Source organism: Anabrus simplex, chromosome 13 (genome assembly GCF_040414725.1).
Source record: "Anabrus simplex isolate iqAnaSimp1 chromosome 13, ASM4041472v1, whole genome shotgun sequence".
NCBI classification, from domain to species: Eukaryota; Metazoa; Arthropoda; class Insecta; order Orthoptera; family Tettigoniidae; genus Anabrus; species Anabrus simplex.
The window spans coordinates 96,401,253-96,545,431 of record NC_090277.1 but is presented as its reverse complement, the minus strand read 5'-3'; the positions used below and the strand labels follow the sequence as shown (position 1 = coordinate 96,545,431).

Genomic DNA, 144,179 nt, shown 5'->3' with positions numbered 1-144,179 from the left:
TTCCATTCAACACCAGGCAAATGCTGGACTTGTACCTTAATTAAGGCTACGGCCGCCTCCATCCCATTCGTAGCCTTTTCATTTCCCATCGTCACCATAAGACCTATCTGTGTCGATATGTAATGTGGCATTTTATATTAATCTTAGTGTATTTTCATTATTTTCATGTCATATTTTCATAACATAATTAAGTTAACGGATAAACTGTGAATTTGTAGGAGATTGCTTAGTAATCATTCCACTATACTACTCGTAATGGAATAGTTAAGTTGTTCACAGTAAGGGTCGTAGTAATAGCTATGACCGGGCGAGTTGGCTGTGCGGTTAGAGGCGCGCGTCTGTGAGCAAGCATCCGGGAGAGAGTGGGTTCGAATCCCACTGTCGGCATCCCTGATGATGCTTTCCCATGATTTCCCATTTTCACACCAGGCAAATGCTGGGGTTCTACCTTAATGAAGGCCACGGTCGCTTCCTTCCAACTCTTAGGCCTTTCCTATCCCATCGTCGCCATAAGACCTATCTGTGTCGGTGGGACATAAAGCCACTAGCAGAAAATAGTAATATCTATGAAAGCTTATTTTTCCTCCTTGATTTCCGCCATCTATGGACTCCATTTGACAATATTTGTGTTATTTTTAGCCTTCTCTGCGTTCACTCTCTGCTAGTACTGTACCTTTTCATCCTTTCTCCTACTTCTTCCTTCTGTTCTTCTGTATAGGGGTTCCCTTTTCTCACAAGCGTTACCCCAGTCTCCTTGAAACCACGAAACGTTTTGACACGTTGTCTAAATCGATTTCTGTCCACAATATATTCACCCAGAATACCCATCTTGGTCAAGTAAAACTTCACTTCTCGAAACCATTTTCTAAAGAATTCAAAAACTGATGATAATGATGATGATGTTTAAATTGGCCTAACAGCTAGGTCATCGGCCCCTAACGGTACTAAGTAAAACGAAACGCGAACTAAACTTCAAAATGTATCCACTGAGTGGAACCTAAATCGAATCGTGATGACAAAACGATCGTGAAACAAAAACAATAAGTGGTTCCAATTCACAATGCCAATTACAGGGACGATACGTGTTATCTTAATCCACGTCACCGACCCCCAATAATAGCATATCACTGGTACGGCAGACCCATGGTGCTCCTGACATAGCGGGGCTGATCACGGGCCACGTACACTCATGGTGTCGTTCGCATAGTGGTTCTAACCATAGCCAATGTAGACCCACGGTGTATCACACATTATGGTGAACCCCGTGGTATTCCTAACATAATGGTACTACTCTCAGGCCACCCAGACCAATGGTTTTATTCACATTGTGGTAGTAATCACGGGCCTACAGGGAAATCCGTGGTGTTTCTCACGTACATTTGTGTTTCAATAATAACATTTACTGGTTTTCTGCTAGCGTTTCAACGTCACATTAACACATCGAAGGATTTCGGCGATACAAGGGAGGAAAAGGGATAGGATTGGGAAGCTAGTAGCCTCGGCCTTAAGGTGCAACCTCAACATCTGCCTGGTGTGAAAATGCGGAAATCATGCACCAAGCGAGCATCTCATTTTATTACTTTGATCGATGAAACAACATCTAACAGTTCTCCGTCAACTAGTGGTTATTTACAGCGGTGTCCAATGACTTGCATATGGCTAACACCACTAAAATAGATTTGGTAATGAACTACAGGATCAACATTCACCAGTTCGCGTTTAAAATTGAGGTAGTAATGAGTAGCAGTATTAGAACTAACAGTTCTGTGTATATTAACACATGAAAGAGTCTCGATGATGAGCATACTCATGATGTTAGAACCTAATTATTTTCAAATTTACTCATAATTTCATCCCAGTTTTTAATGTCAATTTGTATATGTTTGTTTCATTTGTTTTATGTCAATTGTGTGAATGTACATTTGTTTAGTTATTAGATGTTTTACATTAAGTCTGAGGATGGCCAGCCCCGGCCGAAACTAGTCCCAAATTAATGTAACTTAGAATATTGCATATTATAGTATTGAAAGGTGGACCAATACTATATTAATTAAATAATTATATTGGAACACCGGAAAACCACTTCCATACCTGCTGACGGTGAGATTCGAACCCAACATCTCCGAATGCAAGATCGCGGCTAAGCGGTACTAAACGCACGGGAATCTCACTCGCTATAATACCTAATCATTAGGAAATGTTTCTCTCGATTCAACCCGAACCCATGACTAGAGCCCGCTTTTTTAGACAGTAAATTGTTAAAATGCAAACTTCTGAGGCGAGTAACAAGTGTAGTCTAACTGCACGACCGTAATCCTATCAGGTTTGCATAAACATTAGGGGTAAAGCCCATCAGAATCCCTAGAATTTATGTTACTCACGCTACATAAAGGAAGAACAGGCAGGGCGATACTTCCTACCCTACTTACTAAATTAGTTTTCATCCTAACCTATTACTATTTAAAAATCCAGAGTCTACACGTGGACATAAAAAAGCATACATTACTATTCTCCTTTCAGAAAAAAAACAGCAATCGAATTCACGGGCTTCAAGATCTAATTGTTGGGCTACAATGGCATTGTTGTTAGGTTTCTAAGTAATCGAAACCATACATCATTGAGAGGCAGAAGGCAAACGTTTACTAGACCGTTCCTTTAGTGCCAATAAGAAACACCTTACGTTTCTCTGTAACACAGTTCGTGCGGGAGATACAGATGTTAACATTGTAGTGTGGTTTTATCGCCTGTGTTGTCAAAATTTCTACATGTTAGGCCTTTTCCAGAATCAAGATGATGATGATGATGATGATAATGATGATGTTTGTTGCTCAAGGGGGCCTAACATCTAGCACTTCAGTCCCTGATGTCCGGAATCAAGTCCAGAACAAGAAGAAGCAGGAGAACCTGATGTGTCAAATAACATGAGCTGGTAACGTTGTTGTCTTCGCAATAATTCTTAAACAAAGTCGCTCTCCACTTGTCCTTGTGAGTACTAGTAATGTATTTTAGAACGATAGGATTTGGTGACTTGGGACATTGCTCGGCGACGACAGATCCTCAGCTGAGTCTTACATTGCTTCCACTTACACTTTAGAGCCTCCTCCCGCCAGTCCCCTCTTTCCTATCCGACACACTCTTGATCAGCAACGGCAGCACTCTGACGAGACATAGGATATCGTTTATATCACACACATAATGGCATTTTCCTTCGTTGTACAGATAACTTCATCAATGATTCGGACTTATCGGATTTTTCCTCAAATTAGTGTTAAGAAAGATGCACTTCCTCTTAAACCAACATTCCCACCACTACACAGTCAAGCCCCATCGATGATATCAAAGCCTCCACGGAGACAAAAAACACCTAGTTTTCTACTTCATAGTAATGCAAACACTCCATGTATCGCCGTACCGAACGATGAACTTATTACGGGGTCCCGAAGGTTGCTACGACCACATAGCACCTATGTTGGCTTGGGACGCCGCTATTTCTCCCTCCACTTCCTCCGCCCAATGGTGAAGAGAGATTCAAGAATCTCCAACTAGAGGTACGTACCAAAAGCTCAATTCATACACATTACAAAGTGTATGTCGCCAGAGGTGGCTACGCTCCTATAGCCCCTAAGGTTGGGTAACACATGAGCTAAGCTACGGTATTCTCCTCCCGTTCCTCCACCGAACGGTGAAGACAAGAATACCCGACCCTCCGCTTTTTCCCTTATCCCGCTCCTGCCTCGCTGGGCATTTAAGGCACTTCTTCGCCTCCCTCCCTTCTTCCATCATTCCTCTCCCATATTTATCCCCAGTCCAGGTTGTTTATTCTTCTTGCACTCTTTCTTATTGAATCTATCCGTCTTGTTCTAAGTCTTAACTTCATCTCCGTAATATGTTTTGGTCTTCTCTATTCTTCCATCACCGTTACATCTCCAAACCATCTTAGTTTTTTCATCTATTCTCCAAGTTAGGTTTTTTATTCCGACTCCCTTGTACACCCACTTTTGTCCAACAGGTCCAGCAGCATTTGTTATTTGGACACTAATATATCACCCATCACTGGTACCTTCCCAATAATAATTTTTCGGACTCGTATCTCCATCTTTAATATTGCTATATCATCTTCTACTTTTGAGTCATCCCACTGTATTACCACCGTCACCTCTGCAAAAAAATTCTGATGTTTAGCAGCTTATCATACTTCCATCTTCTCCTTACTCTTCCTGGATGTTTTGTCGACACTCCACATTCCTCTAAAAAAAAAGCTTGCTATAAATACTTTCTTTCCCAGTACTTCGTACAATTGTCTGCAACATTATTGCAATCTCCATCCGCTTCCATTCTCTGCGTAAATCTTTCCCAACTTTCTTTCTCTTACTAATTTCTTACATTTCCTTTTATTATCAAGAAATGAAGATGCTGCGGTGGTCAAATGGCTTGATGCGACTAGACCACATCAGGAAAGATGATGTGCGGAAGAAATACAATATTGCCCCAATTATAGAGAAAATGTGTGGATCACGCCTGCGATGTTATGGGCATGTACTCTGCAGCAGTGAACCTGACTTGCAAAGACTGCCCTTCAACTGAACGTGAAGGGTCACTGACCTGAAACACGGTTACAGAAACGGCTCAAGAAACTCAGCTCCCGGGAAGCTACGGATCGACTGAAGAAGAAAGCAGACCACAGCTGTGGGAAAATAGAAAAGATGATGACTATCAAGATACTTCCTTTCGTTTCCTTTGTTTTAATCTATATTTCATTCTTGCCGTGTTTTCTTCATTCCATTCACTGATTCCCCCGCTTTCTCATTCAACCACGCTGTCTCCTTTTGTTTTCAATCTCATCGATGTTTCCCCAATAGCATCCTCTGCCCCGCTTACAAATTCGTTTTCAATTTGGAAAATTCACCTTCCACAGTCGTACTTCGGTAACTGGAATTTCACGTTTGTCCCTCTGGATTTCTGCTTTACATTGTTATTTTTCATTTCCATATTTTTATTATCCCTTTTTTCTATAATTTTCCCATTACCTCTTTAGAGGTATGTTCAAGAAATAGCTCGCTCTCATTGTACACACTGTAGCAGTTATTTTTTATTTCAATAAGCAATATTATTAAATATAATTTTAATTTGAATATTACTTTTTTTCTACGTTGATGTGGAGGCGAGCTATTTCATTCCCCTTTTCCTCCGCCCAACGGTGAAGAGAGTATCAAGAACTCGACTAAAACAGGTACAGTACTTAAGAAATAGCTTGGTCTCACTGCACTTTCGGAAAGGATTTTACGGCAAAGTTTGTGTGTACTGGAGATTCCGTCGGGGAGAGAATAACATTGAACAAGGTAAGAGTTAATGTCGGTCACTTAGAGTATTACGTCTTAATTCGTATCCCGGTACAACGACTTTACAGTTTTCCTTTTCCGAAAGATGTCAAAGTACCAACAGTATGTCTGCCAGAGGTGGCTACGCTCCCATAGCCCCCTTGGTTGGATGACATACGCGCTATTTCATCCTCCCCTTCCTCGGCCCAATGGTGAAGAAAGAAGAGAGAAGACGAAGAGGGTTAATATAGGTAAGTAAGAAATAGCACAGTCTGACCTGACAGCCGATAGTGCTTGTTCATTCTAGGTTATGGGCAAATGGAACACTGTGTTTGCATTAATTATTATCCACTCTTCCTGAAATCTCATGTTTAATATTTCCAAGTCTTCAGTTCTAAGTGTCCTCTGCGAGTTCACATCACCGTCGAAATTCTTCTCTTTCTATTTGTTATCTTCGATATTAATCAATCATTCAATAAACGAAAGTGTTCATTAAGATTCGATTCCATCAATACATTGATTCCCAGCATCTGTTTCGAACTTCCTATCATATCTCAATGAATTACTCTTATTTGTGTCATACTCTGCCAGTTCCCAAGCATGAATGTTACTTCCATTTTGTGGATATAGTTCTATAGCAGTTGAGCCCTAGATAGTTTTTGGTCTTTTTTTTTTTTTCTGCGAATAATATGTTATTAATGTCTTCCGTTTAAGTGTATACTACAGGACGTGAAATGGAACACGTACCTTATTCTCTTCTCAAGATACTAAGTTTGCGTCAACCCATGAAACGGAAGCTCCAATTGCATCAAGTGTTCGGATTCATATTGAATCAAATTAACATTGCAGTCATTTAACACCCACGAATTTGGTTTACATTAACCAGCTACAGACCTGTTCAGCCTCGTTGAAAATTTCAGTTGTGTGCCTGCAGAAATGTGTACAGTAACGTGTTTATACCTGGCAGGGTGACAAAATTCTTTTCACTTCTCCTTCTGCCTCAACACCAAGCATATAATAAGTTTTATATAAAAACAGCTTTTGGTCATTACTTGAATAACGTAACTTAAATTTCAGCTGCACTTCAAGTGATCAGAAAATACCAAGTCCTTTGGCTCATTTTATTAGCATTGCGACTTAATATTTGTGTTAAGTGCGGGGGCGATGTAGATCTGGTTGATCGCCACGCTTTCGGTTTGGGGCGGGGTGGAGCCCCCCGACATTTTTAAATAACAATATTTGTCTGTGACTGATCTTCTGGTCTTGTGATCCAGTTCTGTATAGAACAAGAATCGCAAAGCCCAGACACTCGTTGTGCAGCCTCGGAGGTGTAATACGCTGTTGATCTAGTTTGTGCAAGCGCAGAAGGAACGGTGAATGAATTTAAACATCTTACGCCCCACATAGGCGCACATTTATCAGTTTCCACTCACACTCATGCGTGCGGATTGTTTTGCCTCTATTGTGTCAACTGTGTCAACATGCAAGTACCAAGAAGACGTAGAACAGCTAATTTTATGGACTTCGAGTGACTGTACGATGTTCATTCGGAAATAAAGCATTTTAACAAAATATTTCCTCGTGTACTGATTCATTTTGAACTGTCAAACAAGTACTGAGAAACAAGCTCGCCATGATTGGGTGCGATGTTATAATCTTCATTTATCTCCGGCAGATACGAAAAAATACAGCCATCACGTTGGGGTGGAAAAGAAGAATGAAAAATCTCAAACGTACATTTTCAATTAAATTCCATGGCCCTTCGTCACAGGAGTCCCGGGTTCCATTCCCAGCAGAAAACTGGTTAATTCCTCTGGCACGGGGGCTAGGTGTATGTGCCATCCTCTCCATCATTCCATCCTCATCACGACGCGCAGGTCACCTACGGACAAATCAAGAGACCTGCACCTGGCGAGGCCAAGTCCTCGGACACATCCCGGCATTAAAATCCATTCGCCATTTCATTTCATTCCATTTCAATTAAATCAGCTGCGTACTTTACAATAACACTCCTAAAAGAATCAGGTTAATTAAGATTAAAAGCTATTTTAATGATGGTCAACCAGAATTCCGAAACTTGGAGTTCTGTCGTTACGAGGTTCATATTCCACTTACCGAGTGAATCAACTAACAGTCGTCAGGTGCCTTCCTTTTTTGGTGTTTCGTATTATATTAACCATTACGTTTTCGAATGTGTAGGTATAGTCAGCACAAACAAGAACTGCTCATCAGGTACAGCACGACATACGACAGCCAGTGTCAAAAGAAAACGTCGTTTAGTTTTTCATTGTAAACAAAATGTTTAAAGACTCAATTTTATCTGCGCAATCGGCAGGGCAGCCCGGTTTAGATCCACACCCGTTTCATTTAAATTAATTCACTCCGAGAGGTGAAAATTCACTCTTTGTCTGCTTTCCTCCCGTGCCTCTGCCTTTCAGAAGTGTTTTTATTGGCGCCCCGCAAAGCTATGGAAGTCGCTCTCAGGGGATGTCAAGAAATTGCCTCTTCAAAAATTTCAAATGTATAAAATGCAGTTCGTAACTGCTACGTGACTCTATGCGTGTGTGGATCATTCAGTAAAAGATAGAATGGTAGAGTGAAAGGAAATGAGCGGAATTATTATAAATTTAGTTAAATTGCATATAAGCTCACTGGACAAAAAAAATGTCAGCCCTGGAGAAATCATTACAAGCATTATTTAATACCGTGTAGCTCCACATCTGGACCCTACAACCGCCTGGATTCGATTAGGAAATGAGTCTTAAAGCTTGTACAGGTACGAAACATCTAGGTTAAGCCAGTCGCTGAGGATTTCATCGTGCAGTTCGACCAAATTGTGATGATGGTGATGTGTCAGCGTTTTACCCATTGCTCAATGTCCCACAGATTTTCAGTGGGGTTAAAGTCAGGTGATTTTTTAGACCAGTCAATATGTAGTGGGATAGAGGTGTGTTCATAAAACCAGCCACACATGCGTCCAACCCGATGAACACATCTGTATTCATCTTGGAAAAATCGGGGTGTCAATAGCATACTCATGCAGAAATGTCATCCAGAATGTTTAAACAAACATGCTGGTTCATGTTAGTGGTCACCTCAGTGAGCGAGCCGAATCAATGAAACGAGAAACTCCCCCAAAACCTCACATACCTACTTACGGCTTGAACCTGGCCTTGCAATCATCCAGGATGAAATTCTACATTTGGGCTTCGGTGCACTCGATGACATGCGTCATTGGAACACAATTTCCCGAATACAAGCTGGCGGCTCAGCAGTCCTAACCGCACGAATAACTCACTCGGTATAATACCTAACGATTAGGAAATGTTTCTCTCGATTGAACCCGAACCTATGACTAGAGCCCGATTTTTTAGACAGTAAAATGTTAGAAAGCAAACTTCAAGGCGAGTAACAAGTGTAGTCTAGAATGGAAGATAGGAAACTTAAAAGGGTCCACCTTTTCAATACAATAAATGTTATAGTTTATTTACAACGTATATTTACACTTGGAACTAGTTTCGACGCTGTTTGGCGTCATCTTCAGCCAAAATGTGGGAAATAGGCTGCCTGCTGGCTCTTCAGAAGTGTGTGCGCGTGCGTTTTGTATTCAGGAATCATTCAAGGCAAATATTTTCGCATTGCAAGATGTGTGGTTAAGGTTATTTTTAATATGTACAACTTTTGCTTTCTCAACGATTCATTTGTTTCTATATTCGTCCCTGTTTTTATCTCCTCGTAAGATGTGTATTGTTTAATGTAACACCTTGTGTAAAAGAATGGGTTAAATGAAGAAGTTATATCATGTTCAAGATCATGCTTTCACGTCTCTGCAGAATATTTAAAATGCAATTTACCGTTGGTCTTTATAGCTATTTGAGAGTGAAGGAGAATTTCCTGTTGTGTATGTTTATCAGGAACTCAAGAGAGACTTCATTAGTTAGTCGGAACATAGAAAATTGATGAACTCTTCTCAGAAGAACTCTTAAGGTTTCACCTTACTTTTTCCTGCCTGCTGGCTCTTCAGAAGTGTGTGCGCGTGCGTTTGTATTCAGGAATCATTCAAGGCAAATATTTTCGCACTGCAAGATGTGTGGTTAAGGTTATTTTTAATATGTATAACTTTAGCTTTCTCAACGATTCATTTGTTTCTATATTCGTCCCTGTTTTTATTTCCTCATAAGATGTGTATTGTTTAAAGAAACGCCTTGTGTAATATAAATGTCTACATGCTAGCCTATTTCCCACATTTTGGCTGAAGATGACGCCAAACAGCGTCGAAACTAGTTCCAAGTGTAAATATATGTTGTAAATAAACTATAACATTTATTGTATTGAAAAGGTGGATCCTTTTAAGTTTCCTATCTTCCATTCTCAGTTCAATACGGACAAAAATGAAATTCTTAGATTTAAATGAAGTGTAGTCTACCTGCACAGCCGCAATGCTATCAGGATTGCATAACCATTAGGGGTAGAGCCCATCAGAATCCCTAGAATCTATGTTACTCTAGCTACATAACGGAAGAACAGGCAGGGTGATACTTCCTACCGTACGTACTAAATTAGTTTTCATCCTAACCTATTACTGTCTAAAAATCCAGAGTCTGTACGTGATGATTTATTCAGGAATGAAATAAGCTCTTTTACTATTCTCATTTCGGGTAACAAAAACCAGCAATCGAATTCACGGCGATTCAATATATAATTGTTGGGCTACAATGGTATTGTTGTTAGGTTTCTAAGCAATCGAAAGCATACATCGTTGAGAGGCAGAAGGCAAACGCTTACTAGACCGTTCCTTTAGGGCCAAGAAACAACTTACAGCTCTCTGTAACACAGTTCATGCAGGAGATACAGATGTTAACATTGTCGTGTGGTTGTATCGCCTGTGTTGTCAAAAATTTCTACATGTTAGACCTTGTCCAAAATCAAGATGATGATGATGATGATGATGATGATGATGATGATGATGATGATGATTGTTGTGTAAGGGGGCCTAACATCTAGCTCTTCAGCCCCTGATGTCCAGAATCAAGTCCCGAAACACGAAGAAGTGGGAGAACCTGATGTGTCAAATAACGTGAGTTGGTAACGTTGTTGACTTCGCAGTAATTCTTTAAAAAAGTCGCTCTCCACTTGTCCTTGTGTGTACTAGTAACGTAGTTTAGAACGACACTGTTTTCTGACTTGGGACATTGCTCGGCGACCACAGATCCTCAACTGAGTCTTACATTGCTTCCACTTACACGTTAGAGCCTCCTCCCGCCAGTCCCCTCTTTCCTATCATACACACTCATGATCAGAACTGGCAGTACTCTGACGAGGCATAGGGAATCCTTTATATCCACACACATCATGGCATTTTCCTTCGTTTCACAGATAATTTAATTCATCAAAGGCTCGGACTTCATCGGATTTTGAGTATGATGCGCATAGGTATCACCCAAATATCACTATAAAATTTGTCACAAATGGAACATAACAATTGCTTTTACACATATCAAGTGAAAAATCTCTGGCAAATTAAGAAATACCGTCGTTATTTGAGAAATATGAAAACATACTTAAGGCTTGTAGACAGAACTGGTTTATGTCGTATTCCGCTGCTGATGCCGTCTTTTGTTACTTTCTTGAGGTCCAGGGCTAGCACCGAGGAATGCGAGTGCTATGTCTGTGAATTAATGGGAGTGCTATGTCTGTAGATTCTCATTATCTTTGTCCATATGACTAGAGTGGCCAGTTCAAACAGCAAAATGGAGGTCAACAGAAAAATAACATGATCCCTGGACCAATAAATATTTTTATTTCTGTTCAAACGAAAGTAGCTCGATCCCTGGACCAATAAATCACCAGTCCACTGAATTTTTCTTATGTACATTGGCCATACCATTTTGTCGCCTATTAAATACTGTATATCGCGATACAATTCATGAAATGATGTCATTGACAAGTGAAGTAATGAAACGAAAGCAAAGAACTTCAGTGAACACAGATATCACACACGAAATTGTTGAAAGTGTAAGACAAAAGACATACATGTGTCACTGTGAACGCAACACCAAATGTACTTGTAAAGTGGTAAAGTACGTATACATAATATTCTCCAAAAATCAAATATTTCTTAATTTGCCAAAGTTTTTACACTTGATATGTGTAAAAGCAATTATTATGTTCCATTTGTGACAAATTTTATAGTGATATTTGGGTGATACCAATGCGCACTATACCCCGGATTTTTCCTCTAATTAGTGTTAAGAAAGATGCACTTCCTCTTAAACCAACATTCCCACCACTACACAGTCAAGCCCCATCGATGATATCAAAGCCTCCATGGAGACAAAAAACACCTAGTTTTCTACTTCATAGTAATGCAAACACTCCATGTATCGCCGTACCGAACGATGAACTTATTACGGGGTCCCGAAGGTTGCTACGACCACATAGCACCTATGTTGGCTTGAGACGCCGCTATTTCTCCCTCCACTTCCTCCGCCCAATGGTGAAGAGAGATTCAAGAATCTACAAGTAGAGGTACGTATTAAATAGCTCAATTCATACACATTTCAAAGTGTATGTCGCCAGAGGTGGCTACGATACTATAGCCCCTAGGGTTGGCTAACACATGATCTAAGCTACGGTATTCTCCTCCCGTTCCTCCACCGAACGGTGAAGATCGCAAGAATACCCGACCCTCCGCTTTTTCCCTTATCCCGCTCCTGCCTGGCTGGGCATTTAAGGCACTTCTTCGCCTCCCTCCCTTCTTCCATCATTCCTCTCCCATATTTTATCCCCAGTCCAGGTTGTTTATTCTTCTTGCACTCTTTCTCATTGAATCTATCCGTCTTGTTCTAAGTCTTAACTTTATTTCCATAATATGTTTTGGTCTTCTCTATTCTTCCATCAATTTTACATCCCCAAACCATCTTAGTTTCTTCCTATCTAGTCTCCAAATTAGGTTTTATATTCCGACTCCCTTGTACACCCACATTGTCCAACGGGTCCAGCAGCATTTATTATTCCGACACTAATATCACCCATCACTGGTACCTTCCCAATAATAATTTTTCGGACTCGTATCTCCATCTTTAATATTGCTATATCATCTTCTATTTTCGAGTCATCCCACTGTATTACCACCGTCGCCTCTGCAAAAAATTCTGATGTTTAGCAGCTTATCATACTTCCATCTTCTCCTTACTCCTCCTGAATGTTTTGTCGACACTCCACTTTCTTTCCTAGTACTTCGTACAATTGTCTGTAACATTATTGTCATCTCCATCCGCATCCATTCTCTTCGTAAATTTTTACCAACTTTCTTTCTCTTACTAATTTCTTACATTATCGTTTATTATCAAGAAATGAAGATGTGCGGTGGTCAAATGGCTTGATACGACTAGACCACATCAGGAACGATGATGTACGGAAGAAATTCAAGATTACCCCAATCATAGAGGAAATGGGCGGATCATGCCTGCGATGTTATGGGCACGTATTCCGCAACAGTGAACCTGACTTGCAAAGACTGCCCTTCATATGAACGTGAAAGGTCGCCGACCTCAAGCACGGTTACTGAACCAGCTCAAGAAACTCAGCCCCCGGGGAAGCTAGGGATAGACTGAAGAAGAAAGCAGACCACGGGTGTGGGTAAACAGAAAAGATGATGACCAACAAGATACTCCCTTCCGCTTTCTTTGTTTTTCATCTATATTTCATTTTTGCCATGTTTTCTTCATTCCATTCACTGATTCTCTCGCTTTCTCATTCCACCACGCTGTCTCCTTTTGTTTTCAATCTCACCGATGTTTCCCCACTGGTATCCTGTGCCCCACTTACAAATTCGTTTACAATTTGGAAAATTCATCTTCCACAGTCCTGATTCGGTAACTGGAATTTGGCGTTTGTCTCTCTGGATTTCTGCTCTACATTGTTATTTTTCATTTCCATATTTTTATTTTACTATCCCTTATTTTCTTTAATTTTTCCACTATCTCTTTAGAGGTATGTTCAAGAAATAGCTCGCTCTCATTGTACACACTGTAGCAGTTTTTTATTTCAATATACAATATTATTAAATATAATTTTAATTTGTATATTACTTTTTTACTACGTTGATGTGGAGGGGAGCTAGTTCATCCCCCTCTTCCTCCGCCCAACGGCGAAGGGAGTATCAAGAACTCGACTGAAACAGGTACAGTACTTAAGAAATAGCTTGGTCTCACTGCACTTTCGGAAAGGAAATTACGGCAAAGTTTGTGTGTACTGGAGATTCCGTCGGGGAGAGAATAACATTGAACAAGGTAAGAGTTAATGTCGGTCACTTAGAGTATTACGTCTTAATTCTTATCTCGGTACAACGACTTTACAGTTTTCCTTTTCCGAAAGATGTCAAAGTACCAAAAGTATGTCTGCCAGAGGTGGCTACGCTCCCATAGCCCCCTTGGTTGGACGACATACGTGCTATTTCATCCTCCCCTTCCTCGGCCCAATGGTGAAGAAAGAAGAGAGAAGACGAAGAGGGTTAATATAGGTAAGTAAGAAATAGCACAGTCCGACCTCACAGCCGATAGTGCTTGTTCATTCTAGGTTATGTGCAAATGGAACACTGTGTTTGCATTAATTATTATCCACTCTTCCTGAAATCTCATGTTTAATATTTCCAAGTCTTAAATTCTAAGCGTTCTCTGCGAGTTCACATCACCGTCGAAATGCTTCCCTTTCTATTTGTTATCTTCGATATTATTCAATCATTCAATAAACGAAAGTGTTCCTTAAGGTTCTATTCCATCAATATTTTAATTCCCAGCATATGTTTCGAACTTCCTACCATGTATCAGTGAATTACTCTTATTTGTGTCATACTCTTGTCAATTCCCAGGCATGAATGTTACTTCCATTTTGTGGATATAGGTCTATAGCAGTTGAGCCCTAGATCGTTTTTGGTCTGGTTTTTTTGCTGCGAATAATATGTTATTAATGTCTTCTGTTTAAGTGAATACTACAGGACGTGAAATGGAACACGTACCTTATTCTCTTCTCAAGATACTAAGTTTGCGTCAACCCAGGAAACGGAAGCTCCAATTGCATCAAGTGTTCGGATTCATATTGAATCAAATTAACATTGCAGTCATTTAACACCCACAAATTTGGTTTACACCACCAGCTACAGTGAAAATTTCAGTTGTGTGCCTGCAGAAATGTGTACAGTAACGTGTTTATACCTGGCAGGGTGACAAAATTCTTTTCACTTTTCCTTCTGCCTCAACACCAAGCATATATGATTTATATAAAAACAGCTTTTGGTCATTACTTGAATAACGTAACTTAAATTTCAGCTGCACTTCAAGTGATCAGAAAATACCAAGTCCTTTGGCTCATTTTATTAGCACTGCGACTTAATATTTGTGTTGAGTGCGGGGGCGATGTAGATCTGGTTGATCGCCACGCTTTCGGATTGGGTCGGGGTGGAGCCCCCCGACATTTTTTTAAACAACAATATTTGTCTGTGACTGATCTTCTGGTCTTGTGATCTAGTTCTGTATAGAACAAGAATCGCAAAGTCCAGACACTCGTTGTGCAGCCTCGGAGGTGTAATACGCTGTTGATCTAGTTTGTGCAAGCGCAGAAGGAACGGTGAATGAATGTGAACTTCTTACGCCCCACATAGGCGCACACTTGACAGTTTGTCCTCACATTCATGCGTGCGGATTGTTTTGTCTCTATTGTGTCAACTCTGTCAACAGACAAGTACCAAGAAGATGCAGAGCAGCTAATTTTATGCATTTTGAGTGACTGTACGATGTTCATTCGGAAATAAAGCATTTTAACAAATATTTCCTCATGTACTGATTCATCTTGAACTGTCAAACAGGTACTGTGAAACAAACTCGCCATGATTGGGTGCGATGTTATAATCTTCATTTATCTCCGGCAGATACGGAAAAATACAGCCACCACGTTGGGATGAAAAACGAAAATGAAAAATCACAAACGTGCATTTATTATAAATTTTCAATGAAATTCCATGGCTTTTGGTCACAGGCATCCCGGGTTCGATTCCCAGCAGGGTCGGAAAATTTAAGCGTAATTGGTTGATTCCCCTGGCACGGGGGCTGGGTGTATGTGCCGTCTTCATCATCATTTCATCCTTATCACGACGCTCAGGTCGCCTACGGGCGTCAAATCAGAAGACCTGCACCTGGCGAGGCGAAGTCCTCAGACCCATCCCGGCACTAAAAGGCACACGCCATTTCATTTCATTTCAATTAAATCAACAGCATATTTTATAATAACACTACTAAACGAAGCAGGTTAATTAGGATTAGAGCAATGCTTACTGAAGGTGAACTTGAAATTCCAAAAGTTGGAATATACGAGGTTCAGCATCGACTTACCGGGTGTTTCATCTAAGAGTCGACAGGTGCCTTCCTCTTTGGTGTTTCGTATTATATTTACAATTTATGTGTAGGTATAGTCAGTACAAACAAAAACATGCTCATCATGTAGGACATACTGCAGCCAGTGTCAAAGGAAAACGTCGTTCAGTTTCTCACTGTAAACAAAATGTTGTTTAAAGACTAATTTTATGTTTAGATCCATGCCCGTTTCCTTTAGATTAATTCACTCCGGGAGGTGAAAAGTTACTCTTTATCTGCACTTCTCCCGTGACTCTGCCTTTCACAAGTGTTTTTAATGGCGCTCCGCAAAGCTATGGATCCCGCTCTTAGGGGATGTCAAGAAATTGCCTCTTCCAAAATTTCTAATGTATAAAATATAATTTAATGTAACTGCTCCATGAGTCTATGCATGTGTGGATCAGAGAGTGGCTGAATGGTAGACTGAAAGGAAATGAGCGCAATTAGTACAAATTAAGTAAAATTGTATATTAGCTCACCGAACAAAAAAAACTGTCATCCCTGGGGAAATCATTACAAGCATCGTTTAATACCATGTAGCTCCGCCTCTGGTTTTGTTAACTGCGTGGATTCGGTTAGGAAATCAGTCTACAAGCTTGTACAGGTACGTCGCATCTAAGTTAAGCCACTCACTGAGGATTTGATCGTGCAGTACCAAGAAATTTTGGCGATGGTGATGTCAGCGTTTTATCCGTTGTTCCATGTCCCACAGATTTTCAGTTGGGTTCAAGTCAGGTGATTTTTTAGACATGCGTCCAGCCCGAAGAACCTTTCTGTAGTCGCCTTGGAAAAATTGGGGTATCAATAGCATACTCATCATGCAGATGTTGACAGAAAGGCAACACTTGATAATCCAGAATGTTTAAATAAACATGCTGCTTCGTCAGAGTGGTCACCTCAGTGAGCAGGCCGAATCCATGATACGAAAAACACCCTCAAAACTCCACGTATCTACCACCAGCTTTAACATGGCCTTGTACACATCCAGGATGAAATTCTACATTTGGTCTCCGGTGCACTCGACGACGTGCGTCATTGGAATACAGGTACATTACGTTCCACTGTCCACGTTCGGTGATCTCTGTCCCATTGAAGACCCGCAGCATTGTGTGCCTGTTTGAGAAATACCTTCTTGCGAGATCTGACTCCGAATGTTCATTGCATGCAGTTCCCGTCGCAATGTTCTCTCGCTGACAGGTTAGGATGGACCTTCATTCACTGACTGCAGCAATTCCTGTCGGGTTTGGAAGCGATTTTGATTCACAAGCCGTGAAACGCTTCTCCGGTCCCTCTTCTTCAGGATCTTCTTCCGTCGGGTTCTTATTCGGAAATAAAGCATTTTATCAACTATTTCCTCATGTACTAATTCACTTTGAACTGTTCAAACAGAAACAAATTCGCCAGCTTTTGATAAGATGCTATATTTCTCTTTATCTTCACCAGGTACTGAAACACACTGCCATCATGTTCGGATGAAAGAGGGAAATGAAAAATCTGACAAGTACCTTCGATCAATTGCGTTTATTAATCATTTTTATTTAAAGTAAGTTCGTACTTTACAATAACATTACAAAACGGAGCCATTAATATCTATATAAGTAGGTTTAATGAGAGCAAAGGCAAGATAACCAATGGTGAACTTAAAATGTCGAGTTAATTCCAAACCTTGGAGTTTCTGTCGGTTACGAGGTCCAGCATCGACTTACCGGATGTTTCAACCATGATTCTTCAGGTGTGGGTTCTTTGTGTGTTTCGTAAGATATTTGCAATTTTGTTTTTGTAATGTGTAGGTAGTTAGCTCAAACAAAGTTTGGTCATCAGACTCGTCATGCAACAATTATCAGTGTCAACGAAAATCTGGTTCTTACTGCAAACAAAATGCTTTTAAAGAGTAATTTTATGTGCCCAGTCGATAGAGCTGCCTCGTTTAGATCTAAACCACTTTTCTTTAAATTAATTAAAACTTTCTCTCATTTCTGTCGCTTAGGTCTCCCTATACTTCCTGCCAACATTTCAGCAGTTAGATCGGCATCAGGAAGTACTCAGAACGACTCCCTCTGTAGGCGCTGTCTCAAGGAGATTGAAACTCTTGCTCCCATTCTGGGATCTTGTCCTCATGGTGAACTTTTAAGGAATACGAGCCATTATAACATCCGCTCGTTAAATGCAACAACGCTGAAAGACCATGGTGTCGAGGTATTTGAAGAGGTTCGTGGCACAACGGAAGCCAAATAATTGCCTTCAAAAATAAGAAGAAAGGTTACATCATCGATCCCACTGTCACTGTATCGATTCAGTAACGTGAACGGAATCAAATGAATCGATTCAGTAAAATGAATCGAATGTCCCATCACTACTTGGAAAGCCATTAGTCGCAGCCCTCTGATGTCAACCTCGAGGAATGGAATATTTACTTACCAACAACTCCTTACTACAGAGATAAATACCAGCTAGAGGAAATCGACATAGGCCCTCGTAGGTCTGATAATTGGAGCGAGGGGATCAACTCCCGTTTTCGCCGCCAATGTTTGGGAACAGGTGTCTCTGCCAGTTACAACGTCATAGCCCTGAGGAGTTCATTAATAATTCTAAGAAATTATTGTTACAATTAGGTCAGCGTCTAAATTTCTCAAGTGTATCTATTTCTCTTCTAAAAATGAATGTAAGAAAACAATTTGTCGCAAAGCTGCCTCTGCACGAAAGGAAGTGTTTCATAAAGTAAAATGATTGTTAAGAGTGAATGAGAGGTGGTGGTGGTTGTTATTGTTTTAAGAGGAAATTATGCTTGTTGTTTAAAGGTCATCGGCCCTTTTAAGAGGAAATACAACTAGGCAACACTAATAGGAGAGAAAGCATGAAAGAGGTCCGAAACTTCGAAAAATGAATGTATCGGCCAAAGAAAGACAAGGGCCACGAAGGGTGTGAAAATGAAAAACTACCGTCGGGAAGAGTTGACACAAGGAAAGTCGGATAGGATAGATGAAAGGGAGGAGCCTGGCACAAGTAAGTGGAAGCAATGTCAGGAATCAGCTAAGAGCCCCGTGCTCACCAACCCACACTCCAAGTTGAGAGCCCCTAGAGCCTCTTTTAGTCGCCTCCCACGACAGGCAGGGGATACCGAGGGTGTTATTCTACCACCCCAAGCCACAAAGGGACCTTCATAGGGTTGACATCGTGAAAGACCGTAAAACTGGGCTTAGTCCACTTTATTGCCAACCACAAGTAACTGGGAAAAGTCAGGGAGAAGAAGAAGGTAAATTCAAAGAATCTATATAAATTTACTATTTTCGATGCTCTCTCAAGACTAATTTGATAAATTATTCGTTATCCTTAGTCGACCTGAGTCTTGGTCCGAAGGAAATAAACAAGAAAGGCAAGCCTGCCAACTGAAGCGCGCAGTTAGCTATTGTTGAGCGCATTCAACTTTTACTCTTTATAATGCCAAGAAGTATTTGCGCTGCCTCCTAGGTGTGTACCTACGTCGTACTTTAGATCTGGCCTCGCAGCCAATAAGAATGAATTGGTTTGTGACCACTAAAAATAGCCGAAAACAAAAGTCTTGGTCCGGTCAAACGGGAAGGTACAGTAGGTTCCGTCTGACAAGACACGCATTAGTTGTGGATAGGACCAGGTTTTAAATGAACAAAAATGTAACACAGTATAACTTCGCTTAAGGTTTGGTATTACATTATGAAATATTTTTAAAAATATATCTATGAAAATAAAACTATAATTTCCATCATGTCTGTCTGTCTGTCTATCTGTTTGTACGTGCATAAGCGAGAAAATGGCTGAACAGAATGTACTGAAAATCGATATATAAGTTTAGGGGAGAAAGCGCTACATTCTAGGCTATAATTCAATCTTACGAGCGAGCTGTCCGTGCGGTTACGGGCAGGAGATGGTTGGGTTCGAATCCCATAGTCGGCAGCCCTGAAGATGATTTTCCGTGCTTTTCCAATTTCACCTTCGCTACCTTCCCAGTTCTAGTCCTTTCCCATCTCTCCGTCGCCGAAAACCTTTGATGTGTTAGTGCAACGTTAAACTAGTAATAATAATAGTAATAATAATTATCATCGTGGGTCCAGTCTACCTGGAGGGATTCTGAATGAAACGGAAGTCTCGGGATTCTGAGAAGATCACCGACGCCATCATGAAAAGACGATTAAAGTTCTATGGCCACATTCTCAACCTTGCTCACTCAATGAAAGTCAAGAACAACTGGCTTGGAATGAAATAGAAAAAGACCTTCGGGAAATTGGCATCCGACAGGAAATCATTCAAGGTCAACTCCGATTCAAAAAAGCGGTCGACAACCATCATTTTGCTGAGAAAATTAATACCAGGACCAATAAATCATGGACTGAAGAACGGGGGAAAATTTTGAGTGCCCAAATGAAGAGATTTTGAGAGAAGAAAACTGGACATCGGATAAACAAGTTCTATCGCGCTCCACAGATAAGCATAAAGCTGTACCGTGCGATGGCGCATGGGCCTTGGCTTACTAAGCGACCGCAGATTATAAGGTGACGCGTGTCAGCGCGGCGAACCCTCTCGGCCGTTATTCTTGACTTTCTACTTTTTTTGCTATGGGCTTTACGTCGCACCGACACAGATAGGTCTTATGGCGACGATGGGATAGGAAAGGCCTAGAAGTTGGAAGGAAGCGGCCGTGGCCTTAATTAAAGTACAGCCCCACCATTTTCCTGGTGTGAAAATGGGAAACCACGGAAAACCATTTTCAGGACTGCCGATAGTGGGATTCGAACCTACTATCTCCCGGATGCAAGCTCACAGCCTTGACTTTCTAAACCGGGGTCGTCATCTCACCGTTGAATAGCCCACTGCACTACATATTATTTCGGGAGAATACACTTGAAATTATCCACCTATTCCAGTTTCGTAATCTCTACCTGGCATTCTAACCCCTTCGGTTTCTTTCCTACTGGCATAACGTTAACTAGTAAAAAAAAAAAAACCGCAACTAAAATGGATATTTGTATTAATCAGATTACTTCCCATTTCCTGAGGATATTGCACGAGCTGTCTGAGAAAATGCTCCATACCAAACCCTCAAGAAAAAAAATATTAAAGAAATCAATTATGATACAACTCTACAACATTAAATTCGCAAATGATCCATAAATGCAGGAAACATGTCAGATATATTAACTGCTTTGTCCAAGAATGTCAAATGTTGTTTGCTTATTTAGGTAATTACCTTGATCTCAGTTTATGTAGTGTGTCCCTAAATCTCAAAAACTACCAAACTGATAATCTATACTAACATTATCAAGAGAAAAAAGATTCGTATGTCTGTATGTTTGTTTGTTTGTTTGTTTGTTTGTAATGGATGAACTCAAAAACTACTAAACCGATTTTTAAAATCCTTACACCTATAGAAAGCTACATCAATAGTGAGTAACATGCGCTGTATTTTATTTTCAAAACAATTAGAGATCCCTGCGAAAATTGAAATAATGTAACCCAAGGTATCAAAAATTTGCCTATAAAAGTCATTATAGGCCAATATACTCGTACGTGAAATATCGAATTTGTCGCACAAGGGCGAGACAAAGCACATTTTAAGCCTCACGACGCGAAGAACAAAACGTCTAATATCGTAAAGAACAAGAAACGACTAAGGGAGGTCGGATAGGATAGATGAAAGTGAGGAGCCTGGCACAAGTAAGTGGAATCAATGCCAGGACTCAGCTAACGGCCCCATCGTCGCTAACCCACACTTCCAAGTTAATATCCTCTGGGGACCCCTTTAGTCACCCCCTACGACAGGCAGGGGATACCGTGGGTGTTATTTTACCGACCCCAAGTCACTTCCACTTTGGACTCTTCACTCAGTACTTTTCACTCTTGGTTATCTCGCTTTTCACTACTCTCACTGTAAGTACTGATTCAATCTTTCTTCCTCCATTGTGGAAAAGTGAGATGAGAGTCAACCTGTGATTGTTGAAGTTGAGGCAGGGAAGAAAGTCAACGAGGTACAGCGCAAGAAATACATTCAAGTAACAACGAAGGTTGGAAAATAGTACTCGGCAGTACGAAGAATTCAAGGAGAACGGTCGTGTCTCCGACTTCCTAGGAACTTACGGGTATTCAATCACACTTTACAAGGATTGTAACTACGAATGTATGGTAAAGGCAGTAGCAAAGAAATTTAAACTGTACATAATTTCAAATTATAAATGGAAATATATAAATGCTTTTTTTTTTAAAAAAAAGTGTTTAATTCTTGAGTGAAACAGAGACACAGAGAGATAAATTAAAACTTGGATGAAAGGTTGTCGGATGAAACTGACAGGGGCGAAAACTTTGGGGTGAAATTCCAAGCGATGAAACAAAGAGGGCAAATAGAATGGTGTGAAACCGTTTTAAAAAACCTGCACAATTCCGAGCATTAAATTTGTCATGTTTCACCGACATCTTGACCAATACTCTCGTCTTTCCGAGTCCTTCAATAGTATTAATTTAAAACCTGAATAGAATTATGCACGTTTAATTCTCTCTGTTAATTAACAATATTAATTAATGTTATTGTTTTTACGTGCCACTAACTACTTATGCGGTTTTCGGAGTCGTCGAGGTGCCAGAATTTTGTCCCGCAGTTCTTTTTACGTGCCAGTAAATCTACCGACACGGAGCTGACGTATTAGAGCATCTTCAAATACCACCGGACGTAACCAGGATCAATCCTGCCATGTTGGGTTCACAGAAAGCAGGCACTTTAACCGTCTGAGCCACTCAGCTCCGTTAATACACTATCCTGTTTATAATTTTCTTCTTCGTATCTTCATTACCACGGACTTCTACTGTAAATCTGTGAGAAATAGTTCACCTTTAAACACATTACTTATTCACATTCATTCATAGATTCCTCAATTTACATATTATTAATGATGAAGAGGGTAAACCCTTGGTTGTCTCCTCTCAACGGCCCGGTGATTGTTAAAAGGTGTTCATACGTCCGTCGGTGCAGTCAGCCATAAACAGGAAAGCGCTAGACTAAATTGCGAACTTTCAACCTGGCTGGCCTTCTCAGAGCATTGATCTCCCTTTAATAAGTTATTTATAGTGATAGTGTGGCGGAAGGAGAAAATCCAGATGGGCGTAATAAGAAACAGACGTGTCGGCGAGTAGACATGAAGATTAATTAGTTCTGTCATCGGACGATGCGATATCCAGTGCTCTTTAACGATCAGCAGTGCTAGAAATGGAGTTGGGTGGCACTCCATAGCAATAACTAGATGTTCTATATACCTCTCGTTGAAGGGTTAGTTTTTCTACGATTGCAGCAGTTATGCCATCTAGCGGAAATGGGTATAGCAGCAGAAGAAATAGAGTACATCTCAATTATTAACAACAGTCATTGTTAGACTTCGGATTTGTAGGCAGTAACATATTAGAATGCGAACTTACTGATGCGAGTAACAAGTGGGTTTTTTTCTGCTTTACGTCGCACCGACAAAAATAGGTCTTATGGCGACGAGGGGATAGGAAAGGCCTAAGAATGGGAAGGAAGCGTCAGTGGCCTTAATTAAGGAACAACCCCAGCATTTGCCTGGTGTGAAAATGAGGAACCACGGAAAACCATATTCGGGACTGCCGACAGTGGGGTTCGGAACTCACTATCTCTCGGATGTAAGCTCACAGCTGCGCGCCCCTAACCACACGGCCAACTCACCCGGTAAGTGTAATCTGCCCTACACACCGGTCATATTATGAGTAGAGCCCGGAAGTTCGCCAAATGACTCTTTTTTTATCTGGGTGGATATATCGAAGTGTCACATGGGGACAAACATATTTCCGTATGTTTGTGAATAGTACGACCAGTTATTAGTTTGCTGGTTTGCCTATTGTAGCTTCCGTAGCCTATTTTATAGTTTAATGCCTTTTTTCCCCTTTTCTCAAGTTGTACATTTTCTGCTGTTATTTATGTACTGATATTAATCTTCTTCTTCTTCTTCTTCTTAATCTGTTTACCCTCCAGGGTTGGGTTTTCCCTCGGACTGAGCGAGGGACCCCACCTCTACCGCCGTGAGACATTGGATCGGGGATACAACTGGGGAGGATGACCAGTGCCTCGCCCAGGCGGCCTCACGTGCTATGCTGAACAGGGGCCTTGGCAGGGGATGGGAAGATTGAAAGGGATATACAAGGAAGAGGGAAGGAGCGGCCGTGGCCTTAAGTTAGGTACCATCCCAGCATTTGCCTGCATGAGAAGTGGTAAACCACGACAAACCACTTCCAGGATGGGTGAGGTGGGAATCGAAACCACCTCTACTCAGTTGACTTCCCGAGGCTGAGTGGACCCCGTTCCAGCCCCCGTAACACTTTTCAAATTTCGTGGCAGAGCCGGGAATAGAAGCCGGGCTTCCGGGGTGGCAGCTGATCACACTAACGACTACACCACAGAGGCGGACTAAAATTAATCAATGGAAATTTAAAAAAATCCAGTGCGCTGTACTAATTGTACCGGGCGGTACACCTCCACACCGTTTATTTAAAAGTTGCGCCAGTTGAAACTCCTCTTCTGGAGGAAGTCTGAACTTTATCTACGGTCTTAATTTCCAAATTTCTCAGAAGATGTCACTACCTGGAAAATTTTGAGTTTGTGAACTGTGTCATTTTCGACGTACTTTTGTCTTGCTTGTATTAAGAAGTGTGAACTTTCTCTTCTAGAGGACACTACTGAAGATCAACAATAGTGCACCCTAGTGCGGAGTCAAAGAACTATTTTGTTGGAGAAAATTTAATTTCAGGAGTTTGTTCTTTGTTAAATTTCTTTCTGTCTAAGTTGGCAATATTTACCCCTTTCTTCCCCTTGTTTTGAATGTATCCAATCACGATTTTTTTCAATTAATTTCTGACCAATCTGGTGTATCTTTCCCCAACTTGAATCTGTTGCGGGGTCCTACCCAATAAAATCTTTGTGGGAGGGTGTTTTCTTTCCCCTAACGCCTAGAACTTTCTGCGAGAGTATTTAAACTGCTGATTTTAGGGTCTCCGGGCCACTTCTGTTCCATCTTTCAGTGTATTAAGTACATAGCAGGAGGCGGGAAGCGCCTCTTTCCTCGGCAGCGGTCAACAATAAGGTAATGGCCGATTAATAAATTTTTTCTTTGCCAGCTCAGCAGTTTAACTTTCGGGGCAGGTTCTAAGCGTTCCCCTATGTAACCTTTTCCTAAAATGTAACTTCTCTTTTCTTCTATTCTCTTGTAAAGCGACATACTGGGATAGAGAGTGTTAACCCTCTCGAACTCCCACTCACATTGTTTGAGGTGAACTTATTTTTCGCAACCTATTCTTCAGTAATGTAAGTTAGTAGTTTCTTAAGTCACCTCTGTAGTATGGGATTAGCCCTTGCATCAGTGGCCTTAGAGCCAAAATAGGTCTTAAAGACAAAGTGTATTAGGAGTGCAAGTTCGCCTCCTCTCAAATTGTGATTTTAGAGGTCATGTATTAACTTTCTTGTCATTTAACAGACCTCAGTAGATTGGGTATTTTGCTCCTGTGTATATGTCCTTTGAGGACGGCTTAAAGGTGGAGTTCGGAGTGGCCTATGATAGGCTTGTATTTTAAGGGGAAGTTGCCCTTTTTGAAAATTGTGTTTCTGCCTCAAGGAGGCTTTTGGATGTAATTGGAAGCCGGTGTTTCTGGCATGTTTGGGGGTTTTCGGCCCCTTTGTTGTATGGTGTTCATTGTAAGGTTGGGCTCATGGCTCAAGAATTATGTTTCCGACTTTTTGAAGCCCCAAATGGGGTACCTATGTAAATGTATTTGTCAATCGTGTTTCGGCTACTAAGTACCTGTTCTATTTGTTGTTCCCTAATTTTGAAAAGAAAATATAACCTTGTTAAATTTTAAAATTAATTTCACTTTAGTAGCTTGAGACCCCTTCACCACCCAGCACCTTCTTTCATGCATAACTACCACCAAAACACGGTAACAAGTGGTAGCAGAGCGTGGTTGAATGGGTCTCAATTTAGCCCCTTTTGACGGCTAAACTCTGTTTTGATCCGAACTCTAACCATTTTCTCAGTTGCTGGAAATTTTTTATTGAGGTTTTTCAAAATTTTTCTGTTATCATGCCCGGCCCTCGCGATGTTCTCCTCCTTAACTACTTGCGCAAAGAGGAGTTGATCTACGAATTAACTATTAGAAACGTGCAATCTGGAGGCACGGTTGCTATCGACACTAACAAGCTTAGAGACTCCCTTGATTTGCCCATGTCCATCCCCAATTTGGGAGAGAAAGAAATTGATGACTCTCTTTCCACGATCGTCGCGAACATTACTGGGCTAGCATCGGTCGTTAGTTTTTTTGATGAAAATGATCCGTCTCCTAATCAAATTAAGCGTGTGCAAGGCAGGCTATATCATTTTTCAAATAGAGTTAATGATCTGTTGTCTCTAAAGGTGAATGACGTTCAGAGGAAGGAAGCTAATACGCTCCTTGAAACTATTTCTGAATTGTCTAGTAAAGTCACTCAATTGTTAACTGGGGAAATTCCTCCCAAATCTGATCAACCCACCATAGTGAATGTAGGTAGTGAGGAAGAGTCTCCTAAGGGAGAAGTAAATAGGAAAACCCCCACTGCTCAAACTATTTCTGCCCCATTGGGCAACGAGTCTGAACGCCGTGCATCGTTGAGTAACATCCGTTCTGAATTAACTTCTTTGCCCCTGAAACCTCTACCTACTATGTCACCCGGGTTTAGCAGCTTGCCTCATCCATTGGCAATGTTGCTAAGAGGTATCTCTAAGTTTTCTGTCAACACCACCAGTGAAGTTATTTCATTTTTAAGATTTTTAGTTGAATTTCAGGATCACGCCCTTGTGTTTTCTCTTTCCCCTTGTCAAATTTTACAAATAATCTATCCTTATGCTATTGGGGTTCTCTCAGATAAAATAGTAAGAGCTATTGCTGAACAGTCATCTATTGAAGATTTTCACGCACACTTGCTTGCAAATTTCATTCCTGCCCGCGCGAGGTCATCTCTGATTCAGAAATACTATTATCGGGTACAGCGCTTGGATGAAAACTTGGCTGATTTCATACAGGACATTAAGTTTTATACTAGGGTGTTTGCCCTTCATTTTCCTGAAGATCAGATTGTGCAGGCTATTGTAGAGGGAATTTCACCTCCCTATAGGTCATATTTGTGTTTCGCGGCGTGCCCGCAAACCTTCTCGGAACTTGAAGCGTTGGCCGTCTCGGCGGAAGGAGTTAGATACGCCGATTCTTTGCGTGTCCCGAAAGAACCCCCGCCTTACTTTAGTAACACTCGGCCTCCACCTCGCCGACCAGTCAATCCCCGTAAATGTTATGCGTGCGGGGCGCCTGACCATCTGCGCAATAAGTGTCCTCTGATCAAGTCTAGTAGGGCAAATAATGGAGCTGGTTCATCACAAGGCTGTTTTAAATGTGGGGCTTTCTCACATATCGCCAAGAATTGTCCCAATTCGAATAGCACCCCCTCCTGCTCAACTTCTGGGGTAACTTCCAACAACAATCAAAAGTGACTAGTGGCTTCGGCTGAGTCAACTAATTCATCTTCCCGAGGCTCAGCCCCTGGTAAGCAGATCGAAAATCCTGGGAACGTTCAATCTGCTAATCTGTCCTTTGAATGCCCCAAAGAGTGTCTTAAGATTGCGGCGGATACCCCCGCACCTGTTCCTTTCCTTAAGATTGAGGTAAATAACGAACCTATAACAGCTCTATTAGATTCAGGCAGTGTTTGTTCCATTATTTCGGCTGAATGGTACTCGAAATTGAAGTCTGTTTGTAACCTACCTGTCTATGACTCGTCTCCTGTGAAATGTGTTTCAGCTAATACATCTCCATTAGAAATTCTAGGTTCCTTACTGGTCAAAATTCGTATTTTTAAATTTACATGGAAAATTAAATTGTTTGTGGCCAAGCAATTGTCTTGCCCCATTATATTGGGAGCTGACTTTATTTCTCACACTGGTCTTGTGCTCGATCTCCAGTCTAGGTCGTGCACATTCAAATTTGCTTCTAGTTGTAAAATTCCACTATTAAAGTGTAATTCCGTGTCATGTTCTTCTATTTCGCCTACCCAGGATGAGATGTTGTTAGACCTTAGACATCTACCTGAGGAGCAGGCTGATAGTATTCGCAAACTGTGTCAGTCGTTTCCCGAGGTATTCTCTGATACTCTTGGCGTTACTGACCTGATCGAATACAAAATTGAGGTCACGGATTCGATTCCTGTCCGTTTTCCACCGTATAGGCTATCTCCACCTAAAATGAAGGCTCTGAAAGAAATCATCGATCAGATGTTGAAGGATGGTATTATTAGGCCCTCTAAGTCAGCGTATTCTTCGCCTATTTTTCTAGTCCCGAAACCCCAAGGGGGCTTCAGGCCTGTAATTGACTACAGGGCTCTCAATCGGAAGGTGGTGTTACAATCTGTGCCCCTTCCCGACCTTCATTCTTGCTTTTCATGGTTTCGTAAGGCCAAGTTCTTTACTATCTTGGACTTGAATCAGGCCTATAATCAAATTCCCCTTGCTGAAGAGTCTAAACACCTTACAGCGTTTGCCACGGACTGGAATTTATACGAATACAACCGCGTGCCTTTCGGGCTCCCCACGGGGGCAGCTGTGCTCACTAGGCTACTAGATAGGGTCTTCTCCGACATCAAATTCGAGTACTTATATCACTACTTGGATGATGTCGTCGTGTTTTCGGAGACCTTCGAAGAACATCTAGATCATCTGCGAGAAGTTCTGAATCGCCTTCGTAAGGCTGGGTTAACTGTCAAGTTGTCCAAGGTCGCTTTTGCTAAGCCCTCTATGTCATTCCTAGGGCATATTGTGTCACCTGATGGTGTAGCAGTCGATCATTCTAGAACACAGGCCATCCGTGATTTTAAACCTCCCAAGGACATTAAAGGTATCGCCAGGTTTATTGGTATGGTGAATTTCTTCAGAAAGTTCATTCCCAACTTTGCTAATAGAGCGGCGCCATTGAACCTTCTTCGTAGGAAAGGCATCAAATTCGAGTGGGGACCTTCTCAACAAGCCGCTTTTGAAGATCTGAAATTAGCTCTCTGTAATGCCCCTGTCCTTGCCATGCCTGATTTCTCAAAGAAATTCATCGTCCAAACGGACGCGTCGTCGTCGGCGGTAGCGGCAGTCCTTCTTCAAGAGACTGAACTAGGGAGGCGACCCATCGCCTATGCATCTAGGACTCTATCGGCTCAAGAAGCCAAGTATTCCATCTATGAGCTCGAAGGGTTGGCAGTCTTATTTGCCTTAGAAAAGTTCCGTCTCTATCTGGAACATGTCAAATTCGACCTGGAGACAGATAATCAAGCATTAAGCTGGGTCTTAGGTAGGCCGCGTCGTACTGGTCGTATAGCCCGTTGGGCCATCCGTATTTCTGCCTTCCAATTCAATGTCAGGCATATCCGAGGTACCGAAAATGTTGTCGCTGATGGACTCAGCCGTATGTTTTCAGACGACGTTGAGAACCATGAACAGGTCGACAGTCCATCACCTCCCGAGTCCATGCTATCTGAGGTTAATGCCATCCTAACAGATGTTCCCATGCTGTTTAGGGATATCGAGAAATACCAACGTGAAGATCCGACGCTGGCTCCGATAATGGAAACCCTTTCTTCTGGGGAACATGTTGTCCCTTATGTTCTGAGGAATGGAGTTCTATGTTGCCCTTCGAGGCATGATAAGATGATGAAAGTTGTTGTTCCAGCGGTTCTTGTACCTATGATCTTCAAGTATTATCATGAGACCCCATTAGGAGGGCATCTTGGTATCTTTAAAACTCGTGAAAAGATTCGTGATATGTTCATCTGGAAAGGTATGGACGGTGAAATCCGTGAATTAGTAAAGGCATGTAAATCCTGTTTGCTTAGTAAACCGACCATGTCCACTAAGGTAGGTCTTTTGTCTTCTCATCAAGCGTCGCGCCCCATGGAGCGCCTGTATATTGATTATGTGGGACCCTTCCCCCAGTCAAAGGGGAATGCCAACAAGTTCATCTTTGTATGTGTAGATGGTTTTACTAGATTTTCCTGGTTATTTCCGACTAAGCTGGCTACCGCTCAGTCCACCATTTCTTGTCTTAATACTATCTTTGCTTCTTTTGGCCCTTGTCAATACATACTTTCCGATAATGCTAAGGCTTTTACATCTAATTTATTTCGTAAATTCTGTTTTGACTTATCCATCTCTCATGTAACTACTTCTGCTTATTACCCTCAACCATCTCTGGCAGAACGGGTTAACCGTAATCTCAGGTCCGCACTCATTGCCTATCATCATGAAGATCCTTCCAGGTGGGACACGTCCCTGCATTGGATAGCTTTTGCTTTGAATTCAGCGGTTCATGAATCTCACAAGTTCACTCCAGCTTCTTTAATGTTCAAGTTTGTTCCCAACTCGCCGCTCTCTAACCTCTGGTCTCTGAATGACATTCTACCCGAGATAATAGATCCGGATAACATTAAAGATCTTTGGAAGAAGGCTAAAGCCAATCTTAAAGTGTCTCATGAAAAGGTTAGGGAAAGGTATGATCGTGGACGGAGACCCACCCCTTTGAAGGTAGGTGACCAGGTTATGGTCAAAGATTTTGTTCCCGCGGGCAAGCTTGCCCCCAGATTTCATGGGCCTTGTATCATTCTCGATTTTCTTACACCGGTTACCTTATTGTTAAGTAATCCAGCCACCGAGAGGATATTTAGGGTTCACCTGTCCCAGGTGAAACCGGTGTAATTTTGTGTTAACTTGCTTTATATTATTTTGAAAGGATATGAAGGTTATATATTTTTTTTTTTTTTTTTGAGTTTCACTTTTATGGCATTCTGCCCCTTCTATAATATTTTGGTTTTAGATGTAAGCCTTTTGTAAAACCCGCCCCGATCCGTTAAACTGCCATCCTGTTCTTGCCACGGCCATTACCACGCTCCCGTCTCCTGCTCCTCCTTACACTGTGGCTTCATAAGATTAAATGCAATGGATATCTACACGCCGCTGGCCCCTCAACCTCTCCATAATGCCTGTGCCTTCAAAAAGACGATGGTCCAACACAATTCTGCCGCCTAGCCTTAATGTTTCAGTGCCCCCGCAGCCGCGCAGCGCCGTGCAGCAACTGGGGAGGGGGATGGGCCCCCTCCTCTCCAGCGAGGATGACATGTGCACGGCGAGCCGGAGCTCTCCTCCCGGCCAAGGCTGATGTGCGGCGCACGACCTGCTTCTGGCCCGCAGCCTGTATATGTTCACCGCGGGCGCGGCGTGTTTCAACACTCTGCTCCCCTCATAGTGCGGGCGAGCGGTATCTCAGGGTACTTAAGGGGTCCGAGCGGCCTCCTTTTGGACGCAAGCTGCAACGGCCGGTCCGGCCATCCAACTTCATCAACATCAACTACATGGACAGTTACTATAAGAGATAACTACATTTGGGAATTCAACAGCAATATCTGATGGACATTGGAAATTTTTCCTTCACTTTTAAGTAGTAAAAGCTTATCTTCAGAAATTCAACTTCTATAAACCTAAAGACTTCACTTCACCTCCAACAACAAAATTTTGGAACCGAATTAAGAAATTTCTCAAATACTTCTGGAAGTTATCTTAATATCAACATCAAAACTTGGAACTTATTTTCAAACAAAAGTTTATGTTCTTCTGTGTTACCCCGTGGAGGAACTTTTGGGGGGGGAGGTCTGTACCGGGCGGTACACCTCCACACCGTTTATTTAAAAGTTGCGCCAGTTGAAACTCCTCTTCTGGAGGAAGTCTGAACTTTATCTACGGTCTTAATTTCCAAATTTCTCAGAAGATGTCACTACCTGGAAAATTTTGAGTTTGTGAACTGTGTCATTTTCGACGTACTTTTGTCTTGCTTGTATTAAGAAGTGTGAACTTTCTCTTCTAGAGGACACTACTGAAGATCAACAATAGTGCACCCTAGTGCGGAGTCAAAGAACTATTTTGTTGGAGAAAATTTAATTTCAGGAGTTTGTTCTTTGTTAAATTTCTTTCTGTCTAAGTTGGCAATATTTACCCCTTTCTTCCCCTTGTTTTGAATGTATCCAATCACGAATTTTTTCAATTAATTTCTGACCAATCTGGTGTATCTTTCCCCAACTTGAATCTGTTGCGGGGTCCTACCCAATAAAATCTTTGTGGGAGGGTGTTTTCTTTCCCCTAACGCCTAGAACTTTCTGCGAGAGTATTTAAACTGCTGATTTTAGGGTCTCCGGGCCACTTCTGTTCCATCTTTCAGTGTATTAAGTACATAGCAGGAGGCGGGAAGCGCCTCTTTCCTCGGCAGCGGTCAACAATAAGGTAATGGCCGATTAATAAATTTTTTCTTTGCCAGCTCAGCAGTTTAACTTTCGGGGCAGGTTCTAAGCGTTCCCCTATGTAACCTTTTCCTAAAATGTAACTTCTCTTTTCTTCTATTCTCTTGTAAAGCGACATACTGGGATAGAGAGTGTTAACCCTCTCGAACTCCCACTCACATTGTTTGAGGTGAACTTATTTTTCGCAACCTATTCTTCAGTAATGTAAGTTAGTAGTTTCTTAAGTCACCTCTGTAGTATGGGATTAGCCCTTGCATCAGTGGCCTTAGAGCCAAAATAGGTCTTAAAGACAAAGTGTATTAGGAGTGCAAGTTCGCCTCCTCTCAAATTGTGATTTTAGAGGTCATGTATTAACTTTCTTGTCATTTAACAGACCTCAGTAGATTGGGTATTTTGCTCCTGTGTATATGTCCTTTGAGGACGGCTTAAAGGTGGAGTTCGGAGTGGCCTATGATAGGCTTGTATTTTAAGGGGAAGTTGCCCTTTTTGAAAATTGTGTTTCTGCCTCAAGGAGGCTTTTGGATGTAATTGGAAGCCGGTGTTTCTGGCATGTTTGGGGGTTTTCGGCCCCTTTGTTGTATGGTGTTCATTGTAAGGTTGGGCTCATGGCTCAAGAATTATGTTTCCGACTTTTTGAAGCCCCAAATGGGGTACCTATGTAAATGTATTTGTCAATCGTGTTTCGGCTACTAAGTACCTGTTCTATTTGTTGTTCCCTAATTTTGAAAAGAAAATATAACCTTGTTAAATTTTAAAATTAATTTCACTTTAGTAGCTTGAGACCCCTTCACCACCCAGCACCTTCTTTCATGCATAACTACCACCAAAACACGGTAACACTAATAATAAAGAAAAATCATTTTAACTTCCTAAATTAAAAAATAAATTTACACAAACGATATTTTCACAAGACACAAATCTCTACTAAAAACTCCACAAGCCAAATGGTCGAGAGGGTTGCCAGGCCCTGTCCTTGCTACGTAAAATTAAGTGCTGGTAGTGATTATTGTTTTAAGAGGAAGAACAACTTGGTAACCATTATCTACAACGCTAATCAGAAGGAAAATGAAGTTATCGGCTAAAGAAACGGAAGGACCAGGAAGAGTGTGAGAATCAGACTTCCTAGACCCCCCAAATCTAATAACGTCGAGGTCAGAAGAGAGGTCGGGCAGGAAATGTAGGAGTGGGGAGCATGTCACAAGTAAAATTCAGCCAGGGGAACCATGGTCGCCAACCCACACCTCCAAGTTGAGAGGCCCTGGTTACCCTTTTAGTCGCCTCCTCCTACGACAGATTATGCTGCCATCCCCACCCACCGGGGGATGTAACAATAAGTTCTAAAAAGTAATGCAGATGTGTGTTACGTGGCTTACATTAAAGCATCTTTATTTCGTATTTTAGTGGCCATTTTTGACATAAATGCCTTTTTTTAATTATTTTACTGCCTAGTTCCTAAATGTTAAATGCCTTTTTTTTTTTCAGAAATAAATGCTTGAACTTCCGGCCTCTAATTACGAGTTTTACATAAACGTTAGGGGTACGATCAATCAGAACACCTAAAATTTATGTTACTCTTGCTACATTGCAGAAGAACGGGCTAGTCGACAGTTCCTAGTTAGCGAATTAGTTTGATTAGTTTGCATACTAACATATTAATGCATAAAAATTCCGGAGTCTAGTCATTGTTTTGTTACTGTTGATCAAGTTCTAGGGGATTTGGATTCGGCTCCTCAGTTGACTGGTCAGCGTCAAGGCCATCGGTTCAGAGGGTAGCGGGTTCGATACCCGCGTCTGGCTAATTGCTCTGGTTTGGGGACTGAATGGTTACACTTCTCTTGACAATAGTGAATACATCTCTCCACGCAGCGTTGGCGTCAGAAAGAGCATCCAGCCGGAAAACAGGATCAAGTCATTATGTGCGACACAGTTCGTAACTGCGACCTCGCCATAGCGTGGTAATCCAGCGGAAGAGTGGTGGTGGTGGTGATTATTATTTACATAAATATGTCTTATGGCTGGGAGGGGGGGGGGGTCTGAAAATTTGCTACACGAAATTAACGCTACAAAATGTGTGACGTGATGTTACATAGCAGCCGTGCAGGCTGTGATGTGAAGTAATGATGGGTAACAACGTCTGAGAGATGTTTTAACAAAGAGAGGCGTTACAGTACAGATGGTCGCTATGATCTTCCAGGCTGTCATGTGAAATACTGATGGATGGTCATGATTGAGAAACATATTATCAAAGAGGGGCGTTAGAGTACACATGGTCGGTGTGACCTTGCAGGCAGTGATGTGATCGTTATCAATTTGATTTTAGTGTAGTGAAATATATATTTAAGATCATTTTATTTTCCTTGCGGGAAATTTGACACCATTTTTAAAGAGGAAGTTCAACTGGGCAACCATTCTCTATTCACATTAATCGGAAGGGGAAGAGGTCCGACACTTCAATTAATCAAGGTATCGGCAGAACAAACTGGCTTCAGACCTGGGATAGGACGTGATGAGCAAGTTCTTGCGCTAGCAACTCACACTGAAAATGGTTTTGTGTAGAAACTCGTAAACGTGGCCTTTCTTTTTTCTTGTTACCTCTCAGCTGCTTACAATACAGTCTGGAGTGAAGGCCTTCGTCTCAAATTCCTCAGTGTCATTCCTTGTTTGAAGCTCACTAATCTTATCAGAAACATTCTAAGCGATGGATATTTCCAGGTCTTCGCTGAGGATTCAAAGAGCGAAGTACATAAGCTAAACGAGAGGCTCTCGCAAGGGTCTGTGTTAGCTCCTATTCTCTTACATTTGTACACACAGAAAACAAGTCCAGGGAATTCACTTATGCCGATGACATAAGTCAAGTTCAAAGTTTCTCTGAAGCAGACTCAACAATTACGTCAGATCTGAAGAAGCTGGATAGTTAATTGCAACGATCTTGTCTCCGACTTAACCTTAAAAAAATGAAATTAAAAAACAGATGTATCTACGTTTCAGGTCCGCAATAGATATGCAGATTTTAAGCCAACCATCACATTCAGAGGACAGACCTTCGAATACTACAGCACACCCAAATACATAGGAGTAACATTAGACATATCATTGACAAGACCCACATTTCAAATGTTGCTGCCAAAATTGAGACACGGAATAACATACTCTAGAAACTAACAGGCAGCTCTTAAGGAGCTAATGCTTCCGTCTACCATCCACTACTCTGGCTCTGCTGAATACAGCTCCTCAACCTGGCTAAACAGCGCTCATAGCAAAATGATAGATAAACAGGAGAAGTGTCATCCGATTTTCGGGAGAATGTTTTATACCTATTCCCAATAAAGCTGATGATGGCCAAGCCTGAAAAATACTGCACCACTAGTTTAGTATCACATGCGTGCAACATTTTAACACATATTATTTACAGACGAATGGAAACACAAGTTGAAACTGAGTTGGGAGAAGATCAATTTGGCTTCAGAAGAAACGTAGGAACACGTGAAGCAATCCTGACTTCACGTCTGATCTTAGAAAACCGAATTAAGAAGGACAAGCCCACGTACCTACATGGCAATCGTAGATCTAGAAAATGCATTCGATAATGTTGATTGGACCAAGCTATTTGAGATTCTGAAGGCGATCGGGACCAGATACCGAGAAAGAAGAATTTTCTTCAATCTATATTTAAAAAATCAGTCTGCAGTAATAAGAAGCGAAGGCTCTGAAAAAGAAGTAGCAATTCAGAAAGGAATGAGGCAAGGTTGCAGTTCGTCCCTCCCCCCCCCACTTCTTTTCAATGTTTATATAGAACAAGCGGTAAAGGAAATAAAAGAGTAATTTGGAAAGGAAACCACAATCCAAGGAGGGAAATAAAAAACCTGAGATTTGCCTATGGTAGTCATTTTGTTGCTAGTTGCTTTACGTCGCACCGCCACAGATAGGTCTTATGGCGACGATGGGATAGGAAAGGCCTAGGAATTGGAAGGAAGGCTGCCGACAGTGGGATTCGAACCCACTATCTCCCGGATGCAACCTCACAGCCGCGCGCCTCTAACCGCGCGGCCAACTCGACCGGTACTCTCATTTTCATCTGAGACTGAAGAAGATCTGGAGAAACTGCTGAATGCTATGGACACAATCTTGGGTAGGCCTAAGGAGTACAAGATGAACATAAAAAAAAGTCCAAAACAAAAGTAATGTAATGCAGTCGAACAAAGTCAGGTGATGCAGGAAATATTAGATTAAAATAATCTTAATGGAAGTAGATGAATATTGTTATTTGGGTAGTAAAATAACTAACGATGGCAAAAGTAAGGAGGACATAAAATGCAGACTAGCACAACAAGCAAGGAGGGTTTTTCTTAAGAAAAGTAATTTGCTCACTTCGAACATTGGTATAGGAATTCGAAAGAGGTTTTCGAAGAGTTTCGTCTGGAGTATGGCAATGTATGGAAGTGAAACATGGACGATAACTAGTTCAGAAAGAAAGATAATAGAAGATTTTGAAATGTGGTGTTACTAAATAATGCTGAAGGTGAGATGGATAGATCGAATCACGAATGAATAGAGAGTGAATCGGATTGCTGAGAGGGGATCTATTTGGCTGAATTTGACGTAAAGAAGAGACAGAATGATAGGACACATCTTACAACATCGTGGACTTGTTCAGTTGGTTTTTGCTAGGTTTTTTTTTTTTTTCTAATGGCTTTACGTCGCACCGACACAGATAGGTTTTATGGCGACGATGGGATAGGAAAGGCCTAGGAATTGGAAGGAAGCGGCCGTGGCCTTAATTAAGGTACAGCCCCAGCATTTGCCTGGTGCGAAAATGGGCAACCATGGAAAATCATATTCAGGGCTGCCGACAGTGGGATTCGAACCCGCTATCTTCCGGATGCAAGCTCACAGCCGCGCGCCTCTAACCGCATGGCCAGCTCGCCCGGTAGTTGGATTTTGAGGAGAAGTGTAGGCTAAAAGGACGGTAGGGACAGACCAGGGTATGAATATGGTAAGCAGATTAGAGTACATGTAAGTAACGTAGAAATGAAAAGATCAGCACAGGATAGGGTGGGATAGAGGGGTGCACCGAACCAGTCTATGGACTAATGACTCACTCAAACACAACTACAACAAATAAATCAGACAATCCGCCTCATTACTAGTTGTATTCGTCCTACCAAAATACACTTCCTATCAGTCTTAAGCAACATGCCACCATCATGACTAAGGAGATCGGAATCGGTACTGAAGACATGGAAGAAAATTATAAGTATTCACTGCTTACAAATACACTCAGATACGTTAACAACTGCAAGAAAGAGACTGAAATCTCCGCAGCTATCATGAAGTACGGCAGCAAACCTTCTCCAGAGTTCTTTCAACATCTCAGATGCCTGGAAACATCAATGCAACGAATGTTCTTCACTGTCACACCAGAAAAACTGTTCAAAACCCGTGTGTTCAGTCAGGTGGGCTCCACCTTCTCAGACGTCAGTGGAAAATACTCAGTCGAATGAATATTGATCAAGGCAGATGTGGTGGCGTTACACGCATCAAATGGGGATGGCGAACTTCACCGAACTGCGACTCTAGCGAGCATTTGCAGACAGTTCAGCATATTACATTTGAGTGCCAACTTCGAGCTTTCCAGGGCACTGTCACAGGTGGTGGTGGTGGTGGTTGCTGTTTTAAGAGGAAGTACAACTTCAGATAAAAGTTCGTCTATCGTGTAAGGTCTCTCAGCGGATTGTACGCTACTTTGGACATATAATGCGCCGAGATGGTAGTCTTCAAAATCTGATTGTTGAGGGCAAAGTCCAGGGAACCAGACAACGAGGACGAATACCAACGCGATGGATTGACATGGTGAACGGCCCCCTACAGTGTTCTCTCAGAGTAACCACATTGAAAGCTTTAGGTAGGGAAGAATGGCGGAGTATGGTTCATCGGCTAGAGGTCTGAATATTATGATAGTCACGACGCCTCAGTCATGAGGCAAAACGAAGAAGAAGAACAAGTAAGCAACTATCCTCTATTTAACATTAATGAGAAAGGAAAAAATGGAAGGGATGCGTCATTTCGAAAAATGAAGGTATCGGCCAAAGAAAGACAAGGGCCACGAAGGGCGTGAAAATGAAAGACTCCCTAGCCCGCGCAAACCTAATAGCGTCGGGGTCGGAAAAGAACAAGAGTTGACCAAGGGGGGTCGGACAGGATAGATGAAAGTGAGGAGTCTGGAAAAAGTAAGTGGAAGCAATGCCAGGACTCAGCTAAAGGCCCCGTGGTCACCAAACTACGCTCCAAAGTTCAGATCCCCTGGAGCCCTTTTAGTCGCCTCTTACGACAGGCAGGGGATACCGTAGGTGTTATTCTACCACCCCCCCCACACAGGGGGATCCCAACACCCAATACCGTTGGGGTCGGAAAAATCAAGAGTTGTCCAGGGGAGGTCAGATAGGATAGTTGAAAGTGAGGTTATTGTGGTGGTGATTTTTGTTTTAAGAGGAAATACAAATAGGTAACCATCCTCTATTAACACTAATCAGAGTGGAAAACTTTGAAGAGGTCCGACACTTCGAAAAATGAAGGTATCGGCCAAAAGAAGACAAGGGCCAGGAATGGCGTGAAAATGAAAGACTCTCTAGGCCTCGGAACCTAATACCGTCGGGGTCGGATAGGATAGATGAAAGTAGCGAGCCTGGCACAAGTAAGTTGAAGCAAAGCTAATGGCCCCGTGGTCGCCAAACTACGCTCCCATGTTAAGAGCCCCAGGTGTCCTTTTTAGTTTACTCTTTCGACAGGCAGGGAATACCGTGGGTGTTATTCTACCGCACCCCACCCACAGGGGCAGACAGTGAGAGGTACAGACATAACACGGGTTGCTTTCGTGACGGTCCAACCCTTAAAAGTAGTCGCTGCTAAGAAAAAAATACAGATATATCTAGGAGCTTAGCGATCTGGAATTGCGAGCGGATGCTTTGTCACTCGTACATCCTGAATGGAATGTCTCATCGGCTTCTACCTCTCCTCTCATTCCACTAAATATCCTGACGAACGCTTCGTCTAGTTCTTAAAATAAAAATACAACGCACTGAACAGAGGCGTGTACTGACTCACGGGCTTATGGTCAACTTCTCGTCGTAGATACGTGCCTCAGATTCCACGTAAAGGTTCCTTTCACAATGCACCCGAATTGGACATTCAATAAAACTACATATGAATACAATAATTTGATGACTTTTTTTCAGAAAATTAAAACATGTCTCCTTTTTTATCTGTTTGATGTTCTATTAAATCATTGATATTTACCGATACTCATTAAAATACCCGCCTCCGCAGCGTAACGATTAGCACGGAGGCCCCGGTTCGATTCCCGGTACTGCCAGATATTTAAGAATGGTAGGAGGGCTGGTATGTGGATAAAACGATACGCGCAGCTCATCTCCATAGGGGGTGTTCCTGAAAAAAAAAAGCTGCACGCGAGGACACGAGTAACGGATTTCCTGATTAAACTGGTTCATGAATAATCATTTTTTCATTTTTTTAAAAAATCTTTACAATTGCTAAAATTACAGCGTTTTTCGCGGACTTGTTATGAAGCCTCTGCAATTTCAACGCTACTTGACACAGAAAGCTGTAGTTTAAGCATACATTTTTACGTTGGAAGCATTATCATAACAAGTATAGGGTTGCAAACGAACTGATTCCATTACGTCCGAATTGAATCCCTGCCTTTAATTCCGTGGTTTGAAGAAAGGGCAGGTCCGAAATGATTCCATGATACAGAACCACTACATTTTCTATTCCGCTTCCTACACATTTAGGAACGACAAAATATTGTAGCTACGGTTAAAATATGTGTGAATTATTAGAATTAAAATACAAACTTGGAACGGTCAGATAAGAATGAAGAAATATGCAGAAATTTGTTGTTGTTGCAAAAACTCACAGCATGTCAGCATTTACATTTTTAAAAATTAAGTTCTACATTACTTCCATTTTTCGGTGTGTGGTGGTGTTTTCATCGTAGCTTTGCGTAGGTTTCATTCTACACCACCTTCAAAGTTTCTATGAGGTAATGAAATGAAATGGCGGATGGCTTGTAGTGCCGGGAGTGTCCGAGGACAAGTTCGGCTCGCCAGACGCAGGTCTTTTGATTTGACTCCCGTAGGCGACCTGCGCACCATGATGAGGATGAAATGATAATGAAGACGACACATACATACAGCCCCGCGCCGGCGAAATTAACCAATTATGGTTAAAATTCCCGACCCTGCCGGGATTCGAACCCGGGACTCCTGTGGCCAAAGGCCAGCACGCTAACCATTTAGCCATGAAGCCGGACTTTCTATGAGGTAAACGAGCGGCAAGACGATTAAGTTCGTACATTGTAATAAATATAAGTATCACACAGGTGGAACATACTTACAACATATAAATTCTGTGCAAACATTAATAATAATCATAATAATAATAATAATAATAATAATAATAATAATAATAATAATATGATATGCATTTACGGCAGTCGCCCAAATGACAGATTCCCTATCTGTTGTTTTCCTAGGCTTTTCTCAAATAATTGCAAAGAATTTGGAAATTTACTGAACATCTCCCTAGATAAATTATTCCAATCCCTAACTCCCCTTCCTATAAACGAATATTTGCCCCAATTTGTCCTCTTGAATTCTAACTTTATCTTCATACTGTGATCTTTCCTACTTTTAAAAACACCATTCAAACCTATTCGTCTACTAATGTCATTCCACGCCATCTCTGCACTGACAGTTCGGAACATACCACTTAGTCGAGTGACCGGGTGAGTTGGCCGTGCGGTTAGGGGGGCGCGGCTGTGAACTCGCATCCGGGAGATAGTGGGTTCGAACCCCACTGTCGCCAGCCCTGAAGATGGTTTTCCGTGGTTTCCCATTTTCACACCAGGCAAATGCTGGGGCTGTATCTTAATTAAAACCACGGCCGTTTCCTTTCCATTCCTAAGCCTTTCCTGTCCCATCGTCGCCATAAGACCCATCTGTGTCGGTGCGACGTAAACTTTGCAACATTTTCGTAACGCTAATCTTTTGTCGGAAATAGCCCAGAACAAATCGGGCTGCTTTCCTTTGGAATTTTTCCAGGTCTCGAATCAAGTAATGCTGGCGAGGGTCCCATACACTGGAACCATACTCTAACTGGGGTCTTGCCAGAGACTTATATGCCCTCTCCTTTACATCTTTACAACTACAGCAATTACAACCCCTAAATACCCTCATAACCATACATACCCTTCATTTACACTCCCGTTTAGGTGATTACTCCAATGAAGATATTTCCTTATATTAATAGCCAAGCACTTACAGGGATCCCCGTAAGGAACTTTCACCCCATCAATGCAGTAATTAAAACTAAGAGGACTTTTGCTATTAGCGAAACTCACAACATCATATCATAACCTGCTGTCCATCATAATAACAGCAAGAAGAATAAGAATAAGAATAAGAATAAGAAGAAGACGAAAGGATTGAGGCGAAAGAGATCAGAAGAAGCTAAACACCAACAAAACAAACAAAAAAAGCCAAGGAATTTACGAGATACGGTCAAGAAAGAAGGTTCTCGTGAAAGTACCCTACAAGCTGCACTAAACAACCTACGCTGGAAATAATTTTGAGTAACATTGATAGTCAAGTTTGCTTATTCGAAATGAATAATAACAGCATCAACAAAATTCTTCCAGGATAATGCTTTTTTTTTCTTCTACGTAACAAGAAATTAGTTTTCGAAGGGGAATATATTGAAACACACTGCACAGGAATTTTATCGAAATAAAATGCTGGTAATCATTCAAACACACTCAGCACAACATCACAGCTTTGCACACCAATTCCACCGCCACACACTCTGGACATTAAAATAACATTAACGAAGAAAACACGTGCCACAGCTCTGGTCTAACCACCGAGACACTTCTCTATCTTCAGGAAAACAAACAAGTTTAAGAGTGTCTGTTAGGACGTAACCAATTGCGCAGTCGTGTAGCTAGCTTACAGTGGCAAAGCAGCCATAATATTCTCTTGTGGGGGGGCCATGCTGAACGATCGTCACTCAACACGGCCTAAGTTAGTGTTCAAGAATAGAATTGGAGAACGAACATTTCGCTTCTTTTAAAATGTGCTATATAATCTGCTATCCCTTCCTTCAGCATCATTATGATCCTAATGACTGGATTCTTTTTAAAATCTGGCCTCTTTTAATAACAACTGAAACACATTGCTAGCTTTTGTGAACACGATAACACGGTTATAATATTGCACACTGTGTGTATGTGTATATTTTTGCCCGCCCCGCGGTGTAGGGGTAGCGAGCTCGTCTGTTACCCGGAGGGTTCGGGTTCGATTACCGGCCACGGCTGGTTCGGAGTCCACTAAGCCTACTTGTTTACAATTGAAGAGCTACTGACGGCGAGATACCGGTCCCGGTCTATAAAGCCAAGTGTAACAGCCGAGAGGGTTCATCGTGCAGACAACACACCTCGTAATCTGCAGGCCTTCGGGCTGAGCAGCGGTCCCTTGGTAAGGCCATGGCCGTTCGGGGCTGTTCCTATGGGTTTTTTTTTACGCAGCACCGGCAGAGATAAGGTTTATGGCGATGATGGGACAGGAAATGGCTAGGAGTGGGAAGGAATCGACTGTGGCCTTCAATAAGGTACAGCCCTAGAATTTTCCTGGTGTGAGAATGGGAAACCACGGACAGCGGGGTTCGACCCCACTATCCCCCGAATGTAAGCTGATAGCTACGTGACCGAAACCAGGCAGCCGAATGCTCGGTGGGTATTTGTGTACAGATTGATGCTGCCTAAAAGACAAAATTCTTATTATTCTTCTTATCCTTCTGTTTACCCTCTAGGGTCGGTTTTTCACTCGGACTCAGCGATGGATCCCTCCTCTACCGCCTCAAGGGGAGTGTCCTGGAGTTTCAGACTGTGGGTCGGGGGATACAACTGGGGAGGATGACCAGTACCTCGCCCAGGCTGCCTCACCTGCTATGCTGAACAGGGGCCTTATGGTGGGGATGGAAAGACTGGAAGGGATAGACAAGGAAGAAGGAAGTAAGCGGCCATGGCCTTAAGTTAGGTACCATCCGGGCATTTGCCTGGAGGAGAAGTGGGAAACTACGGAAAACCACTTCCAGGATGGGAATCGAACCCATATCTACTCAGCTGACCTCCCGAAACTGAGTGGACTCCGTTGCAGCCTTCGTACCACTTTTCAAATTTCGTGGCAGAGCCGGGAATATAATCCAGACCACCGGGTGTGGCAGCTAATCACGCTACCCGCTACACCAAAGAGGCGGACCAAATATACTTCGTTCTTGCTAAATATGGAAAAGTAAAAGCAATCCATTGGATTTTAAAGAAAATCACCAAATATGGTTTCTTAAGCCTGCATGGTGGCCATGATTGTTAGTGAAGGCGTTGAAGTCTAAACGGCCTGACACCGTGGTTAGCCGGTTCGAGTCCCGTTGGTCGAAAAATGTATACCATCAGAATGTTGGCCGGTAGAGTAGGGGAGGTGCTACTATACAATTTCTAATCACTATTTTGCGTTCCAAAAGTCTGGATTCAATTCTAAACCTCTCCGCAGTGCTCACAAGGAGTGAAAAATGAAATGGCGTATGGCTTTTAGTGCCGGGATATCCCAGGACGGGTTCGGCTCGCCAGGTGCAGGTCTTTCTATTTGACACCGTAGGTGACCTGCGCGTCGTGATGAGGATGAAAATGATGATGAAGACAACACATACACCCATCCCCCGTGCCATTGGAATTAACCAATTAAGGTTAAAATCCCCGACCCGGCCGGGAATCGAACCCGGAACCCTCTGAACCGAAGGCCAGTACGCTGACCGTTCAGCCAACGAGTCGGACCTCACAAGGAGTGAAGGCATATGACGCTGTTGATGGTGATTCGTCCGTCGTATGGGGACGTTAAGCCTTGAGCAGACCCATTGGTGGTAATCAAGAGGAGTAGGCTATGTGCCGGCACCGGGTTTCACTCTCTCCTTCTATCATAAATCACGTCATTCGTTTCATCTTCTTAACTCATCTGATGAGGTTGATGTCATGAAGAGCATCCGGTCGTAAAAACTAGCTACGAAATTTCATCTCACTCCATATCCGACCGCGTAGAGAAACGGGACAAGGGTTGGACACAAACAATAATCACCACCACCACCACCACCACACCTGTGTTGCAGCGCAGTTGCTTTATTTACGTGCCTGATGCCAAAGAGGCTCTTCCGATCTCGGTATATATTTACCCTTTAGAAGCAATGCCGAGCTCAGCTTGGATACTGCAGCCATTCACTAACGCACGTATTACAAACTGTGAACTGGGATGAGAGTACATTTTGCCCTGTTTCCTGCAACATGACAGCAGCGCCAAGAGTGGTGAATATACTATGGGAAGCGCGCTTGTATCAAACTGAGTGTACGTATCTAAATACGAATATAAAATGAACGGTCAATCAATACTGGATTCTAAATATGATAATAATGAAGGTATGGATTTCTGTGACCTAAAATCTGTGGAAATAGTCATGATCTACGCCCTGAAATTATTTAAATGTAACATAATAAATTGGAAATATGACACAAAAGAAATTTCCTTAGAAGACTAGTAGGAAATTAACCACATTCCTAACATTCTATTTTCACAACTTACTACTATAAAACACGCAATATTAAAAATTTAGACACATAATATTTCTAAGGAAGGAAAACACAAAATAACTGATCGCAAACAAAATCGCTTGGTATTATCTGCACAAAATATGTGAATAACTATTGGAGAACAGCTAAAATCACTATAATATGGCCCCCAAAAAAATGTGTATGCCAACTTGATTGAGTAAACAGTTCCATTCCATAAGCAGGCACACAAGCTATAAAAGATCGGAGTCATTGGCACAATACGGAGAAAATTCTTTGAGTTCTGCAAGATATTCCACTTTCGAAAACCTTTGATGAGTGACATTACACTTTCTGCCTTAAAATCATCGATGCGTATTTTTAGGAAACCATCTCCCGTGACTTTCGTTAAAATGAGATGAAAGAAATGATGTGATATGAGACAGTAGGAAGGGAGAGGGTGAAAGCCGGTACCGGCACATAGCCTACTCCTGTCGAATAACACCAAGGCATCTGCTCATAGCTTATACTCCCAATCCGAGGGACGAATCACCATGAACAGCGCCATATGTCCTCACTCCATATGAGCACTGCGGAGAAGTATGGAACTAAATCCAGAATTTTGGCACGCAATCTATCGATCAGAATTTGTATACCATCACCCCTCCTACCCTGCCGGCCAACATTCCGATGAACATTTTTTCGACCAGCGGGACTCGAACCGGTTAACCACAGTGTGAGACCATATAGGCTTGACGTCTTAACAATCATGGCCACTAAGTGGGCCGGGTTCGAATCCCGGTCGGGTCGGGGAATTTTATCTTCATTGGTTAATTCCAATGGCTCGGGGGCTGGGTGTTTGTTCTGTCCGCAACATCCCTGCACCTCACACACAACACTATCCTCAACCACAATAATACGCCGTTACCTACACATGGCAGATGCCACCCACCCTCATCGGAGGGTATGCCTTACAAGGGCTGCACTCGGCTAGAAATAGCCACACACATGAAATTATTAGTATACCAGGTGGGCTCCTCTATTAATACAAATCAGAAAAGAAAAAAAGGAAGCGTTACTTCGTTACATGCAGGTATCGCAAGACAAGGGCCACGAAGGTTGTGAAAATAAAAGACTCCCTAGGTCTCGAAAACCTAATGCCGTCAGGGTCAAAAGAAAACAAGAGTTGGCCAAGGGAGGTCGGATAGGAAAGACGAAGGAGAGTAGCCTGACACAAGTGGGGCCCCTTTTAGTCGCATTTTACGACAGGCCGGGGATATCGTGGGTGTTATTCTATCGCCCCCACCCACAGGGGTGGTCAGATCCCCAATAGCTTCATTATTGGCTGTTATAGAAAGCCAGGTGTCACTCAAAGGGCATACCAATGAAGACAGGAGTGTTGTTTTCCTCACCGAGACAGAGGTTGCTCTTCTACTTCAGTCTGAAATGCACACACCAACTGGCTCTAAGAACGACACCTTCACATCACACATCACAAGGACTGGCTTTGTTTTTTTTACGTCGCACCGACACAGATTGACAGATTGGTCTTATGGCGACTATGGGACAGGAAAGGGCTAGGAGTGGGAAGGAAGCGGCCGTGGCCTTAATTGAGGTACAGCCATTTGCCTGGTATGAAAATGGGAAACCACGGAAAACCATCTTCAGGGCTGCCGATAGTGGGGTTCGAACGTACTAACTCCCGAATACTGGATACTGGCCGCACTTAAGCGACTGCAGCTATCGAGCTCGGTGGCTTTGTTTTAAGAGGAAGTATAACTGGGCAACAATCCTCCTCTTAACACTAATCATAAAGAGGAAAAATGACATGATGATGATGATGATGGTGATGATGATTATGCTTGTTGTTTAAAGGGGCCTAACATCTATAAAGTCATCGGCCCAGAGGAAAAATTAAAGGAACTGGTGCGATCCTTAAAAGAATGAAGGTACTCTCAAACGAAAGACAAGGACCACAAAGGGCGTGAAAATGAAAGACTCCCTACGCCTCGAATGCTCTAATACCGTCGGGGTCGGAAAAGAACAAGAGTTGACCAAGGGAGGTCGGATAGGATAGATGAATGTGAGACGTCTTGCATAAGTTAAGTGAAAGCAATGCCAAGCAATGCCAGGATTCAACGAACGGCCCCGTGATCGCCAACTTACGCTCCCAAGTTAAGAAGTCCCTACCCATTTCAGTCGCCTCCAGTGATAGACAAGGGACACTGTGGGTGTATTCTACCACCCCTACACCTCACAGCGGAAGACTCAGCTCAGGGCTCTTAAAGTCGCCTACTATACAAGGCAGGAAATGTATATTCAATGCCATCCCCGCCCTCATTCACGATGAAGAGTTCCTAAGCTGGAGGAATTAATGAAAACGACTCAAGTCGCTTGTATGGCCTGGAATGGACCCGGAGACCCTCTGAAACGAAGGCCATTACGCTTCTTAGGAGTCGACGCCAGCACCACATCTCAAAGGCCTTGAGTTTCAGCACTTCCGCTTTTCGTACCTCCATGTCGATTGTCTTAGATGTTAGTATAGACTTCTTTTTTGAGAAAGCTCCCTTTGCCTGAGCAATTCGGGCGTTTACTTCCCGCCAGATGTGGTCAGACTGTATAGATATTTGAATTCCTTTACTTGATCTAGTCTTTCTCCATCCATCAGCACATAGATAGTTTGGTAATTATCCCTTGTACAGACCATTATCTTGGTTTCCTTTTTGTTTATTCTCATGCCACACCTCTCTTTTAGCAATTCGTTCATGTGATTTAGTGCATTTTCCATGTTTTTTTAATTTTATTTTCAGGTATCTGTGCTATATCATCTGCAAATCATATGGTGCTGTACAGGTTGCCATTGACATGTATGCCATGATTATTGGTAGCTAACAATTCCTTTATGACTTATTTTATATAAATGTTAATAATAATAATAATAATAATAATAATAATAATAATAATAATAATAATAATAATAATAATAATAATAATAATAATATGCATAATAATAAGAAGGATGGGCTTATTATTTTTTTTTTGATTCATTGTGCCCAGCTGTGGAGCGCGTTTGAACTTATTTTGCACAATGTTTCTTCTTATTTTCTTCCCAATATCTCTTCATTTTTTCACTGTGTTCCTTTCTGCGTGTTTCTGTCCAGCCTGTATTTTTTCTTGTTGGTTTCTCTGCAAATTTATGTTTGTTTACTAAGCTTCTAAATTTCATTCTATCTTGAATGGTTTTGTCCTCAATACCCATTTCTTGTAGATCTTCATGAATTTCTGCTAACCAATTGTTGCGGATTTTCAGGGTTAGAGCTAGATTTAGAATTTTCTTTGTCAGCCTGTTGTTATCCATTCTGTGTAGGTGTCCGTAGAATTTTAGTCGTCTCTTTCTGATGGTATCTGTGATTTTTTCTGTGAATTGAAAAATTTCGTGTGGTTTCTTTTTCATCCAAATTCCATTTTCGAACTTTGGTCCTAGGATTTTTCTGAGAATTTTCCTCTCTTGTTTCTCAATGCTTTTCATTTGTGACCTGCCGCCAATGATCAGTGTTTCAGATGCATAAAGTGCCTCTGGTTTGATGACTGTATTATTATTATTATTATTATTATTATTATTATTATTATTATTATTATTATTATTATTTCTTCGTTACGCCCAAATAAAGACCGCGATTGAACTTATTTAGCTGCTGTTGTCTTTTTCTTCTCCCAAAATCGCATCTTCACGCTGTGGCTTTTCTTGCGATCTTCTGACTTTTTTTTTTCTTTTTCTATTTTACTATTTTGCTTTACGTTGCTCCGACACAGACAGATCTTTATGACTTAATGTTTGCACTGTTTTGCTAATTAGCTGATGATGACACTTCAAATGTGTTGAAACTGGTCCCAAATGAACAGGTTGTAACCTCTATTTGGTTCAACTTAACAACGGAGTGTTGAAATGTGGATCCTTCCTTCTATTTGATATTGTATAAGTAGCTTAACGTCGCACCGACACAGGTGGGTCTTACGGTCGATGGGACAGGAAAAGGCTAGGAGTGGAAAGGTAGCGGCCGTGGCCTTAATTAGGGTACAGCCCCAGCATTTGCCTGATGTGAAAATGGGAAACCACGGAAAACCATCTTCAGGGCTTCCGACAGTGGGATTCGAACCCACTATCTCCCGGATGCAAGCTCACAGCTGCGCGCTCCTAACCGCACGGACAACTCGCCCGGTGACCTGGCTTTGTTGGTGGTAGTGTGCTTGGATGATGTCGACTAATTTTCTGAACTTAGATCCGTCTAACACAATGTCATCTGTGATGCCTACTTCCTGAATATTTTTTTCCAACTTCGAGCAGCCAATAGTTTTTTACTTTCTTTGATAGGGCAAGGTTCAGAATTATTTCGGTCAATCTCAGATTACTCATTCTGAAAATATGCCCATAAAATTTCAAACGTCTTTCCCTGTGTCTGACATTTTCTCTGAGTGTTGGTACAAGTCATGAGATTTCCTTATCATCCAGATTCCCCTGAGCAGAATGATACAAAAAAATTCCTTAATATTTTTCTTTCTTGCTTTTCTACATCTTTAAGCAATGATCTGCCCCCAGTGATCAGTGCTTCAGATGCATATAGTGTTTCAGGCTTGATTACAGCGCTATAATATCTTAATTTTGCATTTCGGGATATAGATTTTTTATTATATCTGCTCCAAGTGAGTCTGTATGCTCTTTGCAGTTTAGAGATCCTTTCCTCGTTTGCTTCACGATTGAGTCCTGGAGGCTGGATGACTTCTCCCAGGTATTTGAATTTAGAAACTTGCCATAATGAGTTTTCATTGGTTGTCCATCTAGGTATCGAAGAGATCCTCCTATGTAGTGAGTTTTCTGATATGAGATCAGGAGTCCTGTTCTGGATGCAATTCCATGGAGTTCTTCGATGGATGCAATCGCTTCCCGTCTGTTATTGGACAACACTGCTGAGTCATCAGCGGAGGCCAAACATTGTAAATTAATTTTATTATTCTGTCTGTTAGGTCATCAGCCCAGAGGCTGGTTGGATCCTCAAATAGCATCACCAAAGGCTATGCAGTTGTAGGGAAACCACAAAAACCAATGGCAGTACCAAAATGAGGCGTACTAAGCAAGATGAGGAGTGAGGTAGTTTGCCATTGCTTTCCTCACTGGGCCAGACAGTGCTATTGTAGCACAACTAACCCTATGAGCAACACCTTTCATGACACTCAGCTACACTAGTTGTGCTCTGAATGTCATTAATCAGCACCACCCATACCCCAGCAGCTTCCATATTGTCACAGCCATGGATGAGACTGGGACTTCAGTGGAAGCTACACTTTGCTCTGGCCTGTGCCAAGAGATGGATGCAAAATTACTGTAACCATCAAGAAATGACAGCAGGCAGAATTTTATTATTATTATTATTATTATTATTATTATTATTATTATTATTATTATTATTATTATTGAAAGCAAATAAATCCAGCAAGCTTGTAGTTTTACCTGACTTGATATCATAATCATAGCCACGGGACCTTAAGTTTTGCTTGGATTCCAAACTACAAGGACGTGACCTTTTATTTAAAAAATTCCACAGCCATTGGTCGGGATTCGAACTACGGGGGGTATCTTGGTTTAAACCCAGAAACTATGCTACTCGGTTATTATTCCCCTTTATTATTATTATTATTATTATTATTATTATTATTATTATTATTATTATTATTATTATTATTATTATTAGCCTCTGTCCCCGCTGCTGCGTGGAGAAGACTCGTGCCTCGCCTTCTCCTTCGTTTCTTCCCCCCACCCCATTCCCCCTGCTCTTAAAATACACCCGTCAATTCTTCACTACTGTTTACCAGCGTTCTGTCTTCCTATTGGCTGTCTCTAAGGCGTGGCAACCAATTGCAGACCAAAATGTCCAAAGCTTTTAAGTGCAAATTCTTCTGTTTTTCAGAATAGTTATTTATATATATATATACTCTTAGAGAGGGGGGCAACTCTTGAAATCAACTATAGCCCTGGGGTTCCCAATAATACACTCATTTCTTTCTGAAATCCATCCATAGTGCTTCGAGAGCTCAGCTAGAGTGCGCCTTTTAATTTTCCTTCACTACACTCGACAATGGTAAGTCGAATAAGACATTATATTCTCTACAGTGAACCAGTGGCGTGTTCCACGCAGTTTTTCCGCAGTGTTAATTGTTAAAAATATGCCTCAATGTTCATTTATATTAATAAAAAATATAATCGAAATAGAAGAAGAAAAATAAGCGTGATTATCTTTTTAAAATAAATAATAGGGTTAGATGTAGGCTTCAAACTTTGAAACTTTTCCCCCAAAATATATCGAAGTGATATCAGTTATAAATTAATTCGTTGTTATTATTATTACTATCATCACCATCATCATCATCTTCATGGAAAGTACACAAGGAATCGTGTGATTTCCCATTAAGAATTCGTCTTTGTAGTGATAGTTTAGTGGTGGCAGTGGTGATTATTTTAAGAGGAAGTACAACTAGGCAAGACTCCTTAGGCCTCGCAGACCTAATATCTTTGAGGTCGGAGGAGAACAAGAGTTGACCAAGCGAGGTCAGATGGGAAAGATAAAAATTGATAAACCTGATACAAGTTACTCGGCTAAGGGTCCTGCTGTCGGCAATCTACGCTCCCTACGTCAGAGCCCTCGAGGCCAAAGAAAAATCATTCAATGATGAAGCGGAAGAGAACAAGAATTGGTCAAGGAAGATTATATCCTGCGAATTGGAAAAGAAAAGTCTGATACAAGTAAGAGAGACTAATTTCGGACGCGTGACGCCGTGAACATCATGTACATATCACTAGATCACTGCAGCCATTAATGGCGTTATCGCTAAGTATAATACGGAAGCAGGCCCAAGGTGTTGAAAATTCAAATGTATATAAAATCAAAGGCCCATATTCAATGGAAAGGTTAATGTTATGATGATGATGACGGAAGTTCGTTGTGATAATTAATGCAGTTAGAAACATCACTGTGTGAAATGGAACTAACAGGCACGAATACTGAAACCCTTGACGTAAACGAAGTCTTAAATGAATGCAAGTCCTTTCTTGTTATTTAATTATGGTTATAATGATTATTATTTTGATTCAGTATATCTTCATTCGTGAATCGATCAACCCATCTCCCCTTCAGCATTCTTCTGTAACACCACACTTCAAAAGATTTTATTCTCTTTCTTCCTGAGCTATTTATTGTCCATCTTTCACGTCCGTACAATGTCACGCTTCAGACGAAAGTCTTCAAAACCATATTTTAATTCCTATATCTTTGTTCGAAGTGAGCAAATTTATTTTCTTAAAAAAAGGCCTTCCCTGCGTGTGCTAGTCTGTAGTTTACATTCTACTTACTTCTGCCATCGTTAATTATTTTACTACCCAAGTAACAAAATTAATCTACTTCCCTGAAGACTTCAGTCCCTAATCTAATATTTCCTGCATCACCTGACTTCGTTCGAATGCACTCCATTATATTTGGTTTGAATTTATTTATTTTCATTTTGCACACCTTCTCCAAGATGATGATGTTGATAATAATAATAATAATAATAATAATAATAATAATAATAATAATAATAATAATAATAATAATATGGCATCATATGACGATAGACTGTCGAATGAACTCTTTTCTGTCCTTGAATAATTCGGCTACCGCTGCAGAGTTTGAACTCGCAAGAGGCCGAGACTTTACTTCTCATCCACAAAGGGAGCTATAATTTTCATTGAAACTCAAAAGAAACTAGTAGCCGTATAACGTTTGTCTACATTTTTATAAATCCAAGTCTCTGATCATTTTCCTGAAGCCATCATTTAATGATCGCAGTGATTTTTCGCCATCATTATCATGTTAATTAAAATACGGAAGAAAGGCTTGTTTTTTCGACTTTTGTCTACATATGGGGCTTCAACTCCTTGAACCCGTTTCTGTATTATGCTCGGTGATAACGCAATTAATTACCGCAATGATCTTGCATCATCATCATCATCAGCAGCAGCAGCAGCAGCAGCAGCAGCATTATCGTGGGTCGTTAAGACTTAGTCTACACAAGAGATTTAAAAAACTTCGATATTTTCTCTCCAATATTAAACGTAATATGTGTTATACATTTCTTCAGTGAAGTTTCTTCTTATTGTAATGATCACTTTTTTTAAATTATTTCTTGTGGCTATTGCTCGCCTGGTGCAGCCCTTATTAGGCAGACCCTCCGACGGGAGTGGGCGGCATCTGGCGTGTGTAGGAAACTGCGGGTAATTGTGATGGAGCACAGAGTTATGTGTAGTGTAAGAGTTATAGGGATGTTAGAAACAGCACAAACATCCAGTCCTCGAATCAAGGGAATCGAACCCGGCGCCCTCTGAACCGAAAGCCACTACGCTGACCATTCAACCAAGAGACCGGACATCATCATCATCATCACACTTAGATTTCAAGAAGAACCGTATAGGTCGTTAAAACTTTGTCTATATTTGGGGTCGCAAACCTTTCAGTTTTACCTTTCATTATTCAAAGTAGTATGTGTTATGCATTCCTTCAGTGAAGTTCTTTGTTAGTATTCCTTATAATAATAATAATAATAATAATAATAATAATAATAATAATAATAATAATAATAATAATAATATGGATTTGGCGTGTGCAGGTCTTTTGTTCTGAAGCCATTTAGGCTGCATGAGAGTCAATTTTTTTCTATTTGTTTTACGTCGCACCGACACAGATAGATCTTGTGGCGACGATGGGATAGCAAAGGCCTAGGAATGGGAAGGAAGCGGCCGTGGCCTTTATTAAGGGACAGACCCAGCATTCACCTGGTGTGAAAATGGGAAACCACGGAAAACCATCTTCAGGGCTGCCGATAGTGGGGTTCGAACCCACTATCTCCCGATTACTGGATACTGGCCGCACTTAAGCGACTGCAGCTATCGAGCTCGGTGATTTTTGTTTTAAGAGGTAATCATTCTCTCTGAACAAATTAAGTGGAAAATAAATCTGAAATAAAATATTTATTCAACAAAGGAATTTGGAAACGAAGTACAAAATAAAACAAACAAATATTGAATTAAGCCGAAAAATGACTAACGAATCGAAAGGGAACGTGAGTTCCCTGGGTAACAGTATACTTGTAATTTACATACTCTTTATTAACCCACTGTCGCACATAAAGCGAATGACGAGATCATCGGCTAGTATGCGTTCGAGTGTCTCCTGCATGCCGGGGCTCCGTCTTCGGCCAGAGAGATCGGTGCATTCTATGAGGATGTGGGCCACGCTGAAGTCGGTACCACAAGAACACACTGGTGGGTAAGATAAGAGTGCGCAGATCGTTCGTGACTTATCCTCAGCCTACACAATAATATGGCCTCTCTCCGTGAAGGCCGGAAAGAGGACCGCCACACGGTGGTTGTCTTCTTGTTGGGAGTTCGAACAGCTAGCCACTCCGATTCCCAGGACGCCAAGATGGTTCGACGTAGCTGAGAACAAATATATTTAGCGGGTACATTAATAGGTCTTGGGGGTAAAAGTACCGCTTCCTTTGCAGTTGCCGGCGCGGAAAGAGAGGTGGTGGTCTACAATTTCTAAACACTATTTTTTTATAGAATGCGTGCCAAAACCATGGATTCAATTACAAAAAGATTTCGCTGTGTTCATACTGAGTGATGGTGGTTGTGATTGTTGTTTTAAGAGAAAGTACAACTGGGTAACCATCCTCTATATAACACTAATCAGAGTGAAAAATGGAAGGGATCCGAGACTTCGAAGAATGAAGGTATCGGCCAAAGAAAGACAAGAGCCATGCAGGGCGTGAAAATGAAACTGAAACCTAATACCGTCGGAGTCGGAAAAGAACAAGAGTTGACCAAGGGATGTCGGATAGCATAGATAATAGTGAGGAGAATGACACAAGTAAGTAGAAGCAATACCAGGACTCAGCTAAGAGCCCCGTGGTCACCAACTCACGTTTCTCAAGCTAAGAGCCATTGGAAACCCTTTTAGTCCCTGTTACGAAGGGTAGGGGTTACCGTGGATGTTAGTCCCACAGGGGGATCGTATGGAGTGAGGGCATATGACGCTGGAGATGTGATTCATGAGTCGGATGGGGACGCCTTGAGCAGACCCCTTGGTGTTATTCGACAGGAGTAGGCTATGTGCCGACACAGAGTTTCACCCTCTCCCTACCTCATTATCATCACAGAGAGAAGTCCGGCTCCATGGCTGAATGGTTAGCGTGCTGACCTTTGGTCACAGGGGGCCCGGGTTCGATTCCCGGCAGGGGCGGGAATTTTAACCGTAATTGGTTAATTTCCTTGGCACGGGGACTGGGTGTCTGTGTCGTCTTCATCATCATTTCATTCTCATCATGACACGCAGGTCGCCTACGGGAGTCGAATCCGAAGACCTGCACCTGGCGAGCCGAAGTCCTCGGACACATCCCGGCACTAAAAGCCATACGACATTTCATTTTTCATTTATCACAGAGAGAGAAAGAGAGAGACGATCAGGACGCCCTCGGGCGTCAAATAGGAAGACGTGCTCCAGACAAGCAAAGCATGTACGCGGACACTCTCGACACTTAAAGCCATACGATAAATAAATAAATAAATAAATAAATAAATAAATAAATACATAAATAAATAAATAAATAATCTTTTTCTACCGCTTTTCCCCGCATCTGTGGGGTCGCGGGTGTGACCTGCGTAGCACATGTGGATTTGGCCCTGTTTTGCGGCCGGATGCAGTTCCTGCCGCCAACCCTATGGAGGGATGTAATCACTATTGCGTGTTTCTGTGGTGGTTGGTAGTGTAGTGTGTTATCTGAATATGAAGAGGAAAGTTTTGGAACAAACAAAAACACCCACTTCCCGGGTCAGAAGAATTAATCAGACGCGATTAAAATCCTCGAAACGGCCGGGAATCGAACCCGGTACCCTATGAACCGAAGGCCTCAACGCTGACCATTCAGCCAGTGAGTCGGACGATAAATAAATAAATAAATAAATAAATAAATAAATAAATAAATAAATAAATAAATAAATAAATAAATACTCAATCTTCCTAATGCCAGCCAAAAGCTTCATTATTCGTACAACCTGGTGGTGGTAGTAATAATTGTTTCAATAGGAGGTACACGCATGCAAAGAAACGGTGTCCCGACGTAAACAATCAACACTGCCCCATTCCAGTACTGAAAATGAGGGGATAGAGTGAACGGGTGGTGTTGGAGGCCACTCCAGTACCGAAAAAGAAGGGGAAGAGATTGAATGGGTATAATAGCGCTGAAGGCACACTGTGTGTATTGCTATACATCCGCCACTATGTCCATTACAATCACAACAAAGTCTTGTAGCGGGCTTTCTATCTGCAGCGAGGAGGTGGAGAGGTAAAATGCTTTGTTTATATCGGGACACCATTTCTGTGTATGCGTATACAATTAACAATAATCAGATTTTTTTAAAAAATTAAGTGGTCCGACACTTCGAAAACTGAAAGTTACAGCCAAAGAAAAGCAAAGGTCAAGAAGGGGCGTGAAAATGAAAGACTCCCTAGGGCTTAAATGCTCTAATACCGTCGGGATCAGAAAAGAACAAGAGCGGACCTAAGGAGGTCTGACAGGATAGATGAAAGAGAGGAGCCTGGGACAAGTAAGTGGTTACTTCATGTGCTAATATTGATTTATTTGTTGAACTTTACAGGCTTCCGCCTAAATACATGTTCCCATATAAACCAAATAATAAAATAAAATAAAATAAAATAAAATAAAATAAAATAAAATAAAATAAAATAAAATAAAATAAGAATCTAAATCTACCATGTGGACACTCTCATGGGCAGGAGACCGAGCCACATGTAAGCGCCACCCCTATATTATGTGGACATTCACATGGGCGGAAAACCGTGCCTCATTTAAGCGCCACCCCTATAACTCTAAATATCTTAATCTTGTTACCCCTCACACAGGCGGTAACCAATCCATCATGTGCTAATATGGCATATTATTATGTAGTGGTGCTAGAAATTCACGGAATACCAAATTGTTAACAAAGAAGTAGGCGCCTAAGAAATATGCGTACAGTTGGCTCTGTTGCTGTTGTCTTTGCTCCCCATTCATTATGAAAATATGTCATGTCAGTGAGAGTTGGCACGTACCACGACACTGAAGGTGACATATACGGGTTGAGAAGGTGTCTCAAGAGTAGAAAACAAAGTGGACAGCATTATGAGTCACCGTCTCATTTTCTTTCTTCTTCGAATATTATCATCGGCAAGAGCGTGGGAGGAATCTACCTCCTACATAATGAACCGGACCTGGCGAGGAAAATGAGTAAGATGGACTGACATGAGGTCAAAGAAAAAGTCAGCACATCGTTCGTCAAAGTGACTTGCGGACCGCCTACGTTGCAGACAGAGCCAGGTCGAACCCATTGTTAAATAGTGCCAACCAGTAGGCGTGAGTCTGTCCAACTCTTGTCCCATTTCTCTACGGGGTCGGGTACGAAACGAGGTGAAGGCGATACCAGAGGCGTGGTGGTGGTGATTACTGTTTTAGGAAGAAGTACAACTTGGCATCCAACCTCTATTAAACGCTAATCAGAAGGAATATGGAAGAGGTCCGACACTTCGAAAAATTAAGGTATCGGCAAAAGAATGGGAAGTACCATGAAGGGTGTGAAAATAAAATACTCCCTCCGCCTCGAAAACGTAATACTGTCAGCTAGGGGAACCGTGCTCACCAAGCAACGCCTCCAGATTGAGAGTAGTATTTCTTTACATTTCTTTCACGTCGCACCAACACAGATAGGTCGTATGGCGACGGTGGAATAGGAAAGGGGTAGAAATGAGAAGGAAGCGACAGTGGCATAAATTAAGGTACAGCCCCAGCATTTGCCTGGAATGAAAATAAACAATAAACTGCTGCTAGACGCAACCAAGTGGCAATTCCTCTACGTACAAAATTGCAAAGAATAAACTATTTCGACTGATTCTACAAAATCGACCTGATTATTTCCGTGCAGAGTGACATTAGGCTAGAATATATTATTTTTTATTATTTATTTATGTATTTATTTATTTTTATTTTTAATTTTTTAATTTTTCGCGAGGAGTCTGCAGGACCCCATAATGGCCCGGGCCCACCTGCATTGCAGGCCCTAACGTTACGCCCCTTGTAAAGCCAATTGTAAAAATGAAATTGCCAAATCGTGAAATTGTAAAAAAAATATTAACATTTACATTTTTTTTACAATTCTGCTTTACGTCGCATCGACACAGATAGATCTTATGGCGACGGTGGGTTTGGAAAGGCCTAGGAGTGGGAATGAAGCGGCCGTGGCCTTAAACAAGGTACAGCCCCAGCATTTGCTTGGTGTGACAATGGGAAACCATGTTATTCTGCCGCCCCCACCCACAGGGGAAATTTATAATGTGTAGTGACGTGGAAAGGGTGAACAATTATCTTGATTAGCTTAACCCCTTCGTATGTCTTCCAGTCCTGCAAACAAACGTACTCTCCTGAACTTGTAACCCCTAACTAGGCAACCAAGCATTTTGACATTACCTTTTTGTCTTCTCTACATACGAGGAAATCCAAACCTGAAGTTTTCCTCACGTTACGCCCGGTATGTACGTTATATTCTCAATTCGAAATATATTTCCTTGAAGTACGTCTTCTTCAATATTGCTAAGTCCTACGCAGTTGAAAGCATATACTTGGCTTATCAGTGCTTGGGCGTTCTGGGTGCAGTCAAGTGTTCGTAGAGAAAAACAGAAGCCTCTTCAAGTTCAAGATCAAGATCAAATTGTTTACTTTCCTGTTCGTCCACCACGGCGAAGGATAATTCAAAATAGCCAGGCTGAGTGGCTCATACTGTTGAGGCGCTGGCCTTCTGACCCTAACTTGGCAAATTCAATCCTGGTTCAGTCCGGTGGTATTTGAATGTGCTCAAATACGCCAGCCTCGTGTCGATAGATCTACTGGCACGTAAAAGAACTCCCGAACACAAAATTTCGTCACCTCGACTTCTTCGAAAACCGACAAAAGAAGTTAGTAGGGTCTAAAAACAGTAACATTTTTATTATTACGATTCAAGATATAGATACGAAATATAAGGATGGAGTAGAAAAACGAGCAATTGTCCATATTAAACTGTGCGTTTAGTTTTAAGAGCAGAATTCATTTTTTATGTGAAAACCTCTTTCTTTTCAGTTAGGCGCTGGGCGCTGAACCTTCCGTCACAAAATGCGACAGTTTTGCAACGCTGATATCTGCGTATGTATAAATCGCAATTAAATCGTTGCAAAGAAGAAGTATTAAGCCTGTTGTACACGAGAATTTTTTTTGTCAAATTCAAGACTTCACAAGAATTATCAATACTTCACAAGTTTAATTTCCAATGTTTAATGTCCAATACTTGACAACTCTTGAGAAGTCTTCAGAACTCTTCAAAGAGAATTAGAGCATGTTCAATCGAGCAAATAACTAATTGCCAAGTCTTGACAGAATTTATAAATGGAATATTCGAGTATTAACGGTGCACGATACACCGCCAGGCAAGCTGGGATAGCCGGAACGGGAATCAAAACAACAAAAATGGCTTCCGTTCGTCTTCATGATCGATGGATGTTGTGTGTGTATTAATTGCTAACTATGAGGTATATCCGTGCGTAATTCAGTGGACTCCGTAGAGAACCGCAATAAAATTAATGAAACGTCAGCGTACAAGGAGAGTGCAACAGAAATATTACAATGAAGTGGACAGCTTTTATGTTTATTACCATACGTTATACCTATAAGTAAATACAGTCAGGACTGATCGATTTATGACTATCTTCGCATATTATTTTTATTATAGAATTCCTAATATGTACTCATGTTATAAGATGTGGATTTCCGTTGCATTGCTATAATTCGTATTCAATTAATATGAGTAAATGCAATATAACATAACCTCTACAAATGCTGTTATGGCAGTTAATACAATGGAATCCCTTTGAATCATTAATGATCTGCATTTAGGGCAGTCGCCCAGGTGGCAGATTCCCTATCTGTTGTTTTCCAATCGTCCCGATGGCTACGTGTGTGTCTGTGGACCACCTACTGTTTGAACTGCTGCATTTGAAAGAAGAAGGCATGACTTGAACTCTCATTTGAATTATTGCAACATTGCATTATCAAAACCCCTGTATCATTTGTTTAAGAAGCCATGCTGTTACAAATATTTTATTAACTTCATCCTCTTCATTTTCCGTCGATTAGATACATGAATTTATTTTCTTTGTAAAAATGAATATGTATTTTAACTATAACCCTAGTATACTATGTAAAATAGGGTTGCAAACTGCTTTGGATATTCAATAATAATAATAATAATAATAATAATAATAATAATAATAATAATAATAATAATAATAATAATAATAATAGTTCATGTTTGTGGGTTACTGTAATCACGTCCTAGTTCGTGAACCATGGGCGACGGCTGAGTGGCCTAGTAAATGGTCCTGAGAGTCGGGATACCAGTTGCTATGGAATGGGAGTGGGCATCTCGGACATATTCTGAGTCATGGCACTCCTTGTGCTCAGGCGGCTAGGACTATACAATTCACCGGTGGTCCATAACGCGTTAGAGGAGAGATCCTCACTTGGACTATGTGCAAGTAGGGTGGCATCCTGCTTCATGAATTTACCGACCTCAGAACATTTTAAGCAAGCCTCGGACCTATGGGAGTAATGGAGTCCCACTCCCATTTGGCAGGCGAGGGACTCCTTGGAAACAACTTGGCGAACGGAATTCGATGGGGACATATCAATATTAATGAGGCTTATGATAGAACTAAACGAGGCCACAACACTAGATGCTCGGTGCGACGTAAAGCCCCTAGAAAAAAAAAAAAAAAAAAAAAAAAAAAAAAAAAAAAAAAAAAAAAAACACTAGATGCAAATCGAGGATTGTGGCGACGTTTAGTAAATTCTGAGGCTTGCAGACTGAACGCTGAAATAATAATGTATATAATAGTAATGTATGTATGTATGTATAATAATAATTCATTGCAAAAATTATGTTGAAGATAACCACATTAATATTTCCCCCCATTAAATTATGGTTTATTGCACGTTTATCTTGTTTTTAAGGATATAACCCACTGCTAGTCCGAAAACCTAAACTGCTGTTTGACTTTCCAAAATGCTATCAAACCTTGCCAAGTCTTTTCAAAACTTATCAAACCTTCAGCAATGTTGAACAATCTTTGACAAGGTTTGACAACTTTTCTTGTAAAGTATTGCATAGAAAGAAAAATCTGATGGTGTACAACAGGCATTAAACATCAATTTGACACAAAACAAAATCTGTGACGTCACTCTTCAAAACAAGATGGTCGTCAAATTAGACCCCATTTTGGCGGTACCACGCTGGAGAGCAATCGTTATAACTTCGGAACAGTCAGCCGGATTTCGAAAAACAGAGTGTATAATATCCTACAAAACGACTTCTTAAGACAATTTCAGGTGGTGAACCCGTTAGCGCCGGACGTCTTTTTGAAAATATTTTGCGGAATTTTTGAAGAAGTTTCGTGACGTCCAACCACAACAAAGCGAGTGAAAACGTCCGATTACTCCACCATTGACAAAACGACAAATTTCCAAACAAAATTAGATCAAAAGAATTATACATTTAACATTTTGGTAGAAACATTCATGTAATCGCTAAACTTCATGTCTCACACTTCTGATATCATTACCCTGTATTTAATAAATGTTTGTTCAAATAGTGTAAGATAAAATAAAGAAATAATAAACTAGTGTACATAGGAATAAAGAAAATAAGAAATACAAAGTCAGTGTTATCAACAGTAGTTAAGCGCATCTGTGGTTATAGTTTCGTATTACTTCAGGGTATGCATGTAGGGCCTATTACATACATAGCCTACATATTACATGTTTCTTTTTCTATTTGTGCATTTAAACAATATTTGTGTAAATATTAATTGTATGTTAAAATAAACAGTGGTTTATCTGCTACAAGAAACATATGAGTCGCATACAGGTTAAGAATTTTTTACAGTTATCTATTAGAAGAATTTAGGTACATTTCATTACATGCTCGCCAAGAATTATATCAACAACTGTTTCTGCTCCAAATTATAAATAGCATTATAGATACTGGTGATCTGCTAGCCAGAACACATTTCAACGTAAACAAATTAAACCTGCGTGCTCGGGCGCGCTTTTACAATCCCTTATCCAAGTATTTCACAAACATTTATCATTAATAAGGATGTGTACAGCGTTTCAGTACTTATTCTAAAACCACTGCATGGATATTTCTACCAGACTTCGAAAAATGTCTACTGAACTAATTTAGAAACTGCCTTCATAAAAATCAATTTTATAAAAATAAAATGGAATGTAATACACAATCCCTTTGTGTATTCAATATCAATTGTCGGTAAACTTCGGGGCTTAATTGTTCCACTATTAATTATGCACCTTGTCGGTCAGTATATGTTCGTGCCTGCACATAGAGTATATATTTAGTTATTCCTCACTTATAGTAGCCAGTTTTGAGTTGATCATGCGGTTTGGGTCACGCAGCTGTGAGCTTGCATTCGGAAGATGATGAGTTCGAATCCCACCGTCGACAGCCCTGAAGATAGTTTTCCGTGGTATACAATTTTTTATACCAGGCAAATACTGGAGCTGTATCTTAATTAATACCATGAACGCTGCCTTCGCAATTTTAGCCCTTTCCTATCCCATCGGCGCCATAAGGCCCCCAGGAGCTTTAGCTTGGGAGCGTGGGTTTGCAATGAAAATGAAAGACTCCCTAGGCCTCGCAAGCGTAATACCGTCGAGGTCGGAAAAGAACAAGAGTTGAACAAGGAAGGTCAGGCAGGATAGATGAAAGTGCGAAATAAGGGCCCCGTGGTCGCCAATCCACAGTCTAAAGTTTGTGTAGTAACAATCATTCGACTTAGTTTCGAACGAGCTCTCTTCGTATGATATGAATATTAGGCTTATCAGTTGTACGGTTTGATATTTTTCAAACTTGATTTGAACAGTTTTTTTTATTTAAGTTTGTTCGTATATTTTCCTGTGTTGTAATGTAATAATGATTATAACAGAGACTTCGGTATTGATTACAAGTATAGTTCTATAGTTACCGAAAAATGAAAACAAATTAAAGTTACGCACGAACAGTGGGACACTGTTGGCAGTTCAGCAACTTAGCCGTTGAACCACGGAGGTCGTCAAATAAAACCGACTAAACGTTATTATTTAATAATAATCTTACAATAAAGAATAATCCATTTGTTCATATAACTTGACAATATATGTTATTACTTCTACCTGCTGTAATTAAATTTATATTAAGTTATTAATCACTTTTATGTTTTATTTGAGGGGGCCCGAACTTTTATTTTGGCGGGCGGGCCCATATTAATTTGTTTACGGCCCTGGGCTTTAGTCACATCAACACAGACAGACCTCATAGCGACGATGGGATAGGAAAGGGCTAGGAGTGGGAAGGAAGCAGTCGTGATCTTAATTAAGGTATGAAAATGGGAAACAACGAAAAACCACCTTCAAGGCTGTCAACAGTGGAGTTCGAACCCAGTATCTCCCGAATGCAAGTTGATAGCTACGTGACTCAACCCACGCAGCTACTCGTTGTAAATGTATTCCACCACCCCGCCCATAAGGATTACGATCGCCTAGGCTCTGAATGCCTAGCCTTATACGACTTGGTTCCATAAGCGTGCTTTTTACAACAGTACTAAATACGAACTAATTCGGGAACATGCATTTTGCTACTTTTACTCGTTCTACACGATGAAATTCTTCGCCTGCTGTCATTACGCGTGTTCATGGCAAAACACATGTGCGATGATGAATTTTTGGTTTATTTTAGTTATGTTGTGTACGCAGCCGTGCAAGCGGAACTAAGCTTCCTGCCGCAGAGCCGTCAGAAACACGCGCGAGTTCTATTTTAGGTTCATGAAGCAGGCACGCGGCTTCATCACCTCGGTAATGCAATCACCAAGTGGGGGAACCCCCGTCTGGTTGGAAAAAGATACAGTCTCGTACATACAGAGTGTTTTAGAAGGAACAGTATGTCGGAACCAGTGATAAACTATCCAAACTTTTTGGTTGGCGTAACCCCAGCTTATCCCGCTTGCGCAGGATCCCAGCATGCACTGAGTAAAGAAAGACGTGTCCGGGGATTTAACGTCGAATGCCCTTTTTGACTCCAGCAACACCGGGAATCAAACTACGGTCGCGGGGATGACAGGCAAGCAGCTAAGCCGTCACACTATCCTGTTCCCTAATAATAAGGATTATGTTTTGTAGATACATCGTCGCTGCGCAAAGAAAACCTCCGAACGCATTCGGAGTAAGAAGCAGCCCAAAACTTAATTCAAGAACTGGAAAAAAATCCAAAGAAAAGCAGCTCGATTTGTTCTGGGTGATTTCCGAAACAAGAGTAGCGTTACAAAAATGTTGCAAAGTTTGGGCTGGGAAGACTTGGGAGAAACAAGACGCGCTGCTTGACTAATTGGTACATTCCGAGCTGTCAGTGGAAAGAAGGCGTGGAATGACATTAGTAGACGAATAAGTTTGAGCGGTGTCTTTAAAAGTAGGAAAGATGAAGGTAAAGTTGAAATTCAAAAGGAAAAAACTGAGGCAAATATTCGCTTATAGGAAGGGGAGTTAGAGATTGGAATGCCTTACCAAGGGAGATGTTCAATAAATTTCCAATTTCTTTGAAGTCATTCAAGAAAAACAGATAGGGAATCCTCCACCTGGGCGACTGCCCATAAATGCAGATCAGTAGTGATTGAGTGATTGATGGTCAGCAATGGCCGAAGACCTAACTGTTCTTACAATTGTCAATGCTTACTGATAGCTAACTATTCGACCACTGAAGCTTCTGTTCCCTTCGGAAGCAACGCGGCAAGCCTTCACAAGGCAGTTGGTTATTCATGAATGTAATTACGAGCAACGATACTACTATTAATGCAACAATTACCATTGCGCTATATATTGGTGAATTTCTAAACAAAAAAATTAAAGAACAGCAAAGCAGAAAAGTAAGCATTTTTACACACCTAGGCAATGGCATGGATGGGCGTTTATTTTTAAATCTAAAAGTTCTATATGTGGATGAATACTGGTGACTGCAAGGATGAGACCTGGTTCAGGATTCAAGCGATTACTGTGTTTGGTTTTTGTAGTTGGTAGGGGTCAGTTAATCACCAAGCACGAGCTGAGTAGCAATAGGGTGCTGACTTAATTAAGAATACGTAAATTCCTATACAGAGATAGGTTATGCGAACCTCCACATTCTAAAATTTACGAGTTTGAGAAGAACTTCACAGAGGTATAAACTGACACATATTTTAGAACTAATAGTTCAGAAAGGGAACTACGTGTAGTGGTACATAAAAACACTAAATCAAGACAAGAATTTATTGAAAATTCGATTGAGACGGATCTAAGTAAGTAGAAGCAATATTAGACACAGCTATTTGCCGACACAGGGTTTCATCCTTTTTGCACCTCGTTAAATCAGGTCTCCCATGGGTAACCTGCACCAGGGGAGCCGAACATTTCCTCGGACACTCCCGGCACTAAAAGCCGTGCGCTAACTAAATAAATGGTATAGAGAAATGCAGTGGCATTATGGCGATCAGATATCATCACTTCAGTTTTTCAAAAGAATTGTTGAGACATATAACTTCAGCTACGTTTTGTAATGTTTCAATCTGGAAGCGGGCGATGTTAAGGTCATCTGCCGTTCTTCTTAGGTCGTCGTCTTCCTACGAAGGTTGGCGATCCGATTGATGATAACTCGTGAAACAGCGACTCGAAAGATATCAATGGAAGTTCGTCCATACCACGGGCGCAAGTCTTTAAGCCAGGAATTTCTCCATCTCCCCACAGATTGTTGTCCTTCAATATTTCCCTCGATGATCAGTCGGAGAAGTTCATATTGTTCACCTTTCGTGATATGCCCAACGAACCCGAGCTCTCGTTCCTTGATGGATGCTAGAAGCTCTTTTTCTTATTTAAAAAGTTGAGGACTTCCTCATTAGTCTTCCTTTCTACACAGGTTACTCGAAGCATTTCGAAGGCTTCAATCCACTTCTCCAACAAAGGGCTGAGCATCCAGCCTTCAAAACCATAAAAAAAAAAGGGCAGGGAAAACGTAGCATCACAACATCCGAACTCGGAGCTGAAGTATGAGATCTCTGCTGGTGATTAGGGCCCTCATACTGTTGAACAAATTTTAGAATTGCCCAATCCTAGATAATATTTCATTCTTGGGATCGCAATGCTCTGACACTAGAGTACCGAGATATTTTAAGGATGACACTTGCTGAACATCCGCCATTAGGAGTACATTATCTACAAAAAAAAAAAAAAGTCGATGTTCACTGCTTTGGATCCAGTATCCAGCCTAATACCATTACAGGGCAGTCTGTTTCTCAACTCACGTACAACCTTATCAAGTAAACGGCTGGAAAGAATAGGCGTGAGCCCATCTCCTTGATGAACACCAGTCTTAATCTCAGAGGATATAGAGATTCCCCCCATGAATTTCACTTGAATAAGTGTTGCTCCGAGTTTCTTTGATTACAGAAGGAGTCTGTTATCCACACCCATCTCCTCGAGGAGAAGACAACAGTAATATTCAGGAGAGAAGTTGGACGTGACATGAAGAGGCCAAGGATGACTACCGTGGTGACCTTTATTTGGGGGGTCACGTTTCCAGAGTATCCGAGGGGATTCATGCCATGTCCAAGGAATATCATTATTTTACTAAATTGTTTATTCATTTTCTGTTCATTACGTGTATTATTTTATTTTATTTTTCTGTACTGTACATGGAGTGCGAATTGGCTTAGGCTGGACATTGTTATTTTTCTCTTTTAAAGGATCAAATGGGTATTGTTACTGCAGATCTGGAGAAAAATAATAAATAATAATAATCTCCTCGAGGACAACTAGAAGAATGAATAGATCGACTAAGTGATATGCCTTCTTGAATCAAGAAAAGCCAATACAAGTGGTTTGGAGCGAAGAAATCTGATTTTGATTATACTCTTTAGTAAATAGATCTGTTCGCTGCAGGAGTGGTTCTTACGGACGTCGGCTTGGCATTCGCCAATCTGCGGATCAACAACAGGTTAAAAGCTACTTTGAAGTGCTTTTAACAGGATTTTATAGGCAATTGAATGAAGAGATATGCCTCTGCTTTATAGTCTTTTTTATGGGGAGGATATAAGTGCTGATTGCCACTCTTTAAAAACAATCCCTGATCCCCATACACCATCAAAGAGTTCTTCTATTTTCGCAACAGAATTGGGACCAACCAATTTTCAGAAGTTCGGTAACTACAGAATCCTTGCCTGATGCCTCGTTATTGACGAGAGATACAATAATTTGGGTGATTTCTTCTCGACCAGGAGGAAGAGAATCAGTTGAAATGAAGGATGGACAAGATTATCTTTGATGCCGGAGGATGGCAGTTGAGTAAAGACTCAAAATATTAGTTAATCGTTCACAATTGACATTATTATTCAGAATAAGATCGCGTAAGGGCTTTGGTAGCCGTTAAGTCTACATTTGAAATAATAATAATAATACACGATCAGATTTTTCTCAAATTCAAGACTTCACAAGAACTGCCAATACTTAACAAGTGTACAGTCTTGATAAGTCTTCACAAGTCTTCAAAGTGAATTAGAACGTGTCCTAATCGATCAAATAATTGACAAGTCTTTGGCAGAATTGACCAATGGAATTTGAGTGTATACGGAGTGCGCTATGCCGCTGGGCTTCCTGGGACTGCAGGGAAACAAAACAACAAAAATGGCTTCGTCTTCAGGACCGAGGAATGTTGTGTGTGCATTAATTGCTAAGTATGAGGCACATCCCTACCTAAAATCATTGGACTCTGTAGAGTACGATAATACAATGAATAAAACGGCAGCGTACGAGAAGATTGTAAGAGAAATACATCAAGGAAGTTTATGTTTATTACTGTACGGTAACCTGTAGTAAACACAATCAGCAACGTTCGATTTATGACGTTCTTCGATGATGGTGATTATTATTATTATTATTATTATTATTATTATTATCGATTCAGCCATTTAAGGGCTGCGATTACGCAACTTTCATTGCTTCCTCAAGTTCTTTCTCCTTCCTCTTTCGCCAGTATTCCTTCATCCGTTGGCTTGCTCGAGCTCGTTCTTCTGCCGAGAATACTCTATTCTTCCTCGTTTTCTCATCAGCTAGGTCTTTCACCTCCGCAACTCTCTGCCTGAAGATTTTTCTGTTTGTTATATCTTCTGCCATGTTCCCACATGTTTCTAAATCTCGGTGAACTTCTTTTACCCATGGGACTTGTGTCTTCCTGTTCTCCTGGAAGGTGAGGATCCTGTTGGGAGTCTCTCTGACCCCATCCTTTTAATATGTCCGTAGATCGTCAATCTCCTCTTTTTCATTGTCGTGATGATGTTTTCAAATATATTGTTGGTATACTTCTTGGTTTGGTCTCATGCGAAACGTAAACTTGTCTGATGATTTTCTGGGTCCGAGAATCTTTCTAAGGAACCTCCTTTCTTTACCAAATCTGAGAGTCCCTTCGTGACTATTCTCTCATCTGCGTCATAAGATATACATTTCCGTTGCATTGCTATCATTTTATTCAGTTCATTTGACTAAAGCCGACCCCACGGTGTAGGGGTAGCGTGTCTGTCCCTTACTCGGAAGCGCCGGGTTCGATTCCCGGCCAGGTCAGGGATGTTTACCCGGATATGAAGGCTGGCCATTCAGCTTACGTGATTACAAGTGAGGAGCTATCTGACGATGAGATGGCGCCCTCGGTCTCGAAAGCCAAGAAGAACGGCCGAGAGGATTCGTCGTGCTGACCACACGACACCTCATAATCTGCAAGCCTTCGGAATGAGCAGCGGCCAACTGGTAGGTCAAGGCGCTTCGGGGTTGTTGCGCCATGAGGATTGAGGTTTATTGGACTAAATGCAATAGAACGTAAACTCTGCATGTTATGTTATGGCAGTTAATACATTGCAAAAAATATGCTGTAGATAACCACATTAACATCGAAGGTATTCTTCGATAATAAATAATAATACGGTATTTCTGGCAAAGCTCCAGACAGAAAGTTCAGTGCCACACTTGTGTACACATAGAGATTACTCTTGTTTAGAAAGCAGTTAATGTCACGCTCGTTTGTTTCTGCCAATGAAACAACTGTTTACCTTTCGTTCCTTCACTGTTATCACTGCGAATTTCCTCTTTCCAGTTGTGTTACACTGCATTTTGTTTATTTACACGCAAAGTTCTCGGGCTGACTGCCAGCGCTCCCCCAGTGGGTGGTCTTTCCTCCAGTTAATGAAGAATTGAACAAAGCCTTCTGTAGCCGGCGGATCTTTTTCAAGAGGAATCAGTAGAGCCCGGACTTTTATGCATTAATAGGTTAGAATGCAAAGTTCCTGAAGCGAGCAGCAAGTATAGTCTACCTTCACAATGATTATGCTATGGGGTTTGCATAAACATTAGGGGTACGGCCCATCAGAACTCCTATAATTTCTGTTACTCTTGCTACATTATGGAAGAGCGGGTGGCCGACACTTCGTATTAACCAAATTTAGTTTGCAATCTAACCTGTTACGGCATTGAAAATCCGGGCTTTACGAATCACATATCGCTTGGCTGGCTTTGGTAGCTTGTTTCAAGATCCAAAGTTACGAGATTAATCTGCTCATTTTAGCACTATGCTGTTATTTCATGAATTTCAAGAAAAGTATCGAAATTGGGTTTACAACACTAAAAAAAAATACCCTGATGTGTGCTCTATCAAAAGAATGATTTTACTTTTTTAAATGCCGCAATTTGCAAAGTCCACAGAGCGCCTCCTTTAAATGGCGTCCCATGCTCTAATGGACACGGCCCAACAAAGCAGGAAAAGGAGCTCAAGTGAAAACAAAGAGCTGAGGAAAAAAGGTGATGAAAATATCACTGGAGAGAAGAAAGAAGTCTGAAGGGCACACGTATTGCGCAGAGAAATTCTAAATTGAGGAAAGTTACATAGATTTTCATCTTGCATTTTATGACTTAAGAAAATCTTCATGTTTTCTTTCATAAAAGGAATCCCTTATCATGCATTTTTTGTCTGGTGTAGATGAAATTTCACACAGTAGTAATTAGATAGTTGGTGTTTAAATGATAATGTCCATTTTACGGTGGAAGGTGATTCAAAATTATGTTTGACCTACGAAATTTTGTGTGTACACATACATTCAAAGAAATTAAACATTACTTTTAAAAAATGTACATGCCAATATATTTGTCAAACAACGAATTTTGACACTGATATTTGTTAGCGTAACTATCCAGCAGATTTGTGCAAAATTTGGTGCCAAAGTGAAAGAAATGGTTATGCCAGGGACTTTTCTTAACGATGCTGATAAAATGAAAGTAAAATAAATCCTGCTCAAAAAGGGTTATAGGTACAATATTGAAAGTTGGCAACATTACTATATCAGAGGAGATGTAACTCAGAAAAAAAGGTAAAAATTAATTTTAAAATATAAAAGTTAGAAATTACAGTATTGTGTCCCCTAAGGGAGTTATGACTGAAATTTTGAATTTCTACTATTTACCACTTATCGAAACCTAATGCAAAGCAGACGCATAAATTAATAATATGAAAGTCTAACACTAGCATGCGACATAGGCGACGGATGTTTTACGGACATCTCCTGAAAATGGACAACGGCAGATCTACTCACTCATCAAACGCTAGAAGACTGGAAGCATGTGGCTCAATGAAGTAAAAAATGGACTTAGCTTCCGCTGGGATATCTGATAGCCTACTGATGTCTCAGATCGCCCTAAATTTTGTAAATTAGTAAATTCGTGGTCTCCTCTACCAAAAGTTGTTATATCTCGCAAACCGCTTTCACAAAAAAGAAAGGTATTGGGAAGGAAAGCGAGCATCCAAAAAGAACTAGTCATAAGCGCTTCCTAATGGGCTCAAATCAATAATAATAATAATAATAATAATAATAATAATAATAATAATAATAATATACAAAACCCCACACAAAATTCGAAGTTACTTAGTTAATTGCTTGCAAAGTTATTGACAAATAATTTTCATTTTTATATTCTGCATGGAAAAAGTTCCTTGCAGTACAATTTTCATTTTATTTGGGTTATAATTTGACAGACTTGTCGAAAATACTCATACATTTAAGAACAACTCCGGGTTTTGCAGTCAGGTATAAACTATTGGAGATTTTTTTTTCCATTTTTTAAATTATTCATTATTTCAGGAGTAAAAATATGAAGGTCATATTAACTGGTAGTAAAATGTAGAACTAATTTTATTTCCTGTACATATTCAAACATTCTCTGAAAATTTCAGAAGAATCCGACAAGAACTATGTTGCAAGGAGCATTTTATGCCTGTCAAAAAGTTGAAAATCTTTAAAGAAACGTAGTTGCTTTAAAACTGCCCGGGATTGTAAAATACTCTCTCAGATATATTTTTTTCATCTTACGCAGAGTGAAGACTACAAGGTAAATATGTTCCAAAGGTATTATTAAAATATTAGTCCGAAAGAACTTTGAAGCTAATTTTGTCTGACAGCGCGAGAGAAATTAGCGTGCTCTATATACGCCGAACTGCAGTCCTTTCAAATCCAGCGTTTACTGCTTTATAAATGGCGTTATGGAAAAACTGATAACGGCATTTTGTAACATTAAAATAGAAAATTCGATTTTTTCAGTCACGACTCCCCTTAGCACAGGAAGTATGCCTCACAGCACTTCTCTCCAGCGACAGCCTGGAGTCTATTAACGGCTTATAGAATTTACTACAGTACGCGCAACTTTTAGTGATACCTGGGCTCTCTCGTGCTGAATCGGTACACCTCGGTTATCTTCGAGAATCGTATTGGCAACCTTTGAAACACAAACTACGAATCGAATATGCATCGCCGTGAGACATCTGGCGTACACTTTACGTACTAGTGCTGTTGTTCTTTGCACAGCAAAGCCAAAATACAGGTTAGGATTGAACATGAGTGAGGAAAACAGGCCTCCTAATAAAATGTATGCTGTGGACGTCATGGCTGGTGAAACAAGTCACGTCGTCCTTCGTCTTCCCCCATGCAACTGTGATCTGAACACCATTGAATTGGCATGGGCAAAAATAAAACGCGAATTCAAACGACGCAATATTACGGGAGACATGTTAGCAGTTAACTTACGACGACTGATTATCGGGGCATTCCATTCAGTTCTGCCGCAGATTGAGAGGGGTATTGCAGAAAGGTGAAAGAATTGGAAGAGGAATACTGCAGGCACGACGGTGTCCTGGAAATAGCCATGGACGAGATTGTAATTCATAGTACTGCAGATACCAGTGACGATTGTGAAAGTGACTGTGGAAGTGATATTTTAGAGAATTAATGCTAAGAAAATGCATATCGATCGATCATTCTGTCGATTCAAATCAGATTTAATTTCAATTTTGGATGACGTCAAATTTTGAACAATTTAAGGTTTTTTAAAAATTGATTAGAATAAATGTGGTTGATTAAAACTACTTTAAACCATTTTATGATCATTGTCTATTTTTTGTGTTTTTTATTGTTGTTTATTTTAGCAATAATTTTAATTATACGAGGTAACAGGGTTTTATTTTATTATACATGAATTAGTAATCTTCACTGAGTGAGAGGTATTGAATTTGAATAGAAGTTCAATTGTCATTTAGAAAAAAATTCATATCGATCGATCATACTATCGATTCAATTCAGATTTCATTTCCATTCGGCTGGCAGTATTACCGGAACCGGGAGAGCTCCCTCCTTACTCCTCACCCCGGTAAAACCAGGTATCACTAAAAGTTGTGTGTACTGTACGTCCACTTCACTGGACACGAAGAAAGGGTAAAGATTGAAGAGAGTGAGGAAGAACGTGGTTTGACAACTTCTCCACACCAAACAAGGATCACTTAGAACTCGTTAACTCAGCAGGGTGCAGGATGTGATTGACAGCTGGCTTCCAGCTCGCTTCCAGGAAATAAGACCGTCGTGTTTTGTCCCCAAGTACAACAAAAAGAGGTCCGGTCATTCGAAGAATCAGAGCATCGGTCAAAGAATGGGAAATGCCATGAAGCATAAGTAAGTTTAAACACTTACCTAATAAGTTTCCACGGGAGCTTGGGAAAAGGATAAAATCAGTTGAGGCCACGTTTTATGGTGAGTGCTGCTTGAAGGCAAGGGCTCTTAACATCTGAGAGCCTGTGGCCCGGTAAATTTATCCTACCATGAGAGTAAGGAGACGAGCCGCTCGACTAAGCGGTATGTTCTGAACCATCAGGGGAGAGATGAAGTGGAATGACATTAGTACGCGAATAAGCCTGAATGGAGCTTTTAAAGGCAGGAAAGGTTATGAATATAAATTTGGAATTCAAGTGGACAAATTTGGGAAAATATTCATTTACGGGAAGAGAAATTAAAGACTGGAATAATTTATCAAGGGAAATGATGTTCGACAGTTTTGCAAGTTTTTTGAAATATTTAAAGGAAACAATAGGTAAACAAATTGATAGGGAATTTGCCACCTAGGAAACAGCCCTAAATGATAAAAAATGACTGACTCAGCCACTCACGTTCAGGAAGTAAGCGTCACGAAATTTTGGTCTTGGGTCCGTGGCAATTACTGTACTCCTCAAGAATAAGCAGTAGCCTCCATTTAATGTAGATAGGTTGATTCTTTAGTAATGACGACTAGGTTTTATAGGCCTTCGACATAGCCACCAGCATTGCGTACAACATGTTCCCAGGGCTGTGGAAGCCTTTGAAAACAGTCGGCACTGCCTAATGGTGCAAAGAGAGCGATCGATTGCCTGCAAACATCTTCAGCTGTTCGGAAGTGAATCCCATGCAGTGGTTCCTGCATCTTAAAGAATTAATGCAAAAACCACTCACCATTATACACGACAGTGCAAGGGCGCACTAATCAGGAGCGGTGTCTAATTTGTTCAATCGATGGGACTGGGAAGTGCTCTACCAGCCCCCGTACTCGCCAGATTTAGCCGACGTTGGTGGCCTGTTTCAAGAGAGAAAGTTACGAGAGTAATCAGCTCATTTTAGCCTTAACAAATTAAGAAAAAAGAGGACCAGTCATTCGAAGAATCAGAGTATCGGTCAGTAAAGGTTGTTACGTACCATGAAGGGTACGCAAGTTAAAAGACAAAACCTTAGCTGCGCACAAAATGAGTTTCGCATTGCGGGCGAGTCCATGTGTACAGCGTGAGTGAGAGTGGGGAGGAAAGTTCACTTCGCTAGTTGCTACGGAAGTATTCACGTTGGCTCCTCGTAACTGTAACTGTATTGCGGATTAAGATCTGAAATGAACAGCACACCAGTAGTTAACCCCCCCCCCCCTCCCGGGAACTACGGTCCTTCCCTTACTTTCCCTCCATGCTCATAGCTCCGCGCAGGTTTATGCCATCGGGTAGTAATCTACTATACCTCTACCCAGAGTCCATCAGATTTGCACACCCGTACAGCCACGTTAGCTTGAAAACGGACCAATGTAATGATAATTTCGTCCGAGAACTCGCTTCTTTTTTACAGAATATCGTTGATATCAACTGTAAGCTCGCTGTATTAGTTTTACTACTACTTGATTCGTTTTTACATACTATAGGTTAGTACTATCCGAGGAAAATGATTCGCCTGCTCCAGCTCCGTGTTCCCTACTTCAGATGACATCTCTTACTTGAAAAAACCGGGCGAGTTGGCCGTGCGGTTAGGGGCGCGCGGCTGTGAGCTTGCATCCGGGAGATAGTGGGTTCGAATTCCACCGTCGGAAACACTGAAGATGGTTTTCCATGGTTTCCCATTTTGACACCAGGCAAATGCTGGGGCTGTACCTTAATTAAGGCCACGGCCAACTCTTAGGCCTTTCCTATTCCATCGTCGCCGTAAGACCTATCTGTGTCGGTGCGACGTAAAACCACTAGCAAAAAACTTGGAAAATTATTATTATTATTATTATTATTATTATTATTATTATTATTATTATTATTATTATTATTATTATTATTATTGCTAATAATAATACTGTCATAATTTGTTATATTTTCTTCATGTTACAGTCGGATCAACAAGAATCAGAAGAGCCCCTCCCCCCTGAACAGCTGGAAGGTGAGTTTTTGAAGCAACTGCCATCTCTGAACTACTATAAGAAAGTAAAGACGATAACTTATCATGCTGATAATAAAGCGGTAGAAATATCTAAAGACGAAATAAAGTAGATACATATTTCGAATTTCAAAACTATGTTAGTAACAACGTATTATCTTTTGGAATGTTAAGATTACAGCCATTTTAAGCACTGAAAGCAAATTCTGTACCATCTAGGTTGAACACATTGACGCATTTTTGTTGTATTTATGGTTGGTTGAGTAAAACAATTATAGTATTAATTTTACATAAAATGTTAAAAAGAGGGTTGCCTTGCCGGATACTTCTGCTGTCTCTAGAAGGTGTAGAAATGAGTAATGTTATTTCGAAAACTCTCGAGACGGTAGCATACGGAGTAAGAGTAGGAAGTTTTCACCTCCCAAAAATAATGAGGGTTCAAGTAAGGTACGAGAACAACCATGAAACGCGGGATAATGAAAGACACGATTGTCACAAACTTTTCTTTATATATTTTTTTATATTTTGTGCGTGTACCTGAACGTCGCACTAACTCAAAACAGATTCTTGGCGACGATGGGATAGGGAAGAGGTAGGACTGGGAGGAAGCGAGCGTGGCCTAAAGTAAGGTACAGTCCTGTCATTTACCTAGGGGTGAAAATGAGAAACCATGGAAGACCCTCTTCAGAACTCCCGACAGTAGGGTTCGAGCCCATGGTCTCTCGAAACGGCACGAACAGAACAACTGTAGAAATAAAATACTCTCCAGGCTTCATAAAACCTAATTCTGTAGAAGTCAGAAAAGACCAAGAGTTGACCAAGGGAGGTCGGATAGGAAAGACAAATGTAACGAGCCTAGCAGATGCAGATGATGATGATGATGATGATGATGATGATGATGATGATGATGATGATGATGATGCTTGTTGTTTAAAGGTGCCTAACATCTTGGTCATCGGCCCCTAATGGTACAAAATGAGACGAAATGTAATTACAAATTAAAAGTCGAAAATCCTCCATTAATCATAATTCAAAACGTGATGACGAAGAATGAATGGATGGATATGAATTTAAAACAATCGGTGGATCCGACCCGCAGTGCCTCACATTCATAGGAACTGACCAAGGGACTGCTTCTAAAGCACAATACTGAATCGATGATGCTTTAAGTCTAGAGGGGTCCAAAATCCAAGTCGTCGGCCCCTCATAATGGTACTTACTGCTAGGAAAGTAGAACCATGGTATTTGTCATGTTGCGGTACTAATCAAAAGCAGCGTAGACTCGCGGTATTCCACACACAGTGGGTACTAATCATAGGCAAGCCAGAACCATGGGTTCCGTCATCCCATGGTGTCACTCATTAATTAATAATTAATGTTATTTGCTTTACGTCGCACTAACTACTTTTAAGGTCTTCGCAGACGCCGAGGTGCCGGAATTTAGTCCCGCAGGAGTTCTTTAACGTGCTAGTAAATCTACCGACACGGGGCTGTCGTATTTGAGCACCTTCAAATACCACCGGACTGAGCCAGGATCGAACCTGCCAAGTTGGGGTTAGAAGGCCAGCGCTTTAACCGTCTGAGCCACTCAGCCCGGCAGGAGTCACTCATATAGTGCTACTAATCACAGGTACCGGTACTGTAAAAGCCGGCAACGTACTCTATTGCTACAATCACAAACCTATTTGGTACCTAACATAGTGGTACTACGCGAAAGGGAAAGCGAGCCATGGTGTTCCCCGCGTGCTGGTACTAATCAGAAGGAGTTTCATGGTTCTAATATAATTATCCCTTAGTCCCCTCTTACGACAGGCAGGGGATACCGTGGGTGTATTCGTCTGCGTCCCCCACCCACAGGGGGTTGTGTGTTTCGTCCGCGAGAGGTATTTTATTTCCCTCAAGTCCGCCGGCAAGCCGGTTAGGAACCCCCTATCCGCCACCTTCGGCGCGCCACGTGGGAGTATCACCTTTCCCCCTGCTAGGCCAGCGTAGCAGGTTCGTGGAACAATAGTAAGAGCCATTAACAAATTACGGTTATGTCGTATTACGTCTTGCATGTTATCATATTGATAATTGATTAAGAAAACTACATCTTACGAAAATTGTAACAAAATACATGATTAAGCGCAATGCTATAGTAGAAAGTCGTATGCGATGTATGTATTTTCATGTTCTGATAATAATATTTACTAATACTACAAAATCAAATCTTATTTTAGCTTAAAACTATTATGAGCGAGTTGGCCGTGAGGTTTGGGTCGCGCAGCTGTGAACATGCATTCGGGAGATAGTGGGCTCGAACCCACAGTCGGCAGCCCTGAAGATAATTTTTCGTTTTTTCCCATTTTCACACCATTTAAATGCTGGGGTTGTTCCTTAATTAAGACGACGGCGCTTCGTTCCCACTCCTAGCCCTTTCTTATCCCATCCTCGCCATAATACCTAGTTGTGTCGATACAGCAAACAGTAAAAGAAAAAAACATTATGACATTCTATTTAAGACACAAAAAGGCATGAAATTCCACCAATAATCTGGATCTACGAAATCCAACGAGATTCCCCCACCAAAGTAATAACGTTATCGCATGATCGATACGGTATGTGACGACTTAATCAATTTGGGGGGAGGGGGGAGTAGCAATGGAGCAATATACGAAATTATAAATAGTTAAAATTATTTCAATTACTTAAATATCTGCAATAATATTCCAAACAATTCAACAACGCAATAAGCACAAAATTGGCACGTTCATTCCATAGGTACAGCACACTTTCTTCGCGTAACAATAGTACCCGTATTGTCCGAGGTTAAGTGTTATAAACATGGTCAGGATTGCGTCAAGTAATACTTAAAATGAACGAGAATAAACCTCATAGACTTCGGAATTCGATTTTCAGCTCAATTAAATAAGGTCGAAGATTTGAAAATTAAAAATACCTCAGAAGTCGAGTACGTGCCTTGTAATATATTGTAACATTTACCGGTACTTCTATTGTTAGTTTTGTCGTAGGATATAGTGGAGTTAAGATACTATTCTTGGGACTGTAGCAATGAATCACAATAAGAAATTAATTACAGTACTTGAGAGAAAGAATGCTTAATGAAATGGCACAGGTGATAATGTATTCTTTTTCTTCTTTTGTAACAAGAGAAAGAAAACCTGGAGCTGTTTGGCAAAACACCGATAATGGCAAGAAGCCAAAATAGTTCGGAGCATTGACACACACGCAGAAGAGGGGCGTGCAAGAAGCGAGCGGCCCCTATCGGAAGTGTATAACAGGGACGGGAGAGTCGACAGAGAAAGTGCAGGGAACACAAGGCTAAAGATAGCCATACATCCCAGCAGTACCTTGACACTATTTATTCTGGAACACAAGCTCACAGGCAGTCGACTGTCTCGTCTCGCTTGCTAAGTCCCCACAGAGGAACTTTGTTGAACAGTTCCTTTGATGGACCCTCCTTTTAATTAGGTTGATTCAGGAGTAACGTAATTTATAATTAATTGATTATAATTAAAATGCAACTTATTCTTCTTCGTAAGACGTCGTCTCCATACGGAGATTGGCGACTCACGCAGTCAGCTCTGATCTTTGCATTGTACTGAGCCATTACTTTGTGAATTTATAGGCATATCCTTGACGATCTTTAATGCAGTGATTTCCCTTTGCCTTCTACATCCTAATGCCGTTGACCAAAATTTGGTTCCCCCGCCTTTAAGGACGGAAAAAAAGTGCCCTAAACTACGCGTATACCTGCTCGTCCACTCTCAGGGAGACTGTTGGCACTTGGTATAGGCGATCTCCCTATATTCCCATATTGGAAGATATTCGGTTCCTACGCAGTTTGCCCGCCCTAAAAGGTGGCTGACTAAGTAACCAAGTAACTGATAATTGAAACGTCCAGATGCAAAACTCTGTGAGTGCACCAGAAAATTTATTTTTGTTTTCTTTCAGGAAACGCGAAAACTTATTCATTCCTTTGGCTGGCGGATATTCAAAATTCCTTTTCATTGTAGATTTATGTTCACTTAGGGACAATTTTTTCTGACAATCTTTAAAGTATTCGAGCTTTTTTAAAAAGTTATTACCGAAAACGGTCTGCATTCGCCTGTTCTCATGGATCTACAGAGGTTTGCTTCTGTGTAGAGATGATATCGTAATGTAAATGGTTGCTATTGGCTTTACGTCGCACCGACACAGATAGGTCTTATGGCGACGATGGGATAGGAAAGGCCTAGGAATGGGAAGGAAGCGGCCGTGGCCTTAATTAAGGTACAGCCCCAGCATTTGCCTGGTGTGAAAATGAGAAACCACGGAAAACCATCTTCAGTGCTGCCGACAATGGGGTTCGAACCCACTATCTCCCGATTACTGGATACTGGTCACACTTAAGCGACTGCAGTTATCGAGCTCGGTTAACGTAAATGGAAAAGGATGCCATGATTGTTAAGGTGTTGAAGTCTAAACGGTCTGACACCGGGGTTAGCCGGTTCGAGTCCCGATGGTCGAAAAAATGTTCACCATCAGAATGTTGGCCGGCAGGGTAAGGCAGGTGGTGCTATACAATTTCTGATCACTAGATTACGTGCCCAAATAACCTGGATTAAATTCCAAACCTCTCCGCAGTGCTCATATGGAGTGAGGTCGATGGTGATTCGTCCGTCGGATGGAGACGTTAAGACTTGAGCACAGCCCTTGGTGCTATTCGACAGGAGTAGGCTACGAGCCGGCACCGGGTTTCACCCTCTCCCTTCCTACTATCATATATCACATCATCCATTTCATCTCATTAACTCCTCTGATGAGGTTGACGTCAGGAAGGGCATCCGGTCATAAAAACGCGCCACGACAGATTCATCTCACCTCATACCCGACCCCGTAGAAAAACGGGACAAGGGTCGGACAAACAAACAAACAAACAAACAAACAAATTGAAAGAGATGCCTTAATGCTGGTTCAAATGTGAAAAGAAATTATGTAATAACTACAAGTAACTATGCTTGCAAAGCCATATACAGTAAATTACACAGGCAACTCATTATCCGCTGGGTGAATTTCAAATTCTGAGTCCTCCTCTGTATTGTTCCCGGTTGTTTGAGGATCGATCAGATTCTTATAGAAAATATAACTTCGGTTTCTTCCCAAGTCTCCCCGAAATGCTTTCTGAGCAGAAAATCAATGTCACTAACTTTCACTTCCTTTAAGGCTTTTCCAATTCGGATAACATTCGGCTTCATGGACGAGTAGGTTTCCCTAATATTGTTTCCTTCTGCTTCACGGCTGTGTGCGATACGACCGAAATGACGCAAGCTCAGAACTAACGTACATGGAGAAAGAAACTGGGAAAACAGCATTATTTAGACACAGAACACAATGTGTATCTTTATTTTTAAAGGAGATTCCAAATACTAGTTTTTACGTCTGTAAACTTTTATAAGTAATGGCGCTTGGTAAGGGTACACCAAGCTCTGCTTCTTTATCATGAAAATGAATTCACTCAGTATTGCTCTGCAATCAGAAGCGGAACACGTTTTCATCTGTAGGTTGTTTTCCAGGTGTGTTTTACAACAGACGGAAGCTGTTTTCCTTGTGTTTTGAGGGCTTAATCGACAGACAGCAGCATAGAGTACATAATGGTGGCAACAATTCATTTTCGAGAAAAAGTGGATTAATTGCAGTTTGCTTCTTCTTGTACCATATCCTCATTGGATGTCGGCTGTTACCAGGGCGATCTGGTTCGTGTTCTCTGCATATCTTCATTACGGCTGACCAGAAGATTTTTAGCACCCCCTGGCCAATGAAAGCCTTCCGGGGACTGGAGGACGAAGTATTTGTTTGTTCAGCCATACTGATGATATCTTGGGGAAAATTAATTTAGATGGTTTCCCGCTGCCTTCCTCAATGCTATTTTAGGCCATTCATGAGCCCCCGTTAACACAGGGAACAGTCGCTGTTGTAGCCGCCTCTCTGAGGAACAGACGCTACGGCACTGGGCTGCCTCTTCCGCCACCGTCACCATTTAACGAGTACATTCTTAGTCATTTTTACTTGCAATCGTTACTTTTTTACAAAGTCTAATTTGTACTTGTAATTTACTTCTTGAAATAAAATTCTAATCGTTACATTCTAGTAACTGATATATATCGCACGGGAACAGAAATGTGAACAATTTTTTTTTTTTTTTTTTTTGCTAGGGGCTTTACGTCGCACCGACACAGATAGGTCTTATGGCGACGATAGGATAGGAAAGGTCTAGGAGTTGGAAGGAAGCGGCCGTGGCTTTAATTAAGGTACAGCCCCAGCATTTGCCTGGTGTGAAAATGGGAAACCACGGAAAAACATTTTCAGGGCTGCCGATAGTGGGATTCGAACCTACTATCTCCCGGATGCAAGCTCACAGCCGCGCGCCTCTACGCGCACGGCCAACTCGCCCGGTACAAAATAAATTAGGATGAAGATAATGTTCTTAGTTCTATTACAGAAGAACCAGTTCTTACCTCTTCAGTACTTCCAAAAGACATTCCAACGATGTTCTTAAAATTAAACACAGGTATTCCTTCAAGTCTTTTCTGTAAATTCAAATATTTACTTAATCCTCGGACAGTAGAGCGCTGGCCTTCTGAGCACAACTTGGCAGGTTCGGTCCCAGCTCAGTTCGGTGGTATTTGAAGGTGCTCAAATACATCAGCCTCGTGTCGGTAATTTATTGGCTCGTTAAAGAACTCTTGCGGGGCAAAATTCCGGCACCTGGGCGGCTCTGAAAACCGTAAAATTAGTTAGCGGGACGTAAAATCAATACCATTATTAAATGGAGTATCATTTCGAACGCTAAGTCATTAAGTAAAATAAAAATTATGGGAAAAGATCATTTCGAAAATTTCAAGGTACCTGTAACGTTTCGTCTCACCCATTGATGATAGCCACTAAATGCCTCTATTCTAAAAAACACACAAAAAATGAACACTTTTACTTGCAAACTTTTGTATTATTCAATTCCCAAGCGAAAAAAAAGTCAGTGATTTCCTTAAGACTCTATAAAATAATTGTAATTGTATTGATTAGTCTTGTTGAAAAAGTCATTTGTAATCGTAAAATATTTCTAAGGTAACTGTATCCGACCACAATTTTTTTTTCTTGCACTCGTCCCATCACTGGTCGTATATTACAGGAACTGACCATTACGAAACAACTACTAGTCCCATGTTTGCAAGGGAGAAATTTTCAATTTATGCTCATAGGTCTTGAAAGATTTCCTAACAGATGGAATTAGTTGTTTCCTCTCCTGATGTAAAATATGTGCGAAGCTCAGAGCAGGTTTTTCCAAGGGTCTTGCGGCCGGATGTCGTTTGGCTAGCTCCTTTTTTCCCTAATTGATTAAACGATTCCTGCCATTTCAGTAAAAATATGATAACTCCTAAAGCATTAATGCAAATGATATGATGATAGTTTTTAACTTACTGAGATTTTCCACGTGAATTAATTTTTTAAAATACAGATTGCGTGATTAATCTGGTAAAGGTGATTTTAGTGAAGCGAGTACCCATCATATTAACGGGATTGTAAATGAAGGTTACAGATCTCTTCATATGGTTATAAGGGTATTTACGGGTTGTAGTAAGGATGTAAAGGAGAGGGCGTATAAGTATATGGTAAGACCCCAATTAGAGTATGGTTCCAGTGTATGGGACCCTTGATTACTTGATACGAGAACTGGAAAAGATCCAAAGGAAAGCAGCACATTTTTTTCTGGGTGATTTCCGATAAATGAGGAGTGTTACAAAAATGTTGCAAACTTTGAGTTGGGAAGAGACAAATAGCTCGACTAAGCGGAATGTTTCCAGCTGCCAATGGAGAGATGGCGATGAATTACATTAGTAGATGAATAAGCTTGAGTGAAGTTTTTAAAAGGAGAAGGAACAAATTGGGGCAAGTACTCGTTTATAGGAAGAGGAATTAGGGATTGGAATAATTTATCAAGGGAGATGTTTGATTAAGTTTCAACTTCTTTGATACCATTTAAGATCAGATTACGTAAACAACTGACAGGGAATCTGCCACCTAGGTGACAGCCCTAAATGCAGATATTTCAAAACCGGATAGAACGAAGACGAAGAACATTAATTACTTAACAGCCACTTCAGGCAAGAATTACCTTTCGGCGGAAGGTAAGGTACAAGGACTTTCAACATATTAGGTCGTGTTACGTACATTTAGTTCGTGTTGAAGAGATGTTGAGTACACAACAAAAATGGCCAATCGGACACCAGTGGGATCCGAACCCACAACCTCCCGATTTCGCGTCGGTTGCTAAACATCTCTTCAACACGTACTAAATGTAAGTAACACGACCTAATAGGTGGAAAGCCGATTTTGATTATTCCGATTATGTCTTTAATTTGATTAATAGCGTCAAAATTAGAAAACAACAGACTATATAAATGATGTAGTCCAGCCCCGCGGTGTAGGGGACAACGCGTCCGCCTGTCACCCGGCGGCCCCGGGTTCGATTCCCGGCCGGGTCAGGGAGTTTTAGTTGTAAATGATTAATATCCCTGGCCTGGGAACTGGGTGTTTGTGTCGTCCTTAACGTTCCTTTCCTCGCATTCAACACTTTACACTTCCGCAATTTCCAAATACACGCAGGTTCATAACATATGGTGCAAATAGGGGCAAAAGATCTTTCTAGGTCGACGCCCGGAACAAATAGCATTTATATATATATATATGATCTAAATCAACAACGATCAATTTGTTATAAAATATGGAGGTGTTTAAAACAATTTTATTATTTGATGTCTTAAGCATAAATCATAATAAAAGGAATATACGGACATTTTTGTAAATTTAATACATTAGTACTATTACATACTTTATGGATATTACATATTTCATTGATATTTACTACATGTTTATGTGCATATTTCGCACTTGGATGTTGTTGTTTGAGTCATCAGTCCATAGACTGGTTTGATGCAGCTCTCCATGCCACCCTATCCTGTGCTAATCTTTTCATTTCTACGTGACTATTGCATCCTACATCTGCTCTAATCTGCTTGTCATACTCAAACCTTGGTCTACCCCTACTGTTCTTACCACCTACACTTCCTTCAAAAACCAACTGCACAAGTCCTGGGTGTCTTAAGATGTGTCCTATCATTCTATCTCTTCTTCTTGTCAAATTTAGCCAAATCGATCTCCTCTCACCAATTCGATTTAGTATTTCTTCATTCGTGATTCAATCTATCCATCTCACCTTCAGCATTCTTCTGTAACACCACATTTCAAAAGCTTCTATTATCTTTCTTTCTGAGCTAGTTATCGTCCGTTTCACTTCCATACAATGCCACGCTCCACACGAAAGTCTTCAAAAACATCTTTCTAATTCCTATATCAATGTTTGAAGTGAGAAAAATTCTTTTCTTAAGAAAGCTCTTTCTTGCTTTTGTTAATCTGCATTTTATGTCCTCCTTACTTCTGCCATCGTTAGTTACTTTACTACCCAAGTAACAATATTAATCCACTTCCTTTAAGGCTCCATTTCCTAATCTAATATTTCCTGCATCACCTGCCTTTGTTCGACTGCACTCCATTACTTTTGTTTTGGACTTATTTATTTTAATCTTGTACTCCTTACCCAAGACTTCGTCCATACCATTCAGCAGCTTCTCGAGATCTTCTGCAGTCTCAGATAAAATAACAATATCATCGGCAAATCTCAAGGTTTTGACTTCCTCTCCTTGCATTGTGATTCCCTTTCCAAATTCCTCTTTGATTTCCTTTACTGCCTGTTCTATGTAAACACTGAAGAGGAGGGGGAACAAACTGCAGCCTTGCCTCACTCCCTTCTGGATTACTGCTTCTTTTTCAAAGCCCTCGATTCATATCATTGCAGACTGATTTTTATACAGATTGTAGATAATTCTTCATTCTCGGTATCTGATCCCAATCACCTACAGAATCGTAAATAGCTTGGTCCATTCAACATTATCGAATGCCTTTTCTAGATCTACGAAGGCCATGTACGTGGGTTTGTCCTCCTTAATTCGATCCTCTAAGATCAGACGTAAAGTCAGGATTGCTTCACGTGTTCCTGCATTTCTTCTGAAGCCAAATTGATCTCCTCCCAACTCAGCTTCAACTTGTTTTTCCATTCTTCTGTAAATAATACGTGTTGGATATTACATAAAAATCACAATCCCAGTTATAATTTAAACTCACAACCATTCTCGGAACCAGGACAATAGATGCTATTTTCCAACAAAGACAGCAATAGAAGCTACTTCAAAACATGAATTGTCAAAATGTAATGTCGAAACTTGGAAGCGTCGGTTTCAAACCGTCGAAGAATTAACAACCTGAATCGAGTCCAACAGTAGTTTGTCTTCATTCTTCAAAGCTGACTCGTCTCGTTTCATGATCGCTTTAAATCGTACGGGTCATAAAATGTAAGAGCCATATCCATGGCTGTGTCGGAAGAAATCAACTTAATAATGTGCTTGCTAAGAGCTAACAACACATCACATTCAAGGCTTTTTCTCCCGCTCCGTGCTAATAATGGCCGAGTCTTTTGGCATGTTCTACCGTGTATTTTGGCAGTTATTAGTTTATAATGGGCCAAAATATTGTCTGACAAATGGCAAAATACATAGCAAGACCTGCCAAAAAGGCATTTTACAACAACACATCAAAATCAGATGGCGAAAATAGTCTGACGCATCATTGTATCCTTTGTAATACTGTGTCCTCCATGTGCTCTGACAATGAAGGAGGTCTTGTTGATGATGATACTTGTTCTTTAAAGGGGCACAACATCTAGGTCATCTGCCCTGTTGGGGGGGTCTTCCTGGCCGGGAGATAGATCAGTCAAGTAGTGTAATCTTGATTATTAATTATGCGAGTTGTGGTGGTATACGATTTCTAATCACTTGATTGCGTGTCAAAAGCTTGCATTCAATTCCAAACTTCTCGGCAGTGCTCAAAGGGAGTAAGGGAATATGACACTGTTGATAGTGATTCGTCCGTCGGATGGAGACGTAAAGCTTTGAAAAAACCCTTGGTGTTATTCGACGGTCGTATGCTACGTGCTGACATCAGATTTCACCCTTTCCCTGGATCATAATCATCATCATACCACATCCAGATGCGGAGGTCGTCTATAAGCGTCAAATAGAAAGACCTGCACCAGGCGAGTCGAACATGGCCTCGGACATTCTCCGCACTGAAAGCCATACGATAAATAAAAATGAATATACGTAGAAAAAACTTGCTAGGAACCCGGTGACAATATACAGGGTGATCGGAAACAACATGAACCGGGTATACGAGTGATAGAGGATTGGCAATGCTAACAATTCATTTGAAAAACTAAGTTCACATCTCAGCAAGCCTCCGTGGCTCAGGCGGCAGCGCGTCAGCCACCCACCGCTGGGTTCCGTGGTTCAAATCCCGGTCACTTCATGTGAGATTTGTGCTGGACAAAGCGGAGGCGGGACAGGTTTTTCTCACGGATAATCCGTTTTTCCCTCCCATCTTTCATTCTAGCAACACTCTCCAATATCATTTCATTTCATCTGTCATTCATTAATCATTGCCCCAGAGAAGTGCGACAGGCTTCGGCAGCCGGCACAATTCCTATCCTCGCCACTAGATGGGGCTTCATATATTGCATTCCAGACCCGTTCAAATGACTGGGAACGGGCTGTGGATTTTCATTTTTAAATTTGATATCTCGCGCCATTATCACTTTATCAGCTGCTTAAGTTCGCTAATCAAATCGCTTCGCGGGCGAATTCAAACGGACTTTATGAGGCGGCGTTGCTATATCAGTACATGACTTAAGATCGTCTTCAGAGCACCAATCGAAGAAAAGAAATTCGCCATAGGTGAGATCTGAACAAGGACGTCCAAACTGATAGCATCACGCCTTAGCAAGTACGTTACGGCGACAAAGGCTGAAACCCAATGTGCGTTCGTGTTCGACGCTGACTTCTCGGTATGGCTCAAAAGCCGGTTTTAAGTTACGTGTAGATTTTGTAACATCGCCTCGCAAAACCCATTTGAATTCGCCCGAGAACCGATCTGACTGGCTAACTTCAGCACTTCATAAAATTACAACAGCATGAAATATCGAATTCATTTTTTCAAATGATTTATCGGTATAACTAATCCCCTTCGTCCGTTCCTTCCTTCCTTCCTTCCTTCCTTCCTTCCTTCCTTCCTTCCTTTCTTAATCCGTTTACCCTCCAGGGTTGGTTTCTCCCACGGACTCAGCGAGGAATCCCACCCCTACCGCCTCAGTGGTGGTGGTGGTCGTGATTATTATTATTTTAAGAGGAAGTACAACTAGGCAACCATCGTCTATACAACACTAATCAGAGACAAAAAAATGGAAGGGATCCGACTCTTCGAAAAATGAAGCTATCGGCCATAGACAAACAAGGGCCACGAAGGGCGTGAAAATGAAAGACTCCCTAGGCCTCGAGTGATCTAATACTGTCGGGGTCGGAAAAGAACAAGAGATGACCAAGGAAGGCCGGATAGGATAGATGAACGTGAGGATCCTGGCACAAGTAAGTGGGAGCAATGCCAGGACTCAGCTAAGGGCCCCGAGGTCACAACCCACGCTCCAAAGTTAAGAGCCAGTGGGCCTCGTTTAGTCACCTCTTACGACAAGTAGGGGATACCGGGGGTGTTATTCTACCGCCCCCACCCACAGGGGCTACCGCCTCAAGGGCAGTGTTCTGGAGCGTGAGAATTTGGGTCGTGGATAAAACTGGGGAGGAGGACCAGTACCTCTCTAAGGCGGTCTCATCTGCTGTGCTGAACAGGGACCTTGTGGCAAGGAAGAGGGAAGGAAGCGGCTGTGGCCTTAAGTTAAGTACCTTCCCCGCATTTGCCTGGAGAAGTGGTAAACCACGGAAAACCACTTTGAGGACGGCTGAGAAGGAAATCGAACCCCCCTCTGGACCCTGTTCCAGTCATCGTACCACGTTTCAAATTTCGTGGCAGAGCCGGGCCTCCATGGGTGGCGTCTAATCAGACTAACCACTACACCACAGAACAGACTAACCACGTCGTTTCCGACCACCCTGTATGCCCTCATTCCATGTGAGAGAGGTTTGGAAGTGAATCCAGGCTTTTGACACGCAATCTAATGATTAGGAATTCTGATGGTGAAAAACGTGCTCCACCAACGGGAAGCGAGCCGGCTAACTACGAAGTCAGACCATATAGACTTCACGCCTTAACGTTCATGGCCATCGGGGTGAAGAACACATGCTAATCGCACCCTCCTCCCACTGTCTCACAGTTTGGAACGGAGGTATTATTATAATTATTTTTATTATTAACAAATACCTCGCAACCGGGAAATATCCCGGTGGCAATGGTCACTTACAGTACTGTGATTATAAGGTAAATTTAGGATAAGATAAAGTTAAAACATGATTACCCATCAACAACAACAAGCAATTCCATGGAAAGAAAATATTACAAGAAATACCTCTAATTTAACATTCTACATCCAGCATCATCATATACAATTTTACACTCAACGGCGACGGCTGGGCCCCTTTCTTGAGTCTGACATTATTCTTATTTCGCTTCCGTCTTTTCTATCCGTCCTCATTTGTTTATTTCTTGCACTTTTCTGTCCCCGCTGTTATTAGGTTCACAAGGATTACGGAGTTCCTAATTTTCTCCAGTAACTTCGTCACTGTCCGCCTCTGTGGTGTAGTGGTTAGCGTGATTAGCTGCCACCCCCGGAGGTCCGGGTTCGATTCCCGGCTCTGCCACGAAATTTGAAAAGTGGTACGAGGGCTGGAACGGGGTCCACTCAGCCTCGGGAGGTCAACTGAGTAGAGGTGGGTTCGATTCCCACCTCAGCTATCCTGGAAGTGGTTTTCCGTGGTTTCCCACTTCTCCTCCAGGATGGTACCTAACTTAAGGCCACGGCCGCTTCCTTCCTTCTTCCTTGCCTGTCCCATCCAATCTTCCCATCCCTCCACAAGGCCCCTGTTCAGCATAGCAGGTGAGGCCACCTGGGCGAAGTACTGGTCATTCTCCCCAGTTGTATCCCCGACCCAAAGTCTGAATCTCCAGGACACTGCCCTTGAGGCGGTAGAGGTGGGATCCCTCGCTGAGTCCGAGGGAAAAACCGACCCTGGAGGGTAAACAGATTACGAACGAACTTCGTCACTGAAGTACTCAGAATACTCCCATTTTCCTTCTTCACCAATGTCACTGATGACCTCAGACCACATCCACTGTCATTCACCAATGTCTCCATCTGTCTCGGTAGATCAATAAGAACTCATGATCTGAAGTACACAGATTCGATCCTGATTTAAGTGCTCAATTTTTTAAGAGCAGTCAAAACTCTCGGCGTCCCATATCATGGTCGTTTGGCCTGCTAAAGATCTCTGAAGGCGCACTCAGCGTCACACAACAGCTCAGCGATAGTATTCCGCTTTCGTTGCTAGATACAGGAGCACAAATCAGAATGTCGAAATGTGTACGCATGTCGCCTAGATGGCACCATTTCAGAAGGTCTACAACTCGATAGCTGAGGCCATGCAATTATTATTATCTGTATATTAAAAGAGTTTACTAAAAACACTTTTGGCCAATCCGTACATCCGTTCTACTGGACCGATTTGCTTCATGTTTGTTTTAATCTCTCCGAAATGACCTGCCAGCGAGTTATGAGACATTGATAGGTCTCTAAGTTAAGTCAGATTTGATTAATAATAAAATCAAGTCATAAAATGATCACTCCAATCATTACAGGCGAAGGTCTGCACTCACCCGCAATACATTCTGTACCTGGCGGGTTGCGCACAGTTAAGGAGCAATATCTTTACGTAAAGATATCGGCGAAGCTAAACGATTAGAAATGACGGCGACTATAGGCGAACCTGAAATTTCAACGAATCTTGCTAAAAAATATGACTTAATACCTGGAGAGAAATCCCATGGCTCCCCTACGGGTGGAGTGGGGAGGGTGTAAAAATATAATCGAAAGTGACTTATAGCAATGCAGAATCCATAGTTTTCGGGGTCGCTGGCATGAACAGTGATATTCTGGATGTCATTTAAGTGCAAGTTCAGCCTCCATCGCCATGCGAGTGACAAGGAGTGAGAAAGAAAATGTCCAAAATGACAGATATCAGTACTAAATTTACAGTTTCAGCTGATTGGTGACAATTCCAATGATAGTTGGAACCGTATACTTCATATCTATAGCGCTACATGATAATACATACAGTTAACACATATATATTATTTCAGTAGCATAGATTTTTTTCTTTTTAGCAATTTGCTTTACGTCGCGACGATGTGATAGGAAAAGGCTAGGAGTGGGAAGGAAGCGACCGCGGTCTTAATTAAGGTACAGCCCCAGCATTTGCCTGCTGTAAAAATGAAAAACTACAGAAAACCATATTCAGGTCTGCCGACAGTTGGATTCGAACCCACTATCTCCCGGATGCAAGCTCATAGCAGCGCGCCCCTAACCGCAAGGCCAACTCGCCTGGTGTATAGATACCTTTTGCGGCGGTCACAAGTAACCGATCGTGACAAATGATCATTCCAAAGAAAGAGAATAGGCATTAGCAGAGACGAATTGCACTCGCATTTCACAGATATCGATAATTTCTTTTTTTAAATGAGTTTTAAAAATTGTACGAAGTGTGCGATTTGCAAATACTGTTGCTGTAGGAAAATACGCGCCATCATTGCTGTCCAATTCACATCTTGGCCGCTGGGACGCCTGTTTTATGTCATTAAAATATGCTGTAATCATCAGTTAAGAAAAGAATGACAGTAAAACCAAAAATTACTTCCAGAACATTCGTCAGTATAATAATGCACTTGCATTTGCTTCCGTTCAAGCGGATACCATAAATGTTAAAATATCAAAGATTACATTAAGTAGTAAGTAAGGCTGTCTAATATTGTACAGATCTGTGCATTCCTTAGTTCACCAGGGGGGCTACTCCACCATATACTTAATGAACATGCCCGATTTCTCGCATGGGTCCCCTAGTTTTTATAATTTGAAAGTTCAATTACTTCCCAGACAATTTGGGATAACACAAGTACGATGTTCCGCGCGGAACAAAATATTCTAAAATTTAAACTTCAAATTAAACACACAATAACTCTAAAGTTACAAAACAGTTCGTAAAAATCGAGCCAATAGCTGCGCGGTTTGGGTCACATAGCTGTCAGCTTGCATCCGGAAGATGCAACCTCACTGTCGGCTGCTCAGAAGGTGGTTTTCCATGGTTTCACACCAGGAAAATGCAGGGACTATACCTTATTTAAAGGTCACGGTCACTTCCTTCGCACTCCTAGCCCTTTCCTATCCCATCGTCGCCATAAGACTGAGTCAACGTCACAATAAAGATATTTGCAAAATATCACGCATAATTAACAGGCAATATAAGTCCTAAGAGTAAACGTTCCAAATTGTAAGAATAATGTTATTTGCTTTACGTCCCACTAACTACTTTTTAAGGTCTTCGGAGACGCCGAGGTGCCGGAATTTAGTCCCGCAGGAGTTCTTTTACGTGCCAGTAAATCTACCGACACGGGGCTATCGTATTTGAGCACCTTCAAATACCGCCGGACTGAGCCAGGATCGAACCTGCCAAGTTGGGGTTAGAAGGCCAGCGCCTTAACCGTCTGAGCCACTCAGCCCGGCGTTCCAAATTGTACCCGGGCTGCGCATGGATCAATTTCAAATAAAGACACGTTATCTGATTTATTTACAACGAACGCTGAGGAGCAGTAAGGGTTCTGTAGTTATTATTAATTTAAAACACTGGGCTGAGTTTGAGAAAACGGCTGAACCGACTGACATCCTAAAGCATTCTGACCGAAGCCTGTAGATATGCTTAGTGTCTTTAAAATTAAAAAAGATAACATGTAGCATGCTGATTGGCCAAAGCGCTCGCCAGTACTTCAAGGCCACCTGGACTGTGGAAGCGCTGAGACATCCGATGCGAGGGGGCGGTGGAACCACGCATGCACAGTCGGACGTCTTCGTAGTCAGCAGTTCCAGTCTGTGCAGAGAGTCGCTTAGTCGAGTAGAAGCGATTGAGCGCTATGTTACTGCCTCTTTGTAGCTCTCCCTATATCTTCTATTTATTTAAAACACTAGACTGATTCTTGTTACTGCGAGTTTGACGTAACGTCTGAATCGATTGACAATGCGCTTGGAATTTTGTATCACGATCAATAAAGCTCAAGGGGGAAACGCTGGAACTTGAAGGTTTCAATTTACCTCAGCCAGTTTTCAGACATAGCATATGTTGCAATGTGAAGTGTTGAAGTGTGCGAACGTTTGATGTCCTTAAAGATGCACTACTGCCAAAAAGTAATTGTACGAAGAATGTCTCTTGAACTTACGTTTGCATTTTTGAGGTCCTTTCGAAGTACGTTAAGCCAGGATGTTGAGTTCTTACGCGAGGTTACATAATCTATTATCCTTTTTGTCAATCGATTTTCTGGTAATATAGTCAGTTGGCCGAAGAATCTCATTCGTCTTTTCCTAATGTCAATTTCGATGTTTTGAGAACCTTTCTGTTGTTTTGATTGATTGTAACCTGTAACCGTCTTGGGTGGTATTTTGCTCCGAAGATTTTCCTAATGATCTTCCTCTCTTCTTTTTTTATTTCTTCTTGTTTTCTGTTGAGTGGCAGTGTTTCACTTCTTATTCGTATTCTTATTCTTCTTATTATTACCAATGACTCGAAATCTTCCGCCGACTCAGGGAACTGTCGTAATTATAACTTAAGTTCTTTGTTGTCCTTTTATGTGACGCACTTCCACATCGTGACCTCGAAGAGAATTCTGCGAATGCCAAGACGTTGAAAATAAACTCAACTTCTGTGCGTGTAAATAAATTCTCGCGATTCATTCGGTTATTTGTAGATTAAGTTAAAATATTCATGGAATATATACAGTGCTTAGTGTTCTGCCATGTAACCTCGTTTGTCTTTGTATATTTTCTCTCTGCATTAAACCAATAGTAAACGAATGGAGATACCGCTTGCAAGACGGTGAAAGGAGTTTTTGAAAATTTAAGCCACAAGGAAATGGATATTCATTTAAAGGAGATATCGCTTCTAGAGTGATGAGATGACGCTTTGAAAAAAAAAAAAGCATGTGTCCGGAAAAAACAGATTGCTTGACGAATGTAGAGGTGGTCAGTTCTTCATTCTGCTGCCAGCGGTCCCGTTGCTACTAAATGTAGGCTTAGTGCCAACATACTGACCATTCATATCAGAGAACAAGAAGTCTTCTACAATTATCTCAAAGAACAAATAATGAATGAACAAAACAGCTGTTGAGAGAACAATCCAATCTTCCTTTTTTTTTTTTTTTTTACAACGAGAATAAAGCGGGAATATATCGTCATCGGTTACCCAGCATCGTTACTCTTGTTGATATGGCGGAAAACACACACAACTCTGCTGGGAAAGTAAGTCCAGAAGAGCGAGAAACAACTCTGAAACCTTTGCTAGTTAATGGATGGCCAATGGTAGATGCCCGAGATGCTGTCTTGAACTTTAGTCAGGCTTTTGGTTTATGAGCCGTGTGGCTCTGCTGGCTGAAAAGATGAATCATCATCCTGAATGGTTTAATGTTTACAACAAAGTACAAGTTACTTTGGCATCCCATGACGTCAATGGATAAAGTGGCCAAACCATTTGCTGAATAATATATCAAGTGTAACACAGAGGTTTAATTGTAGAGAGAATCTCTGTGAACTTATGTTGCTAGCTATTCATATAAATGCAATATAAAATATTTCACTTGTAAAGAAAGGAAACATAAAAAAAGCATGATTGTTCTGCGTATAATCTCTATATATAAAGTAAGAGCTTTGTCTGCACATTGCTCAGAATTTAAAAAGGATGGTATTTCTGTACCGGTCGTGTCCATAGTAGCAAGGAAATCCACTTTTTAATTTTCCGTAATTTCTGTCTGTGTGTATGTACACGCATCACGAGAAAACGATTGAAGAGAATTTAATGAAAATCGGTATGTAGTATCCGGGAATAAGTTGCTATAATCTAGGCCATAAATAATCTTATTCACGCTGAAATAAATGGTAGTTTAGGGGAAGGCCGAAACTTAAATTCTCAAATTTGTATGTTATTAGTGGTCCTATCTAAATGAAAATCGGTATGCAAAGTCGGGAAATAAGTCGCTACAATCTATGCCATAAATAATTTTATTCACGCTGAGTGGAATGGTAATTTAGGGGAAGGCCTAAAATTTAATGCTCAAATATTTGTGTTATTAGTGGTCCTATCGACAAATCCTACATTACTAAAGTTATATAGTATTACAATTCCGATCATTTATGTATCATACATTTTTATCGTACCGGCTATGATAACAGAGATATTCATGAATTTGGATTTTTGTTGCTAAGTCTATATCAGCGCCAAGTTACGAGAAAATGGGTGAAGAGAATTTAATGAAAATCGTTCTATAAAGTCGAGGAATAAGGAGCTACAATCTACGCTGTAAATAATTTCGTAAGACGCCCTAATATCACAGAGTCGAAAGAAAACTAAATGTGAAAGCCTACAGTACAGAAAGCCCATAACATTGAACTAAAATAATATTACATTGTTTTTTGTGATGTTCTTTGCGTCTTCTGTTGCCAGTTATGTCCGATAGATGGGATTACTGCTGTATACTGAGTTTTTTTAAATTTGCTTTACGTCGCACCGACACAGATAGGCCTATGTATTATGGCGACGATGGGATAGAAAAGGGCTAGGAGTGGAAAGGAAGAGACCCTGGCGTTAATTACGGTACAGCCCCAGCATTTGCCTGGTGTGAAAATGGGAGACCACGGAAAACCATCTTCAGGGCTGTCGACAGTGGTTTTCGAACCCACTACCTCCCGAATGCAAACTCACAGCTACACGCCCCTAAGCGCACGGCCAACTCGCTCAGTCGTACCGAGTATAACAGCCTGCCTGAATATTGGCGGGAAGTAGCTGGAGAGTTAGGTAACTTTCTTCTTTAGCATGCTATTCCTCTGGTTCATAATTTTTCTGATACTACCGGTACGTAACACACTGATTCATCATAGCATTCGAGCTACTCAATCCATACCCTGAGGCACTGATTGGAATGAGCAGTGTGCAAACTGAACGGGACAATAGCAGAGGAGTATTCACGGCTGTCTGCGGCCTGGTCATTCCAGCTCTGGAACTTTGGACTGTTAGATCGGCATCATAGTACTGTTTGTTAAAAGTGAGATACTGTGCGTTTTTTTTATTTGAGCTTGTATTTTATATGATAGCATTGCGTTTAGTCCCTACATTCCTACTGACGTTTTTATAATGACTTAAGTTAACTGTAGTTAGGAATACCACAACGACAGTTCTTCTGAGAATCCCGTAGCGAAGCACAGGTACATCAGGTAGTCTACAATAATGAAACTAATAGGAACATTAGTTGAAGTTATTCTTTCCCAAGACCAAGCTAAGTCTAGTCAAGCTAAACCCCAACATAATCTCACTATGAATAAGCTGTAAAAGAGCAGGTGAAAGTATGTGGAACTCGCAAAATTCATCATCCATACTTGACTAATGATTTCGTTTAATCATTTTCAAACTTCATGATTGATGTAGTTGTTTCGTTCAGTTCTTACCCTGTCAGTTTTTACTGAAACATTCTAAATCCCAGGCATGATACAGGTTTTTTGGACTTATGCCGTGTCAAGAAAACAAGGTGAAATTCCTTGCGTTTCGCAGAGAACGTTGCTCCACGCCTTCGGGAGAAACTTTCGACTGTTCACAAGGAAGACTTCTCCAGACTTCTGCGAAACGTAAAGAATTTCACCTTATTTTCTTGACAGGGCATAAGCCCAAAAAGTCTATATCATGTCTACAATTACGGACCGTGACAGCATCAATGGTAAATCCCTTTTCTCTTTCGTGAACGTCTAGATTCTCAACTAATTTTGAGTAATATATTTATAAACTACCAGAAAAATAAAACATATGGTAACAATATTATACTTTATAAAGAAATCACTTAATTACAATAGAATGACATGTTTCGTTCTTATACGCTGGAGCGGAGACAAAGCAGGACTTCATTCCAGATTTCGAAGTCTTAAGTATTTAAATAGAAATAAAGATAAATATTTGAGTATGATTTGATAGAACCTGATGTTATTTTAAGAACGAAACCTGTCATTATATTTTATTAAGTTGTTTCTTTGTTGAGTATCATACTGTTACCATGTGTTTTCTTTATCATATAGTTATATTAATCAAAATGAGTGTTGGCAGACTGACGAATCTAACAGTTTCACGATTGGAAAAATTTAAGGCTACCGTCGCTACAGATCTCTGCACATGATTATGAGGGTATGTAGGGGTTGTAGCAAGGATGTAAAGGAGAGGGCATATAAGTCTCTGGTAAGACCGCAACTAGAGTATGGTTCCAGCGTACGGGACCCAGAGCAGGATTTCTTGATTCGAGAACTGGAATAAAATTTAGTAAAGGAAATTAGCTCGATTAGTTCTGGGCGATTTCCAAGAAAAGAGTAGTATTACCAAAATGTTGCACACTTCGAGCTGCGAAGACTTGGAAGTAAGGAGGCGAGCTGCTCGACTAAGCGGAATTTTCCCAACTGTCAGTGGAGAGATAGTTTGGAATGACATTAGTAGAGAAATAAACTTTTGTAGAATTCCTAAAGGTAGGGAAAATCATAATATGAAGATAAAGTTATAATTCAAGAGGACAATATGGGGAAAACCGTCGTTGATAGGAAGAGGAATTAGTGACTGGAATAATTTACCAGGGGTGACTCATTTCCAACATGCTTGAAATCATTTATTATTAATAATAATAATAATAGTCATTGACTTTATGTCCCACTAACTACTTTTACGGCTTTCGGAGACGCTGAGATGTCAGAATTTAGTCCCGCAGTTCTTTTACGTGCCAGTAAATCTACCGACATGGGATTGACATACTTGAGCACCTTCAAATACCTCCGGACTGAGCCAGGATCGAACCTGCCAAGCTGGGGTCAGAAGGCCAGCGCCACTCAGCCCGGCTATTTAAGAAAAGACTAGGTAATCTGCCACCTCGTCGACATCCCTAAATGCAGATAAATGGCGACTGATTTATTACATTAAAACTACAACTGTTTTGCGAAATTTTAATACCGGTTTTGGTCTTCCAAGACTTTTAGGCTGATGACACACGGAGCGGTTTTCGCCGAGTCGGCAGCCGAGTCGGCGCATGTTTCTATTGTATCAGATGGGATGAAACAGACGCAGCGGTGCTCGCCGACAGGCGGCAGATTTGCCGACTCGGCCTGTCGTGTAGCTGGCGGTGCAGCGAGCGTTTTGAAGACTTTGTGCGCGCTCTAGCGCCATAGATTTAATACATTCAGCTGAATCACGGCTGACTTGATGCTTCGCTCTAGTCGGGCGTGGCTGAATTTACGCGGCGATTGCATCATTGGTAGGTATTCTTGTATTAGATATCATGAAGTATCTTTGAAATTCAATAATATACACGTAAAAGGACATATAGAGTAAGTAGTCTTTTGGAATAAGAATAAGAACAATCCTTTATTTTTCGGTAATTTTAGCTAGCTTCCTCACCTAATGTCACGCTCACTAATGTGTTTTGTCCACTGCCTGCTCGATACGCACCCGATGACTGCTTATAAACAGTCATTTTAGATGCAGTTCGAGCAGGCAGTGGTTTCGTCACAGTCGGCAAAAACCGCTCTGTGTATCAATCACAGCCGGCGGCCGACTCGGCAAAAACCGCTCCGTGTGTCATCAGCCTTAATCTCTATTTTCTCCTATAATGACATGGATAAAATATTTGTGACTGGAAACCAATTATTGAATTCATCTCTATTCACTTGTAATAAAATCTTCTGTATTAATACGTAGTTTACAACAAGCAACGGAACAAAAGAAACCGCGGCAAAGAGCATTACCACATGAAAAAAATGATAAACCTGTACTGTACTGTAATACTGGCAAACAGTTGAAGTTTTACATAATAAGATATTCAGCACGGTACGGTAGAGCTACGTTGAGCGCCAAGGTCAAAGACATTCGATCCAGAAGGCAGTGATTTTTTTTAGCAGAGCACGGGTGTGGGCGGAGTTATGTTATAAACACATCACAATACTAAGTCCAAGCGAACTTAAGTCCCCTGCCGATAACAAGATTTATAACTAAGTTTGGAGGATGGTAAACAGACTTTGGTTAGCTGTTGAGAGTTATTGCTCGCAATATGGCTTTTTTTTTTTTTTTTTAAGAATTGTTGTACGTCGCACCGACATAGACAGGTCTTACGGCGACAATAGGATAGTTAAGGAGCGGGAATGAAACGGCCGTGGCCTCAATTAAGGTCCAGCCCCTGCATTTGCTTGGTGTGAATATGGGAAACCACGGAAAACCACCTTCAGGGCTGTCAACAGTGGAATTCGAACTCACTAGCTTCCGAATGCAAGCTGACACCTACGTGCCAAAATTGGTTATACAGCGTAGCGCTAACTTGCTACACCTTTCTAGAGATGCCTCTATTTTTGGTGTAGGCTGAGTGAACCTCAGGGCAGTGAACATTCCAGAAGTGGAAACCGTTCTGGCAAAGCACTCTTTTCTTTATTTTTTATTTTACTTATTATGTCTTATGGCTGGGGTGATCCGAAGATTTGTGTGATGTGACGAACAAAATGTGTGACAGAAGTGTAACCATAGCAACCGTGCAGGCAGTGATGTAAGGTATGGATGGATGGTCAATGTTACATAGCAACCGTGCAGGCTATGTCTTATGGTTGGTTGCCATCTGAAATTAGCAGCCGTTGATGGATGGCCATGACCGGGAGACATATTTATTATAATTTGCTTTTCGCAAAGGCAAAGGTGTTTTCTTTTTGTCCGACTCGTTGGCTGAATGGTCAGCGTACTGGCCTTCGGTTCAGAGGGTCCCGGGTTCGATTCCCGGCCGGGTCGGGGATTTTAATCGCTTCTGATTAATTCTTCTGGCTCGGGGACTGGGTGTATATGTCCGTCCCAACACTCTCCTCATCATATTCAGACAACATACTACACTACCAACCACCACAGAAACTCGCAATAGTGCTTACATCCCTCCATAAAGGGTTGGCGTCAGGAAGGGCATCCGGCCGTAAAACAGGGCCAAATCCACATGTGCTACGCAGTTCGCACTCGCGACCCCACAGGTGTGGGAAAAGCGGCAGAAAAAAAAGGTGTTTTCTTTTTACAAATTATTTATGTTAAACTATTCAAGTCCTTGTTCCTAGACTAACTTACTTTTATCTTTATGTTTCAGTGCTGAAGAAGTGTTTCAATGCGTTCGACCGGGACAAGAGTGGCAGCATCCCAACCAACATGGTAGAGGAGATTCTACGTCTGATGGGTCAACCCTTCAATAGACAAACTCTCGAGGAACTCATAGAAGAGGTCGACGCCGACAGTAAGTAATTAACACTTTGTGCTCGCATGACGGATAAGCCCCGACACCGCTATCTCTGGTTGGGCTCAGATTACATTTCTGTCGGGACGTAGGCGGGGATGCCTCTCCCCTTCAGTGACTAAGTAGTTTCCCGGCCCTCTCTGGCCCTTTTCAGTTTCATCATTATCGCATTATTGCTGCTTTCGATTTGATCTCTTCTTTCCAGTACAAAAGCCAAGTCATTCATTTATGTGTCCGGTCGGCATTTCCAAAAACCTGCAGCTGCGATGGCTTTGTTGTTTCCTCTAAAAAACATCTTGTGATATGCGTGGGTTGTCCAGGAGAGGACAGATAAGTAGATGGCTTGGGTCTTGTTCAGCACCACATTCACAGGAGGGGTCTGCGTTTGATGGAAGAATTCCCCATTTCTTCAGGTTGCTCTTGCATTGAGGAATGCCGCCCACTCTTAGGCGGTTGAGGGACCTCCATACAGGGGAAGGTAGGTCGGCGCCACGAGCTAGTTCTTCCTTTGGTGACATGTCTTTGAGCAGTGAGATCCTCCATATGTTAAGACGAGTTGTTTCTGGTGTTCCCTCCAGCGGCAGAGTCCTAGCAAGAAAGCTCCTGCGGGATCTGAGGCGAGAGCTTGATGACCGTTCTTTGTTCTCTCGGCGTCTGCAGCAGTGGCCCTCTGGATGTCGGATGGGGCTATTCCAACCAATCGGGTACAGTTTTTGCACTGGTGTTGGTTTTAGTCATCCCGAGATTATCCTTGCCGTATCGTTGACCGCAATATCAACCTGTTTAGCAAGTACTGAAGCGTTCCACAGAGGAGCGGCATACTCAGCAGCTGACACACACAGCCCAAGTGCAGAAGTCCTCAGGATGTGCGGGCTGGCTCCCCAGATGCTGCCGATCAGCTTCTTAAGTATGCCATTGCAAGCACTGACCTTCTGTTTCGTGTTCATACATTGCTGCCTGTGCGTTAGAGCGTTACACCTAGATAAACTGGTGTTGGGCAAAGTTTCAGTCGTTCCCCTCACCATGTGATGTTCAGCTGTCGCCGCCAAGTATCAGATAGGTAGATGGTGGTAGTGGTGATTATTGTTTTAAGAGGACGTACAACTGGGCAACCAGTACTGGGGTCGGGCATGAAGTGAGATGAATCTTCGTAGCGAGATTTTAGGACCGGATGTCCTTCCTGGCGTCAACTTCATCAGAGGAGTTTATGAGAAGAGATGAATGACGTGATGTAGTAGGAAGGGAGAGGGTGAAACCCCGTGCCAGCACAAAGCCTACAACTGTCGAATAGCATTAAACTGTCTGCTCGAGTCATAACGTCTCCATTCGACGGACGAATCACGAACAACAGCGTCATATGCCCTCACTCCATATGAGCACTGCGGAGAGGTTTGTAAATGAATCCAGGCTTTTGGCACGCAATCTATTGATCAGATATTGTATACCACCACCTCTCGAACCGTGATAGTCAACACTGATGGTGAAATGTTTTCAACCAATGGGACTCGAATCGGCTAACTACAATGTCAGGCCATATATATCTGACGCCTAACTATCGTGGCCATCAGGCGGGCTTGAGGACATTAATAGGATAATAATAATAATAATAATAATAATAATAATAATAATAATAATAATAATAATAATAATAATAATAATGTTATGGTTTTAAGTCCCACTAAAAACTTTTACGGTTTTCGAAGACACCGAGCTGGCTGAATTTTATCCCGAGGGATTTTTTCCTTGCCTGTAAATCTACCGATACGGGGCTGAGTATTTGAGTACTTTCAAGTACAATCGCACTGATGAAGGACCGAACCTGCCAACTTGGGCTCAGAAATCCAGCGCTCATGACTTTTAGTGCGGGGAATGTCCGAGGATATGCTCGGTTTGCCCCTTCTTTAGCCGGTTTTTTTTCAGTATATCCCATGGGAGTGAGCTACATATATCGCGGCGGGTGATGCTTGCCAATCGAGAGTAGGAGCACGATACCTCGAAAATTCGTTTGAGTTCTGCAAGACATCCCACACTGCACGTTCCGCCTTGAAATCGTCAATAAATATTTTAAGAAACCATCATCGGTGAATTTTTTAAAATTCAATTTATTTATTTTTCCTTTTCACAATATTAGATGGTCTTTGTCTTTCAGGCAAACTCTAACTTGAGGAAGTGTTACTACGCAATAAAAAAATCACGAGCTAGAAATGGGAAACCACGGAAAACCAGTTTGATGATGGCCGACGGGGCATTCGAATCTACGTGTCCCCGAATACAAAGTACAGGTGCAGAACTGTCACCCCTTCCGTTCTCATTATACATGAACGACTTAGATGAGATGCTGACCAATTGTAAATATCACCTGTAAGCAGATGATATTCAATTATACATTCACACAAAGCCTAATGACTTAAACAATTCAATCACTAAGTTAAACGAAGACTTAGCAAATGTTAATGACTGGACTAACAGACATGGCCTGAAAGTGAACCCATCAAAATCACAGGCCATTATAATTGGTAAATACATATCATGCTAAAATACATCTATACCCCGTGTTACGCTCAGTAAAATTTAGCGATCATGTAAAGAATCTTGGAGTAGTATTCAATAAAAGTTGGTCGGAACATGTCACAAAAATTTCTCAAAGATTATTCTATTCATTACATTCTGCAAAAAGGATGAGGGACTTCCTTCCAAGAAGCACAAGAAAATTATTAGCTATTGGCTTTACGTCGCACCGACACAGATATGTCTTATGGCGACGATGGGACAGGGCAGGGCTAGGACTGGGAAGGAAGCGGCCGTGGCCTTAATTAAGGTACAGCCCAAGCATTTGCCTGGTGTGAAAATGAGAAACCACGGAAAACCATCTTCAGGGCTGCGACAGTGGGATTCAAACCTACTATCTCCCGAATACTGGATACTGGCCGCACTTAAGCGAGAAAATTATTAGTTCAGGGTCTAATATTTCCAATATTTGACTACGGAGATGTAGTTTATAACAGTACGAGCAAAACACTTTCATGAGGACTACAGCGAGCCTACAATGCTTGTGCTCGATTCGTATTAAATATTCCAATCCAAACTCATATTAGCCCTTTCCTCTCACAGCTGTCATGGCTGAGATTGACTGAACGACGTAAATACCACGCTGCTTCCCTTCTTCACAGTATTCTGCAAACAAGCAAACCAGACTATCTTAGAAGAGACTTTAAATATCTCTCCCCTTCCGATAGAGCTCCATAAAGGTCGTCCATACGGCCCCTCTTGTCCATTCCCATTCATCACAGTAACTCGTACAACAACTCATTCATACCTGCTACCATACGTTCCTGGAACTGAATCCCAGGTGAAATTAGAGGCATAGCCAATCCGAGGCTATTTAAAAGGAAATGTTTAATGTGGTACTCAAATCTGTAAAAAGTAGATCTCACTAACGTAAAAAAAAGTAATATTTAGTTCTTAACTATCAATAAGGATACAAAATTTTAGAGGTTAAGTAAATTAATTTTCGTGATTTTTTAGAAATATGTGTAACCAATGATTTTATGTACATTACTTTATAAAGAAGAAAGGCAATAAACTAAACTGAACTAACCAACCATGTCGCAACGCACTGAGCTAACCTGTCGCAGTCATCAAAAGCAGCATAGTGGCATTGATGACTAGAACTTTTATAGTTTCTAAAACAACACGACAGTCACTCGAAGTCTATACAGCACAAACTTGTCTCTCGGGGTTCGCCGTGAGGTAAGCTGTATATGCAACACACCCAACCGAACGGCAAAGCGGACAGCATACCAGAGCTAAATATAAATATGACATTTATCGCTCATAAAATATGAGAGCCACTAATTCGAGAGGGAAAAGCGAAAGAATTAACATCCGTTCTAACGTACGAGGGAGTGGTAGTGGTGGTGAATATTGTTTTAAGAGGAAGTACAACTTGGCAACCATCCTCTATTAACATTAATCATAGGGAAAAATTGGAAGGGGTCCCGACACTTCGAAAATTAATGCATCGGTGAAAGAAAGACAAGGGTCACGAAGGGCGTGACAATGAAATATTCTCTAGGCCTCGTAAACCCAATACCATCCGGGTCGGAAAAGAACAACAGTTGACCAAGGGAGGTCGGCCAGGTTAGGTAAAATTGAGAAGCCTAGCATAAGTGGCGACAATCCCAGGACACAGCTAAGGCCCCCGCGGTCGCCAACCTACGTTCAGAGCCCCTGGGGCCCCTTTTAGACACCTCTTACGACAGGCGGAGCATACCGTAGATGTTATTCTACCGTCCCCACCCACAGGGGGATAACGTAAAAGGGAGTTTATGAAGCTTAAAGAACGTTACGGGAAGCGATTTCATGAGCCATTTTTGAAAAATGAAAGTATTGGCCCAGAAAGACAAGAGCCACGAAGGGCGTGAAAATGAAAGACTCCCTACGATTTCAAAAAATATTTTTGAGACATTTTTACTGACATTTTTCCCATTTTCTCATTTTCTTTTTCCTTTTACTGTATTTTCTGTTTAAGGACGACACACACACACCCAGTCCCCGGACTAGTAAAAATAATCAATTAAGGTTAAACTCCCCCTCCCCTCTGGGAATCGAAGCCGGGTTCCCTTGAACCAAAGGCCAGCACGCTAACCATTTAGCCATGGAGCCGGACAGATTGGCACGCTAACACTGTCGGGGTCGGAAAAGAACAAGAGTTGACCAAGGGAGGTCGGATAGGATAAATGAAAGTGAGGAGTCTGGCACAAGTTAAAGCAATGCCAGGGCTCAGCTAAGGGGCCCGTGGTTAAAAACCACTCTCTAAAGTTAAGAGCCCATGGAGCTCCTTTTAGTCGCCTCTTACGCCAGGCAAGGGGATACCGTGGGTGTTATTCTACCGCCTCCACCCATAGGGGAGCGAAGTGTAGGATCCCTTCCATATTTTCTCTCTGATTAATGTTAATAAAGGATGGTTGCCCAGTTGTACTTCCCCTTAAAACAATTATCACTACCACCACCATTGTTGTTGCAACCTCACATAAATAAATGGGATATTTGGAGGGTGGTACCAGTGTAGCCTACCTAGTAAGTGACTGATTGACTGTTTTAAAGGACATGCTGTTGCCATGAACGACCCCTTCACTCAAATGTTGGTTGTCGAAATCTCTGAACAACAGCAACAAAAGCCCGAACACTTTAGCGTCTTCAGTTCGTCCCGGGCTTCCAGTATCATATCTTGCCTCACCATAATTTCACATCATATCCAGTGTTCTCCCCAGCAATTTTCGTCAGCCGGGTGGCAGAAATAAGTAGGCAGGTGGGGATTACTACGTAAAACATGAATACGATACAATTTCAATTTATTCCCCTCAGGACATAAACAATACTATCAGACAGTTAAACATTAAAACTCACGACGACTCAAATATGTATTCATATTATGTAACTAGCACCCTATCTAGGTTATGTTAGCCGGGCGGTCTGTAAAAACGGCAGAGCGCTGTGCTCATTGAAAAGGTCCTGGGCAGAACTCTGCATATAGCACATTTCGTGATTTGATAAAGCCATTTCGCCTGTATTCAGAACTCGTGCCCGTCTACAGGTCGCACTGGACACACTGGACGGACATTGACCTATAGGTCATTCAATGTTAAGAAAACAGTGTGTTCAGTTCGTCAGCGATTCCGCTGGTGGGATCCTCAACAGCTCTGCCATCAGCTGTCATAGATGGCCTAGGCATCACTGAAGAGGCGTACTAGGGAAATGAGGAGTGACGTAGTTTCCCGTTGCTTTCCTCACCGAGCCAGAGTTGCTATTACATATCAGTCTGCCAAGTCCACTGAAATACATACACCAACCGACCACACGAGCAACATTTACACACCATTCATAGCAGGGACTGGCTGCGTAAGGATTGGCATTACTAGCATCGCTCATACCTCAGTCACTTTCATATTGTCAAAGCCAAGGATAAGACAGAGACAGATCTATGAAAGTAACAAAACTGCTCTAGCCTATACCAGAAGACATAGTGCACTGTAAACACTAGGTCCTGCCAGCAAAGGCAGATGAAAACAGTATTACTGTTATGACAACAGGGTTGCCATATCAAATGGTTCTGTGCAACACCATCAAGAGGAAACGGCGGCACATAAATTTGTGAAATTCAGTATTTAAGTTCAAGATAAAAAGCGGAAGAAACTAAGCTGCAAATTATGTTTATGAACTAAAGAGATGGGGGTTTACAGGGGCTATTTTTGGTTTGTACAGAATCAGAGGTAAACTAAGGCGCATTACCTCAGCACTGAAGTGTAAGGCAAATTGGGGGAGAAAATAGACTAATAATTTTTATGGGCTCGAGGGGTGAGGGATGCATTTAACTGCATTTAATAAATATCTCCAGAAAACGGAGGTAATGATGTGCTGTCGTATCGTGACGTTCTCAGGCATAACGCAAATAAATCACTCACGTAGGCTAATCACATAACACTGAACACAAGTAGGCCTCTGCACTGATATGAAGGCTAAAAAACACACGCATCAAATAAATAACGTTCACGACTTCTCTACAAAAGAAATCACTGTATTAATGTTAAAAGAAAAAATCACACACGTAGAATAATCACATAAACACTCACTCAACACAAGACAACTACGCACTGATTTAAAGTCTAAATACACACCCGCAACAAATAAATACTGCAGATGATTTCACTACAGAAGTGAGCTGCCGGCGATTCATAGAGTGAGGGACTACACGAGGCTTGTACCAGAGCAACACAGAAGAAGAAAATTAAGGAAGGCTACGAAGCGATGGCTGTTTCCGCCATTGTGCTTTCTCCCTACGAATGTATTTACGAAAAAGGAAATGTTATGTAGTTATTTTAATAACTCAGGGTAAAAATGCCTCATCCTTTTTATCCATCCCTTAATCACGAGGATTTATGGGTGTCTCAGAATGGGTGTGTTCACTCCTTGTAGGTCCATAAGAGCAAAACCGTTTTCTTAACGTGGAATGAGCTATAGAACATTGCACAACCTTGGAGGGGAGGGCGACATGGGAAAATCACAGCTGTGTTGATGTTCTGTTTAGCATATTGACTGCTCAAAAACATTGGCCAAAGTTCTGTGATTTATTTTCTGTTACACATCAACATTTTTGAAGTTAAAATGATCTGCCTTATTTCAATTAGACTGCACTCTGTACTGCCTTGTTGAAAGGTTTACTGCTGGATGATGACTTACGTTTTTATTTGTTAATGCTAGAATGAATTCTAAATTTCTTTCAGAATCTGGTCGACTGGAGTTCGACGAGTTCGTGACGTTGGCGGCTAAGTTCATAATGGAAGAGGACGATCAGATCATGGAGAAGGAACTCCGGGAAGCATTTAGATTGTACGACAAGCAGGGTAAGTGAATTAAGTATTTAGCAGGTGGGAAGTCAAAACAGTCAAATGCTGTACGGTCACTGGTCCGTATGAATAGCGACAAAGATTACCATTTTGAATCCATTATACGAACGCATTTTTGATCTGTGTGGGAAACTTTGTAAACGATACGTCCTGAAACTGCTGTTCTTAAAACCCTCGTGCGCATTCCAGCAAATTATTTTGAATTCAGACTTCGGCCGTGGTTAATCTTACGGCGTTAAACGTAGCATATTCTCTCATTGTGAATGGCCTTTCCAAATCGTATCGTGTGACATTATCAGCAGCAATTGAATTGGTAAACTAAGGCTCCTAATGGAATATATGTGCCTCGGGGGTAATAATATAATAATAATGTCTTGGCAAAACGTCTAACTAGTTTTACGGTTTTGGAAGACGCCGAGGTGCTAGGATTCTGTCATGTGGGAGTTCTTTTACGTGTTGGTAATCTACGGAGGAAATGCTACGAGATATCATCCTGTCATTTCTTACCATTAGAGAAAGGGGAAGAGGTCCGATTCGAAGAATAAAGGCAGCGGAAAAAGAAAGAAAAGGTTTATGAAAGGTGTGAAGATGAAAGATTCCCTAGGCATCGCAAACTTACTGTCGGGATTAGAAATAAACAAGGAAAAATGTAAAGAAAATATGTAAAATATGTAAATGTTTATGCTCCTATCCCCCTTAAATAATGAAGTTTAATTATATTTTGTTTCACTAAAATCATCATAACAATGTGCTTTTATCCTGTTGTTAAACTCGAATGTCATGCTGAGTTTCTTGTACAGTCAGAAGACAATTAAAATTAATTTCTTACTGCGCAGGTAATGGTTATATTCCAACGTCTTGCCTTAGAGAAATCCTCCATGAGCTGGACGAGCAACTGACACCAGATGAATTGGACATGATGATTGATGAAATTGATGCTGATGGTTCGGGTACAGTGGACTTCGATGGTTAGTATCATAAATCTCAGTGCTTTTACGTTTAGTCTGCTTCAGTGCTAGCTGCCTTTCATGTGATAAACGCCATCATAATAACAACTACTAACATTTAGGAATCAAAGTTTGTACCAACATTTGACTTATTCTAGTTAACTAAAACTGAATGGATAGATGTTTTTTTGTTTTTGTTTTTTCTTCTCCAACCTATACCTCATTTTTGAAATATTTTGACCCCTATTAACATCTCTTTCTTCTATAATTCTTGTGTAATATTTACATCTCCTAGTTTCTTGACTTCATTTTTGTGTAACTTTGATCAATTGTCTTAAAAGCAGGTGTTTGTGTTGTTAGACCATGTCAAACATTTAATGTTCAACTTTTATTTCTTCAGAGTAACCGTCAATTTGAATGAATGGTGGGTATCAGTAACAATGAGTTGATATATTTTGGGAGAAAATGGAAGAATGTAGCTCTGATTGACTGATGCAATGATTATGTTGTCATCACTTGCTTTAGAAGGCGGCTGGTCCATCGAAGCTGATGTTTGGTATTACCCCTTCCAAGATGCAACTGTTACTTTCTACTGCGACTGCACTGAGTAAACATATGTAAGGGTCCACCTACTTGCTTTCTCCAAGTATGGTGATCCGTCACTATAAGGGTAGTCTTGTGGGAAGATTTGCCCACCATGCGCTGCAGCTGGTCCATTCATCTGATTGGGTGTATTCCTCATGGTCTCTTGATATTAACCTTTCCCTCTACCACAAACTTCTCCAGGATGCCCGTTCTTCTGGCGAGGCATCCAAAATACCAGAGGTAAATGTGGCTTATCAGCTCGAGAAGACTATTTCTTCCAGAATGGACGGATTGGTTCGCTGTTCAGTACACAAAATTCGGAGAAAGCAAAACGTATTTTGTGTAAACGAACACAAAGCAGTCGAGTTTTAAAAATGAAAAGAAATACAATTACTCGGCAAAGGGTTACCTGATATCAAAATACTCAGCTAACATCACTGAATAAACTCTGAAAGCTTGTCGGTCAAGTTCACTTCCATGCTGGATATAATCTCAATGCTACTGCCACTCGTCATTCTTTCTGAGTGACTGGATCACTTCTTCTGAAATTTTCAGAAGCAGGGGAATCGTCAATAAACAACAGAAGTCTGACAAGGCCTAACAACTGATAGCATCTGATAGCATACTCAAGAGCTGTATGTATACACCTGGCTGCTTGGAAAAAATTCCCTGCTATAGGACTGACTAGAACATAAGCCGGTGATTCAGCACCAAGTGTTGGGTGGAGGTAAATAATCCAACTCCCTAAAGGGGCCGATGGCTTTGGGCACAGGAGCTCATTTATCTCAGTGCTAGTCCCTCAGAGGAAGAAATGCCACTGAAACCCAGCAGACAGCTTCTGTTCTCCAGGTTAGGGGTGATGTCATTGAAACCTGGCAGTTAGGCCTCCGATTGTGGCGAGCCCATTGTAATAATATCTTATATGAGGCATCAAAGTGGATCTGAAGAAAGATCTAAGAAGTACCGCAGAAGTGACACACATCTCTTGCGTCTCCAGGGAGGTGTGGGACATGGAATACAGATCAGTGATACACAGCTCCCTGGGTAAGCATAGTGTAATGGAGGAAGAACAAAGAATGTATAAGCCTGCATCAGAATACTAATAATTCATTAGTTAGGAGAACAATTCTATAAGAAAAAGAATATATAAAAATATTTAAACAAATAACTAAATTTCTTTCATAGAACAGAGTGTTTCTCATATCAACAGAATACCTTATTTCCTAATCAATTCTGCAACAATAATCTTCAATTGATATGAACATTAATGTATTTGAGATTAATGCTGCTAATTCTGACAGCAAATGCAAATTTAATGCTAGCTTACATAGTGGATGCATGTTTCTAAACTATACAATATAACATAACTTACTTTCTAACTACTATTAAATTAATTAACCAATTAAACAATTCAGCTATATACAGTACTTTCGTGTATAAAATAAAACTAGAATTATCTCTTGTGGAGAAAATTAGTGCCATATACTGTATGAATTCTCATAGCAGTAACTGAGTAAATCAAAAATATACATTCCATTTAGTAATTCTGCAGAGGTAATCTTTGTTGGAGCAAACACCACCTTCATTCATTCCAGCCAGGACAAGTTTCTGTTGGTGATGTACACCGAATACATTATTAAAAATGTCAGCAATATGGGGACAATACAGAAATACTGATTTTATTTAAAAATTCTATTTTAATCTTTATTACATGTTCTGTATCATAATCTTCTTCTGAGGAACCCGTACCACTTTGTGTTCAGGAAAACGTAATGGTGTTGATATGGTCAAAAGAGCCATACAAAGTCTAGTTTGCATGCGCATTATTAGCCTACCTTGTCCACAGGAAAATGACAAAGTATGCCTGTGGGAAGTGTAAAAAGCAATTTTAATCAATCAATCATCACTGATCTGTCCAGCTCCATGGAGGGTTCCGGGTTCAATTCCCAGCCGGGTTGGGGATTTTAACCTTCATTTGTTAATTCCAATGGCTCAGGGACTGGGTATTTGTCTTCAGCAATAGAATTCATCATAGATAGGCCCCCATCCCACACAGACATGCTGGTCGCCTATATGCATCAACTCAAAAGACCTACACCAGGCACTCCTGAGTGACTGACACTCACTGGCAACTGACTCAAGACTGACTGGTGCTCATCAGCAACTGACTCAAAACTGAATGGTGCTCATTCGCAACTGACTGGTGCCCATTCGCAACTGACCCAATACTGACTTGCGTTACCAGTTTTGCTCTTTAAATAGGTGTGCGGAAGATTCTCGACAAAGTACCTCACAGTTTCTCCAGGCGCCTTTTCTGTAGTTCCTGTATTTTTTAAGGAGCCCTGCCAACAATTCGCTATGGCTATTATTTTGCTTGCCGCTAGCTCAGCTGCATTGCCATCACTCCACCAGCATTGTAGCCTTCTCCCAGCACCCACAATCTCAGCTGTCATAATGACAGTGTTTACATGTTTGATTCTACTAAATAAGTCATATAAAGATAGGAACATGACGAGGAACACATAATAGGATAAACAGAATGGCAGATCAAGGTAGAAAGAGTGAGCAATAGAAAGAGAAGACAAGTACAAATATGAAAGCACATCTTCATACACTGCCGTTTTTTAATAGATGGCCCTCCTCTCATCAATCCGTGTTGTTTTACGGATTCTACGAGTCCACTATGAGCCGTTTCTGCTTCCCAGCTTCATCAGAAGGGCGGGCATCTACACTTGTTGAGGGGCCATCTAGATAGATTTCCAGTGTTGACACGGGCAATGTAGGATTAGAAGAAAGGTGGATGAATTCAGAAAATAGGAAGAAATGTTAAGATGAATACACAAAAGACACACAAAAAGAGAAAATATATCAATGGCATAACATAAGCATTGGACAGGCACAAACAAATGTCAAATCAAGTCGTATGAAGATTATCCCAATTAATATACTACACTGAGAGTTCACTTTGGTTGAGATGGAATGAACTTTTGTGATCAGTGTTGTGATTCATTCTTCATTCCCTATCCAGAGAATGGTGGTGGTGATTATTGTCTTAAGAGCAAGTACAACTGGGCACCCATCCTCTATTAACACCAATCAGAGGAAAAAAAATGGAAGAGATTCAGCACTTACAAAATGAAGGTATTGACCAAAGAAAGAGAAGGGCAATGAAGGGCATGATATTGAAAGACTCCCTAGGCCTTGAATGCTCTAATACCATCAGGGTCGGAAAAGAACAAGAGTTGACCAACGGAGGTCAGATAAGATAGATGAAAGTGAGGAGCCTGGCACAAGTAAATCGAAGCAATGCTAGGACTCAGCTAAGGGCTCCATGTCTGCCAACCTATGCTCCCAAGTTAAGAGCCCCTGGGGCCCTTTTTAGTTGCCACATAGACTACTTTCACATGCTCCACTGCCTTCCATACCATTCCGCTCCACTTTTTCAGACATTCTGTTTTTCCTTGCTGTCCCTTTCTGGGAACTTGCCGTCATCTTCAATTCCCCACCACATCTTTTGCATCTCAGTTTGACTTTGGACCGTGGATGCATGATCTACTTGTTGCCAAGAGTGAAAGGGACTTCAGGCAGTTATATTTGGGAACAAAACATGACGGCTTTAGTTAATGGAAGCGAGCTGGAAGCCAGCAGTCAATCGCACCCTGCAAAGTTCACGAGTTCTAAGTGATCCTTGTTTGGTGTGGAGAAGTGCCAATCCACTTTCTTCCTCACTCTCTCCCGTCTTTACCCTTTCTTCGTGTCGAGTACAGTAGACGATTTGGCAACTCTGGCTACAAGAGATGTAGTAAATCCCACCACTAATAGACTTCGGGCTGCCGCTGGAGGTCAGTGGTGTGAGGCGGTGTGTGGAGTGGAGTGGTGCGAAAACGGCCTTACGACAGGCAAGGGATATCGTTGTCATCCTACCGCCCCCACCCACTTAGGGCCTGTTCAGAGAGCAAGTTTAAAGTCTGATTTTATCATTTTGTGAACAATGATATTGATCACTTAGTGATTCTGTCTCCCACAGAACATTTTCCTATTCGGAGTCAAAAATTTTTCTTACCACCCAAGGGTGAACTTTCCTTTGTTCTCGTGTGCACAAGTTTTCCATTAGAGCCAATATTGCACATGCAAACTAGTCATTGCACAGTGTTTTGCACAATGTCAACAATTTTGTACTTTTCCTATCTCAAAGTATGATAGTGCCTTGTTAGATGTAGTTGAACTTGTTACTAATATGAAATTAATACTTCTTATACTTTTTCTTTCTGAGCTTCTTTTTCTTTCTGTTCCTTTAGTGTTTGAATCTAAAAAAACTAACACTCGGCTTATTCACAGAACAGTTTTCAAAATCAACACAACAAAATTTACTCATTCAATACATTCTAAATCATGGAATGCTGTAGTGTGATGCTTAAGTTAGTGCTGAATTTTATTTGTACTTTTCCAGAATTCAGAGCGATGATGACGGGCTAAACCGTTAGCCATCTCGACAGGAAAACTCCATGCCAAAAGACATTTCAACTGTATTATACTGTACGTGCCTTATCCACCAACATTAAGACATTTCATTGTGCTCATCAGGACAGACTATTTAATTAAATCATGTGTATACGTTATTTCTGTGAGTGAATGTCGATAGACAATTTGAAGTCGTCAAACAAGCGAGGATACCGTCTACCTTAATGTCACAGAGTAACCTTTCTACAACTATATCTTCTAAGTCGAAGGATACACATCATCTACTGTATCTCTCCTAATACAAGATGACCTTGAAATTTCAGTATACATGAACTATTTTGGAAGTGAAAGTAAAGGGAAGAAGCAATATTTCTCATAGAACGAAGTTTGAGGTTAACATATAAAATGATTAATTTGTTTGAAAAACAAACGTATGGTTTTTAAAGAACTTAAGATAATAACAATAAAATAGAGGCAAATGTGGTCATTGTAGGGGTAGAATATAAGTTATATTATTCTGTATTGCTTGTCAACTATAGCTGATCACACTGATGGAAAAAAAACTATTGAAATACACAGATACAGCGCAAAGAATAAATACCTACATAAAATAATACATAACACGTACCATAGTGAAAGTTTCCCGGTCATCTCATCAAATGGCATATAACCTACTACTACAAGCACAAACAAAGAACAAAAATATTCATCATTTTCTTTGAATTGATCAAACATAACCTCAAAAAATGTATCACAAGAACAAGAAAACAGTATCGAGCATAAATAGTGAGCAGTTGACCAGAAAGGGTTAAGTTACTTCATGAATTGATAATGAACTCTGGCTTTTAAGGGTAATAGCTTTCGAAACTGAAACTTTGTCTCGTATTAGGAGAAATACATTGTGTAAATTTTTATGGATGATGTTCTTTTTTTGTTCTACATATCAACTGTGTTATTATTATTTTTTCTCAAAGCAATGTGTATTATTTTTAAACCAAAGTCTGATGTGTTTGTAAATGTTGTTTTGTAATAGCAAGACTGTATTGTCAATATATATATATGTTTCTTATCTACTCTTCTGCATGGTAGTTTTATTTCTTCTCTCACTTTCCTCTTCCTAACACCTAGCATAGGGGTTCCAAATTAAAGCCCACAGCACAAAGATATAGCGGTACATCAGAAGTATTAGATGCACCCAAAGGTACATTCTTGAAGAAATGGTAGAGAAAAGGTACAAAATCTGATCAAAACTATCTGGACACTTACCGGTACTTGAAATTGTTGTTTAAGTGTTCTTCTGATACACTGTCCAGTAATAGACATTAACCCATAAATTAAAACATCTGACCATACATGAATGCAAAATTCTTCCCATTCACTGTGATATTCAACTTACTTTAGTCAACTTACAAGTAACAATGTAGCAATTTGCTACGTTGCTCTTTCTTTTTAAATACAATTTGCCTTATATCGCACCAATACGGATAGGTTTTAAGGTGACGATGGGAAAGGAAAGGCCTAGGAGTGGGATGGAAGCGGCCATGGTCTTAATTAAGGTACAGCCCCCCAGCATTTGCCTGGTGTGAAAATGCAAAACCACAGAAAACCATCTTCAGGGCTATCAACAGTGAGGTTCAAACCCACTATCTCCCGGATACAAGCTCACAGCTGTGCGCCTCTAACTGCACGGCCATCTTGCTTGGTACTATTTCTTTCCTTGGCACCAGAGGCTTACCACCTTTCACATTATGTATTTTTATCTGTAGTGGTATAGTCTGTTTTTATTAAGTACCACAGCCTGCAATCACTGTCTTATTAACACAGTTATTTTTTAGGTAATAAAATGTAATTCACATCTTTGTTATATCAACAACAACAACGCATTATTGAAGTTCCTCAATGGTCAGTATTTATGCAAGTCAATTCCAATTAGCCAATGGAACAAGTATAGCACATACGACACGGTATTTAATAACATTATTTTTGACATAAATATGTCTTATGGTTGAGGGTCATCTGAAGTTTTCGCATCACAAAATTAGCTAGTGCATACCGTGGAGGCCACTGCGTAGGCTAACTGGAGCCACTGGCAGTGCCAATGCACTAAGAGACTTTGTCTCATCACTAAAAATTGATGCCTGCTTGGCCATCAGATGATATAGATGTTGATTCCCATAGGGAATCTGAAATATTTGTCCTGAATGAGCAAATTTATAATGTCCAATAACGGACCATTTATATTGGTATTATAAATTTGCTCATTCAGGACAAATATTTCAGATTACCTATGGGAATCAACATCTATATCATCTGATGGCCAAGCAGGCATCAATTTTTAGTGATGAGACAAAGTCTCTTAGTGCATTGGCACTGCCGGTGGCTCCAGTTAGCCTACGCAGTGGCCTCCACGGTATGCACTAGCCAGCGTATTGGTAGGTGTGCTAGGTACCAACTGATGAGCCCACCCTAGCACAAGAGGGCAAAACGCTGGCAACCAAGAATGAGCTAGCTGGAAAATTTATAATGTCCAATAACGGACCATTTATATTGGTATTATAAATTTGCTCATTCAGGACAAATATTTCAGATTCCCTATGGGAATCAACATCTATATCATCACAAAATTAGCTGTAAGAAATGCGTGATGCAACTGTGGAGGCTGTGATGTGAAGACTGAGGAATGGCCATGACGGAGAGACATATTATCATTACGATTTGCTTTACATCGCAAACGCCGGAAAAGCCATCCATCTAATTTTTGATCTGATTTTTGATATGCTCTATTGGTGGAAAAGAATCTAATTCCCTCCATGGGAACTTAGAATTTCCATTCCGACACAGATAGGTCTTATGGCGACGATGGGATAGGAACGGCCTAGGAATGGAAAGGAAGCGGCCATGGCCTTAATTAGGTACGGCTCCAGCATTTGCCTGATGTGAAAATGGAAAACCACGGAAAACCATCTTCAGGGCTGCCGACAGTGGGGTTCGAACCCACTATCTCCCGGATGCAAGCTCACAGCTGCGCACTCCTAACCACATGGCCAACTTGCCCGGTCAAATGCAAATAAATTCTTCATTATCAATTTGACTTTCATTTGCTGAAAGACACTGATTTTCCCAAAAGGAAATATGACACCATTCCCCCCTTTATAATTGCATTATTTTGTGCACGAGTCCAAACGTAATTTTGTAGCATAAAGGTTAATACATGGTTCTATTGGGCTAGCATTTATTACAGCTCAAACTCTGCACGGAAGACAGTCTATCAGATGTCAGAACATATTCAGGGGAATGGCAAACCATTCTTTCTTGCAGCGCTGTAGCAAGCATAGTTACTGTAGTAATGTGGATCGCTGGGTTCTGGAGCAAAGTCACTATTCTAGTTCCTCCAAGAGGTGTTCGATAGGACTGAGGTCGGGGCTTGGGGCTAGCCAACCTATTTCTGAAACATTACTGTGCACAAACCACTTACGAATAGGCCCTGCTTCATGATATGAAGTTTTTTTTTTGCTAGTCGTATTTTTTTTAACATCGCACCGACACAGATAGGTCTTACAGCAATGATGGGACAGGAAAGGGCTAGGAGTGGGAAGGAAGCGGCCATGGCCTTAATTAAGGTACAGCCCCAGCATTTGCCTGGTGTGAAAATGGGAAACCACGGAAAACCATTTTCAGGGCTGCCGACAGTGGGGTTCGAACCTACTATCTGCCGAATACTGGCCGCACTTAAGCGACTGCAGCTATCGAGCTCGGTGATATGAAGCTTTATTATATTGAAAGAGACAGTGATCTTCTCCAAACAGGTCTTCTACCGCAGAAAACATGCAACAGGCTAAAATGTCCTTTATATCCTCCTCTCTTTAATGTTCTCTTTGGTATTATGAGAGGCCCAAATTACTTTCATGAAAAGAACCTCCTGCACTGTCACCTGACTTCCATCAAATTTCACAGTGATCTCTGTACAGGCTGGCCAATGTTGTTTGCCTGGCATTTGCCACACCTAAACCCTCCCATCTGATTTTCATATCCATCACAGTCCATCACTCCAAATCAAGTACCGGTATCTCTAATCATCCACGGATCAGTGGAGATGCACCTTACACCACTGAATGCAGTACTTTGCATTCACTAGCGAAATGTGCACAGCCAAGGTGCTAGATATGTAACTCACAGATAAAGGTATTACACGATAAGATGTAATTTTTCCGTATCACCTTCTGCAATGCTTGACAGTCCTTGTCAGTCAACATGTGGCCTGTCTGAAGATGATTTTGCCGGGATTGTATCTTCCCATTTCTACTTCGCGATCACGACCCACAGTCGACTCAGTAGCTTGAAAAGGGCAGAAATGGTCTTGATAGATTTCTTACTGATGTGGGAACCAATAACCATTCCACATTCAAATGATATCTAGGCTCTAGTTTATGTGTACAAAGTGGTGTCCATTTACTTGTGATCAGATGGTGTTTACTGATTAAGGGCCCCCACACACATACAGTTTGGCCTTCTGACTGGCCTTACAGGCAAAACTGTTACAGCTTGCCTTCTCCCTTTCCTTCACCATATACACACAGACAAACTGGCAGGCTACTCACAGTCACAGTCTTCCAGCCTATGTCGCCAACTGCAGTGCAGCCATATTTATTTTTAAAACATGTCTTTCATGAAATAATATGTATTTTGTTAAGAAGGAAGCCATACTTTTCAGTGCTAACTCAGTTCATGTAACTTTAAAGCTTTTCAATCTGTCAGAAACACTAATTAGAACACACAACACTATAACATGCCTGTAAAAAAAAAGAAACACACCATTGAACAAAGAATGACATGTTTCGTTCTTCAAAGAACATCATCAGATTCTTATCTGTAGTAAATTCTCTGAATTTACACAGTGTCATAGTTGCTCTAGACGTTTTGGTAGGTTATTATTTATCACAATAACAAATAATAACAACACAAATACATTTCCATGAATGGCACTGACATCACTGGAAAATGATGTAATGAAGAATTACCAATAAACTAGCCAGGCAATTAAAAGCTCATTAAAAGACCCTACATAATTTCTAAAAGATTTAAAATATAGTAATAATAATTTTTAAAAAACCCATGGCACTACAGCCCTTGAAGGGCCTTGGCCTACCAAACGATTCGGCCGTTTTTCTTGGCTTTCTAGACCGAACAATAATAAAGTTAAAAGTACAATTCAAAGTAGCCATTGACTAGAGCATGATGAAAAGGACAAACTAGCCAGTTGGCTTCACGCCAATGACAGAGCATTACACCACCTGGACTAGCGAGGAGAGAGGGAGTTCCATTGAATCCCTCCATTAAGATAAGTTCTGACTTTCAAATATTAAAGGGAATACAGAATTTAAACATAAATTTTTCTACATTTCCAAATAAATTTCAATTTATATAAGAAAAGTAGTGTGATCTGGTATAGTTTGATGTTTTTTTAAAATAAAACATATCATTCTTTGTTTAATAGCGTGGACTTTTAACAGATATGTTATAATGTTATAATCAGTGCTCAGTAGACTGAAAATCTCTGAAGTTATATTAAAATAATATATACTGCTTTTGCGGACGATTTAGCATTACTTGCAAATACAATAGAAGAGGCTAAATTTCAAATTGAACAACTAGAAATTATAGCTAAAAAAATGGGATTACAAATTTCATTTGAAAAAACAGAAATGATGCCAACTTTTAAAGTTGATTTACCAGTTATTCAGCTGAACAGTAATAAAGAGATTAAAATTGTTCAGAAATTCAAATATCTTGGGGAAATAATAACATGGAACACAAATGAAAAAGAAGCAATAGAACACAGAACAACTAAATTTAAACAAGCACAAAGACTTACCTGGCCAACCTATAAAAAAAAATCTCTTTCGATAAACGCTAAGCTGAAACACTATAATTCCATAGTTAAACCAGAGGCAACCTATGCTAGTGAAACTTTATTCAAATTAAATGTAAAATCTACAACAGACAAATTACAGAAAACTGAGAGAAGAATTCTTAGAACAATTATTAATAAAAAACACCAAGTTGATGGACAGTGGAGATTGTTGCCTAACAACATTGTCTATCGTGAATGTGAATCAATAATATCTACAATGCGTAAAAGAAGAATTTCCTTTTTCTGTCACATATCAAGATTAGCAGACACCAGGATATTGAAACAACTATTCGATTACTTTTTGAAGAATAAAATCAATAATAATTGGTTCAAAGAAGTTCAGGACGATTTGGAAGAATTGGGTATAACTCGGCAACAAATCAAAGACAGAAAAGAGAAGAGGATTTTGAAGAACAAAAGCATAAGTCTCAAACTAAAAGTAGTTGAACGGAAACAATATACTATATCGGACACACAAAGGGCTTCCAGGTCGGAGAGGATGAAAAAGTTCTGGGAGAAGAAGAAGAAGAAATTAACTCAAATGTATTGATTTCAGTGCTCCAATGTGGGCGTAAAATATGTAAATAAATAAATAAATAAAATATATACTGGTTAAGGTACCTACTCTTTGTCCTTGCATCGGCTTGTAAATAAATAAATAAATAAATTTAAATAAATAAAACCTTTTTGCATATGCCACACATAAATTCAAAGAAAACAAAGAAACCATAAACCCAAGTTACCTCTGTACTACTGACAAGACTTAAAAATCTGTCCAAGGCGTCATTTTGCTATACCAAGAACAATAAATGAATATTTGTAGTATCACAGAGGTCTTTGCCACTCATTCCAGATTTGTTAGCCACCAATATTTTCTTCCGTTTCTTCCCGAAACTGCCACATAGATTGCTGAGCTTCTTCAACACAGTTTCCTCTTTAGCTTCAGGATTAATTGTTCTAACCTTTTCCATCAGTGCTGAACAGGTATTCTCTTTTATCTCACGATTGTGATATTCTTTACTCTTGAACTTCCAGATGAAAGGACAGCAACAAAATTCATCAATACATTCCAGTACTAATATTCTTAACCGCGACGTCACAAGTTTCAAAATACCCTGTTCTTAGAACAGTGACAACCAACATGAAACAATATTGAAAAAACCAGAAAACGGCAACAATAACTGTGTGATCATCATGCACATGCATTCTGCCTGTCACACACTATGTCCAGCAGGTGAAACCAAAGGATTTCCTTCAGTCCAACAATCCAAACGATTGGCCAGCCAGCCGCAACACACATGCGAGTTCTGCCTTTCGGTCTTCAACTGTGCAGGCCAAACTTCGTGTATGGGGGGGCCTTACAAATACACATGATGATGTATCAAAGTCTTAAGAAACTTTGAAGACACTATTCCAAATTATATTAAGTAATACTAGGGATTTAAATAAAAAATGGGAAAATAAGCTGGTAGAAAATTATGAATTCAGTCAATAATCACAAAAATTATATTACTTCAGCTTAGAAGCAAGATCTGCATGGAAATACTGTATTTGTCACTCATACTTCAAATAACAACAAGAAAATACATTTCTACAGTAATGAAAAATCTTAGAAATGGTTTTACTCCATTTACATGGCATTTTCTTCCAGCAGGAAAAATGTCTAGCAGTAACAAATACAACTGCATGCATACTCACTTCCCACTCTGGCGGGAAGTCAGTTAGGGCTGTGTTTGTTGTTTAGTGAATCATGCAATCTTATTGCTGCTATGCTTACAATGCTCGGCTAAATGCTACAAGTTATAAAAAGATAAAATCAAATGTAGTATTCAGGGTGAATTTGAAATACATTCAGATTCTTTTTGAGGAGAATGGAGATGTCTTGTCCTCTTTGTAAGTTAGGCTTTAGTGGCATTACCTCACTGAGACAATAGTTCTCCATTCAAAAAAAATAAACTGAATTTTCAATCTTCGTATTGCAAAAACGTCTGAGCTAACCTTAATTTTCCTCATTCCAATAGTTAATAAAATAATCCCATATGAAGTATCATGGTAAGATATGAAGTGAGGAAGTTTGAAAATACTAAATATTTCCCAAATGTTCACATGGCAATATATGACATATCAGCTGGTGACATCAGACTGGCGGAGCTGCTGTGCACGGAAGGCATGAGGTCATCATCGCACCAAATCAAACTTGTAGAAAAGAAGTGGAAGAAAAATACTACATTTATGTAGCTTTGATAATTAAAAAAATGGGGGTGATATGAGAAAGAGATGGCCATGGGGGTAGCTAAAGTAAGTAACTATTCCTCCAGTCCTTTATCCATGGTGGTGGTAATTTTTGTTTCAAGAGGAAATAGCACTAGGTAATCATTCTCTCTTAAAAAATTAAATGAAAAAAAAATGAAAATAAAATAAATCTATTTATTCAACAGAGGAATTTGAAAATGAATTGTAAAATAAAACAAAAATTATTTTATTAAGCAAAAAAAAAAAAAAAAGGAGACAATCCCATCAAAAAGGAAAATTAGTTCCCTGGATAACAGAACACTTGAAATTTAGATGTCCTTGATTAATTCACTCTCACATGATGAGATCAGCAGTATTCTCATCATGAGTATGAGTGTCTCCTGCAGGCCAAGGTTCTGTCCTACGCCAGAGAGATCGGTACTTGTAAGGATGTGGGTCACTGTAAATTTGGCACCACAAGAACAAACTGAAGAGTCTTCTCCCTTCAGAAGATACAAGTGCCTAAATTTCCCCATGATCCATCCTCCAAGAAGGCCGGAGAGAGGATTGCCAGACAACAGTTGCCATCTTAATTGCTCTCAGCTTGCTGAGAGTTTGGATAGCTAGCCACTCCTACTCCCGGGACACCAAGATGGTTCGAAGAAGCTGAGAACAAATATTCCTAACAAGTATGTTCATAGGTCAGGTGGTAAAAGTACCGCTTCTTTTGCAGCTTGATCCACAACTTTGATTCCAGCAATCCGCACATGGCTTGGAAGCCACACAGAAGTGATTCTGGTGCCAGCATTGCACAACCGTCCGACTCGTTGGCTGAACGTCAGCGTACTGGCCTTCGGTTCAGAGGGTCCCGGGTTTGATTCCCGGCCGGGTCGGGGATTTTAACCTTACTTGGTTAATTCCAGTGGCACGGGGGCTGGGTGTATGTGTTGTTTTCATCATCATTTTATCCTTATCACGACGCTCAGGTCGCCTACGGGCGTCAAATTGTAAGACCTGCACCTGGCGAGCCGAACCCGTCCTGGGATATCCCGGCACTAAAAGCCATACGACATTTCATTGCACAACCTGGCTAGAAAGTCATGAATTTGCTGTTGCAGTAAACAGGTACCAAACAGATTGCAGTGAGCTTGCATCCGGGAGATAGTAGGTTCGAATCCCACTATCGGCAGCCCTGAAGATGGTTTTCCGTGGTTTCCCATTTTCACACCAGGCAAATGCTGGGGCTGTACCTTAATTAAGGCCACGGCCGCTTCCTTCCAACTCCTAGGCCTTCCCTATCCCATCGTCGCCATAAGACCTATCTGTGTCGGTGCGACGTAAAGCCCCTAGCAAAAAAAAAAAAAAAAAACCAGATTGCAGAGAACTTAACGAGTCGGTACACACGAGAAAATGGCCCCATTTTTTTCCCAGTGCAAACTGCAGAGCTTCTAAGTTGGCAAAAATCTCAGCAGTATGCACACTACAGACGCTAGGAAGTGAAATCTTTGTACTGATATTATTGGAGACGAAAAAGCATCCAAGGAGCAAGGTGGGCGTCAATATTTGATGTTCTCCTGAATTTGTAATGCCTTTTGCATTACAATTTTTTTACAGTCTCATGAACCAAACAGTATGACATTTGTAGAAATTAACCAAGATGAAATACTAAATTTTATGAAAAAGAAACAATTTGGAAAGACTGTTTACTTAAATTCTACTTCCTAAAACCTTGGAAAATTTCAAATTCACCCTGTATGTAGAAGCTGTTATATTTAGTGCATTTTATGTAAAATATTTTAATTGTAATTGATGCTAGAGATCTTATAGTTTGAAGTTTGGGGCTGCAATTGAGAAACTACAATAAACTATGATGATGGATCAGCATGGAGGAAAGAACAGTCTCCATAAATGGCCTTTATTTCTTGAACTGAAGTGACAAGGTAGAGAATCTGAGGAAACATGCACTTGGTGGACATCATATTGACAATAAAAATGGTATGCTAACTTCCCAATAAAGCAAAGACTCAAGTCTCTCCCACTGTTACCATTTGAGAATATATCATATCATCAAAAAAAGACAATAGTAAGAGATAAAGATGAGACTTTCCTGCACTATCAAACTATGAAACATGTACGATCATGGGAAAACACACTAAAGTAAGCACTTTCATTGTTTTTCCAAATTCCTTATTTCACTTCACATTTTTTGGCACAGTTATCAAACATCAACATTTCTAAATTGGTTTCCGTGAGGTTCCTGTGCTTGTTAGTCAATATGTTTTTGTAGGCAGAGAATGAAGTTATTACTATTGTGGTCTGAGGAACGAACAACAAAGAAGTACAAGAACAACTTGATGCACTGAACAAGAAAATTGAAAAGTATGGTATGAAAATCAGTGCAGAGAAAAGCAAACCATGGAGATATCAAGAAGAGGGAAAGGCATTGTGAAAATTGGTGGTCAAAGTCCTGAAATTGTTGACAGTTTCAAATACCTACGAAGTGAATTAATGCAGAATACAAGGCTGGACATGGAAATTAGCACAAGGGTGCAAGCAACAGGGCAATGCATTCTACCAGAGTGTAAGAAACCTTGTCTGGAACTGCCATGGAAGTGTAAAGAGATAATGTGTTATGCACCCATATTGACTTAAGCGGCTGAGGCCTGGACAATGACAAGTAGGGAGAAGAGTAGAATTCAAGCCAGCAAAACGAAATACCTAAAATGTATGATAGGAAAGACAGACTGAGAAATGAAGAGAGCAAGAGGGAGACTAGAATAACACAAAGAGTTGTTGTTCTTCAGCCCTGTCAATATTTAATATCCTTTCGTTTTGGCCAACTGTGGACCACGTTAATTCGATTTCAGCTGCTTCTGGGCTTTGATCTGTGCCCAGTAATCCTTCATTCTTTCACGCTGCAACCTTCTTCTCTCTTCCGTCCATGGTGTTTGGGTCCGCAGACTAACTTTTTCTTGGAAACTTTTTGTGTTCTTTATTTTTTACTTGTAAGTTTCCCTGTTGCTTATTTCCAATCCTTGTATTCCCATTTCTGTCAGGTCCTTCTTCACTTCCTGATGCCAGTGTCCCACAGTTTTCCTGGTCTCAAAAAAACCTACTATCTGGTTGGTCAGTTTTCCCGGGTCCATTCTGTAGACGTGTCCAAAGAACATGGCTCTCCTCTTCTGGATGGTGTCTGAGATCTTTTCTGTCTTGCGGTACAGTTCTTGGTTTACTTTCTTTCTGTATGATCCATCCTCTGTTCTTTGGGCTCCCAGTATCTTCCTCAGAATTTTTCACTCCACCAGTTCTAACTTCTTGACCAATCCTATCTTTATCAGCTTCAAGCATTCAGCTGCATAGAGAGCTTCTGGATGGATCACTGTCTGGTAATATCTGAGTTTTGCATTGATTGAGATCTTCTTCTTGTTATAGGTGTTCATACTTAGCTTGTATGCCAAGTTCATTTTGTTGATCCTCGATATCAGTGCCTCTTTCTCTGACAGGTTGTTATCGATCCACTCTCCCAGATATTTAAATTAAATATCCTCTATTAATTCACTATTTAATTTACGTACATGTTTTGAGAATTCCATTCTCAATAAGGGGAAAGGAGAACGAGGAAAGGCAGAGAATGACCTCAATACATTACAAGAAATTATGGGTGCAAACTTAAATGAACATTTGTGTTACAGTGCTAGGTCAAATTCTTCATTCAAGTTTTCACCATAAAGTACCTTCTTCACTGAACAAAAGAATCCGGTCCTGGTTTGCGTTTAGGACCCTCTCCGCTTTCTTCTTTGCCACTACATCCACCTTACCACAGGCATAAGTGAAGCATTTATGGAATTCCTCAACAACAGACACTAAGTCTATCAGTGGCAGACATACCTAATTTGGTTATGGTAGAGGGTAGTCTTTTCATAATCTATTAGCTTCATGTCCCATATTGATGATTCTGATAATCACAAGTATAAAGATTGGACTTATGGTACCTACTTAAAACATAGATAAATCTTATGGTGACGATGGGATAGGAAAGGGCTAGGAGTGGGAAGGAAGTGCCCATGGCCTTAATTAAGGTGTGAAAATAGTAATTCACAGAAAACCATCTTCGCGGTTGCCGACTGTGGGGTTAAAGTCCAATATCTCCTGAATGGAAGCTCACAACGGCGCGCCTCTAACTGCACGGCCAACTCACCTGGGAAAGTGTAGTTTACAGAAGTTGGTTTTAATGTAAATTACATCCTGCTGCACATTTTAAGAACTTCTGATACCCTCTGCATCATCTGCCAAGAAATTGTTTACTACCTAAACTGAAAACATTTTTACTTTAGAATGAAATATTAATTGCAAGAGTGGGGCTTCATTCATTCCATTCCTGATCCGGTCGAATGACTGGAAACAGGCTGTGGATATTTTTTCATTACAGTTATGTACAGTAACTAGGTATCAATTTCATTCCATACCAATTTAATGACAGCAAATTATGGGACTGTCGAAAGTGAAGCTCAGTAAGCGTAAAAAAGGAAAATAAAAATCGGAAATGGGGAAATTATGCCACAATATTAAATTATTGAAAAATCATTAAAACATGCATTTAAATACTATATTATATGCACGATTACACTGGAAATTCCTTAAATATGAGTTACATATTATTTTTCCTCAAAAAAAGGAACAAAACATGCAAATATGCATGGAAAAAGTACACTAAAGTGCAACCAGAAAGTATTGAAATGGGTAAGTACTCAGTTTAAGCTATGTTCTAAGTTTCTATAAAAATATGCATTTGCATGTTTCTAGTAATAGTGAATCTCCATTCTTATCAGATATCAACAAATTTATCCTTCATAGTTTAAAAGTGCAAAATGCATGTCTGTCAATTCTGTGGCTTGCATTTATATATAGCCGGCCCCGTGGTGTAGGGGTAGCGTGCCTGCCTCTCCCCTGGAGACCCCGGGTTCGATTCCCGGCCAGGTCAGGGATTTTTACCTGGACCTGAGGGCTGGTTCGAGGTCCACTCATCCTACGTGATTAGAATTGAGGAGCTATCTGATGGTGAGATAGCGGCCCCGGTCTTGAAAACCAAGAATAACGGCCGAGAGGATTTGTCGTGCTGACCACATGACACCTCGCAATCTGCAGGCCTTCGGGCTGAGCAGCGGTCGCTTGGTAGGCCAAGGCCCTTCAAGGGCTGTAGTGCCATGGGGTTGGTTGGTTGGTTGGCATTTATATATAGGGTAGACAGTAAGAAATGAAGTATTGAGGAAAAGAATATAAATTCTATATTTGTTATGCTAATTTATTAAAAACTGAGTATAAGCCCCGGAAATACAGACACAAAGCTCAGAATTCAATGTAGCAGCTGTGGCAGCTACCAATTCCCTTAAATGGCCAGACATGGAGGTTTTGTCTGCTAGACTGCATTTTTTGCCCAACCTCACAGGAAATTGTCATAGGACGTGAGGTCTGAACTTCTTGCAGGCTATTAGAGAGTTTTGCATCGCCTCTGCCAACGTCCCAGAAACTTCTCATGTAACTATGTATGCACATCATTTGCAAAATAAGGTGGTACGCCATCCTGCATGAAAATAATGTCATCAATCTTTTCCCAATCAGACACCATGGGCCATATGCAAAATTTAAACATCTCGTGGTAGTGCACCGTGTTCATGGCGTCACATAGGAGATACGGCCCGATAAAATTAGTGGCAGTCAATCCGCATCACACGTTGACTTTTGGACGACACTGCATCTTCTCCATCATACTGGGATTGTGTTTTGCCCATTAATGACAACTGTGTTTATTGATGAAACCTTCCACATGTAATATGGCATCATGACTCCAGAGGATATTTTGAAACAACTGAAGCCAGTTCTCATGCCAACCCAGCATCAACCCTTCATACTCCATTCTGCTGTCGCAGTCTTGCGTTGTCAGTTGCTGCATATGATGGGGTTTTCATGTACAGAAATACAATTCTTCCTTTAATACCTTCCGTACAGCGTACCTTGCAAGTTTGCTTTCACAAGCTGCCTGACAAGTTGATTTAACCAGACTGTAACTGAATATTTCTCTCACATTCACTGCATTCTCCTCAGTCCTGGACATGTAATGATAGCCACTTCTTGGATCCTGTGGTAAGCAGCGTGGCATTTCCTCCCTTGACCGTACACCACCATCTCTGAAGAACAACGGAATTCCATTTATTTATTTTTTAATTTTTTTATTTTTACAATTTTGCTTTACGGCACACCGACACAGATAGGTCTTATGATGATGATGGTACAGGAAAGGGCTAGGAGTGGGAAGGAAGTGGCTGTGGCCTTAATTAACGTCCAGCTCCAAAATTTGCCTGGAGTGAAAATGGGAAACCACGGGAAAATCATATTTAGGGCTGTCGAAACCGGGGTTCGAAACCAACATCTCCCGAATGCAAGCTGATATCATAGGTTATCAAAGAGTAAAGAAGGGTCCACCCATTCAATACCAATAACTTGTATAGTGCCTTATATAACTGGGAATGGTTTCGACCCCATATATACTGTGTAATAGACAAGAAAAATGTTCCACCGATCAATACTATTTATTGTGAATGAATATTGCACTAGTACCGGTTTCGGCCTCTCTTGGCCATCATCAGCTAGCACACAATATTTACAGTCATTAGACAAAATTACAAAGATGTTACGTTAGAGCATCCGGATGTCTAATGAAAAAATGGAAGTAAAATATATTGCAGTATGTTGCGTTGAAATATCTCTGATTAAAAGTGGTGATGGTTATAATAAAATAAAACTTATTGAGTGTGGATGGATATGAGTACATAAACACATTAAAATATATAGGCCACATCATAAGACACTAAAAAATATAGCACATTAAACACATTAAAACTTAGTATATTTTTAAAATGTCTATTAAAATTTGAGTTCCTGTTGCGTAGCATACATTTTTAAAATATATTAAGTTTTAATGTGTTTAATGTGCTATATTTTTTAGTGTCTTATGATGTGGCCTATATATTTTAATGTGTTTATGTACTCATATCCATCCACACTCAATAAGTTTTAGTTTATTATAACCATCACCACTTTTAATCAGAGATATTTCAACGCAACATACTGCAATATATTTTACTTCCATTTTTTCATTAGACATCCGGATGCTCTAACGTAGCATCTTTGTAATTTTGTCTAACGACTGTAAATATTGTGTGCTAGCTGATGATGGCCAAGAGAGGCCGAAAATGGTACTAGTGCAATATTCATTCACAATAAATAGTATTGATCGGTGGAACATTTTTCTTGTCTATTACATTGAATCCAATCAATACGGAATATGAAACTTATAAATAATAACCCATATATACTGGGTCATCTTCAGCCACGATCCATTTGAAAAAATATATGCCCACATACAACACTTAATAAATTGAACAATCTGGCATGTCTAAATTTACAATCCAAATTTTAAAACACTAATGGAGTCCGAACAACACATCCAAACTTGAAATCAAATGACACTTCAAAACTCCTGCTGGTGGTGCCGAACTATGTCGACGCTCCTACAGCAACCAAACGTTCCTGAGTTGATCTGGGAGTTGGAATTCCCCATCTGCATAGATGAGCCACTTGGTTTATAAATTATATTTTGTACAATAGTAATAAGGGTAATGGTTTGTAGAAGGGGAACATCCATAACTTGAATAGGTATTCCTTTTTGTCAGATGTAGTGATCTAGGCCTATTGTTTAATTTTGTTTTGAAGTGAATGTCTGAAAAGAAAATACTTGAAATAAATTATTTAGAAAAGAGGGGGAGCTAGAGGATCGAGATTAATATACAGCTGAATGAGACTCACCTCTATGTTCTCCGTAAAATATGTGTACATGGTACGGACACCAACACCAGATTGACTGTTGAGAGGGAACAGAAGTATAGCTTATGATGGCAGTGGTTGGAGGAGGGACGAGTGAGGAGGGGCGGATAGGTAGGTATGAACTGATTGGCGGACTTAACGTGTCTTTTTTCTGCTTATACTTTGTGTATATAGTACTGATTGTATCAAACAGAATAGCCGATAACTACTTGACGCAAACTGTGCAGCCACTTAATTCCACACTTCATAGCATGCGGATATCTGCACTCGCTCCCTAACAGACAGATGGTCAGCCAAGTTTGTTACTGTTGTGCGCACCCCGTCTCACAGCCAGCATCTGAACTTCTGATTTTCACTATGATTCCACTGATATTAAAAATTCTACAACCTTTAATTAATACCTACTTATATTCTGCCTATCCTGCACATGATTACATCAACATTTTTAGCCCTTGACTTGCATAAGATCACAAAAACATTCTCAAGTTAATATACATCTCCTTCTGTTGCTGGATTCTTTCCTACCTTGTGAGTGTCTACAGAGTTCAGTACTGCTCTACCCGTTGAAAAATGTAACTCATTTTGTTGCAAAGTGTTTGGTCGGTCCCTCAGACCGAACTTCATTGTATTCTTCTTCTTCATTTCCCATTTACAATCTTCTGGGTCAGGTTGTGAATCAAGGACCTCCACAGTTTTCTCTCTCTCCACTACTCCCTTTCTTCCTCCAATTTTCCTTATACTTTTATTCCTCTCTTCTCTATACTCTCCTTCACCGTATCCATCCACCTCTTTCTGGGCCTTTCCCGTTGTCTTCCTCCTATTATATTCTCTGTAAATACTCACTTTGGAACTCTATTCTTTTCCATTCTCATCATGTTTTCATACTATTTCAGCCTACTACTCTCTATCTTGTCTTGCACTTTAGGGAATCCAATTATCTCTCTGATTTCTGTTTCTGATTTTATCCCTTTGTGTCTTCCCAATTATTCCTCTAAGGAATTTCATCTCAGCTGCTTGGATTCTGCTTTTATCATGTTCATTTACAGAGACAATTAGTTACATAAACAACCTGGGCATAAAGTTATCATTTACTTTCCAAAATTATGTACATATATATTGTATCTATAAAGGCATACACTAAATAAATTTCATAATGTTTTGTTGTTGTCCATATGCCCAACGCATATGTCAAAATTGGTGTGTAATACATTGAGACAGATTCTCTCTCCAATTTCCTTTATCCTCCCGTCTTCTACACTTCACATGTGTATAAATAATCATCTCCTATGAGTAAAGTGAACTGAACTAACTACCAATAAAAATAACCATAATTAGTTAAACATTATTAAGAATAATAATAATAATTTCGTGTGGCTATTTCTAGCCGAGTGCAGCCCTTGTAAGGCAGACCCTCCGATGAGGGTGGGCGGCATCTGCCATGTGTAGGTAACTGCGTGTTATTGTGGTGGAGGATAGTGTTATGTGTGGTGTGTGTGTTGCAGGGATGTTGGGGACAGTACTAACACCCAGCCCCCGGGCCATTGGAATTAACCAATGGAGGTTAAAATCCCCGACCCGGTCGGGAATCGAACCCAGGACCCTCTGAACCGAAGGCCAGTACGCTGACCATTCAGCCAACGAGTCGGACATTATTAAGAATAATCCATCATTAGTCTAATCAGATGGCACCTGAATGAGTGTAATTGTCCACCCTCCTAATGAAGCTGGGAAGCAAAAAATGAATTCTTATGGGCTGAGAACAAATGAATGTAGAAGAATTACAGGGTTATGACAAACCACGAGTTCTGCTCAATGGACAAAAGCTGAGGTACAATCCTTTCCCAAAATATCTTGGAGTTACTTTAGATAGAACTTCAAAGAGCACATCACTAAGCTTTCCCATAAAGTTACCGCAAGAAACAACATACTGCATAAGCTCTGTGGTACCTACCGGGAAGCCTCTGCTGATTGTCTATGCTTAACTGGCATCAGCCTTGTCTACTCGGCTGCTGAGTACTGTGCTCCTGTCTGGTTGGAAAGTGTACATGTGAAGAAGGTAGACACAAAATTGAACGATACAATGCGTTGCATTACTGGTACCATCAAATCAACTTCATGTCACTGGTTACCTGTGCTGAGTCACATCGCTCCACCTCACTTAAGGTGGAAGCAAGCTCTACTAAGGGAAGCCAAGAAAACCTTTGATCACCCTCTTAGCCACAGCACCAAGAATTCTGTCATCCATCACTGCAGCGACTGCAATCAAGAAGACCAACAAGTGTCACTGCAGGGCAACTCATTGCAGATGAATTTGACCTAAATGAAAGCTGGAAGCAAGAGTGGTCAACAAAAACATTGGGAACAAGTGTCCACCATCTTGATCCCACAAAGAAGCCAAACAGTTTTGACCTACCAAGGAATCTGTGGTGCCATATCAACAGGTTAAGGACTGGGCATGTTTGTTGCAATTACTTCAGGTACAAGTGGGGTTGGATCAGTTCACCAATGTGTGATTGTAACCTGGAAGAACAAACGATTGAGCACCTGGTCCAACGCTGTCCTCTTCATTCGTACCCTGGCACTCGTGACGATTTGTTCGCTCTCACACCGGGTTTAACTGAATGGCTGAAAAGGATGGATTTTAAAGTTTGATTTTCCCTTGTATATATACATTGTATAAAATTACCATGCGATTAAATAAAATAAACAGGGTTATGTATATAAAATGGGTGGTTTTCAAAGGTGGTGGTGGTGGTGGTGGTGGTGATTATTGTTTTAAGAGGAAGTACAACTAGGCAACCATCCTCTATATAACACTAATCAGAGGGAAAATATGGAAGGGATTCGACACTTCGAAAAATGGAGATATCGGCCAAAGGAAGATAAGGGCCACGAAGGGCGTGAAAATGAAAGACTCCCTAGCCCTCGCAAATCTAATAGCGTTGGGGTCGGAAAAGAACAAGAGATGACCAAGAGAGGTCGGAAAGGATAGATGAAAGTGAGGAGCCTAGCACAAGTAAGTGGAAAGAATGCCAGGACTCAGCTAAGGACCCCGTGGTCGCCAACCCACGCTCCAAAGTTCAGAGCCCCTGAGGCCCCTTTTAGTCGCCTCTTACGACAGACAGAGGATACCATGGGTGTTATTCTACCTCCCCCACCCACAGGGGGAGGTGGTTTTCAAAACAACCTCGTTTCCATCTGAGAACAGATAGGAAGATGAGATTGCTTTCTAAATATGAAGAAACTCTGGGAGATTCGAGGCTGAACTGCGGAGTGTATACCAGAGTGTACACAATACAATACTTGTCTACAGGCTGAAGGAGATTATTTTCTACACTTTCTGTAATTGTAATGGGGGTTTGATTGTTTTTCAGTCTGATTATCCATTCTACAAACTTGATGGGCTTTCTGCAGGTGTACAGGAACAGTGTGAGGGTGACCAAGCTCTCGTTTACCAATATGCAGCATATAGAAAGGACGGCAACCCTTGTGCCCTGTACTTCCTGCAGCATTCTCATCAATATTCTTTGGTGATTTCAGCCTTGTGAAAGAGTTTGTAACAGAAGAAAAAAATCAAAGAGTGGGACAGCAAGAATGCTGTAAACTTTCATACATTTAAGTAAGAATGCACAGTAATAAGTGGAATTCTCTCTGTATATGACTTGATTTAAACAATAATAAGGATATTCAAGTATTGTTATCCTTCTGTTTGAGTCTTGTCTGGCTCAAATGCTCCAATTGAGAGGATTTTCTCACAGATGAAGATTCTGTGGACCAAAGTGAAAAGCAGACTTCATGTGAAGGCTGTCAAGAATGTTGTTGCTGAAAATTTTTATAAGGGTCTTACTTGCCTAAAGTCTGCCTCCATAGTGTGCAATGGTCAGCGCTATTAGCTACTACTCTCAGAGGCCTGATTTCGATTCCAGGTACTGCCACATATTTAAGAATAACAGGAGTGCTGAACTGTAATCACGATCATAGCCATAGAACATCCAGTTTTATGTTGTATTCAAATCACAGGAACAGGACTTGCCATTTCAAAAATTCCATGGGCAGGGTTCACACTGCAGCCACTATGGTGAGGAACCAGTGACAATGCCACACAGCTATCATGCACCCCAGCCTTGCTACCCTCATTTTGTCCAAAATGAGAGACAAAATGAGGGCAATTCCAAAGGTGTTCCATAAGATTTCATTTGTGATGGGCCGAACATTCATGTCTTTAAATGTGTCAGGCATCAGCTCGTCTCTCTTCATTGATGGCTAGGATTCTGAGCCACAGAATGCCACTGGACATATCAGCGTGTGTTCAGTTTTCATATTAGAGTTTCCATGTTTGCCCTTGTCTGCTTTTTCTGGTACATCTGACAGGTATATCACTGTGTTTATCCTATTATGTGCTCCTACGTCGTCTATATGACTTCATTAGCCACCTGACAGATGCATACGGTACACAGTCCAAAAAAAGAGAACTAAGTTATGTATAATAGTATTACGGTACTACTTACCCATCTTTCTAAATAAACAGCAACATAAGCTGGCAAAATATCCTCTGCAACTTTTCATCTTAGAATTCCATCAGGTTCAACTTGTTTTCTATCCGATTCGCTGCACATGATGGTGTAACAACACAATTTTACGACAAATTACACTCCATGAAATAATTCGGTTTCCAAACTGTTTAATGGTACAACTCTAAGTCTTCCCCCATATCATCTTTTCCGTATTGTTCGTTTACGGCTAAGCGCGTATGTTTCAAGAATTAGGTTATCGAATGAACATCAGTTAAACACCCCTTTTCTTCGCGTATATTTTTGAACTTGTGACAACACACGCTTTTGGTGTCAGATTACACAGAAATACAACTTTCACATTTACACCATGAAATACTATTGCTTCTACCTCCACAACGATTTCTTTAAAGAACGGCAATTCATTGTCACTATTTGCCTGAGTAGTTGGGTTCAAAACAACATGATTTCAGTTCACTCGTGGGCCTATTTCATAATATCCGCGAAACTTTTAATAGTTAAAACTTCGACTCTCGGTCATCTTCGAGATACAGATTGGCAACCTGTGACACCAAAAATGAATTCATTATGTGTCGCTGTGAGACATCTGGCGGTGTAATCGAAAATCTTCGAGAAATATAAGCAATGGCTGCAGAAAATCCAAGTACAGTACATCACATGAACACCTTAAGAACTCGTAGGGCCTACTCGGAAACGAACGTCACGGTTGATTGAACGAGCCGCCGCATACACGGAAAAATCTATTTCCACGATTAAGAGGATTAAAACATTTTCTGCACGCTAGCGATTCTCCACTTACCATGGGAAAAAAAGAAAAAGAGGCAGACCAGTCTATTTTATTTATATTGACATAGTTACAGATACCGGTACTAAATAAAAAGTCACAACGAGACATACAGGTGTGTGTGACGCAGTTGTAGGTTTAGGATAAAAAAGATCTGAAAAACTCATGTCGATCATTCTCTTCCGACTTCTCGTCTTCAGTTCGGGAAGATGTCCTGGTAACCAGATGCAATCGCCCTTCTTCTCTTGTTCCCTCTGTGTTACGGAAAATTTTCCCCACTTATTTTCCATACATTCGGAAGCAGTTTCTGCATTATCCGTAACAGTTTCAAGATTAAGTTATATTTAATTACACCAGCTAGGCCTACTGCCTCGGCAACAATCGCTTTTCTCAGGGTAAATGCTGGTAGGGACCTGTTGTGTTTAGATTTGGTGAAGTCGGAAAATTTGCATTTCAGATAGAGTCGGCACCGCTGTGTTTTTCAATGCAGCGTTAATTTCACCGTCCTTCTTTACAGTTAGCTTTACTGAAGTCTCGAATCCGTCCGCTGTGAAGGGTTTTTAACACACATCTTGTTTCAGAAAGCTTTCTAGCTATTTTAATTTCCTATTCACGACTTAGAAACCGAATGAAAGAGAGATAGGCACTATTTGTTTTTTCCAGGATTGGAAAAGTAACCGAACATACAACAGTGAAGCATCTTACTACTATTCTGATTCATTTAATAGTTACAGTAATCTCCTTGCGCGCATGCTGCTGCTCGATGCTGTGAGTTTGCATTCGGGAGATGGTAGGTTCGAATCCCACCGTCGGTAGCCCTGAAGATGGTTTTTAATAATAATAATAATGATATTTGCTTTACGTCCCACTAAACTACTCTTTTACGGTTTTCGGAGACGCCGTGGTGCCGAAATTTAGTCACGCATGAGTTCTTTTACGTGCCAGTAAATCTACCGACACGAGGCTGACGTATTTGAGCAGCTTCAAATACCACCGGACTGAGCCAGGATCGAACCTGCCACGTTGGGGACAGAAGGCCAGCGCCTCAACCGTCTGAGCCACTCAGCCCGGCGAAGATGGTTTTTCATTTTCACACTAAGCTAATGCTGAGGCTATACCTTAATTAAGCGGCGATGGCTACTACCTTTCCAACCCTAGCCCTTTCCAATCCTTGCATTGCCAACAACCTTTGCTGTGATAGTGTGATGTTAAAATTTTTTTTAAATCCATATAATAATAAGAATGTGACAAAAGTACTTTGACTTCTGGGTACAATCACAGTGTAACCAAAGTCCATTCACAGAATCTGTGAGTGGCAATGAAAAAACAAGCCCTCTGTGCAGACAGTATCAAAGCAGGCCAGTCCAATGAGTAGTCAGCGTGAAAGGAATAGAGGGGGAGAAGGAGCATCACGTTGATGCAGACTGGCTGGGAGAGAGTAGAGGAAGTGGTGGTGGTAGTGACTTAATTAGGGTACAGACTACAGCCCCAGCATTTGCCTGGTGTGAAAATGGGAAACCACGGAAAACCATCTTCAGGGCTGCCAACAGTGGGATTCAAACCCACTATTATTATTATTATTATTATTATTATTATTATTATTATTAACACTAATCAGAGGGAAAAAAATTGAAGGCGTCTGACATTTTGAAAAATGATGGTATCGGCTAAAGAAAGACAAGGGTCACGAAGAGCGTATAAAATGAAAGGCTCCCTAGGATTCACTAACCTCACACCATTGGGGTAGGAAAAGAACAAGAGTTGACCAAGGGAGGTCAGATAGGACTGTGATTCAAGTGTATTACTTCTGTTGCAGAATTTATGGAAATGATGACTAGTGAACCATAGAGCAAAGGAAATGTAACAAGTAAGTGGAAGCAATGCCAGGACTCAGCTAAGGGCCCCATGGTCACCAACCTATGCTCCCAAGTTAAGAACCCCCGGGGGCAGAAGAGAGGAAGCATGTGCGCGGTTAGTCTCCGCCCTTTCCTGAATAACATTCATGCACATCTTTATTTCACAGCAGCACTGTCAATCTGAGCTTTCTTGCCAGTAAGTCACAGCTACTTAATGGATTAGGATAGAATTCCTGAGAAACATCCAATCATGTGTTCTCAGATGATCCTGATATATCTTGAGGACCTTGAGTTTGATTTCTCAGCCCCAAACTTCATTTGGCAACACAAGAGTTAATCATGATTGTCAATATTTATGCAGTGTATTATGTATTTCTTTTTCCTTCGAGACTGTGATTCAAGTGTATTACTTTTGTTGCAGAATTTATGGAAATGATGACTGGTGAACCATAGAGCAAAGGAAAACGTAACATGCCAAAAGACATTTCCACAACTGCATTTATGTAACTGCATTTCTAGCATCTACAAGCTAATATTTTGGATATTATTATAATTATTTTTGCACAAACTAATATATAAAAGAATAATTTGCAATAAAAGGAGTTAAGTCACACAATTTCAATTACTTCCATTCAAAACCTCATATCCATTACGTAGAATTTCCTTTCTTGTGTGTTCAGTGAATTATAGGGTATCTTTTATAAACCCAGACCGTCCAGCAGCGTTTCTACTCTCCGAGACATAAGCAGCTGTATGAGAGGCATGCGTATAGTTCTTGACCTTCGAAGGAGTGTGCACGTAATTCGACCTAGCATCAATAAAAAGTCTGAATCTCAGTTGTAAACAGGATGAGACAGTCATCATTGCAGCACCGTATTTTCATGTAAAAGTTATTTTAAGTACGAGTCGGCTCGACGAGGACGCGATCCATTTGTTCAGCAATTTCCTGGTGAAGTGTCACCTTCATGAGCACAGATTCCTGTAATTGTAAATAAATTTGAAACTACTGACTTGGTACTCTATAAAAAACATGCGTGCATACGAACAGTTTTAACAGAGGAAAAGCTAATGACATTGGTGCGAATCTTGAACGGTCACCGAATAAATCACTCTCAAAATTAGCACAACACGTGGGGGTTTCAGTTTCTTCTGCACGCAGAGCTACAAAGCTACTACACATAAAACCGTACAGGCCCATTGTTCAAACCTGCTAATCCAGCCACAAGGGTGAGATATTGTTGAGTCATATCTTGCATCATTGAATGATCGTTTCTTCAATCTGCAGCTTGTGTTCTTTTGGATGAGGCCTGGTTTCATCTTAATGGTCATGTGAGAACAGTCATAATCTCACTATCGGTGTGCAGAAAATCCTAATGGTGTTTATGAAGTCCCTCATTATGACGGATGACACTTCCAGCATCTTTTATAAGGTAAGATTTCATGTAAGATTGTATACATGCTTAGAGCAGGGTGGCCGCGCGGCGTAAGTTGGGCTGAGGCAGCTGCTGTAGCGCAGGGTACAAACACTGTGTGCTCGGTCTGAGTTTATAAGAGATTGTGTATATTCACAAACTAAGTCTTGTATAGAAATGGGTATATTAAAAGAAACACATAATGAGATAAATGCAATGACAGGTCAGCATAGGAAGAGATTTTTTTTTTTTTTCTAGTTGCTTTACGTCACACCGATACAGATAGGTCTTATGGTGACGATGGGACAGGAAAGGGCTAGGAGTGGGAAGGAAGCGGCCGTGGCCTTAATTAGGGTACAGCCCCAGCATTTGTCTGGTGTGAAAATGGGAAACCACGGAAAACCATTTTCAGGGCTGCCGACAGTGGGGTTTGAACCTACTACCTCCCGGATACTGGCCGCACTTAAGCGACTGCAGCTATCGAGCTCGGTCATAGGAAGAGAGACCAACGGAAAAAGGAGACAAGGAGGAACATGTTGACATAAAAGGACAAAGATAATCTCCACATGTCTATACCCTAGATGGGCTCTGTCCTAACCTCCATTTCTTCTGCATCCAGGTTTTCTCACCTGCCTCCCCAGCTTCATCCCAAAAGTGGGTTTCAACACTCACTCAGAGACCGTCTTGACAGATTAATGAACTGTTTCGACCAGTCAAAGGAAAACCACATCTTGAAACACCAGGTGTGTATGAAGTTCCATGTGGTTGCTCATATATTGGCATGATAAAAAGCTTTCTTAGCACCAGGGTGAAAGAACACATCAGGTCGGTAAAGAATGTCGCTCTTTTATCCTCCACGGAGAATGCCATAAGCCAGTCTGCCATAGAAGAATATTTCTACAGTACAAGCCATGAAGTCCTCTTTGACCAGGCGAAGGTCATCGCGTCTGTAAAATACTTCTATGCTCGCCTTGTAAAGGAAGCCATAGAGATAGAGCTGCGCCCAAATAACATCAAGAGGAAAGACACTTTAAGTTATCAAATACATGCATAACACCACGTCACAGTGGGACGCACTCAATAAACTGTCGACAGAGGGTGAATCAGTAACTTCCCTCCCAACCACCACAGAACAGCGCGACAATCCTTGAGTCCAGTTAGTGGGGTACGCCGAGGATGACTTCCATGTTCCTCCGAAGAATTTCTTTGCTCACTGTTGGAGGCAGAACTTCACGTGCCCTGATGAAGGCCAATGCAATTTGATAGAAAGCTTGGCTTTATTAAATAAATATATACAGTGGCTTTAATCCAGTTACACATTCATTTCTTTATGTTAATACCATATTGACAGATCTTCGGTTTTGTTTGGGAAGTGTGAGCAAAGAATAAACACAGGGAAAGGGATGGCAGCAGTACAGGAAGATTCTCCTTGTCTTGTGTGTTCTCATGCTAGTCCTTGTTTCTTCTTTCCGTTCTTCCTGCTTCCCACTCCGACCTGTTATCGTGTTTATCCTATTACGTGTTCCCATCATTTTGCAGACTTTGTCACTGGTTTGTTCTTTTCCATTACTTACATCGATCTGTTGGGTTCCTTCTCTCCTTCTGTGCCTATCCCCTGTTCCTAGGTTTTTAATCACCTAAAAACTAGATCCTGGCTAGAATAATTTGAAAGAATGGTAATGATTAACATCCGTCAAACTAAAACAGTTGGTGTAGTGCAGTGAAGGTGCATGGATAAATCATCTGGGAGCTCACTGCTTTGAAAAATAACGTATTCATATTTATTGTTTCCTGATGTACAATACCTCTCTAAAGAACCAGAGAAACAAGGAAATGCCATTTGGTCCTTGTTTCAATGACGGTGAAATCCTGACATTCACCTCCCTGCGGTAGAGAGGGGCAACGACTGCATATAAAAATATTTTATATTCAGGCGGCTAACGAATGAAGGGATCTCCCGGTATAAGGAGATCCCCTATACCAAGTGCCAACAGTCTCTTTGAGAGTGAATGAGCTGGTATGGGTAAGGGCACTCTATTGTCCTGGGGACAAGAAATTGTTCCCAAAGGCAGAGGAACCAGTTTGGTCAACGGCATTAGGATGCAGAAGGCAATGGGAAACCACTGCATTAAAGATCCTGAGAGATATTCCAATAAATCCACATGGCATGGCTGCAACGTCAAGATCGGAGCTGGCCATGTGGATCGTCTACCTCCGTTTGGAGACGACGGATTAAGAAGAAGAAGATGTACAACAGTGACACTGCTTGGTTAGCAATGCAACTTTCCTTTGAATGCACAATGAGAAATCAAAGAAAGAGAATATCAGGTGTAATTACCAATTTTGTCTGATGTTGAAGATGTTGTTGGCATTGGAATAACTGCTTCAAGAAAGTTTAAAGCAGACTATTATTTATGATGCATTTTTTATTTACTTTTCATAAAACACTGAAAGTTTACAGTAATAAACTTTACGCTATTGATGCTATACACATCGAAGTTACTAAAATATTCTGGTTCATTTCTGTTAATTATATCTGTACCGGGCGGTACACCTCCACTCCGCTAATTTAAAATGTGCGCCTGTTGAAACTCCTCTGTTGGAGGAAGTCTGAACTTTATCTACGCTATTAATTCTCTACTTTCTCTGAAGATGTCACCACATGGAAAACTTTGAGTTTTTGAACTGTGTCATTTTTGATGTGTTTTTGTTTCGCTTGAAGTAAGAAGTGTGAACTTTCTCTTCTAGAGGACACTACTGAAGATCACCAATAGTGCAACCTAGTGCGGAGTCAAAGAACTATTTTGTTGGAGGAATTTTTATTTCAAATGTTTGTTCTTTGCTAAATTTCTTTCTGTTATTGTTTAAGTTGGCTGTATACCCCTCTTTTTCCCCTTGTTTTAGATTTATCCAATCCCGAATTTCTTTGAGTTATTTCTGACCAATCCGATGTATCTTCCCCCAACTTGGATATGTTTCTGTACCCTAGCCAATAAAGAATTTGCGGGAGGGTGTTTTCATTCCCCTAACGCCTCGAAACTTCTGCGAGAGGATATAAACTGCTGATTTTTGGGTCTCCGGGCCACTTCTGTTCCATCTTTCAGTGTGTAAAGTACATAGCAGGGGGCGGGAAGCGCCTCTTTCTTCTCCAGCTGTTCAACACCAGGTAATGGCCTCTTAATAACTTCTTTTCTTGCTAGGTTGGCAGTTTAACTCTCGGAGCGGGTTCGAAGCATTTCCACCATGTAACCTTTTCCTAAAATGTAACCAATCTTTTCATCTATTCTCTTTTAAGCTGCATATTGGGATAGAGAGTGCTAACCCTCTCGAGCTCCCACTCACATTGTTTTGAGGTGAACTTATTTTCTCAACCTATTCTTCGTTAATGTAAAACCAATTGCTCTTTTCTAAAGTCACCTCTGTAGTATGGGATTAGCCCTTGCATTAGTGGCCTAGAGCCAGATTAGGTTTTAAAAACAAGTGTATTAGGAGTGCAAGATCGCCTCCTCTCAAATTGTTATTTTAGAGGTCATGTAATTGCCCCTTTTCATTTAATAGACCTCAGTAGGTTGGGTATTTTACCCCTGTGTCTATGTCCAGTGAGGACAACTTGAAGGTGGAGTTTGGTGTGGCCTGGGAGAGGCTTTAATTTGAGAGCGTGTGGCTCTTTTGAAAATTGAGTGTTGTATGCCTCGAGGAGGCTTTTCAGTGTAATTTGGAGCAAGGGCTCCTAGGCATGAATGGGGTTTTCTGCCCCTCTGTTGAAACTTGTGTTTGGGGTAAAACTGAGCTGATTGCCCAAGCAGTGTAAAGTCAGGGTGCGAAGCCCAAATCCTGTAAATATTGTAACTCCCCTTTGATTTGCTACTTTGTACCTGCCATGCTTGTTATTTCTTTGTTTTTGAAAAGAAAATATAACCTTGTTAAATTTTACATTAACTTTGATTCCGTAGTTTGAGACCCGTTCACGCCCGCACCTTCTTTCACCTCTACCTACCACTAAAATACGGTAACAATATCAAAAATGCAAAACTGTGAAATTAAAATCCCTTCAAAACCTACCACATCACAAATCTTAACTACGTGCTTTTACAGTTCTTTGGCTGATTTCAGGGCTGCCCCATGTAGCTCGTGTCTATCGATGGTCCTTTCACCAGCGACAAATTGAGCAATGTCCTTGGCCTTCCTTCTTGCTTCCCATAGCCTTGCAACCTCATTTCAGAAATTGGACCGCTTCACCAGTTCCAGAGAGCAATCGAGCGTTGATGTCAAAATTATGGCTACGTGTGCAAATATACAGAGCTAATTAAAGGAACAGACCCTTGATAAATATATTTTAACTAGTGTGTTTGACAGACTGGAAATCTTTTAAGTTACATTAACTAAGTCGACACTGGGAAGCATGTAACTGTTCAGGAGAGATGAAGAGGTATGCACAGGATGAAGTGGTAGGGAGAACTGAATCAAAACAGTGTCCCAAACAAAACAGCACACTTTTATGACTAATACAATTTATTTCATGATCTGTAGACACCCTGTTCAATACAATCTCTATGGGTTGCAAACTCTTACAAAGAATAAAACTATTTTTGAGACATAGCAATGACTGAGTATCCATCAAGTATTATAACATCCCTGCTATACAGTCCAACTCGTCGAAAGAGAACTTACGAGGAACCTGTTCCACTACAGTTCAGACAGGACCACAGAAAGTCTAGTTCACTTATGTAGTATTAGCTACTAATGGAAAATCTGTACAGTTACAAAGAACACAGCTGGGTCACTTCCTCATATTCCCCAATGTCAACAATGAGACCTGAACAATCAAATAGGCCAATAAGAGGAAAGTAGAGAGCTCTGAGATGTGGGTTTACCAGAGGATTTCTTGGAGTGAACACCACACCAATTTTTATGCAAAATTGTCTTACAGAAAATATACCTAAAATATTTTCCACCAGTTCCATACTATCACATTTCAATTTTATACCCTAAAAATTGAGAATCTTTGTCATGATTAAAAACTAAAACAACATCCACTCTTCATTCATTAACATCTGCCACATTCTAGTCATTTCCAGAACATTCTTAAGATGATTTTAATCACAAAGTTTTATTGACATGAATGTACACTATGTCATCTTCTAATGTGTATCAAGATTTTTTCATAAGAGCATTTGATGAATATTGCATTTGTATGTAGAAAGTGATGTGTCAATGGGAGGCAGATAAACTGGGTGCACCTACCGGCCAACCGATGAGAGAAAATCACTGTACATAATATTTAATACTTACAGCTGAAGAAGATTCGAAAGAATTGAAATATGAACTGTTTAATTTTTAATCATGACAAAGATTCTCAATTTTTAGGTCATTAAACCATGGAAAGTTTTGTATAACAATTTGTTGGTCAGTACGGAACAATTATGAAGTTCATTACACCATACGAATATGTCCATGATGGAAGAAGAAGACATCCAGACTAGACTTCTTGAGTGGATCAGTCAGGCTTACGTTTGGTACTTCAGAGACATCGCTGTGTGCAGGGTAAGGATAATGGGAAGAGACCTTGAGGAAGACATCCAATCAGGTATGTAGACCAGCTGTAGTCCCTGGTGGGGAAATCTTTTCATAAGGCTACCATTATAGCAATAGATGCTAGACTTGGAAGCAAAACAGGGCATTAAAAACACGAGCACCATGCCCTGGAAAGTTCAGCTTTGGGTGGCAAGAAAAGCATCTGTCCTTGAAAAGAAAGGTGATCTGTAAAGATACGAGTGGATTTCAAAAAGTAATCATTGTCCGAGTTCACAAAATGATTGAAGCAGATTTCTAACTTCAGTCATAAGAACAAGTCACTACTCTGGTCACAAAAGTGCACTCTAACTAAATCAAAAGCAACAATCAGATGTGTAACCACTCCTGAATAACTCAAATTGAATCACCATGCCACCATGCCATGCGAATACGACCGTTTGTCCTGAATGGTTTAAAAACACTTAAGGAATTCTTATTTACTTTCATAGAGAGAACTTTAGCGATCAATGCAGTGATTCGTTCTTCGTTCGCTGCTCATGGTCCGAGTTAAAGGTAATCTGTTAAAGGAAGTAAAAAAAACACATCGGCCCCACCTGATCGATACTGTTTATTTGTTTAAGGCAAATTAAAAACTGTAGAACATGTTTCGTCTACTTTGTAGACATCTTTAGCAACATATGTTTAGGCGTATTGCATAATTACAAGGACACATTTTTACTATCCTAATATTAAAAACATTAAACATCTTTCTATTAAAAGTTACTAAAAACAGCTTTGGCAAATCCGTCTGTCTGTTCTACTGGACCGATTTGCTTCATTTTTGTTTTAATCTCTCCGGAATTACCTGCCGGTGAATCACGAGACACTGATAGGTCTTTAAGTTCAGCCAATTTTGAGTAATCATAAAATCAAATTATAAAATGATCACTCCAATGATTGCAGGTGAAGGCTTACCCTAACCCGCAACACATTCTGTACTAACCGACTAACACTTCCATTAATATTCTGTTATATGCGATTTTCATCCTAAGTAATGTCATTGCATGCAGCCATGTTTGA

The 144,179-nt window shown here is 40.9% G+C and overlaps 1 protein-coding gene across 2 annotated transcripts; it reads left to right on the top strand.

Annotated features, from left to right (window-relative positions):
- The first annotated feature begins 50,761 nt into the window (after positions 1–50,761).
- LOC136885019 (troponin C, isoallergen Bla g 6.0301) lies at positions 50,762–136,789 on the top strand. 2 transcript variants are annotated; one of them, XM_068230179.1, is made up of 6 exons: positions 50,762–50,894; positions 75,020–75,068; positions 99,435–99,578; positions 106,862–106,981; positions 107,821–107,952; positions 136,595–136,789. In XM_068230179.1, exons 1-6 carry the CDS (start codon positions 50,892–50,894, stop codon positions 136,624–136,626), a joined length of 480 nt encoding a protein of 159 aa, XP_068086280.1. In that variant the 5' UTR covers positions 50,762–50,891; the 3' UTR covers positions 136,627–136,789. The 2 variants fall into 2 exon arrangements, with proteins under 2 accessions (XP_068086280.1, XP_067013505.1); XM_067157404.2 differs by lacking the exon at positions 136,595–136,789 and adding an exon at positions 112,967–114,058 and having other exon boundaries at positions 50,771–50,894.
- Positions 136,790–144,179: the final 7,390 nt, after the last annotated feature.

What these genes read in the sequence shown, in the direction of transcription:
- LOC136885019 (XM_068230179.1), top strand. An exon ending in TAGATTGTACGACAAGCAGG is followed by an intron (nt 106,982 to 107,820) that starts GTAAGTGAATTA and finishes CTTACTGCGCAG; the next exon opens with GTAATGGTTATATTCCAACG. An exon ending in GGGTACAGTGGACTTCGATG is followed by an intron (nt 107,953 to 136,594) that starts GTTAGTATCATA and finishes CTTTTGTTGCAG; the next exon opens with AATTTATGGAAATGATGACT.